The following is a 121,896-nucleotide window of genomic DNA, read 5'->3' as shown; positions in this document are numbered from 1 at the left end:
GGCACAGTAAGGTGTATACATCGCCTGTAAATGCCTTATCATAGTTATTGTACGTCCTGATCCAGAGGCGGTTCCACCATGACCAGTTGCTTGATTATTGGGTGCACCCAGAGCTCAGGTACTCCTGTTGCTGCCTTTTCTGTTGGTACACAAGCAAACATGCATACAGACCGAGTCACAACATGCCCCAACCTGCCTTTCCTCAATTCCAGGAGGCGTTCATAGAATGAAAAGCATGGCTATGTTTAAAATATTGTGTCATATACTGTATAACCATATGCTTGATACCTCAAGCCCACAGCAGTTGACTGGCATGTTTAGACAGGAGGTAACATTTAGGCTGTCCTTTCGTATGGCTGCGAACAGTATGGACTTATGTGTCAGGTGTCAAACACACGCACACAAAAACGTGGAAAGGATATGAAATGTATTTTGAAGTACAGTATAACAATAATAGAAAGAATGAAAATAAAACAGATGTGCAAGGAGAGTCAAGAGTGAAGGCAAAATAACTTTACAGTGTAAATGAACAGATTCGTTGCCATCAGTGAAGTGCACAAGCACACAGGAACACTAGACACTCACATACTCAGGTTGAGGAAATTCAGTGTGTTGAATACAGTAAATAACTCACAGCTGACAGATCGTCTCAAAGGCAGAGATTTCCTGTTTGAAGTTTTAGACAAAAGTGCGTTTTGAAGTTATTCATTGATCTGTACTTCCCCTCACTAGAAAGGTACAGCCACGGTTTAGAGTTTTCAGCTGAAAATGTATACATTTCCCTTTCTACACAGACAAATCAACATTTATGCAAAGGTGAAAAAACAGGATGTGAAATGGATTGGATTTATTGTGTTACTCTGCTGCAACTAAAGTTTAAAATGTAAAGGATCAGGAAACATAACCGGTAGAAGAACAAAAATACTGAGCAGGAATCCAAGAGCTAACACCATTTAGCTTATTTAGTCTTCAGCTAATATAACAGGAAAAAAAACTTTGTCATGAAGTTTATTTCTTCACCCGTCCCTTCATCTCAGTTTCTTGTCACATTTCTCTCTTATATTTCTTTGGAAACATTTCGTCTTTGTGTGATCAATAACATGTTGTCATAGGATCTTTGTTCGAGCTTGTTTTATATTAATAATGACATTCTTTGGCTATTTTAGCCTTTGCATCCGACAGAGAAGACTAAACCACACAAGTGCAGAAACTCAAAGACATTCAAATATAATAACATACGTTTGAGTACAGGTGCACATGTAACTGTTTTGTGTTTACAGTAGAGACCGAGTGGGACAGTGCTTACTCTGGGGATTGTTGTTTCAATCACATGCTCATTTACATCTGTTACAGAGCAGGAAGTGTGCTTTTTGGGGCCATCCTTTGTTTATCTTTAAGCTCATTTGTTTCTCCTCTTTTTATTAAAACATTGAGAATCCGTGAACAGGACAAAGGCCAAAGTAGGGAGTCATTTTAACGTCTCACCGACCTTCACTTTCTGGGCCCTTCACAAACTGCTCCTCCTCCTCCAATCCACATTACCATTTGGAACACATTCTGATGTAGTTATGAACCCTCTGGAAGAACCAAAGGGTGACGAGGGGAGTTCACAGTCCTGTTCGCCCCCACCTCTCTGTCGCCGTTACTATGTGTCTTTCAGAGGGTAGGGGGGGTGTTTGTCCATCCGGGGTGGTGTGTATGCCGAGGCTGGTGAGCATGTCCTGGAGGTGTTTGACGGAGCTCACTAGCTGCTTCTTCTCTTCATCCAGCGCAGACACCTGCTCTGTCAGCAGGACCTCCGACTGGGACATAGCCTCCACCCGGCTCTGCAGGCTGCAGACGCGAGCCTGTGACACCTGAGGGATGATTGAAATGAATGAAGGAAAGACAATAACATTCATTAACTTTATATATAAAGCACATTTTAAAGTGGTTGTGCTCTATAAGACCTAAAACAGGACTCAAAACACAAAACATCAAAATGTAGCACAAACCATGGAGAAAATGTCTTGAAGTTTCATGCACTGAGCTAAATTAGTTGGAGGTTGAAGCAGAGTGTGGGGAACTAAAATATAAGTCCTGTTCACTCTTGATCCTCAGCAACCTATATTTTAAAATTGAAGAATGCAATTCTCTAATGGCCACTAGAGGCTTGCTCAAAAAGCGAGTATTTGTCATTAATGGACCAAAGAAGTTAAAATCTCCAACATCATTCGAAATAAAATCTTTAGAGCCTTGTTCAGAAAATGTCTTCATTCATGACACAGTAAATAATATTGAGGTAGCTGCTTTGAGTGACAGGTAGGTGGCATCACACGTTGCTAGCCACTAGCTGCTCATCAGCTCTGGTCTGCCTCATCTCTAACGATGGTCAAACATGTTGCACATACAGTGGGGCAAAAAAGTATTTAGTCAGCCACCAATTGTGCAAGTTCCCCCATTTAAAAAGATGAGAGAGGCCTGTAATGTTTATCATAGGTATACCTCAACTATGAGAGACAGAATGAGAAAAAAAATCCAGAAAATCACATTGTAGGATTTTTAAAGAATTCATTTTCTAATTATTGTGGAAAATAAGTATTTGGTCAATAACAAAAGTTCATCTCAATACTTTGTTATATACCCTTTGTTGGCAATGACAGAGGTCAAACGTTTTCTGTAAGTCTTCACAAGGTTTTCACACACTGTTGCTGGTATTTTGGCCCATTCCTCCATGCAGATCTCCTCTAAAGCAGTGATGTTTTGGGGCTGTCGCTGGGCAACACGGACTATCAACTCCCTCCAAAGATTTTCTATGGGGTTGAGATCTAGAGACTGGCTAGGCCACTCCAGGACCTTGAAATGCTTCTTACGAAGCCACTCCTTCGTTGCCCTGGCGGTGTGTTTGGGATCATTGTCATGCTGAAAGACCCAGCCACGCTTCATCTTCAGTGCCCTTGCTGATGGAAGGAGGTTTTCACTCAAAATCTCACGATACATGGCCCCATTCATTCTTTCCTTTACACGGATCAGTCGTCCTGGTCCCTTTGCAGAAAAACAGCCCCAAAGCACGATGTTTCCACCCCCATGCTTCACAGTAGGTATGGTGTTCTTTGGATGCAACTCTGCATTCTTTCTCCTCCAAACACCACGAGTTGAGTTTTTACCAAAAGGTTCTATTTTGGTTTCATCTGACCATATGACATTCTCCCAATCCTCTTCTGGATCATCCAAATGCCCTCTAGCAAACTTCAGACGGGCCTGGACATGTACTGGCTTAAGCAGGGGGACACGTCTGGAACTGCAGGATTTAAGTCCCTGGCGGCGTAGTGTGTTACTGATGGTAGCCTCTGTTACTTTGGTCCCAGCTCTCTGCAGGTCATTCACTAGGTCCCCCCGTGTGGTTCTGGGAGTGCTGCTCACCGTTCTTGTGATCATTTTGACAGCTCTTTGGTCTTGGCCATAGTGGAGTTTGGAGTATGACTGTTTGAGGTTGTGGACAGGTGTCTTTTATACTGATAATGAGTTCAAAAAGGTGCCATTAATACAGGTAACGAGTGGAGGACAGAGGAGCCTCTTAAAGAAGAAGTTACAGGTCTGTGAGAGCCAGAAATCTTGCTTGTTTGTAGGTGACCAAATACTTATTTTACCGAGGAATTTACCAATTAATTCATTACAAATCCTACAATGTGATTTCCTGGATTTTGTTTCTCATTTTGTCTCTCATAGTTGAAGTGTACCTATGATAAAAATTACAGGCCTCTCTCATCTTTTTAAATGGGAGAACTTGCACAATTGGTGGCTGACTAAATACTTTTTTGCCCCACTGTATTTGCCTTAGACTGGAGTAGGGTAGAGTCAGCCCTGCCGAGATGGCATTGGCCGGAGTCACACACATTAAGGTTCACAACGGCTCTTTACAAAACCTATGGATGATGTCACAGAAGCAACATCCATGTTGAATGATCAATTGTCCTCACCCAAGATTTCAGTACGGCTATCAGAGCCTTGTACGAGGAACTTACAGGTCAAAAGATTCTGAGAATGTAACTTAACACAGTGTGTGTGTGTGTGTGTGTGTGTATGTGTGTGTGTGTGTGTGTGTGCACACCTGTAGCTCCTCGCGCAGGTCGATGTTCTGCTGACGGAGGCTCTGATTGGTCCGCTCCAGCTGTGCGGCGCGCTGGTGTTGGTTGAGGGTCGGAGACGTGTCAAGCAGCTCATCTTGCAAGACATGGTACTCCACCTCGTAGGCCTGAAGCTGCTTGGACACATCCATCTGACAAACCTAATGAAAACATAAAGTTTACAATGTGTAGCAACAATCTATAAACCCTGACATTTATCCTCAAAGAATGGACATGAAACCGTTACTGTAGTCTTTGTCAGGGGTTTGGCTTGATGTGCACCATCTTTAATATACTCAGTTCTTAAAAGTATCCTTCTATTTTTTCTAATTAAATAAAAGTCGACATGAGCACACCAGAAATGTTGCAAAAACAACAGATAGGTAGTAATGTTTAGGTATCAGGATACGCACACCAAACCAGTTTGTTTGTGTGTTGTCTCTTTCCTCCTCAGACTTCCCCATAGCAATGTGACAATGCTCTAAGACTTCTGCACTTGCTAAGTAAAATGTTACCATTGCTGATAGCATTACCATCCTTTGTTTCCTTTATCATGTTACAAATTACACAGATTTTTGTTGACTGTACCTACAAATTCCATGTGACTGCATTAGAAAATAAACCATTGAAACATGTTTAACATACATGGCTCCAAACTTCCTGTAGGTTGCTCTCTGAGTCACACCCAAGGTAACACATAGACAACCTGACATGGATAAGTGGCACTTGAGGGAAAGTACCGGCAAGCCAGAGCATGACTTAACAACCTTTTCCTATCTCATGCAAATAACATGTTAAATGCATATTTTCTAAACTAGAGAGTACCATGATAACATCTCTGTGCATGTCTTTGACTCATCACACACCCATGTCAGCCCTTTCCATCTCACATGACAGATGGAGTAAAGGCTCCATCTTCAAAACAGTTTACATGAGACTGACACATTAAACAATCTAAACAAGGAAGTGTGATCATGACTGTTCAGTTTTTTTGGGGGGGGATTATTAAAGCCACGTGCCTTATGTTGAAATATGCTAGTTTCAGGTTTTCTCACCACAAGCACTGACTCATGAGGATATGGTTAAATCGCTTGAACAAAACTCCACCCATTAGCTGTTTAAAGGAGAGGGTGTGGTTCCCTTTGATAACATATGTCCCTCAAGATGACTATAGTTTTCCATGTTTTTGTTGCTCATAAAGCAATTATACTGTCACTTTATCAGCGCCATGAGTTGTAAAAAAGGCTCTTATAATGGAACACATCTGTTAATGGAACTGAGGGAAGTTTAGTGATGTGACTTATTTACACGAAGACATATGACAAGGTAAAAGGTCACTGATTCAATAGTTATGTAACCTATGCAATGACATTGTATGCATTTCTTTTTCAATTCATCTTGATATATATATATAAAGCACTACAAAACTGCAGCATTCTCAGTTCCTCTGGTTTTACTATTTATAGGTATCTGTTTGAGTAAAACAATTTTGTTTATTTTATTCTATAAACTACTGAAAACATTTCCCTGTGCTGGCATTCAACAGACACTGGATTACAACGGCTGCCGTTCAAGTAGAGATTGAGATTCAGGAAAACATTTCCAGAGCTGTATATACAGCCGCGGAAAGAAATTAAGAGACCACTTCAGCATTATCGTTTTCTCTTTTGTTTTTTTATTTATAGGTATGTCTTTGAGTTGATTTTTAAAATGTTTTTTATTGTATTCTCTAAACTACTGACAATTTGCTCTGTGTTGGAATTCAACAGACACTTGAATGGCTGCCATACATGTAGAAATAAAGATTTAAGAAAACTTTGGAGTGGTCTCAGTATTTTTCAAACTAACCTGCACATTTATTTGATATTTAAGGCATTTGTTTCTAAATGTCATTCTTCATTATGTTTCATATGTATTGAGTCACTATTAATTTATATAATATATATTGATATAAATTGAAGGGACTATCCTTATGATCTTTGGCTGAAAATAGTCTTAACCAATCAACCATTTAATTCAGTTTGAGTAAAGTGTGTCTAAAACTGCAGTAAACATTGAAAATAAGACCAGGTCCATAAAAACGTAGTATGTTATTCCAGTGACACAGTCAAGTGATAAAAGGCAGAGTCATTACTGATTGTTTCTTATTCTAACCTGGTTGATGGTTTTCTCCATCTGCACCAGGCCCAGGTTGGGCAGCGTGGTTTTGATGAAGTCCACGATGGACTCCAGGCTCTCATGCTGCAGGATCAGAGGCTTGTGGCTCCCCAGCAGACTCAAGGCCACCTTGAAGATGACCTCTGACCCCTGCAGGAACAACATATCTGACAAGAGGTCAAAGAGGCGCCGAAAGGTTATTGAGGAAAGAGAAATAACCGGTTGGAAAGGCCCTGACGTGACAGCTTTCAGCTAAATTTACGCACCAGTAAAATAAATAATGACAGGCTCTGACAGCACAAACTGACTGAGTAGGTGTGTGTATTTGTGTGTGTCCTTTGAATGTATCAGAGTGGGGTAAGGGTTGGGCAAGATTGCATTAGATCTTTCAACAGATTAAGGAATGGGCGCGGAGTTGTGGAGCCCCACATGCTGTATGATATCAAAGACTTCACAGTGCTATGATGATGCCCTCTCACTGTAACACACACACACACACACACACACACACACACACACACACACACACACACACACACACACACACACACACACACACACACACACACACACACACACACACACACACACACACACACACACACACACACACACACACACACACACACACACACACACACACACACACACACAGTTATGCTCAGATGAGTATGAGGAGCCAGAGAGTCTAGTTCACTAACTGAGCACCACGTAAGAAATTAAGCATGAAAACAACAGCAAAAAAGGATACAGGGGCTGTGGGTGTGATGGTATTTACACAAACGATAAAAGGTTTCGGGAGTAATACAACAGCTTACAACAGAAAATACTTAATCTTAAATGTTTCTGTGTGTATGTGCCTCACTGACTTTATTCAAAAGAATAAACATCATAGAATGTTGGTTTATAATATACAATTTAAATTGCCACTACTGACAAACTTTTTGATATGTATATTGCTTTTCTACACCTTTTCTACACTTCAGTTTTTCTCCCGCATCCCTGTTTTAATCATGGGTTTAAAATGTAATTATAAACATTGATTGGGGCATTGAGATTTGAGAAGAACAGTATGGGGACCAGGTAAAATAAAAGTGTGAAGTATAAGTGCAGGTACAACACACAGCTTACCAAAGACTCTGGCCACAAAGCCGAGGGGGAAGTGCGAGGCGAAGGCGGTGAGAAACCAGGGGGTGGCGTATAAGCTGGGTCCGATCTCATGCTGCTCTAAGTGGCTGTAGAGATCCCTGTGGTAGTCGTGAAGCAGCCGAGACAATTGGTACATCTGAATCTGACATGAACAACAAACCAGAGAGTGTTTATCTTAGTCTGACTGACAGCATCCCGTCTGTCTTTTTTCATTTATTTAGTTGGCAGCTCATTCCTTACAACAGAACCCTCAGATTGCTTATAATAAGAGTAAATATGAAGGTTAAATTCCATGCTTGTTAGGGAAATAAGTTATTGGGGTTTTTTTATCAACTAAGATTTGTTAGAAAATGTTTAAAATTTTAAATGACTGAATTTATTTGAAAATTGGGCTCATTAATATATATGACCATATATATTTGGGAAGTACAATATAAGACAAGCAAAAGTTTAATTTGTGGGCCATATTGCATTATAGTTTTAGAATTAGCAGAGGGCCGATTCAAAATGGCCTGCGGGCCGCATTTGGCCCCGGGCCGTAGTTCGGACACCCCTGACCTACACTATAAGTTTCTATGGCAAGACTCTAGTTAACAGCTTGCATCGAGTATATATCCAGGACGTCTCAACCAAGCAAATGGTGTCACATTGTTAAAACATGTAAGCTGATCACAATAAATCGAAAAACAGGGGAAAAAGGAAGGGTGAGATGCATCACATTTATTTCATATATACACTATGTTGTGAGAAGAAGAGACATATAAGAAGAAAGCGACCAGAAGTCTCTCTTTGATGTTATTGAAGTATGCAAGTTACTATGAGAAGATGAAGGTGCTCAGGGGACAGAGTCTCAAAATGTGAGCGATACTCTGTATTTGGGACAAAGAGACTCTGTGTGTCAGTGTGTGAATTTTACCTGTAGGATTATCATGTCAGGCCTGTATTGTTTGCGGAGACCCACGTCATACATGAGAAATTTAAGCATGTTGAAGGCGTCCTCTTCCCCCAAGTGTAACAGCAGCACTCCCGCAATGAAGGACAGGCCCTGGCAGTAACCCACCTACAATAACAACACAAATAAACTTAAAGCCCTCACAGACAAGGAAAAAGGCTTAAGCGTCAAAAGTTATTCGACAGTTCCATCATCAAGAGAGGTGGAGAGACACACACAAAAAGAAGGAATTCAATTATACCTCGGGGTCTAGCAGCGAGTAGGCTTTCAGTAAATTATACAGAGACAGCTGACCAGCTCCCAACTGGGCTTGGAAATAAGGATGTGTGGGAAAAGTGCGACCTGGGACAGAAGAAAAAAAGAGTGAAAAATTATACATTTTGGTTTATAATTAGTATAAAATGCTTCACCAGACATCGTTTCTATTTTATCAACTGAATACATTTGGTTTATTGGATTGTGTATCCACTATAAATACGGGTATGTATATGTGTTTGATAGAAGAACAAAAATCCTGCTAAACTTCACACTTTGCTGTTGATGTAAACAAAGGAGCGTTGGGATGCATGAGCATGTGCCGACACATTCCAAGATGTTATGCTTACACACGTTCATGTAAACAAACACCTTTAAGCAGAGACCACGTACTCTATGTGGCGGTGGATGGGCAAGTGCCTGACAAAATAATGACCTGTAAAAGAACACTCTTAAGGTGGAGGGGCTGGTCATTTGGCAGGATTGGTGTGTGTGTTAAAGGACTGAGGACTTCTTACAGTGTTTGACAGTGAGGCTTTATAGAAGACAATAATTATCTGAATGAGTGTGAATGCGTGGAATGTGCAGTGGGGGGTTTGTGAACATAATCCCACGGCTCCCTCCCCTGCCTGAAGGAATGAGGGTTTGTGAAAATGCTGCAGGTGTGGGACTGCTGAACTGAACAAGCCTAAATTATTCTTCCTCTTCGCTATAAATGTTGACCAATAACTAAAATGTTTGTATGATGAACGGGAGCTGTGTTGCATTTTCAACGTACACACCTCTTTGCTGCTTCAGTATCGTAAACACTGCTTGCTTTCGTCCCTTCGCACATAACACCTTTATGTTTTCCACGTTAGCAAACAGTGTCACTGTCACATTCGTACACACCCTATTTGATGTAGAGTGAATAAAATAGTTGATGTGTATCTATATGCATGTGGGTGTTACATGGGTGGGGTGTAGGCACTGTGTGTGTGTTTTGGCTGGGAGGTGTTGGGTAGATTTGAGAGTATAATGTTGAAAGGAGGTTTTAGACCTTTTTAAAGAACATTTGGAGTTAACCAGAGGTCACCACATTTACTTTAAGACTTTTTAAGACCTTTTTGAATAACACAGGAGAGTCAGAGTCTGACGAAGACATTTCCTGACATGTCGTTTTCATATTTATCAGTGCTTTTCAGACGTATTTAACAATAATCTTTAGTAATGGATGCAGACAACAAATTCAAGGGGGGATCAATTCATTAAAAAACGGTTTGGTTAATGTAAGTTTTTGCTCAAATCTTATACACATGACAGCTTTATAGTTACTTTTTCTGCCAGACAAGAAAACATATTAAACCCAATTTGAAATAAAAAACCTTTTATTGATGTAACTGTGTTCAATGCTTTAGAGACCTAACAAGACCAGTAGATACCAAGTCTGTAAAATGTATGAGTTTTTATTTATTTGCGTTGTGGTAGGGATGGCCTTGATATTTTATATACTTAATGTCCTGCAGCTTGTTCTAAGTGGGAAATAGTAAATGTCATGTCTACACATCAATATGTTCTGTATGAGACTGTATGACCAACAACAAATGTGTGGGAAACTGAATATTTTCTAGGTGTGTCTGAGTCACCCAGGTCTATGAGGATGGCGTGTTGCTGCGTGGTGAGCTGTTTCAGCAGCTCTTTGTATGGTGTGTAATTTGCAGGTGGTCGGGACGGCACCGTCTGCCTGAGAAGGTACTGTTCGGACAGAAACTTCCAAATCTCGCCTCGATGTTGCCTGGGGACACCTGTCAAAAAATACCAAGGGATTAGGGAGGATGAGGGTGGGGTAGGCCAAAGGGATGATAATATGTCAGCATGCGTTTACTGCAGTCATATTTTGAACAGTAATATGCAAATCTTAAGAATATCTGACGTCGGATTGCGGGAATGTGTCAAATTTCAGGGGACTGAGGCGACTCTAAGAAGCCTCACCTTCCTGGAAACATACCATAGTAATTGTTCTGAGAAAGTCACAGAGAGTTAGCCAATAGAAAATGTTTCTAAAAGGTGAGGGGACATGCATACGCCACATGACTTTAATCCTATCGACATATTGTATATTTAGTGCAACACAAAATTACCAACGTAATCCTCAACATGTGAAGTTCACCGCGGAAAGATGTTTGTGCGTGCTTTACTTCTGTGTGACCACTTTTGGCTTAATTTTACATCATTATTTAGCTTTTGTGGCTACTTTAGTAAGTAGTTTAGGACTACTATTTATTGGTCAGTGGCATTTCTTAGTATGCAGGTGTGTTGTGAACTGTAGACCCCCCTCTTTGCAGAACATGCTGATACTAGAAAATGAACAGAACAGAAAGCCAAGACAATTTCTGAAAGACACTGAAGGGGGGCTCGTTCCTTTTGCTGTATATTGAAAGAGGGCCCAGTAAAATTATAAGGAAGAAAGTTAAAAGGTTCTTTGTCAATTTTGGAGATTTATACATCAAGCTTTGGTCAATTTGTGTCAATCTGTTGAGGTTTTAAAACAAAACACATTTCCAGGAAGCATTGATATAAAGTATGTATTTCATCCAATGAGTACCTTGTGCAACAGCAGCATGTATGGTGTCTGTGTCAAATTTGACCTTTGCCCTCGCAGGAGTTCCTAGCATCTTCTCCCACACCAGAGTGACCTCCTTCAGGCACGGAGTGATTTCCTCATAGTCCAGCTTCAGACGTTTGTTCTGCAGATCGCTCTCTGAGGCTACGAATATAAAGCAAAAACAGTACACGTCAGTAAAGTAACCTTTCCAGAACCCTTGCCGTTGTTCCTGTGTGTGTGTTTGGAGCTGAGGAACTAAACCTGTTGCTGAACAGATGCCAGTGTGTGTCTCTCTTCACATAGCACCAAACCCTGTACACTTTATGTTGTCTCTTTGGTTTAAGTTTTGCACACTTTTACTTTCATAGGTTACCGACAGGTCTTCTTTGTTAAGGCAAACACGCCTCCTATTACAATGACATCCGTGTAAAGGAGACAGAAAACGTAAAGCTAATAACCATGCACGCTAAGATCAGAAGAAGACATTAATTACATTTCTTTTAATTAAAACCCTAACTTAAAAAAAAAGATTATATGACACAAGCAGGCAAGGCCAAATACATTTTATGAGTAATGTTGTGATTATGTAGTGGCTAAATGTGTTCATCAAATTTGTTATCTTTATCGGCCATTTGGAGTCGTGTATCTGGCCACCATGTGAATGTAAGTCCAAAATTCAACTTAATTTGAATTAGGATTAATTAACTCCTGAGGGAAGTTTCTGGCTCTATGGCTGCTACATTTTCCACAATGTGTTCACCAGAGGTTAACACACATTTATTTGTGACCTTCAGTTCACCACGGGCTGTAAACTCAACAGAAAAACACAAACTGTGAAATCCGTTGCAACATGTTGACACCAGTGATCAAAGAAGGTGAGGGCACACCCAGCGCCCCTCATCTGTTCCTCTCTTTTCTGACAACACCCTTCCTCTCTTATATCTTAAACCATGGTCTTTCTACTCTTATTTTTCTCTTTTCTGCCTCCATTTAGAGTAAATCTGTCTTCCTATTCAATCCCACATTGTTGTTGTCCGTGAACCATTTTCTCATTTCCTCCTCCGTCCCCTTATTGACTTCCCCTCCCTCTACGCTCATGTGTGGTGTCCACCCAGTGACCAGCTGCACCTTGGTAGAGCTGGAGAAAAACTGACATCATCATTACGGGACAGGAAAGAGACGGCAGTCCATTCCCTGTTACATCCTGCGATGACACTTTTCAGGAAACAGAGGACAAATTAGGTGTTCTGCGAACATGAATGCGTGTATTTGCTCCCAGGGGTGTAATCCCTGGTTATCAAGAGGTTTCTGTATCCCACCATTTCATTTCTTAGGATATGACAATCTATTCCTGTCTTGGCATTGTCAACTCACACTAAAATCCAGGCAAACTTGATACAAGACAAATTGATAGAATCTAAAAAAAAAGATCTAAAAACTTTAATGTGGTGCTGCATATCGTTGTTTTAGAAATTAAAGACAGAGGAGTATCGGGAGTAACCTGGAAGAATAGTCTGGATAATAAAAGAAAGAAAGCTTGGACGGAGCAGATATCTGACACTCCCAGAGCAAGAATAGATGCTCCCATCTGTCTTATCAGTGGATTGGCTACAGCCCAGCGAGCGCTCAACTTCTCCTCCTGCTCTCCATTTGCATTTGTCTCCCATTCTGCGGCCGGAACACTCCACCCAAGATAATACACACCACAATATAGGATACCCCGCCCTGAAGCTGGTGAAGAAACTGATGGAGGCGTGCGCTCACACGCACACGCACGCGCACACACACACACACACACTTTCAGCAGTGTGAGAGATAAACAGAAATAATAGACAGTGAGTTGAGCCCCACCCAGACAAATAACGGATAGTAAGGTGGGGTACACCCTGCAGAAAGAATAAAACACAATAAAATTAAAGCCGCCACAAGCTGCAAATGCGTGTAAGTGTTTAATGTTAAAGCGAGTGTGTTTGTGTGTGTGTGTGTGTGAAGTTATTGCACAGACTTGTTTTTCTTTCAACAAGATTGACCAACATTCTCTCCATTCACACCCTGTTATGAAGCAAGCATTTCTGTGATTCATGTGATGGATGAAGTAAGTGTGCATGTGTGTGTGTGCGCGAACTAATGGTTGGTATACAGTACAGGTAGTTAGGGGGGTAGTGCAAAGTGAGGTGTGTGTTGATAGATGCCAACTAGGTCAGGAAAGAGGTGGAGCACTTCGCAAACCTTACAAATGCCTCCCAGTTAAAAACACACACACCTACAAATTATATAACCTTGTTAAATTTGCAATGGGTCTAAACATTAAGGAACAACCAGCTGTGCACTAGATAACCCGACCTCTTTGAGTGAACATCTGGAGAGCCACGTTGCCAAATATGGATTAAAGGAACCAACTCGTCATGTAATTCAACATCATTAACTCATTAATAATGCTTTAATAAATAGCTGCTGTTCTTGTCATCATGCAGACAGACACCAAATAAAACCCAACTTGCAGAAGCAGGCGGCAATAAAACATACTCTGACTCGAGGTAGTGGCTTACGTGAAGGATAAATATGAAGGGAAATGCGCATTTAAAAAATCTAGCTGCCACTTTTCCCTTCTGGCAGATATCCAAGTATTTTATTCATTTTGACAGGAGACATTGGCTGTTGCAGTTATTGCTGGATTGACACTTTCAGAGAAACCATCTGCACTGCGATGTTCGTGTTAATGCTGATTTTAAGATAAAGAAAAATGATGCGGCTCATTGAAGTGGATCTTACTTTCACTTGTCATATTTGAATATGTGTCCACAATTTTTGTTTATGGACATAAACTGTAGGCGTGTGCTTCTGTCTGTGTTTTTATCCACTTGAATCATCCGACTCACCCTGTAGCTTCTGGTTCTCCCTCTCCATCCTCTGTAGCAGGATCTGCTGCAGGATGGCCTTCCTCCAGAGCTCCCTCAGGTCCTCTTTGCTCTTTTTTGCCCTCTCCTCAGGCACCACCCTCATGGACAAATCCCCACTTCCTCCAACTACCTGTCCAGCGCACACTCGACCCCCCTCTAGACCGGAATCCCCCCGCTCTGTAAAACATAGCAGAATCAGGTGAGAGGTCAGGTGAGATCACGCTACATGACGTGTTCAATGCAGCAGCAGGACACAGAAAAGATAACACAGAGATTCCAATGTACTTATAAAAGTCTTATATTATCAAATATTAGATGTTCTAATCATAATATTTATAAGCAGTTTGTGTGAAACAGTAATTTGTTGGGAGAAAGGACATTTGTAGCCTGAATTTACCTTTTTATCTGGGGGAGCCCTTTTTTTTTTTACTTAAACAATTGACCCATATCCCTCAGTTACATGCAACCATTCATCTGATGCTGATGCAAAACAAACAAAAAAAAATGCTGAACATAGTGACACAGTTGGTTGCATCGCACAGTAAAAAAAAAAAGAAATGTTTGTGTGACTACACCCCAAAGTACAGGGTGGATCCCAAACCTCAAAATACTGTGTGTTGTTTTTGAGGAAGGACATAACAACTATCCAGATAGCACTTCACTTTCAGTTCACAGGAACATCATGCTTCAGTTTGATCACGCTCACACACCTTAGCTTGACATAGGTATGTCAATTTGATGCTAATCTTCCACCAAGTCTTCAGAGGAAAACTGGCAAGAAAGGTTGTCTTTTCAGTCAGCAGAAACAATACAAAGACAACTACTGTACACACACGATCACAATACTGATCTCTGTGCCAGGTGAGGTGAACATTAATGCATGCCTTTGTGTCTGTGTCAGAGAGGCGTGCAGTCACTATACAAACACTTTTGTTCTAGAGAAGTGGAAGAATAACCAGACACAGGCGGACACACAGACAGCGACTCTCTTAAGAGACCTGACTATTTGTAAGACAAACACAGACTTCTACAATGCAGACACATATACTTACCCTGCTTATATATAACCCTAACCCATTAATACCTCAGTCCCTTTCCTTAACCACAGGAGCTAATCATTCTGTATACTAACCCTAACACTAACCATGTCTCGCGCCACACACGCGCCACACACACACGCTTGTACAATGCGTCACCATCCACTCCCTTAGCAAATACTCCAATTTCACCAAAACCAAGAGCGCACACATACACAACATGCACAGTGGGTCAACAAGACTGGTGCTTTCCTCTGGCGCTGCATGTGTGTGGACTGTCAACATGACCTTGAGACACCGCCATCTCTTCTCACACACACACAAAAACTTGACACACCCATGACCTCATGTATGTAAGCACACACACAGATACACGCCCAACTGAACGCAACTTAGCACAGCATTCATCCAGCACAGAGCCCATCACACTGACCTGCTAAAAGCACAATTTTTCCTTTACTTCATCACAGCTGACTGTCAAAATAAACTTCAGGTCCCGATTAAATAATGATGAGGAGAAATGTCTGAGTCAATGTTTACCTGTTTCGTTTAAAAAGGGAAACTTGCATGCAAAATGACAGGCCTAAACCCTGCTAATCCCTTCTGAGTTCATTAGGAATGTGGATAAAAAGGTCACATTCCTGTAGCTCTTATTAGGCCCAAACACAGAATAAATGAAGGTGTTAATTCAACTGTAAGCAGTACAGTGTGTGGTGTGTGTGCATAGAGTAGATCATTTTAGACTTTAGCACCGCCAAGTGGTAGCCCCACTAATTTGGATTTTAGCACTTTAAGAAAATAGGAATAACATGTATATAAAGAGGCATAAAAGTTGCTCTCTGAAATGTTGCTGCTTTACTTTTAGAAACAGATAAATGATGTAATGTGTCAATGGGGCAAAGTCTAGGACAATAATGCTAGTGGTCACCTTTCCATGCTTATTAGCAATAACACAAAGACACTAAACAACATATTTCCTCAAACAAATAAAACAATTACAACCCATAATAATACTGTGGTATTTATAACATAATGTTTTTGATTGCATTACATTGTAAATTAATTCATTATTTAATTCATTTAATATTTATTTTGCAATTACGCTCAAAGAGGTTGTTTTTTTTACTGTGTTTGGGACAAAGGTTATAAAGAAGCTGCAGTGAGACCAACCCAACTATCACAACTGCCAACACTTCTTTGGTTCTCACACACACACACACACACACACACACACACACACACACACACACACACACACACACACACACACACACACACACACACACACACACACACACACACACACACACACACACACACACACACACACACACACACACACACACACACACACACGTCAAAAAACAGGACCTGAAGACATGCAAGCACACGCATAATTATTAGCCACACATTTGTATAGACATATAATGAAGACATAAAGAAAATAAAAAAGGAAAAGCAGTATTTACAACTTGTATCCTCCACACCTCTAAAATATCTCACAGGGCTGAAAATCTCCAAGCAGACATACTCTCATACTTATATACTCACCCAAGGATTTTAGGTTTTTACTTAAGTTTGCATTTCTGATCAGCCTACACTACAGAAAACAAACATTAACACTTAGACATCACCTAATAACAGTCACAGTAAGGTTGGCTCACTCTAAATTCCATCCTTCAAAGCTCAAAAACAAGCACTATATGCCACTACAGCTTATGTATGTCCATCAATGACAGTCTGATAACAATAGAGAAATATGAGCCACTGGTCATTTAAGTATCACATATAAACAATGTAAGGGAGACCTATGAACTTTATTAACAGTTTTTACCACAGAGTAAATCATCTAGTAATCTCCTGAGCATTCATTTCTCTTTCTCTCCCATTTGTTTAATTTAATTGAGACAGCCTATGTTTAATATAGGAACATACAAATATGTGGTTCAGCCATAGACTAGATCCTCAGTGCCTTTGTGTAATGCTCTCTTTAATGCCATCATCCAAACCTTACTTGACTAGCAGCTTTTCTGTAGGACATAATGTTTTGAAAACTAGAACTTTAAAATGACACGGGCCTTCCTAATCAGAGTGTATACTGTATGTATTTTGAATACATTTTCCCTCAGCACAGGAATATAAACGCTTTTTTTTTTTTTTTTTTACTTCTGAGGAAAGATTTCTCAAGATCACACCAATTATTTATTCATGTCTACTTTAATTCTACGTTTGTTTACAGTAATCTAGACTTGGATTTCAAGACGAAAGTAAATCAGGCAAAACTGGGGCTGGTCCTGGAAATACATACTAGCGTATGAAGGATCACCTACAAAATCTATAATGGCAATTCAAGGTTATACAGGAGAAAAATACCTATTTTCTTTCCCTTCATTTTTCTTATCATCCTGCTCATGCTGATATTAAGCATGCATGTACAATATGAAGCGAATGGGTGTTCTTGACCTGTTTTTCCTTAGAAGACAGCTCAAAGTTTACAATTGGAGCATGAAGAGAAAGCTCTTTGTTGCACACAGACATGCTTACACTCACCAAATGCACGAAACAGGTATTTTTGTTTGTTTGGGGACAATGCTATTTGACTCTTTGGTGTCAAAAAAAGTGTGAAAGAGTCTCTCCATAATGGTGGATTGAAAGGATATTAAATCAGGATTGCCATCTTTGGCTAATTGTAAATTTCTTCTTCTTCTTTGTGTACAAAATCACCAGTTGTAACCCAAGGTAATATTCTTAAAAGGATTGACCTTTACTTTGTAACTCACCAAGTAACCAACTCATTGTTCAATGGTGCAGCGGGCATGCATTTTGACTCAGAAAGAACAGTAACAGCGCATTGGCCAAGTGAGTCAACTTTCTTTTTAGTTTTTCCTCACAGGGAACCTGGCCAGTAAAAGCTTTTTGTGAGTGTGTCCACTCTCACCGTTGGTTTCTGAGTTTTTCTGAGGTGTAGCGACCCGTAGGAAGATCTGCTGCCTCCAAGAGTGCCGATGGTTGCGCTGAGGACTGTCCCATAGCCCACATGCTTCACTAGGTGAGGACAGAGCTGCTACATCTCTGAAACACAAGCAAGCACACACAGGAACAGTTACCCAATATGGCCGTGTAAACATTCAGTAAGGCGTAGTTTATACAATATGTTGCATATACACATTCATATATACTGTATGTTTAAAATAGAGACATAAAATCAGTTTAAGTGATCCTTGAGTTAAAGAAGCACAGATAGCTGGACACACTTATATGGACATGACTATTAGCTGTACATGTGTATGTACCTGCTCTTTGGCTCAGGAAAATCGTTCTCTTGTAGAGGGGCCAGAAATGGAAATTTCAGAAAATTAGGGACAGAGGAGGAGGAGCGGAGACGAGCACGCAGACTACCCAGAGGACTGAGATGGAGAGATGGAGGGGAATAAAGGAGGAAGAAATGGATGAAAAGAGAAACCTGTTCACACAGAAGGCACTTCGCTTGTGCGAAATGGTAAAATGTCAGACAATGTTACGTCTTCCTCTGTCTGAACAGGGCCTCACATCATGGAAAATAAGGTCAGAAAAAGGATTGAACAATCCATAAGTGAAACTAAAACGAGAAAAATAAGAACAGAAAAGCTCACCGTCTTGTATTGAGACGAGCTCCAGTGGAAGGTGAGGAAGGATGATGAGGGAGGAGAGGAGAGTGAGATGAAGGGCAGGGAGGAACAGGAGGAAGGGTGGAGTCCGTTGGGACATGTCTGAGAAACAGTGCAGCAACAGAATGAGAAGCAAAGGCACTGAAAAAAGTTGAAAACTGACAAAAGGGTGAAAACAAAACGCAGGAAATATAAAAGAAACGCACGGAAAGTAGTGCTGGGAGAAACAGCTTGTATGAGTAGATAAAGGATTTCTGTTAATCATCACACACTCCATGGTGATATGATTAATAATGCTTAATAAAGTATATTCCTGTTGTAAACGGCAACACTACTACTAAAACTTTATTTGACTTTTCTATCTTAAAATAGTACTCAACAGATTCAGTTTTACACATATTGTACCCTCCAACACCTGTAAACAGAGTTCGATGTGTGAAATTGGTTGACTTTCCATTTAACTGTGAACACTCCTACATTACATAACCACTTTCTGTGACAGTTGATTAAGTCACCAAGGTCCATTTTATGTCTTTTGTTTTTAATGTAGGCGTACAGACAAAAGGACAGAAGAAGCAGGGCTTGGTCCATGAGCAGAACAAATATTATAGCCAAGATTTTGAGAAATGAAGGAACACTTTTCTGACAGGAACTGAACTATTGTATGCATTAAAGCTGGCTGTTTACTCCAATATTAAGTTATATTATGAAAGATGTTCACTACTTGTCTCCCTTTGCTGTCATAGAGGAAAACAAGGTATGACATGCTCTACTGAACATGCGTCAACCACCCGTGAGACTGCGGTCACAGGCTTATTCCTGATTGTCTCCATTAATGCCAGGGTTTAAACCATGTTCAGGAGGATACAAGTAGTTAATACCACAAAGCTTGTGAAGACATGCAACATATTTACTTTACAGCCAACTGCAACCAATCCCCTCCCATTTACTTACACCTCCTCTTAATATCTCATCGCAGTGAGACACACCTCTTGTGTACTGCACGTGATTAATGTGACAGCATTTTGTAATGTGTGCGTTGGAAATGACGTGGAAATACTTGAGTCCAACACTGTATTCCCCTGTACAAACACACACAAACAAACAGAAGCCAAACACTCTTCTTACTTGCTCTGGTGTGGAGTATCGGTGCTGACGGAGTAGTGTCGTACGAGCTTGGGCTTGGTAGCTGCAGTGGGGTTCTGTGGTGTGTTAGGTTGTGAGTGCACTGGTGAGTACTCTGCTGATGAAGGGGTTGGGGGGTGGCTGAAGGTGCTGGCCCGTCTGCGGAAGCCCTGAGGCTGAGCTTCACCGGGTAGAGAGAAAGAGGAGGGCGACAGGGTGAGGGGGGAGTCAAGAAGGTTCAGGTCTCCTGTTGAGTTGTGGCACCTGAGGGTGATAGGGTAAGATGTTAGGAGGAATATACGCACATTATCATATCCACAAACAGCCTTAAGTAATCCAAGTAACAAAAAAGTGAAATTAAGTTCAGAATATACCTCCTACTAAATTAATTGTGTACAGCTTTTTTTTTTGAGAATTTTTTGGGCAACCATGCCTTTAATACAGTGACGGCTGACATGCCGCAAAGGGTCTCAGGCCGGATTCAAACCTGGGTCCACCGCAAGGGGATCAAACCCCGGTATAAGGCCTGCCAGCTCTACCCACTGAGCTATACTGTGCCTTGCAAAAGTATTCACCCCCCTTGGCTTTTTATCTATTTGTTACATTACAACCTGTAATTTAAATGTTTCTTTTTAACTGAATTGTATGTGATGGATCTGCACAAAACAAAATAAAAAACTGAACATTGGCATGTGCATATGTATTCACCCCCTTTGCTATGAAGCCCATAAAAAGTTCTGCTGCAACCAATTACCTTCAGAAGCCACATAATTAGTGAAATGAAGTCCACCTGTGTGCAATCTAAGTGTCACATGATCTGTCAGTATAAACACACCTTTTCTGAAAGGCCCCATAGGCTGCAACACCACTAAGCAAGAAGCATCACACCATGAAGACCAAGGAGCTCTCCAAACAAGTCAGGGATAAAGATATTGAGAAATACAAGTCAGGGTTGGGTTATAAAAAAATATCCACACCTTTGATGATCCCCCGGAGCACCATCAAATCCATAATCTTCAAATGGAAAGAACATGGGACCACAACAAACCTGCCAAGACAGGGCCGCCCACCAAAACTCAAAGACCAGGCAAGGAGGGCATTAATCAGAGAGGCAACAGAGAGACCAAAGGTAAAGGAGCTGCAGAGTTCCATAGCAGAGACTGGAGTGTCTGTGCATAGGACCACAATAAGCCGTACACTCCATGGAGCTAGGCTTTATGGAAGAGTGGCCAAAAAAACATTACTTAGTGTTAAAAATAACAATAATTAATTTTTGAGTTTGTCAAAAGGCATGCTGGCCGACTCCCTAAATGTATGGCGGAAGGTGCTCTGGTCAGATGAGACTAAAATTGAACTTTTCAGCCACCAAAGGAAACGCTATGTCTGGCGGAAACCCAACACATCCCATCACCCCAAGAACACCATCCCCACACTGAAACATGGTGGTGGCAGCATCATGCTGTGGGGATGCTTTTCAGTAGCAGGGACTGGGAAACTGGTCCGAGTTGAGGGAAAGATGAATGGTACTAAATACAGGGATATTCTAGTCCCAGTCTGCCTGTGACTTGAGACTGGGACTGAGGTTCACCTTCCAGCAGGACAATGACCCGAAGCATACTGCTAAAGCAACATTCGAATGGTTTAACCGGAAGAATTGAAATGTGTTGGAATGGCCTAGTCAATGCCCAGACCTCAATCCAATTGAGCATCTCTGGTTTGACTTGAAGACTGCTGTTCACAAGCAGAAACCATCCAACATCAAGGTGCTGGAGAAGTTTTGCCATGAGGAATGGGCAAAAATCCCAGTGGCAAGATGTGGCAAGCTCATAGAGATTTATCAAAAGCGACTTGCAGCTGTAATTGCCGCAAAAGGTGGCTCTACAAAGTACTGACATTAGGGGGGTGAATAGTTATGCACGCTGAAGTTTTCTGTTATTTTGTCCTTTTTGTTGTTTGCTCAAAATAAAAAATACATCTTCAAAGTTGTAGGCATGTTCTGTAAATGCAATGATGCAAACCCTCAAGCAATCCATTTCACTTCCAGGTTGTGAGGCAACAAAACATGAAAAATGCCAAGAGGGGTGAATACTTTTGCAAGCCACTACACAATGGCCACTATAAGCTTTTCTGACAATTGAGCTATAGGGAGGTTTGTGCGTTGGTATTGATTAATGCTTTATCTTTGTGGTTAGACGGTGCAAATTTGCTCTTATAAAAGTTTGAGTGAGTGAGGTTACTGAAAGCCCTGAAATCTGAATGGGCATAATCCAATGTTTGGTCCAAAAAAAGCTTAAGTGTATTGTGTGACATAAAACTGCAGGCAAATCTGTTTGTGTCAGTAACAACATCTTGTCCTGAAAGCGTCTGCTGATAGAGTATGTTGTAATTAGTTTACTATAATATAATTAGGGTAAAATAATTTAACAGGCTGTAAATAGCTGTTTATTTATAATTCATTTAGGTGACCAGGCAGAGGGTGCTCAGTGATCCACGGCTGATTTAGATAATTTATGTACTTTGTGCAGTTCGTTTTTTTTCGATCGGCCAATCTTCTTTCTTGAACAATTGGTTTAATTATCAATCTATTCTAGGGACTTGTCTTCCCCTTAAGACACTTAGACTGTCAATAAATCCCTACTTTAGACTCAGGGACATATAAACACCTATAATCATAAATCACTGTAAAATAAGTAGAATTGCTTTGACCTTTAAACCACTGACAGGTCTATCCTTAAACATAAATCAGTGTGAGTGCATGTGTGTGTGTTTACTTGAGTGGGCTGGTGGGTCGCAGCTGGGAGGAAGCAGGTAAGGGGTCATCTAGAGCCGCCTGGTCCTGGCTGCTGTTCACTGTGCAAATGGAGGAGCCGCTGTCACTTCCTACACTGTTGTCTCTCTGAGCTCTGGCCTTGCTGCTCCCCTGCAACACACACACACACGCCAAGGTTACACAGTGCACAACTTTAAAATGTAACCAAAGACTTAAAAAAAAGGACAAGACCTCAAGGACCTTTAGCGACTTATTTCTGTGTTCAAAATGTAAATATCAGAATCAGCAAATAAAATTTGACCATTAATCCATTATTGAATAAAAACCCAGAGAGAAGGAGCAGTGATACCTTCCAGATCCCCTCCAGAGACTCAGTGAGAGAGCGCTTGGCTCGGCTCTTGAACTGCTCGAGTCGCTGCCGACTGCTGCTCTGCTGCGCCTCCACTGGGGCTGCAGCTGCCTCCTCACTTACCTACACACAGATGGACAGATATAGGGAGAGAGAAAGCAAGACACTAAGGAAGTTGGTAATTGAGAGAGAAAAGAGTCTTCTCAAGTTAAGCTATCTATTCTTGTTGAACTGCTTAGTCAAAGGACTGTTGATCCTTTAAAGGAAATGTAGGACATAACTGGAATCAAGACAGGAAATAAAATAAAAAAGATAAAGAGGTGGTACAGTAGTGTATGTGTGTGAACACAGATGTAAATTAAGGTACCCGTCTGTCTCCGGGCAGGAGGTGCTGATGGCTCCTCTGTTTCTCCTCATAAAGATTCCTCAAAGAGGCCATCACCAACTCGTTCTCTTCCTGATCACTTTTAGGACGAGCCCTCTGAAACACACACAAGAACCTTTTTTAAATGACAATATTTTGGTCAACCCCAGAAGATATATTGTTTTGTTTTTTGAAACGGTGATTCTCTGAGCTGATCTAATGATAGTTTAGCACTGTTGGAGCGTTGCAGTTCAGCTACATCGCCAGCAGATGTCAGCTGAGCGATACAGGAATATTTGAGTGCATTCAACTCTCAAGACTTATCTGTATCTGTACACCAATCCGTTGAAACAATAACATAAACAGGCTCAAAGATACATTTTTAACGGTTGTATTTATGTGATTCAACAACAACACATCTCTCATTTATCCTGGGATAGATATTGAAGTGTTGGGAAAGACACAGAGATCTAAACAGACCAGAGAGATAGAGGGGTGACATGGTAGAAATAAAGAAGTTCCATGTCAAGATGAATCAGTGTGCCATTATATATTCCGGATGACAAACATGTGATTCAGCAGTGATGTACTTCTGATGGAAGTTGTAGACTGACTGGTTTGTTTGTAGCTGCTGTTCTCCTCAAAGGGAACTCTACGAATTTTACACTTTGACCTACAGGTGCTCAGACAGAGCAGACAAATTACCATGGTGTTTTCAAAGACTGATGCCTGCTCCTCGTTCTCCAGAGTGGCTAGGTGTCTCTGAAGCTCCAGCTTGGTTTTAGACGGTGGAAGACCTGAAGAAAATGTAAAGACAGAATAAAAGCACACTGCCGTCAAGTCTAGTCGGATTTGTTATACCTATAGTATTTGCACATTTATAAATGTAAGTAGGGTACTATGGGTATACCTCCTGTTTTATTGGTGAGCATGTTAAGCCCTTACATCCAATGTGATGCTGTATTCTTTATGGTTACAAATATAAATACATCTGTGAAACATGTAAAATTGAAGGCCTTATAATAAGAATGTGCATACAGACATAGCATATTCACATTTCCTTCATTTTAACACTTCTGAAACATTCATCAAATTCAGATGTCAACTTTCAACTGTGTCAACTCGCAGAACACATTTAATACAAATATCAAATATTTATGAAGTCCACTGCTTCAGCCATTTGCCACTACCTTTCAATTATTTAAAGGAAGTACTTGTGATGGCCAAACAAAATGTACCTTTTTCTCCAACAGGCATATTAAGGTGTATAAAAAATGTATAAACTTGACCTATTAACATTACTCCAACCAACTATCATTTAAAAATGCTTTTATTTTTTGAAAGGTACTATTAAAAGGAGCCCAGTAACAGCTATCTACCTTCTATCCTCTCACACAGCCGGTGGAGTTGCTGCATGGGACAGCTGTCGCACTGCTGGCTCTGGGTCTTTGCATTCTGCTGCAGGGCTGCCACAGAGAACGCCTGCTTCAAAGTCAGCATGATCTCGTCCACCTACAAGGGCAAAACACAGCCTTTTTTATGCTTTTTATTAACCAGCCATCAGAACAAAGCTATATAATGCATTTACAAGTTGTTTCTACCAGGATTTGTACACATTTGTAAACTGTATTCAACTATAGAGAACAATTATTTATTTAGGAAGATTTTTTTTAAACGTTTTTATATTCAGTAACCATTCTGTGCCCAAAACTATTGAAATGTAATGTTAGATTTAATATTTGTGGGAAATGTACGTATGTGCAGATACATCTTATGCAGTATTAACCTGGGGAAGTAACAAAAGTAAACAGGATATTCAAATGTTCCCAGAGGTTGTTCAGTTTACTCTGGCAGCAGTGATATACCGACCCAGTGACACATTGTTTAGAATAAGAGTGAGTACCTATCTAGTATAAGCGAATCACTATGCAACATTAGCTGACTTCTATACTCTCACCACTCTGGAGTACATCCTTCTAATGACTAAGGCTTTTTATCAAACTGATTCATTTGTACATTTGGCAGACCATGACACAGTGGAGCAAAGAGGCATGGATTCATCGGACTGAAGAGTCACAGCAGGAAAAAATCAATTTGTTGTCCATATCAGCTTAATGCAGCTTCATGCCTGAATACAAAGAGGACTGAGGTGACAAAGGTGTTAAATTAAAATGAGTGGGATAATTTTAATACCAACACTGAGGTGGAGGATGGGTAAGGGCATGTGTGAAATACCCCATCATTGGTTTTTAATTACAATTATACCAAAGGAAGTTTCTAGGATTGTAGATTAAGTGTATAAAAAGGTCAAGTGCACATGAATGATCATATTTTGAACTACATCCCATTCTTTTCACGCAATGTTCTACTGTGCTCTCCCTTCATTGTCCGTCTCTCACCAGTGATTCGTCGGTGCACTGGAAGATGTAGCATACAAAGTGGCAGCTTCCTCCTTCCACTGTCTCCCTGCAAATGAAGCCAAAGTGATCCACGTGACAAATACCCTGGAAAGTAAAGATCAGACAACTCAGGATGGGTTCAAAAACGTAAAAGACATAGTTTACTTGTTTTGTAAAAATGCAGTGATTCACACCTGTGAACAGAAGGAGATTTCTTTGAAACTCTTCTCTATGGCAACTTTCTTGGTGTCCGGACTAACCAAGAAGATCTGAGACCTGCCCACCTGAAACAGAGAAAAAAAACATACAGTTGTTGTCTTAAACCAGGGGTGCCCAACCAGTCGATCGCGGTCTAGCAGTCGATCGCGGGCTGAGTTCCAGTCGATCGCGGGCTGAGTTCCAGTCGATTGCGAGAAAATGTTGTGTGTAGGCTATCCTCCTACTGTTGTGTAAAATAGGCCTACATTAAAACTTCCAACTTAAAACATCTTAAATAGGCACAATGAACTGCTGATCGCGTGAAGCAGTGTGTAGATTTGTACAGCTTTAGCAAGGTAGATCAGGCATAATCAAAGAAAAAATCTCACTTCTTTCTATCTGCGCGCGCATGGTATGGTTGCTAGGTTCTAACTAAGGACTCGGAAGGGCGCGAGAAGCTTGACTAGAGCGAGTGGATACTACCATGGCGGCAGAAGCTAAAACATCTAAAACTTATCATTTTCATTCAGAGTGGGAGGAGGATTCTTTTTTCGTGTATTTGAATGCCAAGTCCATCTGTCTTATCTGCAATGCAAATGTGGCTTTACCAAGGAAAGGGAATTTGGAGCGGCATTTCAAGACGGTCCACAAGAGCTACGAAACACACTTCCCAGCTATATCACCACTGCGCGCCCGAAAAGTCAAGGACTTGAAAACACAGCGATGCGAGGGAATGGCGGAGGATGTTGAACAGCAATTGAGGAATGATATTGACACATGTGAGTGTTTTTCTCTGCAATTCGATGAATCCACTGATGCTGTGGATGTGGCTCAGCTTTGTGTGTTCATTAGAATGGTTTTCGACAATATGAGTGTAAAAGAAGAGCTGCTGACCATTTTGCCTTTGAAAGGGCACACAAGAAGCACAGATATTTTTCAGGATTTTATCAAATTTGTTAGTAAGAGCAAGTTGCCCCTCTTCAAACTCATCTCCATTACAACCGATGGGGCTTCAGCAATGATTGGATGTACTGCTGGGCTCATTGGATTGTGCAAACAGTCTGAATCTTTCCCGGATTTTTTGAATTACCATTGTATAATTCACCAGCAAGGGTTGTGCGGGAAGATTTTAAATATGAAAGTCGGGCAATCTTGTATGGATGTGGCTAACAAGATTGCCTGTTCTGTCGGGCCAGGAGTCTGCAGAGGCGATTATTCCGTGCGCAACTGGAGGAGATCGGTGCAGAACACACAGATCTGCTGCTGCACACAGACGTAAGGTGGCTCAGCAGAGGTACATTTCTGGAACGGTTTTCTGAATTGTTGCCCGAAATTAAAGACATTTTCTGAAACGTTCAAACCATGCTGAATATGCACAGCTAGAAGACAGTCAGTGGCTCTTGGATTTAGTCTTTCTTACTGATCTGACTGACAAGCTCAATAACTTGAATCTAGAGCTGCAGGGTAAGAACAAACACATCATCAACATGATCAGCTCTGTGAACACCTTTTTAAAAACAAGTTACAGCTGCTATCAAGCAGGTTGCAACAGTGTGATCTACGGAACTTTCCACACATGGACACAGAACTTAAGCATCAGGGCAAAGACTGTGTGGAGCTTGAGAGTGCACGTTATCATGATCAAGTGCTAAGCATCTTGTCAGAATTTGACAGGCGCTTCACTGACTTTGCATCCATTGAGCCTGTTGTCAGTTTTTTCTCAGTTTTCCATTTGGGGAAAATATAGATGTGGATTGTATAACGTCCAAAGCGGCATCACTCTTCAACCTGGATAGCGGCGCTATTGAAAATGAGATCCTCACACTAAATAATGACATTGAGCTCAAATCAAGAGCAACCTGACACAAATGTCCAATTCTGGAATCTAATGCAGAAAGAGAAGTACCCCAACCTCAGACCAACTGCAAAGAATTTGACTGCACTTTTTGGATCAACATTTGTGTGAGTCTGCCTTTTCACATATGAAAATCATTAAGTCAAAATACAGATCCACCATGACTGATGGCCACCTTGCGGCCTGCTTACGGCTGGCACTCAGCTCCTACTTTCCGGACTATGAGAGACTAGCTTCCTCTCAGTGCCAGAAGTCCCACTCAGGTAGAGAACCACTTTTCCAACTTGAACTAGGCATTGTATTAATTGGGTTGTATGTTGTTGTGTTGTTACGGGCCAGTCATAGGCCTACTTGTGCTTATTCTTTGCACGACGTACATTTACTTCAATAAATGTATTATTATTGTTAAAACTTTATCTTTGTGTCTGAAAATTGTGTTATTATATAGGTGCACAATTAATTGTGGCTACGCTATGGCTTTCGATATGGCTTGGTAGATCTCGACACACTATCAAATTTAAAAGCAGATCTTGGTTCAAAAAAGGTTGGGCACCCCTGTCTTAAACAGTGTCTGGGCCTGCGGTCTGTAGAGTGTGCGTCTGTGTACGTGCTGAGGTTTGTGGTGTGGTTTTGACAGCAATAATGAGCTAAACCGATTTAAATAGATACAAAACCAATCTGTTTACTCACACTTTTATTACATTTGCCTTTATAATCAGGTTATACATAAAAGAGGAGCCTAACAATAATCCCTTTTATATCTTTTTTGAATAAACGGATTTGTCACATGAGGCAGTTTCATATCTTTTTTTTTTCCAAAAACGTAAAAGATAATTTTAGAACAGTTCCGCTTTCAGGGATTTTCCATTCATACCGTCATTAGGAAATGAGTCGCTCTTACTCCTAAACCTCAAAAAGCACTCGAGTTTGTAAAAAACAGTGGACTTCATGTTTGTTGAATCCCATGTCTTCAAACTCTGTGAACACGGCTATTCTTTCCGTGAACAAGTGGCCCTTCACTGTTATTCTGTTCCTATAATGAATCACATAATGAGACTCTTTCAAGAGGAAATGGGAGATTTAATCTACGTCTCTCAAATGTAGGTGATGATGTCACCAGGATGAAGTAATTCTGTCTACTCTCCCAAGTCAGCAGCAGGATGAATCACAAGTGTCAATAACATGTCTGAATCTGCTGAGGGGGACAGCTCCAGGCCCTGGTGGTTCCTGTGCCACCGGTCACCATTTCCTGTCCGGAGGACCAACAGGAAAAGGGTTGGCAGCAGGGCACAACCCGTTAGATTAGAGGAGCATGAATGAGATTGTTTTGAGCATCAGTCAGCATTTGCTCGCGTTGAGTCATTAGGGGATCTATATATTTGTGTACTTTGTTCTCACACTTTCTGCTTTATCAGGAACTGAACTGAGTATGAGGACTTTTTATTTATTTTAAAGTTAAACTTCACAGCACTATAAAAAAATGAATTGTGTGGGAGCTGAACGGACTCTAAATAGCTATTACTTAGGAATGTAAAAATCTTTTAAAATATCTATAAACGTTATTGTAAAGCTATGCTAAATTACCATTCAAATACAGAGCATGAGACTGCAGCGCCATCAAGACATTGGTTTCCTTCCTGTTCATCTCACACAGTCAGCACCAAGTTTATAGAAATAGAATTTTTTTCCAAGCTAATGATGCCTTATATTTATAACTGAAATACGTGTTACCTTACCAACCCACTGATGACAATGTGCAGGAATTTGACTAATTTTCTTTTACATGATGTTATACATTCTTTTTTGTTGGTCAATCTTTACAGTTTTTCCTTCTGCAACAAACATGAAGGTTCTTAGCAATAAGTGCATGAGCCGAGTCTTTTGAAATACTGTGTGTGTGTGACATCAATACACAGTCTTCCATGTCACAAAGTGTTTTTGGCTCCAGTAACTAGCACATTACTATATTCGGGAACATATTGAGTTTGAGTCTGAGTGTGAGTGTGAGTGTGTGAGTATGTGTGTGTGTGTGTGTGTGTGTGTGTGTGTGTGTGTGTGTGTGTGTGTGTGTGTGTGTGTGTGTGTGTGTGTGTGTCCATTTATGAATATTACCGTGAACAGCATGGTCCTGTTCTCCTGCAGGCTGGTGGGCTGTACTCCAGCGCAGTGTGAGTGTGCGTCAGTCGTGTTGGTGTGAGAGATCTCAGGTGAAAGTCCATTCTCATCCAGGGCCTGCAGGCAGGGAAAGCTGGGGTCTCTTTTGAACAGGACAGGACGCTTCCCGGCAGTGGGGCTCCCTGCAGCGCCATTAACCACATCACTACTCTCGAGTCCATTGGATTGAAAGGATAATGCCCTCCTCAGCCCGCCCATCAAGGCCCCACTATTTCCTCCTCTATCGCCCCTCTCTGAGCCATGCAATTGGCTAAACTTCTCAATGCACTCATCTATCAGGGCAGGGGGGGCTTTCTTGTGAGCAACACTAACACGGCCGCAAAACAGCACCTCAAACTTCTTGGAGAAGGCTGTCGGAGACAAAGCAGCAGAGGCTGCCACGGAGGTTGTCGCTGTGGAGACAGACGAAAAACTTGTTTCAGAGGAATCGCTGCCTCCGGAGGAAGTTTTGTTGGAGACGGGGGTGATATCATCGCTGCGGGCCGAGCTCTTGCCAGCCTGCCTCAGCGTACTGATGATCTCAGGAACCTGCAAGGATAGCAGGCAGAACTTGTAATTACAGCAATAAAACATTTGATTGAATGACAGTCGAATGAATGAATATGATCATATCCATTGAGCATACACACCTCACTGGAGGTCTGCTGTAGAGCACAACAATGCAGCCTTAAGTAAAGGAGAAGCACTACATGAAGCGGGTTCCGATCCGTCTTCATTCCTGACCTACAAAGACAACGTCCCTAAAGTCCTCCATGCAGCTAGGCTCTGTGTTGTTAACAGCAACACGACAGACTGTTCTGCTGCGATTTCTTATCTGCATACCCTATGTCTGTCTTCTATTTGACTCTTTACATTTGTGACCTTTTAGAAATACTTTTAAATTGTTTTATTAATGATTCCAACTTATATTAAGAAGAATGTTGCCTCTTCTTCTACATAAACAAAACCAATGCACAGATTTTGAACCAGTAAGGTTTTTTTGTGTGTATGCATTTTCTGATTTTAAAAGTGTTTTTTTCCCCTTCTTATAACAGGTGTAGCAAATTAGAGTTTCACTACAAACATCCACAGTGCATCTGGTCTTTGTGAACTAATGTATACTTCAACTCCAATGCTATCAACTCTATGTTTATCAAATAAACTCACTAACTACCTAACTAAACATACACAACGTATCAAGTTTCTGCAAGCTAATTGAATTCACAATATCAGTGCCATCATCGCCATTGCCAGTATGAACTCTCTTCAGCACTGATGGCACAAGTGGCTGCCCACAGTGGCTATAGTACATAAAGACTGAAATAAAACACAGAATATAGAGTAAAGACACCAGCCTTTTGTTTTTATCAAAGTACACTACACATTTCAGGTTGAGCTAAGCTGCCATATGTTTTAATATCTTAGGGTTTCCTGACAAAGTGAAGCCCTGGTGACGGCCTGTGTTGAATAGAAGCCAAAATATTGACCTTTAGTCTAAAAGCAGGCTTTGTACTCACTTTCAATTTATTTGACTCCCTTCTTTCCTCCTGACTCCTCCTTTCCTTTTTTCCTCTTCACTCTCAATACACTTAGTTAGGTAGCCCATGTTTTCTCTTTCTATAAAACTATTTAAAACTGAATGTTTCCAAGTATCACCATCTCGAAGAGTTTGCATTGTGTATATTTTAGATTTATGGTGTAAAAGCAACATTTTCATTTTGTGTTTGAGTGAAAGAAAGAGAGGGAGAAACAGACTTTTCCAAAAAGGGATCCATCTATTCCTTGTTTGCTCAGAATATTCATGAACCATGACCATATCCATCACCCAGTTTTTGTTTTGGCACTTACACAAAGACACAAATCGAGACATGCACACGCACACGCACGCACACACACACACACACACACACACACACACACACACACACACACACACACACACACACACACACACACACACACACACACACACACACACACACACACACACACACACACACACACACACACACACACACACACACACACACACACACACACACACACACACACACACACACACACACACACACACACACACACACACACACACACACACGCAGAGACTGAAAAGCATAAAGATAAGGAAAGCAGAAATATGATAAACTCCATCGAAGAGCCTGGCATAAAAACTCTGTTCCCTTACTAAATAATTAAATACAAACTGTTTCTGAAAGGGATTACAGAATTCTACAGAGTTACAAGTCCTTGTGAAACAGATAATTCCTACTTAGCACTTCGACAAATAATTTAATATCAGACCCCCATTGATATCAATAATTGCAGTTGCATCGCAGCAGAGAGAAGCACAGGTTCCACAGCGATGCCTCTCTGTCCCTCGAAACACTGTGTCTCTGGCTGATGTCCCAAAAGGATACAGCAGTCAGGATGTGAGCATGGCCAGCAATTATACAAACTCACTGTTACCCATGCACTCTGTCCATGAAACTGCAAGAGATTATGTGTTATACTGATTTATATGACTTGGAGGTGAATTTAGTTTTTTATTATCCATGTAAACACTAATATTCATACTTCAAAGATACAAGTCCAGTTTGATAAAAAAAGACAGAAACAGAAACAGAGCAGACCAGCAGAAAAGGCTGTGTTGCTTTAATCCGACTTCCTGGATATAAATCTTCAGATTGAGCCATTTATTATTTCTGTATCCAACGGTTAAAAAACAGTTGTTCTGTAATAGAAGGGACTTGCTAGAATATATAATTGATTTAATTTGTAGAAGTGTGTTTTTTTTACATGTTTAACATCTAATGAAACAGTACTTCTCTTCCTGCTCATTCAAATATTTTAGCAAGATTTTGATTTTTTTACATTTTGTGATGCAGATTTGTTTCTATTATATTAACCCCAGCTGGTCTGAAAATAAGCAGACATTGAGGGTTAAATAAGGACAGCCAGGAACAAATAAACCATAACTCAGGGCTCTCTCTCACACAAAACCCCTCTTTCTGTAACCACTCTTTCCATGACTTACACGGACGATTTCCAGAAGCATTAAAGCAGCCTGACACATTGCTTTTGCCAGTTATAAAAATAGACAAGCAGAAGAATGTTTAGGAAAAATAAAAAACAGGGTAGCTAAGGTTAGATAAACAGGCTAGGGGCAACCAGATCAGTACTTCCCCCAAAATATATCATATAACATGTTTAGTATCAAGACTGTAGCCTTGAAATGAGGCTGTTCTGTTGGTCATTCTGCTTATAATATCCGGTCAGTTTATATGTACTCAAATGCATGTCTAAATAGAGAAAAAAAACATAGAAATGTCTTAAAACCTTTTTGCAGGAATAAGCCAATTATTATCCATCTGAATAAACTGTGTGTTCCAAACAGCCAGTCTCACAGAAATATAAAATACAAGGCTATATTTGTTATCCACTTAAAAGTCGTGGCAGCTGTGAGGACACTTGTGGGCCATTCCAAGCTGCTTTCAATATTGCTTTGATTAAAAAAACCTTGTCATTTAGATGCATTCAACTGGATTTAGCTTTTCAAGATCCAAAGGCTATATTTTCATATGCACAGTAACTTCAGTGTAGATATGGCACTGACAACTTAAATCGTGACTAATCCCAGCTCAACAGAACAGGATATTATTACTGATAAAGACAGTTAAGAGTAAGGAGATAAAATGTATTTTGAGCCCTTGCTGATCATTGTCAACCAAAACAAAATATCAACAACAAAAACTAGCTAACGTGTGTGGTGGCCCTGGCCGACAACATGTTTACATCGGACCCGCAGCTCTTGGTTTGTAATACTCACGTACAGTATAACTGGTCTGTTTGTTGGATAACCTTAAAACCATTGTCATGTGGACTAGCTGTATTGTGTTTTGTTCCTTTCATCATTGTTGATCTGACAGCAGGAACACTCTGTGCTCCTGACTTGTACCATTTTGCTGATAATTCGCAGCAGTTGCAACATTGACACTTTATCTAAAGGCCAATATACGGAGAATACTCCCCCCTCATCCTAACCGATTACACGCAGTGAAACAGACTTTCATCCTAAACTAATAATCTGAGTGACTAGTGATTATGCCTGCAAAAAAGAACAAGAAGCAAGCCGAACATAATATAGCTAACACGTTGTCGTTTTACTTTTGAATGTATTTCCACTTTAAACACATGACCAATGTCTTCACCAATGAGGCATGCTGAAAAAATATCGTTAAGAGGAAGCTATAGTGGGAAGTTTTAACTTGTGTTGTTTTGTGGTTGTGTGAACTGGCATATTGAGTTCATTATGCTAAATAATGCAGAAATATCAACAACAACCTAAACCGTTCTGGGTTTTTTCTTTTTTTTGTACTCCTTTTTATTTACTTAACTAAAAAATGGACAAAATATATCAAGCTACACAAATACATCATGAACAAAAAGAGTGTTGCGTCAAAACAGACTATAACCTTTGTCCACCAACGTACACCTGCCTCTCCTGTTGTGGGCCCTGTTTGCTTCACCTCACTGGCAATGAAGCAGACAAAGGAACAACGAGGAGGAAGTAGAGGAGCGAGGCAGAAGCAGTTGTTGAGTCACATCGGTGATGTCATGAATGTGAGATGCCTGAGCAGCTGCTAAAACTGCAGTCTCACACTCACAGACAGTCCTGTTGGGTCTTGCCTCAGCATGAGATGTGCTCACTCCTGTTCTTTTAGCAAAACAATACCTGCCTCATTTAGTTCTATCACAACTGCTATGAATAAGTAGGTCAGAAAAATGGCTCGAGGGTGAAGAATGGGCTTTATTTCTTTATTTTTCAAGAAATATCCAAACAGCAGTTCAGTGGTAAGATGTGAGGAAGAACATTTACTTGGGTTTTGAATTTGGATACAATTTTAAATGAATACACTGCAATTCTGAGGGAAATATGATACTTTTTACTCCACTACATTCAGCTGAAACTAACATCCTTTAAAATGAAAGGCTTTTTAGTTAACCACTTTATGTCACCAAGCAAAAATGATCTTCACCACAAGCAAGTACAACATTTATAAACTGCTTAAACATTAATGTATTGGTTATAATAACTCACACAGGTGTTCTAAGTTAACTATTTGGACCAATGCTCAGGCTGAGGTTGGATAGAATTATGCTTATTTTGTGGGGTGGCAAATCTCAACATCTCAATAACTCATTTTCACAGAGCAGGAGAAACACAGGTGTTCAAAATTAAACTTCTTTTGACACTTTTGAAGCCAGTGAAGCAGAACTATAAAAGGTCAATATTTTGGTTATTTAAGGACCTGTTCAACAGAAAAACAAGGCACACTAAGGACAATACAGGCATTGTTAGTGGGAGAAGGAAAGAGAGAAATCAACTGTGACCATCTGCAATGAAAGCTAGGAAGGAATGCAGTTTTGATCCTTGACCCATTCTCAGTCCTTGCTTACGTGTTTTCTTTTAACAGGTGATTTGCACTGTATCTACTTCAACGTTCATGTTTCATTCCCTGAAACGAATAAAGCGCAGGCGTATCTTAAGTTTTCGTGAACCTCTTTGATTTTTTCCAATGGGATACATGGTGTTCATAAGCTTTTTTCTCAAGCGGCAAAGGCCTAAATCTGCAATGTTGTGGCCTATACTGTATTTGTTTATCAATTAAGCGATTAGGAACGTAAAGGATGTTGAGTCATATTTTTGTTCTGAGAAAAATATGTTTTATGATACTTATACAGTACACATTTACTCTATTTTAGGTGAGTTTTAAAAGAAATAAGCCTGCAGTTGGTTTCTACCACACCAGCACTGTTTTTTACCCTCCCTTTAAACTTTCATTTGTATTAAAATAAAGGCAACTAAAACATAGAGCATGTTGAGTCACTGCCGCTCTCACTTAGACTAAATGAAATAAAACTGAGCCAATGATAGCATTCTTACTATTACGAGTGCTTGTCCTACAATGGCAGGTCAAAATGTCTGATGTGAGAACAGCCTACCATCCTGGCTTTAGAGTAAAGTCTGCTATCTGTCCCCTAACAGCAGACCCCTCTCTGTTTTGCCTCCCCCTCCATCTACCCCTTCCTCTTCCTTCTGCTGTTACTTTGAAACACTTGAACCAACAGATACATTTAGCCCTGTCCTTGCATGTGCCTCTCCTCTCACTCCCAATGCCATTAAAGACACAGAACAGCCACGCAGAGGAGGACGGAGTGTTTACATCATTTTGCTGGTGGAGCCTTTTGTCCAATTGCAGCCCACCTACCAAAGTTTCACTCCCTCTGCTCTGTCTCGCTGATAACGGCTCCTAACTGCATGATGGTGTTATAATCTGTACTGTTTTCTCATTTGGTCACTCCCTTCCAGAAGCATTTTCTGTTAAACCCTTTCTGTGTAAATACATTTCAATTATTTAAACAAATGCCAATCTGCCATGCAACATTTCATTTTTCGGGGGGGATTTTTCGTGGTTTGTCTTTTGAGAAAGGTTCAACTGGAAGAAAAGTACAGCTGAAACAATTAGTGAATGGATTGATAGGTCAATACATAGATTATTAATCAGCAACTATTTTGATAATGGATTATTTTAGTCATTTGTAAAGTCAAACATAGCACATTTGCAACCATTTTTTGACATCAGTTTAAATGATATATAAAAGAATCAGCATATTAAACCGAAAACTGTAATTATAGTTGTTGCAGCCTTAAAATCAACAATGTAACACAATGCCTGGCCAAAAAAAAGGTCACACACTCTAATATTCGTTGGACCGCCTTTAGCTTTGATTACGGCACGCATTCGCTGTGGTATCGTTTCCACAAGCTTCTGCAATGTCACAACATGTATTTCTGTCCAGAGTTGCATACATTTTTAGCCAAGATCTTGTATTGATAACGGGAGATTCGGACCACTGTGCAAAGTCTTCTCCAGTACATCCCAACCAGTCTCTCTCGGGTTCAGGTCTGGACTCTGTGGTGGCCAATCCATGTGTGAAAATGATGTCTCATGCTCCCTGAACCACTCTTTCACAATTTGAGCCCGATGGATCCTGGCATTGTCATCTTGGAACATGCCCGTGCCATCAGGGAAGAAAAAATCCATTGATGGAATAACTTCAGTATATTCAGGTAGTCAGCTGACCTCATTCTTTGGGCACATAACGTTGCTGAACCTAGACCAGACCAACTGCAGCAACCCCAGATCATAGCACTGCCCCCACAGGCTTGTGACCTTTTTTTGGGGCCGGGCAGTGTACGCTTTTGTGATCAAACAGGACAGAAAACGAATCAACAGTTTTTTAAGAAGCACCGGCTGTATTCATAGATAGCATACTGGGGATTTATCCTAACTGGATGAATGCAAACAACACATTTCTTTTCATCCATTAGATGTCGCTCCTCAAAGGGCAGCGTTAGCTATAGACACACAGTATCTTGTTCAGTGTAACATTTACATGATCTCAGACAGGAAGGCAGTTGGGCACTGCCTCAGGCTGTGACCCACAGACTTGGCCTCTCTCAGGGGAACAACATTGAAAAAGCAGGTTGTTTCCCACTGAGCCAGAATTAAACAGAACTATACTGTTGTACTGACCTCGAAAAGAGGGAAGTTACACAAGTGCCAGCGGTAAAAGAGAAGCTGCAATTCAGTCGAATAAAGTAAATAAACTAAAGTATGAGTCAAACGGTGAAAGAGGAGGGTCATGTGAAGGGATAAGTCAGTTACCAGGAATGATGGGGACAAATAAGTTTCATTATAAACAAACATTTCACAAATGTGTCTACTGCAGTACAACATCTCTACTCTTTGGCTATTCAGCTTCTCTCTTTCTGGACTTTTTGAAATATAATTTTTCTTCTTTCTTTCGGCCCTAGGGTCTCCACCACAGTCACGTCTCTCACATGTATTAAACAGCTGTAGGCTGAGCTGACAAGAAGTTTGGCCAACATCACAAAGAAAAAACACAGCATCGCACCCAATTTTGAATTAAATGAAAATCTAGTATCTTGTTTTAACCAAACTATATTATCTGAATTTAAGAACAATTTTGAAACACGGAATAAAGTAGTGAAACTCTAGCCAGCTTCAAAAACAACAATGACAAGCCTGCAAAAAGTCCCACTTCTTCACTTCCGAAGGTCATGTGCCTGAGTTTTGTGCCTAGTGGAGCAAAGCCAGGGCTCAGAGAAGTTCAAAGTACAGAAGCAACACAAAGTAAAGCACACAATAGAGAAACAGGGGCAAAAGATGTTGAGGTGAGGGATATTCATAGAGCAGATGGTTATCCACAAGGGTCCATCACATTAATATTACTTAAAAGAGACTAAGGAGACACTTCACAGCACAAAGACAAGATAGGCAGAGATGATTAACTCATTCCAATGTAATCACAGCACACTATAGGTGGGCTTGTTTAGAAAATGTTAAGCTGAGTAAGGATAAGTATATCTTGGCTAAGAACAAATGAGGTCAGACAGGCACACAGATAACACCGATCTTCTCATCTAAGAAGATTGTTAGGTGCAGCTCTGAAGACTGACAGGAGGACAAGTGAGGCAAGCAGAAACTTGGATTAACAAACTGAAAAGACAGACTGCTAGACAAATAGTGTACGATCAAGAGCAGACTATAAGTTTTACCAAAATAGACGGACAGAAAGGTGTCTCCAATTTACATGTTTGTTTTTACAACAGTGCAAAGACTGTGTCACATGATGGAGGTAAAAGCATGTGAGAGCAGGGATTACAGGAAGAGGGAGTGACAGGGAGGTGAAAAAGGGAATCCAAGCACTACAGTCACCTCTGGACAATACGGTTGATCATTAACCCCAATCCCTTGTGATGCCTTCTTGTAAAATAAATCCCTCAAAACCTAGGGTACTTTCCAGGATGAGAAAGAAGGTTGTTTTAAGCAAGGAAGTTATATGTTGTCTTTTTTTATAAATTGAGTCATACTCGAAATGATGGACAATATCTGTCAAGCAACATCTTTGATTTTTAAAACCAAGAAAATATAATTAGCATGCCTGACTCTGATATAACTTTCCATCAGAACTCAAACTATATCACAATCGCTTGATCAGAAACACAAAAAGCAACTGCAAAAAAGAGCCAGGTTCCCAATAGTCTTCAGGTCAAATGGAAATATTTATTCTCACTTTATTGCACAAGGCTTTAAAGTGGCATGTTTGTAAAAGCAGCCATGAGAGAGAGACTGCTGAAGTAAGAGCTCGAAGCAGACTAATACAGCGTACAGATGGACTAGCCTCCTCTTCCAGGAGTGAAGTCCTGGCATAAGCACAATGGCTCTGGAGGTGATATCTCCATGACTCACTCACACCTACATTTGATTTGTGTTTACAATGGCTAAACTGACCGGAATTTCATGTACTCAAATTTACAGAGGTCTGAAAGTCAGTAAGCCACTGAGTAACAGAAGCAGCAGCTTTAACAACATCCACTTGAGGAATAGTGCAATATTCAATAACAGATATGATTATTCACCATTTCAGAAAGCATGTTGAGCAACATGTTAAGCCAGGTTGATTCTGCACTGAGCAGTTTCCTTCTGATACAATAAGACTGTGAATACTAGTCAGAAAGAGAACTATATTATTTATATAATACATTTATGTTTAAAAAAATATAGTGAATTGTTTGCCACATTTGCTTAAAAAATGTAGTCTTGCATGAATAGAAATGATCAAATAAACACAGATTATTTGATCATTAATTAATGTGTCAAATAATCGTTTTAGCTCTAATAGACATTACTTCTATAACCAAAAGCAGTAAAGATGTAACAACATTGCTGTGACCCCCAGCACAGGCAAAAGGTTTGCAGCAGATAAACAAACAATAAACCTGACTTACGGTACATGCTGTGGTATCATCCCCATTACAATTAAATAATATACTCAAACAGCAAAGGAAGCTTTATAAACCAACAGTTTCATCATTATCGAATGTAAATACAGACTGTCTAGCTGCATACAGTGCATTCATATCAAACAGCTGTAAATTGTGGAAACCTTAGTGATCCTCAATATCACAACAACAACAACAACCATACAATGATGCCATTTTCCATTTGTGATTTTTTGACCAGTTATGGTAACGTTAAGGTACCTGACCAACAACTGTTAAAGAGGAAGAAAGAAGTAGTTTAAAGTCACTTGTAATTTAAACTGTCAAACAAACGGGCACATTTGACACTAAGACAGGTCTTTGAAGTAAGCTTTATGAAAAAAATGTAATGTACAATAATGTAATTAATTTATAGTGAAAACAAGTAGGTCAAAACCACGTTACTAGACATGTTACGATTATTCTGCTACAGCCGTGTAACTTAACTTAACTTAATGTCACAGAGTGCTAACTTGTTGGACTGGGCTAACAACAAGTGTAGCTTATGTATTGTGGCTAATGTCAATGCTCCCCAACAAACCCGGTTAGCTTACAGTCCAGATAGCATGGCACTGAAACTAAACACACCCGCACAGACACACACAGCTTTATGCGCAACTTACATCTTTCTGTTCTTGTTTGATGTTAAACAAGTTGAGTCGCTGGAGTCGGGCTTTCATCCCATCCGCCATAAACTCGACAAAAGCGAGATCTGAGCGGTTACTTCTCCGAGGCTCGCCTTTCTGACAGTGTCGGACACTTCAATTTAATTTCATTGGAAAGTTGATTTTGCTCCCTGCGGTTTAAAGTCAAGTGTGTCAATATTAAAATGACAACACACCCGGTTGATGATTTTCAAAGTAAGATAATGAACATCAGCGCACATGTGATCATTTACAAACTACATGATTGGCTCTTGTTTTGAAAGCCAAATAACCAACTTCCGATTTTTTTCCAGTTAACTGTGGTTATCTTGTCGCAGTTAGATCCGCCAATGCGTTTGGACAATGGGGTGGACACAGTTCCTGTCCCGGGGCAGTCAAACTTTAGGCGGTAGACTTTTGGGCGATTTTCCCACTGGTGTTGCATGACTTAGATTGTGTATCTTCGTTGGTATGACTGAATATAAACAGTATTTCCGGTGTGGAAGCAGAGCAGACCTATCAGCCAAGAATGATTGCCCTTGGGAGGCACTGCAGCTGATAGCTGGAATATGACTACTAAACCATAGGGCCTAGAAGTTACAAACCACTGTCATGTCAAAGTCTACGTTTCACAAATTTCTATTTCAAGTTTCACAGCATTGGTGCAGAACTGGTTACAATTTGTATTAAAATGTGTGTAAAATTACTTTGACATTGTAGCATAACACCCAGGCAGCAACTGCATTCCAATGTCTTTATACTAAATATCATGAAAACTACTTTAACTAGGTGATATCTATACTTGCTATTAAAGAGTCATTTTAATCAATTTACTTGTTTACAATTTAATTGTAATACCAGAATACTCAATCCTCATGTTGATCATACAGTCTTAATAAAATAGGTTCAGTTAGTATGTAATACTGAAATATCTTATATGTTGTCATACCATATGTTCACTTGCTGAATAGTGATTAACACACTAAAACATTGTTCATTAGTGACACCCAGTGGTTACTTCTTTCGCACTGCAGGAGCAGCATAGTCAAATGACTAGTGAATGTTTACATTTTACAAGGCAATCAATTGAGAACTATTGTTGTGGTTTTTTGGCTGGAAAGTGATGCAACTATTCTAGACACACCAGCACTTGGTTGGTGGATGGTGCTGGATTTATGCCCTGTCTGCTACCAATTTTACTGCATGCTAGACAGGTGCCAGTGTAAATGGTCTTTAAAATGTATATTTTTGTATTTCAATTTATTTTTTAACTTTATGATAGATAAAAAGGACACAAGTTTAACACAATAATCATCATATGTTCAGTATACTACAGTGCAGACATTTGTTTTAAATATAATCATTTACATCATCTACATCTTTTGCAGCAATATTTTCAATTGTGAGCCCATTAACTTTATTAGATAAATTAGATGTTTGCTGCACATGAAACTGTGATGCAAATAAATGTACCATCACTTCCCCCACTTGAAAGTGTGATGTGTGTTAGTGTGTGTGTGTGTGTGTGTGTGTGTGTGTGTGTGTGTGTGTGTGTGTGTGTGTGTGTGTGTGTGTGTGTGTGTGTGTGTGTGTGTGTGTGTGTGTGTGAGACAGAGGACAGAGCTAGAGCAACAGGTGTTCAGCCTGACATCATCATTGCATTCTTCAAAGGGCTGAAAAAAGACAGAGGAGCAAACCACAAGCATGCATACATATACATACACACACACACACACACACACACACACACACACACACACACACACACACACACACACACACACACACACACACACACACACACAAACTCTACAACAGCAACTCACAACAAAAGCTGAGCCAAAGGAAGTGGTCGCCTTGGTAACATGACATCCTGCTTGGTTAATGTAAAGCAAGCTTCTATGACTTAGACACGCACGCACGCACGCACACACACACACACACACACACACAACATCACACACCACATAGTACATGCAGTGATACATATACACGTCACTATTTACAGTACATCTCAGAGTACATGCTGGCTGTTCATATTTTTGAAGGTTATGCAGGTATTTGCCTGTGATTCTATTAGTTGCCTTTCTGCTCTAGATTCTAAACTGACATGCAAAATCTAGGTTAAGTTTCATTAGCTCTGCATGTGTTGCTCTCATTTTTAATTTATGAGACTGTCCAGTTTGACATGTGAAATAATCATAATGTGATACATCATTTTTTTTTACCTATGATTTGACCCTTTGGAGGTCTATTATGTAGGTACCAAGGTTTTTTTAATAACAGACAAAATTGCTATGACTCACAATCTAGAGTGCAAGGTCAACGTTACAACTTTTGCATTGGCGACTTACAAAAAGTTGAGGCTTGGTTTGGCTAATCTGCAGATATTGACTTGATCTTTGTTGCTGTGTTTTCTAATTGTGATATTATTTAGAGTGCACCTTTCCATTGTTTGTTAGTTTGCATACACATGTACAGTTTATAATGTCTACGGATACAGTACTGTTTAATCTCATTATCATTTCATTTTTACACACTCACTTACCCTGGTGCTGTCCTGGCACTGAAAGACATAGCAGGAGTAGTTTGGTGCGTGTCTGACCAGGCAGCCGAAGCTGCTGGGCTCCTGGCTGTTGTGAATTAGCTTGGTCACTTGGTGAGGACGACATTCAAACAGCACTGTGTGAGTCAGAGGGTCCCAGACAACTCCCTCTCCCTGAACAGACACACATCGCACCCACGATGCTGACACACACAGGAAAACTGTCTGATTACGGGTAGAAGGATCCATCTGTCGTCCAGACCGCAACCCAGCACCCACATTCCTTTCTGCAGGCCGAGACTTGCTGATCTCAGCAACCACCCAGGGCAGCATGGACATGGTCGTCAGGTGGTGGACCGGCAGAGAACCGATCAAAATCAGTTTGTATCGTACCTCCTCCTCTTCCTCCTCTACTTCTTCCTCTACCTTATCCCTATGTGGTGAAATCCTCTGCCTTGCAGAAGAAAGCTTGCTAGGACACAGTGTGGAAGAAGTGAGATGTGAAAGTGATGGACATGAGCGGTGGTTTGAAGTAAGGTTAGGAGGGGGTTTCTCAGAGCTTGCTGGACTGGAGGGGTCCTCTCTTCTGGGCTTCACTTCAAAGTAGAGTCCCTCCATGGCTGGTGGGGCCAGACACAACCTTCTGCTTTTGCTTTTACCTGCAAAACACCGGACAGAGAGATTTAAAGAAGAACGTTAACTGTGTTCAACTTTGCCATTTGTGTAGAATCTGGACACTGTGAATCATCTGAGTAATGCAGTGTAGTAATCACAGGGTCATTTGGAGGGTACTAAAAATGGACCACCTGGTGTTGTTTACCCAACCCAAAACGCATGACTACTGACCTACACTTTTACAGTATCAAGGACACACAGACAACTAGGACAGCTAAACTATAAGGATCATACTGCGCAAGTGTTGAGAAAAAAGGGGTTAGAGGCTCATCTCTCCTGCCCCACACTATCAACAGACGTAAACGACATTATAATCACTATTACCGTTAGAATATGTATACATTAATTGCAAAAACGTGTAAGTAACTACGTAAACGTTAATAGATGGACACGATGAAAACGTTTTAAAACAGATCCTGCCAGCTATGAAATTAAACGTTCCCGTGTAGTTATAGAAAAAGAAAAGCAAGGCGGTTAATACATACCTTATATTTGACCTTGTAACATAAATCTGTTCTCAATTTAAATAAACTAAGGCAGTGCGGCTGCCATATAGGTCGGTCTGCTGTAGCCGAACAACGGAAGTTAGAATGATATTTTATTTCCGATGAGCGCAGCCCCACTTTCTTTTACCGCTGATTGTCATTTTACGCACGGGGCAAGTTATATTTACGCACGAGGTTGCGCCGACACCAAATCTAGCACGGTTCATGTACGTTTTTCCGGAGTGCAGAGCTATTTAGATCGATTTCCCATCATCTGGCATATTTTCATGCCGGTTCAGTCTTCTTACCTGTTCACTGAAGGCTTGCCCGGTAAATGTCAGAGTAGCTACGGACGTAAACAGAAATAAAGAGCAAGGGAGAGCTTCACCGACCACTAGCAGTCTCTAGTTTGAGTTAAATATAGAGGGCCGACCCTACCTCCCTCCTCTGTTCTCAGATGGGACATGACAAGTGCGTGCTGCATGCATGCTCTGCCACAGGATGCAGGGGTAACGTGTCTGCACGCAGCGTGAGTGTTGGTGCTTTACCTTCGACATTTCTCTCGAGATTCATGGTTAGAAAGCGTTTTTATTGAGTTTAACTGTATTTTCAGCACAGCATTTGAAATACGAGGCACATAAGGAAAGGTGAGGTGCTAATAAGACAACATCTCTGAAATACTCTTAATTGTAGATTTAACATTGTTGAGTCCCTTTGAGTATTAACTATTCATATCAAGTAAGGAGCAGTGGGAGCATTTGAACAAAACATCTAAGCTTTTAGGCTTGGTCATTTTACATATCTGCAACCCCGGAATGACAGCTTTTAACTTACAAATATATTTAACTGTAGCCTAACTCTCAATGCCATACTGTAATTTAAGGTATTACACATTCAAAGTTTAGCAACATGTTATGACATCCATTAAAGGTAGCTACAGCTGTTTTAAAGTTACAGTATACAGTAAGTTAACAGTAACTCTTCCCGTTAGCAGCCTTGCAGTTGATGCTGAAAAAGTATTGGATGCGTGTTTGTTAAATACAAGTGAATATACAGCATGTGTATTAACATCACAGTGAAACAGCAGGAATGACTGTAGAAGGGGGAACATTTGAAAGTTGTTTAAAATCTCCAGCGTGAGGTAAATTCAATCCAAACTGTTACCAAAACTCTGGATTCATCCCTATTCCCTAAAAGTTAGCATTTACCCTGTAGATTAGATTAAGATAGCATAAATGTGTTAAATTGACAATGAAGTAAAGTCAAGCCTGTATTAAATCAAAAGTCCCTTCTGGAGTTATTAAGACACTCTTTGAAATGTTGCTCAGACATATTAGTCACAGTTGGTTCTGTATATGACTGTCTATCAGTGTTACTCCGGTTTGGGCTGCAGCTTATTCTTCTCTGGCTCGAAGAAGTTGTCAACAATAGCGTCAACCAATTCATCCAGCTCCTTCTTCAGGTGTGTCACATCACTGTTGAGTCACAGGGGAAACAAAACATGACAATGAAGTAACTGGGTAGCCATTTACACTTTAGACATATAGAAGTAAAAAAATTAGGGCATTTATAGAAAAGTACCGGCAAACTGTTTTGATAATCTATTGATTTTTTAACACACAAAAGGTGAGGATATGCTGTTTTCAAAATTGGCATATCTTTGTTATTTAATATCTTTGAGATGGACTCAACTAGACATACATTCAGCATTTTAGGTTTTACCCTTGGATCTTGTAAACTGTCATTTTATATTATCAATGATTAGAAGATAATCAAAATAATCACTAGCACTAAAGCCACTTCCTGGCCTGGGGCCTCATTTATAAATGTGGCGTATGCCAATTTATAAGCAATCTTTGCGATTTATAAAAAACAAACTTGACGGGAATGTACGGTCCTCCACGCACACTCTGCGTATGCACAAAAACGGGAGAGATGATAAACTGCGGCACCGTTGGCAGAAGGAAGAATGGAGGGAAACGTGTGAAATAATAACACACATCTTAATATTACCTCTCATGTGTCATATATGAAGAATTCATTTGCAAAAATGAACAAACGCCTATTTGAGGCTCCTGAGTGCACACAAAACCATAACTTTGAGAAATAAATAAATGCATATGTTACTCTTACATGTTATGAAATGTATTCTCATAAATGATGCAGTAAACCGAAAGACAGAATTACGTTTACACTGACCCTGTTTTGTTTATGAGTGCATGGTTTTACTATATAGAGTAATTATGTGTGAAAATGTGTTTAAATTGTTAAGCATTTTTGAACTTTGTTTCCTTTAACTGGTTGATAGAGTTGCTTCAGGGGGGGGGCACAGCTGATTGATAGTTGGAACACAAACCACCAAATAAACAGATATCTCTTTTGTAAACACAATCCCAACTGTTTGTACATGTGCAAACCCATCTAGACTGTACTTGGTTTACTATTATTTCTAAAAAGGAAAGAAGAGTACGTTACATTGGAGTTTCAGACGCACAGATGTAACCCCCCCTTGCCAATTTCTGACAGCTTCTTAACACTCTGCCTGTGGGAGGGTATATTGCCATTAACTTTTTCGGACTGCATATTTATTTAATTTGTTGATGATCCAACTTTCTAAAGCAGTAGCGTTCACAGAGTGCTCCACATGCTGCAACTCTTTGTTATCTTCCAACTGCGTCCACCAAACAACATGATTAACTTGTCTGCACCCCCCCCAACAAGAACCAAAATCTTACTGTGTGAAATGTTTTTTTTGAGCTGTTCTGTCGGCATTTCCTGAGATCGTCATCAGGCAGTCAGTCTAAATGAATATTCATACGGGCCGTTTCTTTTACTATTTATAGGAACATGTGGGCGTTACGTGAAGTCGCAAAGCAGCGCCGCATTTCGAGTTGATTGTGATTTATAAAGGAAAACCGGTGTAGTTTTATAAATCGGGATTGTTTGTGCGTATTTACTTGGTTTGTCCTACGTACACCACCTTCCCAAGTGAATCCTATGCAAAGCTTTATAAATGAAGCCCCTGGTCTCTACAGTCCCCTCCCTACCTGTTACCAGGAGCTGCACACAGTTCAGTATAGTATTTGATTTTTGGCTCCGTGCCGCTGGTCCTCATGGTTGCCACACCCCCGTTGGCGAAGCTGAAGGTGATCATCTGACTCGACCTGGAGGTGGGAAGAACCTGAGAAAGACAAAGAGTGATGAATAGATAGATAAGAAAACTAAATACAATAGTTAGAATACAATACAAGAGAAAAGGGGGAAGCTCACATATTCTGTTTTTCATGATTCTGGAACCGTAAAAGACCTTCAACAACAGTGCAACAGTCACTTAGATAGTTATATATTCAAGAGATTAAAAACTTTGCAAGATTGGATCAACCCTAACCCATAGCACACAGCAAGGGGCCAACCCTGCAAAGTGAAGCATTGTGGTTCCTTAAAAAATGTATGACTTGATAACCTTAGTGAGTAGTCATGTATATTTTACAACTTTTCTCAATATTACAACGCCTGCTCCATAATGATTTTATTTTTCAAACCCACAATAGCAATAATAAGCCGTTGTTTATTTCCACATCCAGCAGTTATACACATTAACTTAGAGACCCTAACTTAGTTTTTTCTGCTGAAATATTTGTTAATATCATTGTTACTGCACGTAAGCAACTGGAATTTATTGAAGCACGGGTTTGTCCGCTCTAAATTCATGCACTTACAGCCTTGTTGCAAGGCTGGTTGCTGTCGTAGCCGGTGGTCAGGTCCCGTACAGCAGAAATGGCGAAGCGGCCACATTCAGTGGGATACGAGTCTTTCTGGCCACTATGGTTGCGCAGGCGCTCGAACAAGCTGCGGATCACATCCTGGTCATGGCAAATGAAATAGGAATTCTTACTGATGTGGTAGCCGTACCTGACAATGAGAGAGAGAGACAGAGTTCAAGTCTGCAGTTGAAGTCTATACATCTTAATTATAAAATGTCCAAGCCATATGAGTTTATTTTGAGTTTAAGTCATCTTACTCTTCATAGATGTTAGTGACTTGTTGAGAAAGCTTCAAGCTTTTCGTGGCCAGATAGGAAATCATCTCTCCTGCTATGGCTGCAGCACTCACTCCATCCTTGTCCAATACAGAGGGACTACACATATACCCTGCAACACACACACAACCAAAGTTCCCTCTTGGTATGCGTAGCCTCCAGTTGCGTCTTTTTATTAACTGTGTGCAAAGGCATGCAATTTCAATTACAGCACCACATGCATATTACATGGGAATGCTCCATTTGTGAGTTTAAGTGAACATTTGCCATAACCTCAAACAACTTTTAAAACCGACAGGGCATGGGGATTAACTGTTAACTAACTAACTTACCAAAGTGCCCACGTCTGATATTTTAAGGCTTTCTCTAACTTCAATGATTGATTTATTCCTTAAACAAATAACTACACTGTACACCATTATAAATGCTCTTCAGTAATCATTTGTTGCCACGCAACAATTTGTCAGGCAGCAGGCCACAGAGGAAGTGCTTGAAGAGGTTAAGGTATTATAAGATCTACTGTTAGAGAAGTTAATAAAATTTTATTGCAAAAGGTCAGGGATAGGATATTTAGATATTTCACTTTATAGTTTGATTTAGTTTAGTTTCGATGACTGTTGTTGTAATGACCATCATTCAACACTAGGGGCCTAGTGACACAGCAGTGTGCCTGTGTTTATCATGATTCAGTGAGAACAAAGCATGCTTTGTTGGCAGCAATCTAAAGGCAGATAGTTGGTATTCTTTTGCTTTTACTTTAATACATACGCTTTTGGCCAGTCTCTGTTTCTGCAATGACCATTACGCCAACTAAGATCTTGTGAACTGGCAAAAGGATTTTGTTCAGACCACCAACTGACCATAGTTACATTTAAATCAGATGAATCCTCTTAGCAAAATCAAATCAACATATCCGGTGAAATAAATCATTACAAGAATCCCTATAATGTGATGCTACCAAAAATGAATCAGATACGCTGTCATTCATTTATGTACATGTGTGTGTGTGTGTGTGTGTGTGTGTGTGTATACCTATGGCCTCCTCAAAGGCAAAAAGCACAGTCTTGCCCTGGTCCAAAAGGTCTCTGGCTCTGTTTCCCATCCATTTGAACCCAGTAAGTGTTTCCTGTGCAAACATCGGGACAGTAAGCATCAAATGTAGCTCAGAAATGTGCAATGGTGAAGTCTATGAGTGTATTTAACTGTATCATTAATATGTCTTTTATGGGCCACATTTTCTCTTAAGTTATTCTTGCTGAAGTATTCTAAGATCAATCATTACAAGAGAACCCGATATACTGGAAATGCAGTTAAGGCTGTTAAGTACTACAACCTTTTCGATGAGGACATTATCCTCAGATCTGTGCTTTTAAACAAAATTTGTACAGTATGTTTTTGTTGAGTTTCGCATTTATAAGAGATTATACCAATGAAGTTCACTAGCATTACCTCAAAGTGGAAGCCTTCCTTCAGAGCAATGGCACGCAGTATCTTGGATGAGACGGTGCTCGACAGCATGTAGAGGTTTTTCACCGCAGCAGCAGCGTCAGAGTTCTGCTCTTTCCAACAGCGGAACATCCACCATCCAAGCAACGCTCCCAACTCATTACCAGTGAACACTCGCCACTGTCCACTGAAACAAACAGAGGGCAGAGGTTATTTAAGTGCAGAATTGCAAACAAACATAGCCTTATAAATCAAAGTCTGTGTTGTTTGAAGTGTTTCATTTGCATCGGTTCTGGAGGTTTAAAGGTGGTCAAGGTGTGAGAAAAAGTTAACAATCTGCAATTATATCAACACAATACGCAGATGAACATTATATTCACACAAACACAGACCTTTCCTGCTTCTCAGCGATGGCCAGGCGATCAGCATCAGGATCATTCGCCAACACAACAGCAGCCCCCTTCCTCTCTGCCAGTGCAAACGACAGAGTCTGCAAAAACACACAAACGTTACATCTTCATCCTAAAACCCTCTGTGTTTATATGACTGTTGGTGATGTGAATGTTCAGAACATACCAGGACTCCTTTTCCTTCCTCGGGATTGGGATATTTGACAGTGGGGAATTCAGGGTCTGGATCTTTCTGTTCCTCGACAGCAAATGGAGGGTGGAGGTCAAAGGCCTGAAAAGCTGACTGGACAAATGTGTGTCCAACGCCGTGCACAGATGTATGCACGATTTTCACCTCTGAACTCTTGTTTATGTCCCTGTAAAGACAGAAGCCAAAGTCAAAACATTGTTTTTTTCCGGAGTCTCCATGTCTACTTCCTTTCAGCTCTGTAGTTTCTGTGTTTCCCCCAGTGTGCCCTACAGTTTTGTCTCATAAATGCATTTTAAATGTTGATCAGCAACATGCAATGATTTCGATAACACAGTTCATGTAGTTCTATGTCAATTCATTCTCAGCTGTTTTATATACATCCTGCTAAATGGGTAATCTATAGTCATCTATGGAGCACCTGTGGTGACAGTGTTTCTGGATGGCTTTGAAGTATTGTGTGTGGATGTCCTGGTAGGGATCTTTGAGCAAGGGGCTCTTCAGGGCCTCCTCTGTGCTCCAGGACTCGGGCCAGGGCTCCAGGTTCTCCTCTATGGCCTTGGCGATACCTTTGTCATGAGGAGAGACGATCTGTGCCCCGTTCTCCCAGTACACCTGAGACACAGACAAGCAGCAAAGGAAAGGAAGAACAAAATAATAAGGACGTTGACTAACTGTTATTTTAAATACCGATAAATATGCAGATCATGTTATATTTTTGTATTGGTTAAACATTTTTCTATATAAAGTTAGAAAATTATTAGAACATAATGTCCTGGAGTCAAATGCTGAAATTACTTATTACGTCAACCGTCAGAAACCACTAAACATGACGTACAGGAACAGGAAAACAGGAACTTTGGAAATCTTAGTTTTTCATTTTCTGTCGATCAACTAACAGTAATTGTTTCACTTTACACTGAACAAAATGTTATATCTTAAAACAAACAGGGAAGATAAAAAAAGTAAGAAAGTTACCTTGTAGCCATTGTCCTGTTTGGGGTTGTGCGAGGCGGTCACCATGATACCAGCACACAGACCCAGGTGAGAAACTGTGAACGGCTACAGGCAGGAGAGAAATGTGTCATATTTCAAATAATTTCAAATAAATACTACACAATATAAATACAGTATATGCCCACAGTGTGTTATTGTTGACAGATAAACATTAGTGCAACAAGAGATGCATTGGGACATAAAATCCAGGTGAAAATCTACATATCAATTGCTTGTCTGTTTTAAGTATGTGTCAGAGGAAAAGGAAGCCTGCACAAACAGATACAGATACACAGATACACAAACAATTTGTTTTGTTACGGCTGTGGGTAATTTTGAGTCCAGCAAACAGTATAAAGAATAAAATCAATTTTGCATTTAGGTTCATCCAACTTGATTTACGCGAAATTTAAGCACTTTGAATTGCCTTGTGTTGAAAGGTGCTATATAAAGAAACTTCCCTTGCCTAAATGATTTGAGTCTTTGGATGATGACAGCATTATGACAGACTGCGTCTTATGCAATGTGCACTAAATAAAGGGAAGTGTACTTTTTGAATGGTATTTGCCCTGTAACTTCTGTCCCACTATCCCCTGCAGCACGAGCAACACTTTCATCAGACAAACTGATCTCACTTAGAATATGGTTCGATCACAAATGACCCTACAAATTCAACTGTGAGAATGTTTAACTTATGTCCTTTTCATTTGTTAAGGTACTATATCATCTGTGACTGCAATGTCGAAAAAAATTAAGGAAAATTAGGAAATTGCTAAAGTTTAAGTGATTACCACAAATGGTGTCGGGGTGATACCAGAGAAGAGGTGGACCGGCACCCCGCGGCTGATGAACACAGCAGCGGCCAGGCTGGCGAAGCGTTTGCTGCCGCCCCCACTTGGGGGGTGGGCCCGGGCGTCGTACCCTATCACCACCCCACGCTCCTTGATGGTATCAAAACTGTCCTCCAGGTAGCGACAGAAACCCTGCAAGAAGAAAAGTGAAAAGACTTAGAGAAATAGGAGAAGAATATTTCGAAACTTGCATTGTGGGACCTTTAGGACAGCTGCACTGAGACATGTCTTTGCAAAAAGCAGAGAACAAAATCAATAACACCATGTCTGGCTTTGAATGTGACCCTTACTGTGTGGTAGTAGTTTAACCATTAACCAACCTGTGTTGTCTGGATGATAGTGAGGTCATTCATACAGCATGTGCCAGGGCCCATAGCTGCTCTCAGACCTGCGGTACCAAACTCCATCCTGGAGGAGAAGCATTTCTTCAAAGCCTCCACAGCTCCTTCTTTCACCAGGTCCTGCACCATTGACACGGTCTTGGGATTCTGGGGAAGGAAAACATGCCTTTATTTTAATTCATCCAACATAACATACCTTTATTAATAACTTTCAACTGGAGATTTGGTTTAAAAAGTCCGTTTGATAATCAATAATCACAAAGTAATGTAAAAACTGATTTTTTTTTTCCAAATCTCAAAAAGATTTTAATACATTACAATACTAGAACATTTATTTGAGCATTAAAGTGTTTGCCAAGATATTTGAGAAAAGACTTACACTGAAAAAAATTAAAAGTTGACTTATTAGGTTAAAAGCAATACAATTAAGTTTAAATAAAACAAATATTAGGTCCAAGTTAATATTATTGCTTTCAACTAAACTAATACAGTTATGTAAAATATGTTGAGATAATACATTTAATTAAAGTCAACGTTTAATTTTTTTCACTGTATGCTAAAGACTGCAGTTGAAAACTGGATGGCTCGCTAACACTGGGACATTTGAAGAAACATTTGGTTTAGGTCTGTTAAATTACTCAGTGTTTGTGTATGGTAACATGTGTTGCTTATACAATGTTATGTGTCATATAATATAATGCTACTATAATATATGCATATTTTCTCCAGAGTGACTTACAAGCCAAACGCAGGTATCTTTATCGACTATATTGCATTTAGTTGTGAATGAATGATGTGTCCATTTTCCCCAAAAGATAATAACTTGTACTGAAGAATAAGTATGGGTAGAATTGGCAGCCATAAACACAGCATGTGGGTCCACATGATGGTTCCTATTAAAATGTGCCATTGGGTAAACTGCCCTAACACAATTATGTGAAGACTAATGAACCAGGGTCCCTTTTCCAATGTGACTTGATGAGAGGCATCCCCTGTCTCTTTAAGACCATCAATGACTTGGTTTGTTTAGGTCTGAGGGCCGGATGCACGTTAGTCTGATTACACCCTGGTGTTCTCTTCTACGTGTGACTCGAGCATTCTCTCTGTGAAATTACTAATAATCAGAATATCAGTCTGTTTCAGTTCCTATGTCCTTTTGATGAGGACAGCGGGGAGGCAGTGGACACGTGGCATGTAAATATGTTATTTTTGACCTTCCTCCATGGTAACTACACATCATAAATGTATAAAGCTTTATATTAAAGATTCATTATTTCCACACATTTAACTTCAAAGTTTCCAGAGAACTATGGTTTTGGTAGGACTCGTGGTAACCTTTAATAAAGAACTGCTTCAGCATTCATAATATATGTATTATTGGAGACTTGGCTGTTGACAGATTTTACATTTTGTAACTAAACTTACTTTCTAGCTAAAAATGTTTTGACATTTATTATTGGTTTGGGAGGGGAGCAATCCAACAATTTCTCTGTATTCCCTTGAATTATAATAGTCATATGCATGATTTGTTTATTAGCCTATAATTATTAAGACAATGACTACCTGTTAAATAAAGAACTATTAAAGATCCCAGTAAAGTGTTTCTATTAGAAGCTTATTATGAAACAGCCTTGATGTGTATCATGTCACTCGCACTGTACCTGACGCCACATTTGCAGTTAGAGTTAGTGATTTATATGAGGTGCTATAAAAGCGATCGAGGAAAGTACGTTTGCTAAAGTTGTGTACTTTGTAATACGTTTAACTTTACTTGAGTAACTCTATTATTGCTACTTGAAAATTCTACTTTTTAGGTATATTTTCATCTTTTGTAACTACAGATTCAGATTATTATTACAACATTTACTCAACTAATAAATCACGATGTTTTATTAAAGCTCAAACTACCAAGGAATATATAAAGCAAAATTAGCTCCACCGGTAACCAGCTGTAACATTACAATTTCTTTGAATATATTACATCATTAGTAATAATCCAATAATATAATATACACGTTTTAGACCTTGGGACATTATGCTTAATAAGTACTTTTGGTACTTCATTTCGGCACTGCACATACTTGGCTGGTTTTTTAAGGTACGTAATGCATTTTCTATGTCCATACACTGTACTACATCAACTTTTAGTAAAAACAGAACTTCTTCCACCAATCTAAATATATTAACACGCTACACACTAAATAATAATAATAATAATAATAATAATAATAATAATAATAATAATAATAATAATAATAATAATATACAGTAGAACAGATTAGTGACTGTGAATTATAGTTTGACCAGACACTGAATCACTTATATAACCCAGCAGGTAACAGACTCAGCACATGCAGCTAGCAGCTAGCTGTCAGCTCACCTTGTCAAACTCCAGCCACTGCCTGACAGCCTGCTGCAGCTCGAGTCCCCCGCTATGGATGAACCGTTCTCCATGTCCCTGCTGTTCCGAGTCAAGGCGATGTCCACTTCACCAGATATGTTCGAACGAGGCGATTATGCTCACACTGAAACCTTTTACAACACAATAAAAGGGGAAATGCAGCTGAAGATGTGACCACTGTCCAAAGCGCGGGGCGGAGCGACGTAACGCGTCACGAGTTTCTCATCTGCTGCGTTCACGGGTTGCCGCAATCATGGTAATTATGTGATATCACGCAAGAGGGCTTCAATGACAAAGTCAAATCAAATCTTGCAGTGTTAGATGATTAGCTTTTCTATTTTCCTTTGGTCATAAAACGCCACCAGCAAGTTAAAGGTCATTCTATTAAACATTTCAGCTAACCTTTTTCTTCAATGACAATTCATCTATGAAGAAATGATGAATGTTAGCTTACTTTCACTATACTTTTATTACTTTTTCTTAAATAATGTCGTTAACTTCAGTTAAAACACAATTAAGATCTTATACAGGTGCAGCTCAATAAATTGGGATATCGTGGAAAAGGTAATTTATTTCATTAAGTCAATTAAAAACATTAAACTCATATATTATATGGATTCATTAAACACAAAGTGAAATCTTTCAAGCCTTTATTTGTCTTAACATTGATGACTACGGCTTACAACTAATGAAAACCCAAAAATCAGTATCTCACAAAATTAGAATACTGTGAAAAACTTCAATATTGTAGACTCACGGTGTCACTCTAATCAGCTAATTAATTCAAAACACCTAAGCCTTTAAATGGTTTCTCAATCTGGTTCAGTAGGCTTTCACAATCATGGGGATGACTGCTGACTTGACAGTTGTCCAGAAGACAGTCATTGACAATCTCCACAAGGAGGGTAAGCCTCAAAATGTCATTGCTAAAGAAGCTGGCTGTTCACAGAGTGCTGTATCCAAGCATATTCATAGAAAGTTGAGTGGAAGGAAAAAGTGTGGTAGGAAAAGACGCACAAGCAACAGGGATAACCGCAGCCTTGAGAGGATTGTCAAGAAAAGGCCATTCAACAATTTGGGGGAGCTTCACAAGAAATGGACTGAGGCTGGAGTCAGTGCATCAAGAGCCACTACGCACAGACGTATCCAGGACATGGTCTACAACTGTCGCATTCCTCGTGTCAAGCCACTGCTGAACAAGAGACAACGTCAGAAGCGTCTTTTCTGGGCTAAGGAGAAAAAGAACAGTTCTATTGCTCAATTGTCCAAAGTCTTCTTTTCAGATTAAAGTACATTTTGCATTTCATTTGGAAATCAAGGTCCCAGAGTCTGGAGGAAGAGAGAGAGGCACCGTATCCACATTGCTTGAAGTCCAGTGTGAAGTTTCCACAGTCAGTGATGATTTGGGGAGCAATGTCCTCTGCTGGTGTTGGCCCACTGTGTTTTCTCAAGTCCAAAGTCAACGTAGCCGTCTACCAGGAAGTTTTACAGCACTTCATGCTTCCTTCTTCTGACAAGCTTTATGGAGATGCTGATTTCATTTTCCAGCAGGACTTGGCACCTGCCCACACTGCCAAAAGTACTAAGACCTGGTTTAATGACCACGGAATTACTGTGCTTGATTGGCCAGCAAACTCGCCTGAACTGAACCCTATAGAGAATTTATGGGGTATTGTCAAGAGGAAGATGAGAGACACGAGACCCAAAAAATGCAGACGAGCTGAAGGCCGCTATCAAAGGAACCTGGGCTTCCATAACACCTTAGGGGTGCCACAGGCTGATCGGCCCCATGCCACGTCGCATTGATGCAATAATTTATGCAAAAGGAGGCCCAACCAAGTACTGAGTGCAAACATATGAACATTCTTTTCAAAAGGTCGACATTTCTGTATTAAAAATCGTTTTTTTTTATTGGTCTTATGTAATATTCTAATTTTCTGAGATACTGATTTTGGGGTTTTCATTAGCTGGAAGCCGTAATCATCAAGATTCAGACAAAAGAAGGCTTGAAATATTTCACTTTGTGTGTAATGAATCCATATAATATGAGTTAAAATTTTTTAATTGACTTAATGAAATAAATGAACTTTTCCACGATATTGTAACTTATTGAGCTGCATCTGTATAAGATCTTAATTGTGTTTTAACTGAATATAGAGATCCAGTTAATATGTCAGTGTAACACATTGACATTTCCTAATTTTCTATCATTCAAGTTAATGAAATTAATAAAGAGTTAAGAGGTCTGAAAAAGTAACAAACGTATAATTCTTAATTATTTTTTGTTCTAACAGTTCATTTAAAAAGAGTTACTTACCTGTACATGTATATACATTGTTTTGTATCCTTGTGAATCTGTGCTGTTTTTCTTTCTCTATCTGTTGCTGCATAATGTAAACTTGTGAATCCCGCAGGGATTAATAAAGGTACATCTTATCTTATGTTATTGCAGGAATGTGTGTTTTTCATTGTCCTTTTTGGGCATCAATGGGACCAAGGGATCCTATTGGCAAATCAAATTAAATACTTTTAATACCTTGGAATACTATGTAGAATATATAGAAAAATACCTGATATGGCAATACGTTAAAACATCCAATGGGAAAAAAAGAGACATTTAGGGATTGGAACCAAATGATTTTTACTGTATAATCAACATAAGTTACATAAGAAAAGAATTGTGAACAATTATTAGACAGTTACTGAATAAACCAGTGTGACAAGGTCTTAAATAAAGGTGTACATGACTTCTCCTTCTGTAACACAGAAATCATGTCAGAGCAGATTCAAGTTGTATCAGTCCACAAAACATCAGGCAGCCTTGTTCGTGTTATGTTATTAAGTTCAATATGTCATAAGATCTGAATTTCAAAAGTGGGGAAAAGTTAATACTGTAAGGACAGCAATGTATGACAACTATCTGCCGATTGGCATTAAACACGTTTTCTTTAGGCATTTACAGTATGTTCACATATTTTATATCACCAACTTAATGTGTTATAGAAAAAAGGCGTCTTAGTGATTCAGTTCTAAATAAAAAAATGTACCATTTCAAAGAGTATTTAAAATAAACCTCCCCATTCTTTACTTCATGTTGCACACAGTGGAACCAACTTAAAGACTGTGTTCAGAGCTGAGGCACTATGAGATGATCCCACTTCCCTTCTAAGAGCAGAGTCTGTTATTCATTCAATATGTAATATGCAGAAACAACTGTAAACAAAGCAATTGGAGAATAAGATAGCAAGGACATCAATGTTAACCATCATTTATTAAGCAATCTAATGATAATTGATACGTTAATGCCAGTGACGTGCGGTGAGGGGAGGCAGGTGAGGCACGGTCATCATGAAAAGTAAAATGAAGAAATAAATTTAATGATCATATTTATCCAGTTGTTTGTATTATAAAGTTATTTTCCTTTTAATTTCACCAGTTTTACATTATTTTGATCCAAAATCGCTGAATTTTCATATTCACGTTCAAACACTGAGAACGGCTGCTCGGTGAGGCACCAACCTGCTGACATGCTATACAGTGAGACTGTAACTGCTGTCTGTCTGTATGTCGCTATTAAAATGTTCAAACACTCTGGCTATATTAACTAATTTCCATACTTTAGCTGGTGTATATAATATACAGTGTTTTTTGTCAACTGTATGTCTGTAACGTGTCTCTTGTGCTGAGCAAAACCGCTGCGAAGAGAGACTAGGTGAGGCACGCAGTTCTCCTGCCTCATGGCAGTAGGTGCTAGTGAGTCCAGTGATTCTTCGTGCGCTGCAGAATAAGTGCCAGCGAGCTAAAATTTACAGTTAAGTCAAGTGCAGTCGTTTGCTTATTTTTTCGTCTCGCCTGACCCTACTTTTAGAATGGAGGATTGCATATCCAAACTAAAACAATTTTCATAAGATGAACATTTAATAAGATGCTCTAAGGTTCAAATCTGATTGTGATGACGTCAGTGCCTCACCAGCCATGAACTTCACCGCACGTCACTGGTTAATGCAACTGAATGTTTGTTTTGTTAGAAGACAGTTGTTGCCCAAAATGGACAGTTCCCCTACAAATACAAAGTGTAGTGCTATAAATCAATCTAGATTGTAGAGATCTCTGCCTTTTTCTTAAATATATTCTTACTAGATGGCAATTGGTTTGTGGTGCTCAAAACAGCAAAAGTTTTAAAAAAAAACTAACAGCAATGTCTGTTTCAGAAATCAGGAATCATGACCCAGTTAGCCAAGACAATCCAAATAACTTTAGTTGGGAGAATTATTATCTTTCTACCAGTCTACTGTACACATGCCAACCGCATGGCCGCATATCAGAAAGAGTGCATCTGGTTATATTCTTGTGCTTTCAAGGGGTGAGATTCAAACATCGAGGGCGTCCTCCATGGCTGATCTGCAATGCAATGACTGAAATATAGCACTAAAGGTAAGATCTCATGAATTCTTACCTGGTTTCTTATTTGTCAGTCTCCTGATACTTTAAAACAATTACTTAGTTGTGAAAATGAGGGCACGGGTATGATAAAGGTTACGACTTAAGTAAGGAAAATTGTATTTGGTAGCTTATTTCTTTGTTGTAACAATGCTTCTTGGCAATAAATCCTACACCGTTGGAAAGCTTGTTTTCTTACCTTTCAAATAGTCCCACATTTGTGAGGAACATGTATTTGTGGGAGGAGCAGCAGAGAGTATGTGGGTTACGCCCATGAAAAATGTGACAAATCTTCCCTGCCAATGCCAAACAGCTTTTTTTTGCTGTCGACTCTTTTGGTGTTCTTTGGTGGATTAGATGATTGAAGTCTGATGAAACAAGCAACAATTTATTTATTAACAATTTATAAATTCAACAAGCAGCAGAGTACCGTGTGGAAGAACCATACACAGCCACAAAAGCATCTGCTCCTCATGCTGTTCACACACTGCTGTGGGATGGCATCCCATTTTTCAACCAGCATTTGCCCCAAGTCAGCCAATGTGGATGTGTTGGTCACTCTGGCACGGACAGCCCGCCAAGCTGATCCCACAAGTGTCCAATGGGGTCAAGGTCAGGACTGCAGGCAGGTCATTCGCTCCTCTCCACTCCTACTCTATCGGAGCAGCAATCAGCAAAGCGTTCTCCGCGTCTTCTCCACACTGTGACCCTGTAATCCAAGTTCCGTACATAATGGTCCTCCACATGTTGAGGTTCCAGTGCAAGTGTGCCTGACAGTGAAGGACAGTCAAGGCAGGCCTCCTGGTGGCCGTATGAGAGTGGATATAGGCTGCAGTTTGACATTGGTAGAGGAGATTTGTCACATTTTTCATAGTGCAACCCAGTCAGCTCTGCTGCTCCTCTTCCCACAAATGCATGTTCCTCACTAATGTGGCACCATTTGAAAGGTAAGAAAACAGGCTTTCCAACGGTATAAGATTTATTGCCAAGAAGCATTGTTACATCAAAGAAATAATCTACCAAGCACTTATTTCCTTTTTATGTTAAGTTTAATTCACACTAATCACAAAGACAAATTGTGAAAAAGCCATTCCAAAATCAAACCGAAAATACATTTTTTACATCTGACATTTTGCCTTGTCAAAGTAGGAAAAACACAGTTGGAAATTTTAAGGAAAGCTTTGCTTGTCATGATCATACTGCAAATACCTTTCCAAACCAATCAATGTATCAATTCAAAGGTCAAAGACTGAATATCATCAATGCAAAATGAAAAAAGATCTAAACTTGTTTTTTCAAATATGTCAAACCCATATTTTAGCTGTTTATATTTATATAAATGGGCATTGTAACCTTCAAAGGCCCCTGAATTTAAGAGGGGATCTCAGTATGGGACCAGTAGAAACATGAGGAAAGACTAAAGAGAGAACAACCTGTTAAAATGTGACTGAGACTGTTTTTTTAGTCCCAACTGTGAAAGTGTGTCAGCATGCACAGTACCAGGACATGAAAATTAAAGCAGATTATACCTGTGCTCTCCTTACTATGACATTTGAAAAGGTCTTCTATTAAACAGGCCTATGAACCCTATACAGCAGCACTGGCAGTCAAACAAAATGCCTGAGATTCCTGAAATGTCCCTAACACATATGCTGAACTGGTCATGAAGATCACTGCCCTCACACAAACTGGTGCTATCTGTGGCGTTTCCTCTGTTTGATGCTAAACAGGTTCTCATCAGTAGGGTACATCTGTGAAGCATCCTTTTTGTTAGCGTTCTTACGGGCTCGTCCCCTCTTGCTCCTTTTGCCTTTCTCTTTCTTTGAGGCTGACCCCTGCATCTCTTCAGGTTTAACCCAATGAGGGCGGCCTTTATGTGGTTTTTCAGGAACATTTGTTCTCTTCCCCAACCGCTTCCTCTTCTTCTCTGCATCTTCTCTTTTGCCTCCTCCTCTGGGAAAGTCATCTGTTTCATTCAAAATTATCTTTTTAGGTGGGAGACGGCTTTTTGAAGTAGGAACAGGTCTCTTGGGTTTCCATGGTTTCTCAGTGCCAGTGCCTTCCTGTTGTTTGGGCCTATTGTTCCATTTCGCTTTGGGTGCTGGAGCCTGAAAGTCACCGTCATTGAAAAAGATATGGCCTGGTTTGTGGTTGCTAGGGCTTTGGCGAGGTGTATGGTTGGGCTGGTGGTTGCTTTTGTAATGGCTGAATTTCTGTCTCTTCTTTGGCGGTCCTGGAGTGAAAGGGGTCTGAGAACTGGTAGGTAAAAGGCCATTTTTTTCCAGATCTGCGGAAAAAAAAGGAAAAAGAAAAATACATTAATTACTTATTATATACGTGCAAAAACTTAAGATTTTATACTCAAAAACAGGAGTGTAAACCACTCTAATTCACATAAATAACCAAGGGTTTAGTCTTTTGCTGTTTACTGCTATGTTGTAGTTTAAATGGATAACCTCTCCTTTATGTTTGGATTTTTACTTTTCAATTTCAATTAATAATGGACCCTAAACTAATGATTGAATTCAAGAGCAAGAGCTTTGGCACACAGCATTGAATGGTGTTTCATTTTCAAAATAACTGAAAATTAGTGTTGTCAATTCATTTAAATATTTAATCACATGATTGTCCAGAGTTATTTGCAGATTATGGCTCGTAAATGAAACATTTTTATTCTCTCAAAAGTAATTAAAATTGCAGTAAATTTGACTGCAGAGTGAATCTTTTTTTTTCTCATTTTAGCAAATGCCTTATCACATCTTGAACTGTGACTTTGTGTATCATTAGACCTCTAAGCAAAAGGTGGATTAATAATGTAAGTACATTTTACTTAAGTACTGTAGTTGTGCAAAGTTCTATTGTACTAGTCAGACTTCAGTATTAACTATCTAACAATGTCACTGAACTGTAGTACGGGTACAGTACAGTACAATTAGCCAATAATGATTCAGTACTTTACCTAAAGTAGGATTTTAAAATCTGTGGTTTTTGTTATAATTGAGTATGTTTGCATTTATTTATTAGAACTTTTGATCAAATAAAGGATCTAAATACAACTGTCTCTAAACACCAACGGTAAGAGAAAAACTATGACTGCATTCACAGTGAAAAGATATGTGTGTTTCTGTGGGTGAATTACCTTTAGCTTTCGATATTATCCAGCTTTGTCTACTTTTTATATCCTTCCTGGTGTCGTAGTAGTTGATAAACGGTGTGCTGGGATACGTTCCGTTGAACATCCTTTTTCGTGTACACACCTGAGGAAACCACACCAAAGCATGAGCGAATGTACAAACACAAAAATCACATTAAAATACGTAAAAAATATTTGTGGCATCATATTAAAATTTAAATTGAAACGACAAAGATGGTGATGATTTTAAGCCGAAGTATATCATATCGTTTCACTACATTTTTTCTGAAGAGTGTGTAGTGGAATTGTAATCAAAACCAATGGAGCTAGCTTTTTTCTTAAAAAACGATGGAACTTTTAATGGTGGCGATGGAATTTTGACTTCCAGGATGCCAATTTTGGAAACAATTTGACCAACAACATTATTATAGTAGTTTAAGATTTAAACAAATGCAAACGTGGTTGAAATGTGCATTGAAAAAATAAATCATGTAATACTTTTGATTTGTAAAGCAATTAAAGCAAAACATGTTTCAACCAAACAATGTGCCTGGCCTTGTCCTCTAATTTGGCCTTGAAACGAAAAAATAAAAATGCCTACAAACTAAACGAAAAGGCAGCGAGTAACTCACATGGCCAAAGTGTCCTCTCCTGGAGCAATTGTAGCAGTAGGCAGGGGTCCGACCCCGGTCTTTTCTGTTCGGCTTCACAAGAGTGTGTGTCTCAGTCTACACAGAGAAAATCAAAGGAGCTTGTTAAAAGATAAATAATTTTTTAATGCCGGGTTAACCTGCCTCTTCTCATTCCCATACTCTCTATTGATACAGACTTCTGTGAATTGTACGGTGAATATGGGTTATGATATAAACCAGTGATTACTAGGCTATAGTTAGAGGCCTGTAATGACCCTACATGATAAGTAACCATCAGTGTGTGTGTGTTGGACACAGGGTCCCATCCCCTATGGGCCGGTGTTCTGAAAGCCTTCCATGCTCCATCGCACACAGCAAATATACACTGATAAAGAGAGAGAGGAGACACAGGCCCAGTGTATTTACTGCTAATGTCTCACACTCACACACACCTAAGGTGCCCCCTCCTCCCTCTCTCCCCCCGATCCCAAGATTACAAATTATTTGTGCCCCGCGTCATTTCTTAAACATAGCTTAGCAACCTCCCCTCCCTCACTTCTCCCTTCCTTCCTCCCTCTCTCCCTTGCCCCCCCCCCCCCTCCCTCTCTCTCTCTTTTCCGCTTGAGTAGTTTTGTGGGAGAAAGGATGAATGCTATTAGAGCTTCGCGTCATTATCGGGTCAGGCCGGCCGGGCCCATCTCCATCACAAAGGCCAGGAGATCACAGACCTCTTGCAAGCGCACGAACACACACGCACGCACACAAACAAACACACATGTGCACCCTAAGGAGATCACAGTACCCGGCTCAAGCTGCCCTTCACCCTTTTCTGCCTCTCTTCCCATTCATCTTTCATGTAAATTGGCTGTAGGTTTACCTCTCTCTCCCTTACTGACCTTGGGATTGCGTTATCTCCACATACTCTGATCCAGCACATCAGCAGAATGAATGAAAGCACGAGAAAGGGGAGGAAAAAAGAAGAGGAAGAAATGAAATCCCCTCCTATTCTCCCATAAACCTGTGATAGTGGTCTGAAAACCTGGCGTGAATGTGTATCTGTATGTGTGTGAGGAGTTGTCTGCCTCATACAATATTAATTAACTGAATGAACCTCCATCCCACTCTGTTTTCATCCGCCGCCTCCTATCGGGGGCATCTAAATTGCTAACAGGGCCAGGGCCTGTGGGATCAGATCAGTTTGGTGTCTTTCTTTTTGTCATGGGTATGAAGAGGAGAGTCTGGCTGTGCAGTGAAAGTCGGTAAGACACATGGAGGCTTAGCTAGCCTGACAAATCCAATCCATTGATTGTGGCTCATTCAGGAATTATGATGCATTTGTTTGGATATTAAATCAACAGGAAGTTGTGAAATAAGTTTCTGATTGAATTTGAAAATAAAAACAAGCTCTGCCACTGGCACAGTTGTCGACAACAAGCTGGGTAACGAATAACGCCTCATCTGAATTATGTTTTACCATTACCTATGCTATAGCTAAAGAGCAATGTGGCTTTTTTCGCATCAGTAATGTTGCTGATTTTTATTTTCGTAAGCGTTTTTTTTCTCCTTTCCTTTTCCTTTCCTTTTCCATGTGTCGTTTTATGAAACAACGTTGAAAGGCCAAAAAAGTTATATAGATGTCTGTCATGTAAAGACTTGGTAAAACATTTTTTAAACCCTGTTATTAATTTAACGATAACACATTGGGTTTATTTTTATTTTGTGTGTTTGTTGTTTATGATGGAATCAAATCAAATACAAATCATTGCTTGTATCTTCAAGTTTCCTGCTTTCCAAGAAGGTGTTAACTTCTCCATTCATAAACTTGCTAGACAGACAATTCCCAGCATGGGAAGGAGTATTAAAAACGCCTGTGTGTTTTAAGTAACAGTCCTGTGAATGCATAGACAGCGGGAGAGATCCAAGTCTGATCCACCTCCTGCTGATACGACATGAAGAGCTTCTGCTTCTTCTGCTGTTCAGAGACTCCAGTCAGAAAAAAGGAGACTGAAGCTGGATGAGGACTAACGATTTAGTGTGTGTGTATAGAAGGGTGTTTGAGAAGGTCCTAAGGGCTTCCCTAGGTGGACGCACACAACCAGCCATCCGTGGCCTCTCATGCAGGCACACAGACACATGAGTGCGCTCTCTCTCTATCAAATGCACACACACACACACACACACACACACACACACACACCCCACAGTTGTCCCGTACATGCACTGTGTCTCTCTAAGCCTTGCTCTCCTCTGCTCCTTGCCTTAGCTGCTGGTGGCAAAGCTGTGATAATCCTTTGGCCAACACAAAGCTCAGACTGTTACAGACTACAATCTGAAGGAACACACACACACACACACACACACACACACACACACACACACACACACACACACACACACACACACACACACACACACACACACACACACACACACACACACACACACACACACACACACACACACAGTTATCAAATACAATCCGAGAAGCAAACAGGCTTGTGTGTGTGTCTGTGTGTGTGTTTGTCTGTAAGAGCAGAGGGGGTGGGATCCGAACAGTAGCGGGCGGTGGGTGCGCGGGGCCGGGGCCAGCAGCGCTGTTTTGCATATGTTATTGCAGCAATGGAGAGAGGTTTGCATATGTTACTGGACCCACAAGGGACACACTCTGCATGCTTTATCATAGAAAACAGCCTCACAACACAACACCAGACTACTGGGCTCATACCAAAACAAACAAACAGACCCTTGTGGTGCCTGTAGGTACAACATGCCAGTATGTACATATTAGGTTAACGGGGGAGGGGGGGTTAATTAGATAGTTGTTTAAGGAGAATATACAAGAAGTAATTACAGAACCTCTAATCCACGTATCCATTTGGGAATTTGAACAGTTCAAAATTATTAAGAACTTATTCACAGTGTTTGCCGTCACTCATGAAGAGGAAAAAGAAAATCAGTTTTTCTCAGGAGACACTTTAATGTGGAGGTATGCATGTGTGTAGTTAGGGAGGCTAAGGAGATGGTAAAATAAGAGAGTGAGAGGGGGGTCCTCCACATGACCAGATGTGATTCCTGCCCCCTTTGTGCCTGCCAGTTCACAAAGACTCAGACCGAAGCCTTAACCCCGCGCCCTGCGAGGACTCACACTCACACACAGTAATTCCCAGAGGCTCTGCCTATCTCCTCCCGTCAGTCAGTCAATCAGTCTGAAGACAATCAGGAGGAGTCCTGATTTTCGCTTTAGAGAAGGAAAATGCTCCTGGAATGTAATGATAATGTGACGCAGGGGTGAATGGCAGTTGGGCTGCCACCTCTTGAGGAAGACCCCCCTTTTAGGGCAGCGACAGGAGGTAATCTGGTCACACCGTGGAAGGCGGAACAGAGGATACAAGCTAATCTATTCAAATCTCTCTATAAATTATTTGATTTATTTTCTTAGGACTCACTGCTGAGGTAAATGGCTTTTTGCTATTGTTGCCACTGTTTATGGAAATATGTTATTCTGTATTTTTGCAAGTAATTAGAAAGAGACAACACCCATGTACATGAGAGACATGGATTTGGCTGTACTTTATACAGATGGACTCTTGTGCCCCGGTCAGGATGTTAAATCCTGATTTTACATCTAAGCCAACAAATCACACACAAACACACACTTCCAGGCAAACACATATTCCACAAAATCGACACCATCCAGCTAAGCGGAAAGGCACAAAGACCTGCAAAGCCTGCAAGACCTCTGATAACGCTGCACCTGTGTGTGTGTTAGCATTTGTGTGTACATTCCTACGGTTTTGCATGTACATATGGCAGTGTTTTTTAGGATACCTGAACCAAAATCCCGAAAATACTATCTCATATAAAAAGTAATGATTACTTTTATCATCGATTAATTAATCAGTCATGGAAATAACCTACGGATGTAAGGCTTGGTCAGTTTATTGTAAGGGAAAGATATTGCACATTAAAATGAACGGTCAGCAAGCAAAGGGTAACATCTTCAACATGTTTTTGTGTCCGACCAGCAGTTCAAAATAAAGAAATGTAGTTAACAAAAGGTATAAAAAAAAAGAAAAGTCTTAATTTTTATATATTCACTAAGAGTCTGTTTTCATGTAATGCAGCAAGCCAACTTTCATGCAAGACATTAAAGAATGAATTGTACTGATTTTAATATTAAGATGAAGTAGGTCTGTGAGTAAAAAGAATATATACCAATTAACCATAACTTCTATAAGGTGCCGTGCTCTGCACTTCACCTACCTTAATACACTGAACCACTCAAATTACTTTTAACCTGCAAAACTTTCTTTGACCTGATGGCTGCTCGATGTTAATGGAATTAGATTTAAAACGTACAAAAGACCTTTCCTTTTACAAATGTACCCTCCCCTGCCTGCTGCGCCTTCAGTGTCTCAGTCTAAGGAGAATAAAGACTCAAGAGTCTTTGACATGGCGGAGGTGAGAGGTCTGTACTGTACAATGATGAGGCAGCAAAAACAGCTCGCTGAATAGATGTGGATTTAAAGGATTTTCACAAAGTACTGTTTGAATTGAGCCCATTCTTGTACGAGAAATAAGAAAAAGAGGTCAGTCAGACAGAAGGAAGGACAGAACAAGAAGTGGAACAAAAGTTTAACCCTAAACCTGGGATTTGAAGTTTAGCAGAAAGAACTGAAGAGTTAAGGTTTTATTACTACTTTCAGAATTCTGGGTTTTTTGTGAGGCTCAAGTAATGTGAGGTTTTCTCACCAAAAAACGGTGATGTGCATTAGATACGGTTTCAACTCAGAGTGCCTTAAAGAAAAACCTCGAGATGGGGGTTAGTGTTATAAAGTTTTGCATTTTTCAGCTGCAGACTTATTTTTTGATTCAATTAATATATGTATAATATGGCATCATTTATACCAGTAGAAAAAAAAATATATAACATAATCCTCTCATTTCCAAATATTTTTTAATTCTAAATGGACTAGTTTACCTGATGACCAGATATGTTTGAAATGTTGTCATTTCCATATAGAAAGAAAAACACAGGAAATAAGACAGCAGTGTGCAGGCATGTTTGTATATAAATGCAAGTAACTGTTTCCCAGCACTTGGAAAGAACTGTTGAATGTCTGTGCCTCCTAATGGTTGAGCTAAAAAATAGGACATCACTTTAAAATCGACAACTTCTGTTATTCTCGGACATTTTGTTTTTTTTCATCCTAACAAAAAACTAAAATATCCTCAGCTTAAAAAAACAGAAGCTAGCTACAGATGCACAGTTACCATGTATGGGCATTAAAAAAACTCCACAATGGATTAAACTGAAAGAAAAACTTCACTTGTGCAGTTCTCTGTTTGACCACTGCAGGGCACTCTAACACAGCATGCTGAAAACGTCCAACAGCAACTTCACTTGTAGTCAATTACAACTGCTGTACCGAGACTGTTTTAAGGTTAGAAGAGATGCACTCTGACTTAGTTATTAACTTAACAAATAATAAATTAAAAAACAAATACATAATTTACCCCTACATAAAAAAAAAGATCAACAGATCTGTTTGGAAATAATGCTGTGATTTAAGGATGTTTTGTGTTCTAGTATAAACACTATCGTGCCAAATACATACTGTTTATAATAAATGCATTATACATGCTAAAATTATAAATAGTTATACAAATGTATGATATTATTCTCAAGATCAATTATGTATTTCAGGGAAATAAGTCCAAAAATGTATTTTTAATTTCCTGTAGCCTAGCTTTAGTTGAAAATCCATCCCTTAGAATTGAAATAAAAACTTAGTTAAAGATAATCTAATATTGCACAAGAATTTTTTTGCAAAAGTGTTTATTTCAACACATTTTGTTATCTGAAGATGGTACATTTTACACCATGGAATGATTATGTAAGAGTACCAAACGGTGGGAAATCTGATTTATGTCTAGTTCTATCTAGTTCATCCAACATAATAGAAGAAAAATAATTCAACACATTTGAATTAGACTGAATATCAAATATTTTGAAATAGATGATGCTTTTAATTGACATGAAGGAACTGAAGTGGTCCACTTGGTTTAAAAGTAATTTCACATTTCTTTCCTAAAAAGAAATGTAGGATTAAAAAGGGGGCAAAATGTCTTAACTTTGGACTAACAAAGACATGTGTGAATCGAGAACAAAAGGAAAAGAACCTTCTGGTGAAAGACGGTGAGACACAAAACAGGTATAAAACATACTAAATGAAAAAGGGAGACAAAAGGCCAATGAAGAGAAATAGAGGGACAGCAAAAGGAGAGGAGGTAAAGCTGCTTAATTTCCATGGTGAACAGAAAGGTCACACACTGTTTTTCACCGGTACCCCAAGAGACACTGAAACACGCACACACTCACACACCTGTCCCTTAGGAAAAGATCGATACACACACTGATACCATCGGGAGAAGAGAATCCGCTCGATATCCACACACAACACCAGAGGCAGAGGTGCCAATCAATAAACACACACACGTACAGGTGTCACCCCTGCTATCTAAAGAGAGGCCAATCAATGCGTGCACACTGATATACCTGTACCAATCTGCTGCTCAGATTCACTGTCATCTGTTTCAACCCTTTTTAATACACTCACCCTTTTTCCCTCTGTCTCAACTCCCATCCTCCTGAATCTCTTAAAACACACCCCTCTCTTGTCCTCTCAAGCAGTCTCCCCCACTCTGTATCTGTTCCTTACAGAGCACATTTATCCTATGCAAGTGAATCTTTTCGAATTGAATGCCCCATAGCCCCTTCTTGCTCCAGTACTACACATACAGCTTGAACAAGTATACCTTTAAACCACATTCAGAGTTTTAAATAATAAAAAGAACCTCTCTCTTTAAATATCCTTGCTGATTAAAGTAAGAGCCTGCACTTCCTGCAGCTGCCATAGTGTGGTGCTCTTGTCTTAACCGGTACAGCAGGGTGCTGAAAACACTAACAGGAGGAAAAACTCATTGTGAGACTTTTGTGATGATCAAATGCACACATTTATGCATAATCTTTACATGCATTGATGCAGCCTGTGTGTGGACAGCACACATTTAGTCAACATGCCATCACCGTCATATATTCAATGCTGCTTTAATGGTGTCATAGGAACAGGAACAGTTTGAGCTTCCCAAAATACCGACAACTAATATCCTATTTGGCAACACTCACTCTCACTAGCCATTCTCGCTACAATCTCCATTTTGCAATGACAATCAACAACCAGTGGAAAATTCAAAGCAGAAGGGGCATGATGCAATGTTCATACCAAGTTCACACCTGTTCTTTTTGGTTTGTGTAGAGGGTTTTGGGAAATTAAGAAAGACACTAACAACATCAGACGATGATGCTGGCTGGTACTAAATATGTAAATATATAAATGTGTACAACAAAACATGAGGACACAAAATAAAATGTCAGAATACATTCAATAATCAAAGAGAACGTTTTTTGAGGTAAATTATATTTGACATGTATCGTACAAAGACATGAAAAGGACCCCTCACTGTAAAGGTGTAAGCAAAAAAAAGAAGTAAAAGCAGGGTGTCTGCAGCCGTTTGTGTGGGTGAGTTAAAGAGAGACTGAGAAAGAGTTGTCAAAGGTAACCTGTTCCCCCAAGCACATTTTTTTTCTGTGTAAATATTACTTCTGTGTAAAAATGTCTTCAAAACCATATGACACAGACAAGATGAAAATGTTGTGTGGATAGCTTTTTACCCCATTTATTTCTCTATATATATTTGTAGAAGTGTGTGTGGGTATTTGTGTGTCCATGTGTGTCAGTATCTTACTTTCTCAGTAAATACCCCAGGGCTTTGTGGTCTATACTGTGTGGTTTGGAGGAGTTTGTTAGTTGAGGGCCAGGTGCAGGCAGACAACACATACACTCACGAAGATAAACGGACCGACCCCGCGTGCACGCACACGCACACACACACACACACACACACACACACACACACACACACACACACACACACACACACACACACACACACACACACACACACACACACACACACGAAGGATAAATGGACCCAGTAGCAGGGAGGTCTGACAGAATGCCTTTTCACACCTGGCTGAGCCCAGCGGAAGGTGACAGAGTCACATCTCCCAAAGCAAACACACACAAACACACACCTCTTCTCACATTGGGGAGTTCAGGGTCATAAGCAGCATCATGAATAAAATGAGGCTGTCTTAAACAGAAGGAGCCCTGTGTGTGTTTGGTTGTGTTTGTGTCTGTGTGAGCCCCTAACCCCCATGCCAGTTTGGATCTGTAACGACCTTCTGTTCCCAGTGCTTAAATGGCTTAAATACTTCAATTAGACCTGGGTCACAATCCTCCACCCGTTAAAGCACAGCATAACACGCAAACACACACACGAAAAACACACACAATAGTTGGTTGCATCATCTTGCCAGGTGACAAAAGACATTTTTTGGTGCTCTCATCTTTTCTAGACTAAAACTCTATAAAGAAAAATATTCCCCACCAACACATGAGCAAGTATTAAACTTAACTCCCATATTCTCTGCCAGCGTCTCCCCTGGAACCACTGTCCCATTCCCTCCTCCTTCCTGCGTCTCTCCCGCCGTGCTACCCTGCGCTAACGATGCTGCCTTTTCATTAGACAGCCCCTGCTAATTAATCTCCATAGAGGAGAGTGACAGACCTCCCCCAACACACACACGCCAAGTGCACGCCAAGATATATGCAAACACACACTGTTCTTCCCTCTCTCGCACTCCCTCGTCCCGAGTGGCGTTGGCAGCCCATTTCATGCTTTATCACGTCTTTTAATTGACAAACAAGCTGCTCTTTTCTCTTAGGCTGAGGTCTATATCGCCCCCTCACTCAGATGTGTGTGCACACACACAGACAGACATACACACACACACACACACAATGAAAGTAGTTATCGTTTCAGTTTTTGGATAAAAAACACACACACACAAATAAGCAAATGCAACCCCTGCTGACATATGGCCCTAGTGACTGTCACACAGTTTCCTACTCTTTGACACATTGTTTCAGCTCACACACACACCCACACCCACACCCACACACACCCACACACCCTGAAAATGAAGCAAAGATATTTTTACCGCCATGGTTCACTCCTCTGCTACAGGGCGAGTTCAATACCAATCACAACTGATTTATTGATTCTGAGTGATCGTTTGACACCTTTGCCTCATGCTCATAGAAAATATATTTTTTTTTCCTGGTGGCTTTGAGGAATATCCACAAGCTAAAGTAAAATGATATAAATTGATTTCTCAAATCACTATCTCTGTTTGGTTGATTTTAATACTAACCATTTAAAGAAACCGAAGACAGCACATTGAGAGAGTAATATGATGGTCATCACATAAGACTCTGGTGTTATAAGAGCTTTGTTTGATAAATGCAGCTTACTCCTACAAATAAACTACCCCACTACTTAGATTACTTCCTTTTTCGTGCACGCTGACTAAATACGGTAACAAAAACACAAGTGAATAATATGCGGTCCGTGCAGAGTTTAGAAATGAATAATAGTTACAACATATCACTACAGTAAGATTTCAAAATGTATATTCTGATGAAGCAGGTTCTGCTTGAAATAGATTTAAGAAGTGTTCCCAGCTGTAAAAGTTGCAGGGACTGGTGTGCTGCTGGCTTAGTCATACCCTCCACCTCCACCACCCTTTTCTTTTACATTTCTCTGCTTTTAATTGGGACTCTGAACAAAACTCCATTGGGATTTTGCTAAATCTGACAGATAGGAAACAGACTGCTAGTACAATTTAAAGAGTTAACCTTACCATTGTAGAAGAGTTAATGTTATGGAATGTAAAATGATATGCATCATTTGCATGTAATGTATATATTATGGACTTTAAGGTAAAAGCTGAAGGAACCCTGTGTGACACCGGAAGATTTTTAACTCCTCGCACGTTTAAGTACACAGTTTAAAAAAACTCCCGATCAACTTCTCGTGTCTAGGCATTGGTCCTTGATCAATCTACAAAAGGCAATTTGTCTACATCCCTTGTTCTTTCTGACAGCGGACAAAAGCAGTTTTGGCCTAACTAAGACCTTACAATTGGTTTATCATTGTGTTGCATAAAACATAAAGAGGTGAGGAAGGAATCAGATCAAATTAAAACACCAGTGTGGAGTTTGCTGACAGCGTTGGTTTTGTGGTTAAATACTCACTGTGATGTGATACTGTCTCCAGATCTCTGGACAAGCCTGAGGACAGAGAAAAAAAACACACTTGAAATGGTCTTTCAATATAGAGAATGACATACGCACATTTGTGAAGCACATAAAAAGGAATAAAACCGTTTTATAAAAAAGGAGGGAATGAAAATGCCATAAAAAACAAACTGCATGTATTTGTATGAAATATTTATGAGCACACACACAGATATGATAGGATATTAAGGACATGATAAGAAGAAAACAGCGTCTGTGTCAATCAGCACAGACGCTGACAAAGAAAGGACAGAAGCAGAGCCATAAGAAATACTGTAGAGCAGGCCATGGTGTCATTTGTTTGGCTCCTCAGGTCTCTTATTCTGTCTTTCACTAAACCTTTATTGGCCTGATTTCTCAGCCTGTTTCCCTCCATGTGTCTCTCATCAGTCAGTCAAACAGTCAGTAAGTAAGGCAGTCAGTTGTTTTGTCCCTGTGTGGCTAAAGCATTATCTCCGGGGCTTCGCCACGCTGTTCCTTAAGCGTTCCGACATCCTTTCCCAACCGCCGCCACTTCCCACTGGGAAATTGAAAATGCCGCAGTCGCCGCAGGCAACAAGATTTATCTACTTACACACCTACTGAGTGAGAGAGACAGAGAGCGGATGAGAGAAGAAGGAGAGGTAGATTTAAGCCAGTCCTGTGAGGAATGTTTAGTTTTTGTGCTTGCATAAACTAAACAAGTTCTAACACAATTTGCATGATGTGCAAATTCTTGTCACAATAAAAAGTGGCTATTTGGCTGAAAGTGTTTGTTCAAATCCTGATCTTTAAGCCTGTAAAGAACGCTGGGCATTTCTGGCTTAATCTGAACTGTTTAGATTTGAATACAGAGATGGGCAAATATGAATTTCGATGGCTGTATCCTTCTCCACCTCTCATCTAGCCTTCTTTTCTTCAACCACCCCCCACAACACCCACACCAGCTCCCTCCCGTTTGCTCGCTCCCTCCAGACCGCCGGGGTAGTGTGTTGTTGTCGAGGGCGACAGGCGAGGCGAGCGACACACTCGCGCTCCGTCAACCGTCTGTCTTTAATGAGAGACACAGAAAGGCCCAGGGGACGGAGACCTGACTCTGTCTCACACACACACACACACACACACACACACACACACACACACTAATTTGTGAGTGTAAGAAAAAAGTTATGCATTCCAAAGAAAAGGGTAATTACAATGCCAGACAACTTTGCACCTCTGTTTACTGTTGAAAACAATATGCAAAAGGAAGAGGAAGAACCAGATGAAGATGAGGACCCATAGGAAGAGGGAAGAAAGAAGGGAAGAGAGAGGGCACGAAAGAGAGAAAAAATGGTGGTGTGTGTCCTGGCCTCCCCTCTCGTGTTCACCTGGTTACTCATCCATTACACAGAGCACAGAACATGACTGACTGGCGGAGAAGAGAGAGAGAGGGTGAGGTGGGGGAGACACAGGCTAGCTATTACATGCACACAGGGTTTACCATTCTACGGCATTAGTGTAAATGGGCAAGGTAATGAACGTCGCGGTGGGATAATTGTCATTGATGGTCATTAGATTCACCCTTGAATGCCAACACAAGCCCATGCCCACATCTGGAATATGCAGCATGGCAGAGACATAACTAAGCTGTAATTGCTGAAGTGTATCAATTAATGTGAACAGCAGCGTGTGCTGACCCCTGGTCACTAATTTCTACTGAAAGAAAGTTGGTGAGAGCGGGAAGACAAAAAGAGAGGAGGAAATTAGGGGAAAGGGGGAAGAAAAAGTGGGTAATGGAGAGGATATAAAAGCACATAAAGTATACTTCTGCCATTAAGTGGCTGGTGCTTCAACTTGTTCTCATACAGCAACACGACAAGTCAAAGCCCACTGCACACACACATCTTCTGAGGCCCTTTCTCATCTCATAGTGGCATCAAGTTGATTAATTTTAAATCGATCTTACTCCCGAAACACATCAAGGAATACTCCAACCCCAAAATTATTATTTGTATTTAAGTTACTGACCCTGCATGCCCTTGAAAATTGAGGAAAACTGAAAATGCATGCAGTTTATGCAAGTATTTTAGAAATGAAGGTTTAGTAGGTTTGCATATAGCTGGATACATGACTGTGGAATATACTGCACAAGATGTTTCAGAGTTTGTTAAACCGATGCTTTTATATAGTTTTGCGGTAACTACACTTCTTAAAAAATGTTCTTCATTTTCAGTGTAGGAAATTGATAAACAATGGTCATGAAGGGCAATGCATTCCTTAAATTCCCTTGAAAAGTATGTCCTCAATGTCCATTTGCTTTTGTATTAATCTAGTTGTTATCTAATTAGATTGTGTTGAATGACCTTGTGTAAAAAGAACATATGGCCAACTTAGTTGGAACATTTTGGAAGGCACGTTCCTGTCTCAATATTACAGTGCTCATATGCACAAACCTAGAACCATTAAAATGCTTTATGAGAACTTGACTGTCACCGACCACTACAGCACCTTTGGGATGAGCTGGCCTTAACATCCAACATCAGATCTTGACCTCATTACTGCTTTTGTTTCCTGAATGGGAGCAAATCCCTTTAGCTAGGTTTACAAATCTTTCTGTACGTCTTCCCAGTAGAGTTGAGGCTGTTACAGCATAAGATCATGGAATGAGATTTTCAACCATAACATATTATGATGTTTCATATCATCATTAACAACTTGCTGTATTCGCCCAAATGAATAAGAGTTTTGACTTTATTCCTCCAACTAATTTAATTCCAACCTAATAAAATAAAATGCTATACTCACATTTGTTAAGTGGCCTGTCATGTAGCAGCGCTCGCAGTGCTGGTGCCAGTATGCTCTCTCGATGCAGGAGTTGTACAGGTGCCCGGGCATGCCACAGTTGTTGCAGTGCTTGTTGGGACATTCACTCGACAGGTGGCCTGGGGTGCCACAAAGAAAGCAGGGCACCAACTTCTGCTCACACAAACATAAAAAACGCACATAACACACTAAGTAGTTTTACATATTTGTACTCATCAGAGTGTATAAGCTGTACATGCTACGGTGCAGTTGAACTGACTTTGGGCTCTGGGCAGTTCTTGGAGAGATGTCCGTACTTGTCGCAGTTTCTACACTGGACGCTCTTGTTAGTGTAATATCGGTTTGGCAACCGCTGTCCCGTTAGCCTCGCCCCCTTGTCTTTGTTAAAGATCCCAGCCTGAAACACACACAGTTGATACTCTCATTATTTATTTATAATTTGTACAGACGAATCATTAAATCTTAGAATTGTATTTCCGACTCATTGTGACAAAAATAACTTATAATATACAATACAATCTCTAATACAAATTCATTTTAGAAATCACAGATTACGCCTTACATATTACTTTGGCTGTTTTCCAAAAAATGGACAGTTCTAATTAACTAAACATTTGAACCGTGCACTATTCTAAGAATGCGTTTTGGCTCAACACGTCTGCCTTTAATTCACAGAAGGTTGGTAGTAAATGGATGCCATTTAGACCACCAGTCCAACTAAGTTGTAAAAAGACATCAAACGAAAAGGAGCCAAATGTCAAAATATATAATATATGGTTAAGATAATGATGTCCTCTTACCTCCCTATCCTTTGCAGAAACCAACCAGCTGGCATCCTCTTCAGCATCTGGTAGAATAGAAAAAATATTTACAACAAGTTCACTTTTAATTTGAACTCTATACACATTTGGTTATTTTGATTGGCAAAAGGCACCTATCTTGAAAACCATAGATCATAAAAATACAACAGTGTGATCAATGGGAAGAGTTTGAAATGATAAAAGGGTTAAAGGTAAGGATCAAGACGCCTTTCTTTATTTAAATTCAAAAGAACCCATGATTAAACACAAATGTATTGTTGAAAATATCGGTTAATGGCAGCATAAATATTCTCTTCTAACTCAATACGACAAGATAATGAACCATAGCTAACACATTCTAGACAATATCCAACCCTATTAAGAACTCTAAACCCTGAGGAGCAGGTTTAGTTTCCTGTAAGAGAAGGACATGCACACACACATAAACTGACACAGTGGCAGCCCAGCACATCTGTATGAGAGTGGCACTAACAGTGCCCTGAGGGACACCCCTGTACTCTCCTCAAGCCCACAGAACTGTAACTGACATCCAGAAATCGTAACGTACACACAAACACACACAGAGAAACACACAGACACATGTACTCAGCATAAATTATGTGCTGATAGCAATGACCCACACAGACTCGCATGCTTTCACAAACACATACAGACACACCCACCCATCGACCCCCACGATTAGCTGGTTGACAGTCTTTAGCCTTTGGACAAACATACAGCCTTGAGCCATAATCAAATATTACAGTCTCCTTTCCACCTCTCTCTCTTTCTCTGTTTTGCAGAGTCTCTCTATCTGCCACCTTATCGCAATTCAGCTCAGCCCTCCTTACTTTGCTTTCTCTCTCTCTCTCCCTCTCCTTGTTTTCTACCTCTCTTTCCCGCCTCTCCTCCCCGGGTGTGCTTCTGCAGAGGGAGGTTATCACCTCTCTTCCCCCCGTCAAACAAATTAAAATGGCTGCTGTTTGGATGGGGCTTCTTTCTGCCACGACCTTGATCCTCAAAAAACAAACACACAACACCCTTGCAAGCAACGCTTTAAAGATTAGAGCAAAAGATTGTGACCCTAAAATGGATGATTCTAAAATGTTGACATCAATTTAAAGTAATTTGCACTCTGGGTTAATTTGGGCAGAAAATACACCCACCAGCTACCATACACTGTGTACAAGCCAACACAAAGCATATCCTGTTCTTAAAAGATGCTCCTGTCTTATATATGAAAAGAAAATGCTTCCGTTACATAACTGAAGCATTTCCAAGGAAGAAAAATGTGGGTCAAAAGTGAAAAACAGTTGTTAAAATAAAACAGAATTAGTTATTACCTAGTAAATATGATTATTTATATTTCACTTTAAGATCTCGTCAATAAATGTCAAATAATTAAAAAAATGTCCACTTCAATTTTACAAAGCCCGCGGTGATGTATTTAAATGCCAAATATATTTTATAAAACAAAGAAAAGCAGTAAATCCACACATGAGTGAAGCTGGAACAGGCAATTTTGGGCACTATCCTTGAAAAATAATTTAAATTATGATGATATTGACTGCATGTTGTCAGCTTAGGATCAGTGGACCACCGTTTGCTATCTACCTACCTCAAATACCGTGAACAGACTGGGGGGCCTCTGTGACGTGTGTGTGTGTGTGTGTGTGTGTGTGTTACTGAAAGCATTCATGTACTTGTAGTAAGTGTAACACAACAACTAGCATCCACTCAACGGGCAGCTTGTTGAAAAAAGGCAGGGGTGATGGTGTGTATGTGTGAGTAGAAGTTTGTCTAAGAGTGTGTGTGTGTGTGTGTGTGTGTGTGTGTGTGTGCGCGCTTGTGTGAGTAGGCGTTAGTGACTCAACGAAAGTCATTCCCAAAGCGTCTCCCAGGGGGACTCCCCAAATAAAGAGCAGGAAGCTTTCCCTTAATCTAAGGGCCCCCCATCTCACCAACACACACACGGATAAAGGTTGAAGCTCTTTGTCACGGCCGAGGAATCAAACACATGGGTTGGGGGGGTAAGGAAAAGAGGAGAGGGTGGGTGGGGGTCTGTTGTCTGTACACTTGGTGAAAATATGCTAATCAGCCTTGAGGCCCTGCTCAAAACCAAACTATGAGAGCTGCTTGCTTCATCTTGGCCGAACTGATCTGAAGGAGTCAGGAGCTGAATAAGCAGATGGCAGCGCCTTCACCAAGCAGCTGAACGGACGCGGGAGAGAGGCCTCAGCCTTGTCCACTGTAGCAATTTCAACTGATCTAGTGGCTATCCATTTTTTACAGCGTTTCGAAAGACCAATAAATCCTACAAAAAAGAAAAGTGATGCTTCAGTAGGGATCTGAGGATAACCAGGATCCAGAGTCTTGTAAGATCTCCACATGTTTTCAAACAATCATCAGAAAATATGATTGAGAAAACGTTCCTTAGCATGTCAATTTACACACAACTTCTGCGGGTTCCACTGATTTTTATTCTCCGGGACAAGTTGTACATTATCACATCAATCCGTCATCAAGGGAAATTCGACACAATGGCATGGAAGAGGGGGAGACGGAGAAACAGAGGGAGGGAAGGATCAGGGGAAAGAAGGCGACAGATGCTACCTGTCTGTCTCATAGGTACCCTGATTACTAGAAGATGAGGAGGAGAGGGGAGGAGGCTGCGTGCCAGTTCATCAGAGCCGGTAGAACAGAACAAAACAGTGTGAGAGAGAGAGAGTGAGTGAGTGAGTGAGTGAGTGAGTGAGTGAGTGAGTGAGTGAGTGAGTGAGTGAGTGAGTGAGTGAGTGAGTGAGTGAGTGAGTGAGTGAGTGAGTAAGTGAGTGAGTCTCTCCCTTCTACCAGTGAGAACAGACAAGAAGTGTAGGTGGCGCTAATGAACCATGAACACCCAGCTCTCCTGGGGTGACACACACACACAGAATATAGGGGATCACGAGCAGCATCATTCTGCCAGGACGTCCAGGCAGGGTGGTTTAAGTCTGATAACCCAGGGATGAGAGTGGGAACGACACATTCCAATTCTTCTATGTGGTCTGTCCTGACAATCACCCATAACTGTGACCATATTTCCTGTGACTGTTTGCGTGCGTGCATGCGTGCGTGCGAGTCTGTGTCTATATGCGTGTGTCTGTAAGCTGCTTTCTCCTCTGTCCCAGCAACATCAAAGTCAGGCCTGCCTTGCCCCTACCCCTCTTCCCCTGTCCCGACACTTAAACAGGCATCACAAACCAGTCTGCCCATTGTACCACACTCTTGACCAGGCCCATTAACACACCAACCAGTGCACGCACCCACACACACACACCGTCACAAAATAGGAGTGAAAGAAAAGGCCTTGCCCCCCAAATGGAGGTTATGTTTGATACTGAAGCGACAGGGTTGGATTAGCAACACTATACATGACAATGGTGAAGGGTGGGCGGGAGTGTGCAGGCTGTGTATGTGTGTGTGTCGGTGTGTGTGCGCACCAAAAAAGTGCTTCCTTTGTGACATCACCCTTGCCCTGCAGCCTTGCCCTCTGCGAGGTTAAACATACCAAAAGGTTGGCCTAGTCAGACACACACACGCACACAAACCCGTAGCTTTTCTACGCCTCTTTTGTGTGACAGAAAAGTCTGGCCGAGGGTGTAAAACACAATAGCAAAGAGAGCAGGAGAACAAGTCAGATGAACAAGAACAGTGAGAGGAAGAGAGAGGGGTGGGGGTGAGGTGGAGAGGAGGGTGAGGATGCATTGGTATGGGCCATGGAGCACATTACAACACAACAAAAGAGGAGCTGTCTGAATATCAAGCCCACCGGACAGCAAAGAGCATTCAGGTAGAGGCGTGTTTGAGGGAAAAAGGAGGAAAGCAGAGGACTTGGGCAAATTAGGAAGTGAAGATGAAATGATAAGCAGAGCAAGAAGGAGATAGACACTGTGTGCAGAAATTTGCCCTGCTGCGAATAGGCCAATAGCTTAAAATACCTATTATAGATGAAAGCTTCAGATTTCATTTGGCTTAAATACATTCACGTTTCTGTGCCCATCTCAACCTATACCTCAGTTAGAGTGATATAGGTGAGAGTCAAATTAAAAATATTCTCAAACTGTGTCAAAGAGGTCTTCATTTACTTAAGCTATAACTTTATTTACTTCAGGGGTAGAAAGGTTGTCAACTAATCGAAAGATGGGTGGTTTGATCAGTGCATGTGTTGAAGTGTCCTTGGGCTAGATACTGAAGTCAAAATGGTCCCAATGGCTGAGCCTGTGCGCATGCGAGGGGTATTTACCCCTGTTGAGATGACACCTCGTATGGATGTCTCTTCCACCAGTGTTTGAATTTATGTGTGAAAGCTTGTGTTGAACCAACAGATGGAGAGGGATTTATGTTTAGGACTAGATCACAGGATGTTTGTGTGAATATGTATGAATATATGGAATTACATTTCACTAACCCTAACATTAATTTTTCCAGTTCAAAATCAGATCTGAAGCTGGGACGCGACAAGGACCTGACTGGACTGAACCCAACTAGTACTTGACAAATGCATGTCTCAAACCAATATTCTTTTTAATACTTGACAAATCTTTGCTTGCCACACTATTGCAAATCATTGGCTAACCTGTCTCTTTCCCATAACCACTTGACATAATGTGTATGCAACTACTGAATGTTGTCGCAACACATGGCAACCAATGGACCAACACCATTTCATTTTGGTTTATTTAGTTGATAATACAAGGAAGAGAATAATCAATAACATAATGTCAAAAAACAAGTACTGAACCTGGGCAAGATAGTCACAAAGAGATAACAATTCTCAATATATGACGATTGAAAATGGTGTATACCCATCCGACCAGACTACAACTGGTTAGGTAGAAGAACTCTTTCTGGCCAAAGTGCTTCGTGATGCTAGAAGTCAACCTTGATAACTGTTTGACAACTTTTATGACATTAACCTTAACATATCAGACTGGCATGTATATTCAGTCAATCTCCAAAATGATAAACATGTTTTATGGTCAGAGTTTTAGCGAGTGCAGCTGGGTAAAAAATGGGAAAAGCAAACAGATGCCATCACCCTGGTCCCTGTTGAATCTGCTTCGTGTTTGACCATCTCATATTCCATCGCAACTCGTCTCTGATTATCCATCCCCCGCCTGACAAGCCGAGTGTTCACCCCCTGCCAGCTCATGCCACCTCCTCCCCTCCTTCCTGCCCCCGTCCACACCATGTTGGCAGCCAGGGCAGGGCAGGTGGCCAAACCTGTCAGTCAAAGCACCGTCGCCACGCGGCAATACCACAGACACCAATTACCACACAGCAGGGGCGCGGCCTGGCAACCGCATGGCAACCACATGGTCCAATCAGGGTACACAACAACAGGGACCAGAGAAGGCCAAAAAAAGCGAGTGTGTATGTCTGTGTTTGTGTGTGTTGTAGTGTGCGGGTGTACTGCGGTTTCATATACAAGTTATCAAAAATTTGTTCTATTTAGTTGAGATTTTAAGTTTGAATGCAAAATATATTTCCCCCTTAATGTTGATAATCCCAGCGGTTCTTATTAGAGCACGGACTCCTGATTCACCAAATCATGCTTCTATTTTTCAAAAAGAGGCTAAATCCAAATTTGACTAATTTAATTAACCAGAACATGCTGATGATGTTTTCTGCCTACAACCAATCACAGCAAAACAAAAAGCTCCTTTAATAGTTCCATTTTATTTAACATTTATTCTCCTCCATCTACCTAGGCCAGAAGGACCCAGGAACTTTCATTTTGATATATCGATCAAATAATGACATAGTATCTGTCTTTTGTCTTTAAAGGGATGCTTTAACTGACATTGTATCGTAAAATATATATATTTAGATTAAAAGAATAACTTGAATATAAAGCCTCCGTTTTGGAATGGATATTACCTAGATTCACAAAACTTATATATTCTAAAACTTGTATAAAATCCTTTTCGAATCTGTATGACTTGCACAGCGTCATTGAAAGTAAAATGTAATCATTACCCAGTTCAGGTTTCTGAATCATGAGGATTTGTTAGGTTTCTTTTTGTCAGTAAATGTATTATCTTTACAAATGTTGGTGCAATAAATGTGCAACATTTGTTTCATTCAATTTATTGTTCCTAATGGTGGAGAAGGTCAGTCTCTACAGTACAACGACAGGGAAGTGTAGTCAACAAGTGTTTTTAGGCTAAACTCATACCTGTGTTTGGAAGCACCTTAAGTAATGCTGATAAACTGACCACATTATTTAGTGCCTTTGTCTTTGGCGGCGAAACACACCAGCACGTAGCGTCTGTAAGGGGCAAATATATTTTAATAAAACCAGTGAGTTGCAACCTCAATTTCATTTTGATGAATTTCCTCCTGCGGGAGTGAACCAGGCAGTGGGCGGGAGGGCGGAAAGACGGGAGAGGGAAGTGGGGTGATGGGGGCTGGGAGGCAGATAGAATTTTCATGATTGTTATTTTTGTTATTATACAGCGAGAGAAAGGGGGGTGGGAAGGGGGAGATAAACGGCGTTGGTTAATCTGAGGCATTTTGTGGAGCGCTCCATTATCGGGCAGGTTGGGCATGTCGAGGGGGTTATTTTTCTGAGGGATCTTTGGCCCCGGTAATTAAGCTCCATTCAGCAGGCCCTGTTCCCCAAATTAAAAATTTGTCATTAAGTGGAATTTACCATAATGCCTTTTTATCTTCCGGCGCTCCAGCATCCGCGCATTGCATGTGTGTGGTTGTGTGTGTGTGGAGGGTAGAGGTGAAAGGGAGGGGGCAACCAATAAGAGGTTACACTGTGGTCACACGCACATACAAACACACACATGAATGCTCATGCACACAATTGCACGCAAACACACGCACAGAGGAGAAAGGGCAAATTGAAAACTGAAATAATCCTGGACAGCAGCGCAGGATTGCATGAGCAAACACAACACACACACCCTTCAATCCTTCAAATCCACAGCCTATGGGGTAATTAAATAATGGTGCTTTAAAGTTTTAATTTAGATTTGGCTTTTTCCTTCCTCATCCTACTGTATGCCACACTCACACGCACACACTCAGACACATACACACACCAGACCCAAAACAGCCAGTCACAGTGGGTTATAGACTTCATCCAGCGAGATAGCCCACGATGGGCAGGGTACATTGGAGAGTAAATGATTGAAGAGCAGAATCTCTGTCTCTATAGGCTTTATAAAACAATACAATTATTAGTCTTTAATTAGAGCAGCCCCTCTGTGGGACAGGGGACAGACAAAGAACAATAGAGGATTAGAATTGGGCTCCTAATATGGTTCTTTTATCACTTCATTCAAATACAGTTTCTAAATACATCCAGCTGTCTTTTTCACCTGGTTAGTGGTAGATTTGGAAGAAAATGGGGACGAAACATTATTAAAGGGCTGCAAAAAGAATGGAAAGGTTTAAGGCTTTCACTATGAACTGCAATGTCTCCAGTGAGAGTCAAGCAGAGACCTTCTTGCATGACATTTCAAATCTATCTCCCTTAATTTCCTGTTATTGCCCCACTGTGAATTCTATGAAAGAGAACATAAAATGCCTTAAAAACACTTTTATTAAATTAATGTCTATACATTTCTATTTAAGATTACAAGATGTCCACTACTCTACACACTGACTGTTTGCTTAAGACAACTGACAATAAAAACACTAAATCTCCACATCTCTCTGAATGCCATCAGAGAGTTAAGGTGGGGAAATAAGACCCTAAATGAACAGAGGGGGGGGCTTGGGGAAGAAGAGGAAGAGCAGTGCATGAGGAGGTAGGAAAGGAAGGGGGGGTGGACAGATGGCAGAGGTTATGCCTGGCTGAAAGGGGCAAGACGGGAGGAGGCTGTTCGGGCGTTCAGGGTCTGTGTGTGTGTGTGTATGTGTGTGTGTGTGTGTGTGTCTGTTATCGAAGGACACACCGCACTTTACCCCCACTTTTCCACAAGCAGAGCTCATCCTTAAGAAATCCATTCATCTCCCCTCAGGGTCCTCTTTCTCCCCCTTTTTCCTTGATTTATTTTGCTCAAATTCCCATGATTCCTTGTTTGTAGATGTCACAGAAGCATCAAATCCATTTTAATAAACATCTGACAGACTTTTCCTTTACTATCAAATCCAGTTGTTGTCTCATTTGATTTAATATTGGCTGGAGATCGTATTCACTCATAAACTAAAATAATAAGGTCCTTCTGCATTTGATTGACAGATAAAAACCTGGATAAGGTAAACTACAGATAGAGCCGAACAACAACATGCTGTCAAAATCTGTTCAAAATACAGCAGAAGGAGGAGTGGCAGAATGGTAAGGGGAGAGAGATAGGGGGTCTTATTTACTGTCGTTTAATTTGCTCCCCTCTGCCTCGTCCATCCCTTGGTTTTTCTGACAGGTAATAAAAACAGGAGCTTTCCTGACAAGCCCATTTGAATTTGGATTGAATAATATAACTGTAGGGTTTCCCACATAACGCTCTGTCCAAGCGTGCAACGGTGCACAGACAGTCTGCCTGCCAGGGAGTGAATTTTATGTGTGTGTGTGTGTGTGTGTGTGTGTGTGTGTGTGTGTGTGTGTGTGTGTGTGTGTGTGTGTGTGTGTGTGTGTCTGCACATATGCATGTACACACAGGTTCTTACGTCATGGTAGTTAATGCAACTATCAAAATGAATTCCTGCAACTAGCCACTACGCCACTCCCATATTGCAAACTCCATATATCTGCCTGACCTCTGTTTCTCCTAACCCCTTTCTTCCCCCTCTCTTTTATTCCCTCTTCCTGCTACTCCCGAAGATCCCTTCATCCCACCTCCTCCTCTTGTCTTACCTCATCCACCACTCGCCCTCCCTCCCTCTCGCCGCCTCCTCCTGCTGCTGCTGCTCTCGGTAGCTGTTGAAATCCCATTCCCCGTGGGGCAGGCTAAATTGAATTGGCGTGTTTATATGAACAACAGGGCCGTTGCTTTAATATACCTTAGAGTTTATGCCTAATGCCTCCCTGCTAATACCGCTGGAGCTCACCGCCCTCACTCAACACACGCCGCCTTTATGGAAGTCATAAAAGAGACAGAATAGCGAGCGGGAGAAAGAGAGAATAGGTGAGAGGCCTGTTAATGATCTGTTTTATCTCATCCTACAGTATCCCCTGCGCACGCACACACACACACACACACACACACACACACACACACACACACACACACACACACACACACACACACACACACACACACACACACACACACACACACACACACACACACACACACACACACACACACACACACACACACACACACACACACACACACACACACACACACACACACACACACCAATGTGGAGTGTGAATGAAAAGAAAGGAGGAAAGACAGAAAGGGTGGAAGATTTTTTTAGATTAGTGAGTAATGCTGAATAAATATCTGGAGATTTGGTTGAGGGGGTCGGTCATGCTCGTCGACTTGCAAACATCCTCCATTTTCTCTCTGTCTCCCCACTTCTTTCTTCCCTTTCTTTCTCTCGCCTGTCCCCTTTCTCTTCTGACCCAGTGTCAACCTACAAAAGGGCTGCAGTACAAAGGAGAGAACCAGGCCTGAGACACTCAACCCAATTACTATTGATCAGTCTGCACTCAGAGGAGAAAATGTGCTCACCTGCGCGCGCACACACACCCACACCCACACACACAAATCTGGCTGGAAACAGAAAGTCCTGTAAGGTCAGGAATGGTTATTTGCTACACTGACCACTCAGGACTTTTTGTGTTGTAAAAATCCCAGTAGGTACAAATTGTGTTGATAAATATACATGACAGCGTTAAACCATTTAGGTTTGTTCTGGTCAATGTGCGTTGTTACTTGTGAGTGACACAGCTTAACACATTTAGACCAAAAGGGTTGAGAAACCATGAAGGCAAACCCAGAGATGAAGAAAGTAAAAATACACATCTGAAAGCGGTATATTTGTGGTAAGTTGGGAAAAAATGTTTTTCCAATTTAACATCAAGACTTAATATTAGCAAATAAAAATAAAACCCTTTCTATTTTCCACCATATTTATTAAAATAACCTTCTTGTACAATCGGATTAGGATTTGCTATTAAACAAATCATATTTTAGAAAAAAGTCAGAGAGATAATGAACCTAGTTTAAGCAAAATCCTTCATTTAGACAGATGTTTAAAGACAATTACATTTGAGCTTTTCTTCAACAACTGAATAATGCCTTGAATCTTGCTCTTTATAATTATCTCTTATAGGTTTCAAATCAATACTTACAGAAACGTGAAAACTTGCATTAGATTTAACATTGGTATTTTTATTTCAACCAGTTGGAATACAATTAAATAATAAATGCTTCTTAAATTGAATATCTGATTTTAATTTTTACTACACTAACTTTGTCAAAATGTAATTCAATTCTGGCAAGACCGTTTTTAAATCTTGTTTAAAAAACAGAAATCGAATTAAAGTGCATAAGAGGTGCTGTAGGGGACCCTGATCCAAAGGAGGAAAAAAAGCTAAGTCATTATGTTAAGACTGCATAGAAACCAAATGCTATTTCTATTTGAGGAACCCTGATCAAAACCTTTCAAAGTTAGCAAAGCCCTCCTCGTAGGTGTGGGCGCACACTCTCACAAATGCATAAAACAGGCTCACATTAAGGGTGCGATGAACTTCGCTTGTTGTCTGGAAGCAAGCGCCGAAATATCAATGACTAAACTCCCCAACGAGTTAGTAACTATCTCCTTTCGCTCTGATTTTATCCTCAATAATTAATTTTCTCTCCCAACACCGACTTCAGTTTTATCGGTCGCTCGGCGCGAGGATCTCAGCATTCCATTTAACCATAATCCCTCGGATAAAGGGGCGGCCTAGGTGTGCTAATGCACAGGCATGCGTGCACAAAAGAGCACACACACGAGCCAGGATTTAAACTTCATTCAAAGACACATAATGTTATAAACTAGGGACACATAGAGGTCACCCCCGCAAGACACCCTATAATACTAAAGTTGGGGCATTTTTCCGACAAAGGAAAATTACACTACTGATAATCATTGTCTTTCACATTCAGACAAATTAAGAAAGTGTAAATATGCAGAATGAGCACACAGTAGTTCCGGTCAGATTTGACACCTCTCAAACAGATCCCAGATATGCTCTGGATTATCTCAGGAAAGCCTATGGCAGGAATCCTGAGCCTGCAGGCCCGGCATAGCAACAGCCACGTAACCAGGGCTTGGTGTTGTTGTATCGAAGGATGGTTGGAAATGGGAGTGGAGGAATAAAGAGATGGGATGGATGAAGGGAGGGAGGGGTGGAGCTGAAGGGGTCGGGGAAGAAAGGTGGAGTATGGATGTAGCTGATGTAAAATTTCGGAGACAAACTTCTACTGTGGTCGCCATAGAAGAATTGACTATAAATTAACTTCAGCTTATATCGCATTGATCACACAAATGTATCCTTTAATGAAATTTTGAATTGTGTTGGACACAGGCTACATCTTATCATTTGTGGGGTTGTGACAGTCTACGGCCATTTAAAGGCTTCTTAACACTCTATATTTTAGCCTTCCCAGTTACTACTCAAGCAATGCACCAACAAACAAAGATGTGTGTAAATAGTTAGCAAAATAATAAAATGGCCCCAATCATAATGTGTCTGATTCACCTGGCAATTTATGAAGACACTATCAATCTGTTTTTTGAAGATGATTTGATTGTTTTGACGATACAGACCTTTTGCTTTCACAGCTCTTTTATCTATCGTTACGTTTTGGCATTTGCCTCCCATTAGAACTACCTAAGTCTTAAGTGTGTTCCAGCCAACACTTAAATACAGGTATTTAAGGGCCTATTAACTGGCAACTCTTGGTTCCTAATAGGACTCCTAATGGGACTCCTAATTAGTGCTTTATTGAAGGCAGGTATGATGGAAAGGTCAAGCAGTTAAGCTTTAACATGTTGTAAACACATAAAGTGTATCAATATATATAGCAATTACCGAAAGTAGATAAAAGAATACAATAAAAACACCAACGAAAGAAAAGGAAAGATGAACGGAAAGTTAGAAGAGAGGTAGAGAGAGAAACGAGGAGGAGGGAAGGGCTCGATTGACTGAAATATGTTGAGTGCCAGCGAGGCCAGACCTGGCCCAGCTGGTCTCTGTCTGACGTGAGCCTTAATTAAGAGACATGGGGAGAAGCCTTGGATCGGCCACATACACACTGCCATGAGCCTCTGGAGAGGAAACTGCTAAACAGGCACACTTGTGTATCTGTGTGGTATACTGCCAGCGCACGCGCACACGCATGCACACCCCCCCCCCCCCCCCCCCCCTCTGGGACCTTGTGAATAACATTGCCCAGCTATTAATAGGCAACCCTTTGCATACCGTAGCAATTTTACTAACCCCAAATGTGTGCATTTCTGTGTTTTGGGTTCTTCCTCTTATCCTGTTGACTGTTTAACTGAACTTCTGATTCCAAAACAGCTCTGCTAGTGCCGATGCCCGCAGAAGAAGTGGGGCGATGAAAAAGGGGGAAAAGAACGAGCCGAGGGGAGAGGGGGTGATTTTGTGGATCTGTGACTGCCTTCGCTGACTTACCTCACTCACCCCTTTTCCTCATCCCAAAAACCTTTTAATATTAATACATATCCCTCCACACCCTTCCCCTTCTCAACCCCCCCCAAATATCACCACCCTAGGCTACCAGTTAATAAAGCCCTCTTGACGACCCCTCCCAGCCCCAGAAACCAAGGAAAGACAATAAGGGGAAAGTTCTCCGGCCAAATAAAGGAAAATAAATTAATAAAGTCCCATGGGACCTCCCTCTGTCCCACTGTCACCCCCCATAATAATTTGATTTCCTATTAAGTGATTGCTTAATTATAATGATTATTATTGGTAATTGTAATTGACATTTTTTTTCTCCGCTAGTTTCTGTCCCTTCCCTCCCGCCCTTCTTTTCAGGTCAGGTGAAAATGCACAAGGGAACAAAAAAGACGACGAAGAGGTGGCGTAATTCAGGCCAAACTGAATGGCGCTTGACAATGGGACAAATAAAATACTATTATAGTCCCACACTGCGCTGTCCGCCAGAACATAGCAAGTGGGATTAAGGTGTCGAGGCTTAGAAGTTTTATTTAATCGTACATGAGTGTCTCAGCATGTGTGTGTGTGTGTATTTGTCTAGAAGTCTTTTCCTGTAGCTTCAGGGCACAATGTCTGTTGCAGGTCTCTTTAGAGCAGAGATTCTTGCTCTCGGTGGGATATTCTGGTTAAATAAAGGTTAAAAAAAGAAGACTTTGATTCCCTATGCCATCACCCCCTCCACACACACGCACACACACATTAAACTACAGTAGGGACCCTCTGGTCTCCAGTTTATTACCCTTTCCTTCAGGCTACAGTTACTGAGAACAGGAGGTTGTGTGTTTTTGCTTTAAAAAAAAAGAAGAAATATTGCGTTCATTGTGACACCTTCGGCAGTTACTTTGGCGTTTAAAATCACAGGAATAAAAAACACAGCTTCACATAAAAACCGTACAGTGTTGAAAACGATTTCATTTTATGTCACATTCTTTTCTCTATTCGGAACTAAAGACGGTGAAACTTCGTTCCAGTGGGCCACGGCACGGTTATTGGGCTCACCTCAGGCGTGGTGAGGCTGACACCGGCTCACACAGACACACATTTTTGTCTGTAGATGCACACATCTTCACACTCCAACACACAACGTCCAACCTGGCATAACACCTTCACTTTCACTCAAAAATATTCTCTCATTTCTGTAATGCAAATATGATTGTTAATATCTTTATTAAGAATGTAACTCATAACAAGATTTGCTGGGAAAAAAAGGCTATTCATCTAGAGACATTTTTTTTTCATTCTGCCTGGCCTGCAGTGCATGTGTCTTACAGTAAGTTTAGCCAAAATGTTTTCTACTAGTTTATATTTAAATGTGGCCTCTATTTCACTCAGAAGAACAAACAGTCACATTAATACAAATGAGCACCTGCAGCTGCCCCCGCAGATGTCTGTGGGTGTTTTTTACTGAAAGTTTCCATGAAAAATAGAGACATTTTCATAGATTATTTTGACAAAGACTACTTTCAGACAGGATGGCTTGTCTCTTCCAGATGCAGATAAATGTTGTATTAAAAAAAAGTCTACATAACAGCATATAAGAAGTACATACTATCGCAGCAGAAGCACAGCTGAAGTGGCAGTATGTCTGCAGTAAATAATAGGAGAATGATCTGATATTAATTCTGCCATGTGAACGAGGTAGAAAAACGTTACAAAAAAACTGCCATAAAGTTAAATTTCTACAATTATGTAAAATACAGATTTCTGCTACATCTCATTCTTCAATTTCACATTTGAACAGAACCAAGGTAAAACAAATATCAATTGAAAATACATAGTTTTATTACAGAATCAATCCACCATAAAACTGTGTCTACTCAATTGGCGTCAACAAAGGCTTCAAACAAACAGATTTAAAATGTGGCCTACATGTCATGAATCTGAAACAGATAAACAGCTGTTTCATTTATCTTGACATACACTAGTGAAACCAGATTAGCAGTTTTTGCATGAAGCCACAGCAGGTCAAGTGTTATCTGAGGTTTGACTGTAAGAACTACGCACACGGACAGCGCCGGATGTCAGCGTCTGCAGACCGATATCCAACCGCGTTAGAGCCACTCTTGAGATCTTGACAGGAGACAAACCGGCCCTGACCGACAGCATCACCGTGGCCGATCCTTTTCAAGGCCTGTCTCATCCACTTTAGCTTACTCACTCTCATCTCTCTCTCCCTGTCTGACGCTGAGCCCGGCGTTTGACCGTCCACACGGATTTCTTTAGAAATGCTGCTTCACATGATTTATGATTTGATTTAAATGCATGCTGCGTCCTTTCTTCTGTTGTTCACTTGTGTTAATTAGCCTCAATTTAAAAGGAAAGCGCTGAGGAAACTATAGGGCCTGGGTCTAAAAGGTAAAGAAGGGATTAAACAGTTGTCAGAATTAAACTGATGGAGGATCTGTTCAGCAATTACATGAACAAGTGGGTCAAAAGTGAAATGAGATGGACTTCTTTTTTCCTTTTTGTTACTTTTGGTGAAGTTGATATTTAGGCGGGTGAAGGTCAATTTAAGGAAACAGTATGAGAGCCTCTTTGTACAAAAGGATATTTTTCGGACAACAGTATGGAAGTAAAATTAATTTAGAAACTAGCACAAAGCAGTTCAATCATCATGATCTGTGTCAGCCTCATGATGAGCATGGTGTACCCTCTCAGAAGGCAAATTACAACGTAGAAGCCAAATTCAGGTTTTATTTTGACTAATATTATTAAACCTCACTCTAGACACGATAATGGACACGACCGCTGACTGAGGGGATTTTAAATATTACAAAGAAACTGAAGGTTTTTTTTACAGATTAAAGTTGTCATGACATTTCAGTGGCTGCCGGCATCAAATGATTGTTCAATCAAATACATTTAAAAAAATGAAAGCATCAGGCTTTCAACTGAATTTCTACAATTATTTTGCATGCGCTAATATTAGGCCTACACAGTAGTCTCATCTAATTTGCATATCCTCTGTAAAAACTGGATAATACAAGTCCAACTATGGCACAGCGATTTCATGGTTTGTGTGTGCGCCTGTTCAAACACACTGTGTGGTAGTGTGGGTGTGGCGTTACACCTCGTGTGGCACTGGGCAGCCAAGATAAGAGCTGATCCTATCCATGCCTCCCTTCTGCAGCGCCCGCCCACCCACAACACACACAGCCACCCATAACACACACAGCCACAGCCACACACACAGCCACACACACACACCCCTAGTGTGGTACTCAACAGGCCATTGTAATTTAATTTAACTATCCCGATGCCCACAATCCATATTTCCCCTTGTATAGTACACTGGCATGTGAGTTAAGATTAAACACACTTCAACGTATACAAAGGCCAACTGAGGTCTATGAGTGCAGGAAGCCACGAGAAAAAGCTTCAGGCCCCAAGCACCCTTACTCATTCCCACACATATGACAGTTCGGAGTGATCACACTCATACTGCTGCTTTTAACACTCAAATTAAAGGCAGTTAAAACCTTGTTTTATACGTAGGTAATCTAGACTGCATGACAAAACTAAAAAGAACAACATAGGAGAGAGAAAACTAGGATTAAGTAAAGGGAGAGGAGAGGAAATGAGCTTACCTTCTTATTCTGTGAGATAGAAAGTTAACCTTTAGTACAAACATAAAAACACACTCCTTTCTCTATAATTCACCTCGACTTTCATTGAAGCACACTCACACATCAACACACACACACACTCTGATGTGATCGGCCACCCCGATAGCGAGCCAGAGCTGCTCTCTAAGCCTCAAACAAAGTTTGGTGTGGAATGACCATGACCGTGGGGACAAAAAAGCGAATGAGAGAACTGGGGGGAGCAACTGAGAAAGAAGGAAAAAAAAGTGTGACCACTGAGTGAAGTTTAACCACTTACAATTCAAGTTTAGCTTCAGCACACCCCGCCTACACCCCGGATTCATTCACGGACATGTACACGCACACCTCTCCGGGTGGGAGAGGCACTGAGCTGGATTTTGGGAAGCCCTGCTTTTTCTCTCTTGTTCCATCTGATTGCTGCTGCATGGCTGCCGGACAGGCAGACGGCCCTTGCTCATCCCCCTTTCTCTACTATCTTTTCTCTTTTCCTTATCCACTGTCCCTACAGATCCACCCACCAACAGCTGCCCCTGTACAGCAGGTGACAGATAGCTCCTGAGGCTGAGTGTGCATCGGCGTGTATGTGTGTCCATGTATTTGATAAAAACCATATGTGATGGAGTGAAAAAAGATTAGATTGTAAAAGTATGCGAACAAGTGACACCATGTAGGAGAGAGTCAGAACGAAAAAGAGGATGAAAGGATTCAATTTCTGTAGGGTTAGAGGGGGAGACTAAGTGTACTGAATGTGATTTGATGGTGATGCTGAGATGGGGTTTAGGCGTACAAATACTATTAGTCACTGCTGTGCAAACCTGTTACTCACACAAATGTGAAAAACTAGCTCGGCTACAGCAGTCAACGCACAATGTGGCACATAAAACCAGAAATCAATTGTCTATTTTTCCAAGAGCCCTCGGTTATAAATATAAAGGTTATTACAGTGATAAGAAATCAACCTAAGGCTGATTGTATCAATGCATTTCTTCAGAAAATAAAAAGAGCATGTGAAACATATTCTCCAGAACATGCTAACAAGAACCTGTTCAGCTACACCAGCTATGAAGAAAAAAATGTAGGAATAATCAAAAGAATATCACCGTTTGTACAACATACTCATTTTCATCATATACTGCTTTTCTCCGTAAGTGCACAATAAATAGATATACTTTACCATTTCGAACCATTAGAAGATCATACATGTGCCAATTAAACTGCAATTTCAAACAACTATCTTCATAGATTAAGCTGTCAATTATTTACATGATTAATCAATCAGTCCACAAAAGATCAAGGGTACAAGGATCTTGTACTTTTTCATTCAAAAGTGCAAACCCAAAGATCTTTAATTTACAAAGATATTAAAAAGAGTAAGGGAAAATAGTCCATAACAACAGCAAACTAATATATAATTATGATCGCGTTTAGTTTTGAGTGTATAAGAGAACAAAGGTTTCAGGGTTGTGGTCAATTCATTGTTGATTTTGGTCTCTGTGGGATTCATGAGAGAAAATATAAAACGTTGTACTTTTGTATTTTCACACTTTTCCAGTGTAAACACACTCAACGCCTGCTAAGGGGTTACTGTGTAGAATCAAATTATCTTGCAGCTCAAGACTATTGAGGCTCGTCCCTCAACTCTTTTCGCCTTAAATTTCTTTTTTTTTATAAACCCTCCCCCGTTCCTCCTACTTTTAGGCCCTTTCAACACCACACTCATGACCCCCCATGTACAGACATGAGGTCAAGCTCCAAAGATCACAGAGAGATGCCAGATGAGAGAGTGAGAGAGAGAGAGAGAGAGAGAGAGAGAGAGAGAGAGAGAAAGACTAAAAATCCTCCTTTCCTCCCAAAAGCAGGCCAAAACCTCAAGCCTTCCCACCAGCTCCAGACCCCCTCCTTTAGCCCAGTTGTGTGTAGAAGAGGCAGTGAGCACTCTTGCAGAAACATCAGCCCAGGGAAATTCAAATGAGAAAGCAACGGTGAGAGATATACAGAGAGAGGGAGAGTGTGTGAGAGAGGGAGCACAATAGTGGGAAAATAGGATAAAAGAACGAGATGGGAGAGAGTTAGGCAGGAGGGAGAAAAAAGGGGGAGCCTGAGCGGTTGCTGAGACTGCAGGTTAAGTTAATGTGTAGATCTGGGGAGATTTGCGAGGAACATTTTTATTCATTTTTTGATTACTCCCATCTCTCCCTTACCTCCCCTCCCTCGTTGTTGTCTCTCCGTTTGTTTGTTTTTGGCATTAGCGTTATGACTGTTGGTATGCGTGTGTATGTACACATGCATAATGATTAGAACTGGAATATTTTATAAACACAAATATTCAAACTTGCACAAACCCTCACGCACATATCAATACATAATGCACATAAACATACTTAAAGATGCATCAGAGAAGTGAGCGACTGGGCGAACAGTGCCAGGAATGCTAACAGCTTACAAACTTGTAAACACGCAGACAGAGATGCTGCACACACACACACACACACACACACACACACACACACACACACACACACACACACACACACACACACACACACACACACACACACACACACACACACACACACACACACACACAAGGTAGGCTAAGTGTTAGGAATGAGCTGGACGGAACAAAATCACTCACTGCCTCCATTCTCTACATATTCAAACGCACAAAAATCATATCAATAAAGTCTGAACAATGAACAACACACCCAGCACAAACAGAACATACACATAGAGAAGGTAGCCTATAAACAAAAGACCTACCTGCACTGCTGTTCGACTCTCCCTCCAGGTTTAGTGAGATGTTCTTGTCTCCATCCTGGTTCCCTGGACCCAGGATCATCCAGTTCTCAAGATCATCAGATGACTCGGACTCAGAATTTGATTCACACTCGCTTGAATCAGACTCTGAGTTGCTGGAGACCACCGTCACCGGGGCACCCAAACTTCTTTTCTGGGTTCCCTAGATGACCAAATAACAACAACCATGTTGATGTCAATACAAAGCTTTAAATTGCACCATTATGGATCTGTAAAAAAAATGGAAACAATATCACCTAATTCTTAATTTGCCTGCATACCAAAAAACCAGCTTGAGTTAAACATTAGGGCAATGCTCTACAACAGCAGCAAGTCATTTTCTAGTATTGCTGCACGCTTCACTGATTGCTCCAGTTCAACAACTTCAACAGAAATCAATCAGCTAGCTGAAACTGGCCACTGGACAGTACCTAGACCAAAATAGCAGCCAGTACTGTGAGTTAAGTATAGGAAACACTAAATAGCCCAAGTGGGAAACATTAACTCAAAAGCATTATGTATGGTGTTATACAATATAACCCTTAGATTTTTCTGATAAAAAACCATGTCTATGTGGTGTGTTTTAGAGTGATTATTTGGCCAAGAAGAAGGGGATACATTGGCCTGCCACTGTTGCTGCTAGATCTCGGACGTCAGTGTGGTGCATACATGTATTTAACATTGAACAGTCACTTCTGTTAGTTTTTGCCCAATCTACCATGGCCATTTCAGGAAAACTCATTGGTCAATTATTATAACAGGATAATTTGTCAGCAGTAATCACAGGATGGGCACATACTTCATTAGGCCTGTGAACAAAGCTGAGAGACAGCATGGGTCAGCTGCACCCTATTCTTTTACCATTTTATCAGAGGTTTAGAGCACAGAAACAGGCTATGGATTTCTCCACATTTAGGGGAAGGTATGCATGGGGCTGTAAGGACCTCTGTATCTGAACGTCTCTCACACTTTGCTCTCTACCTGTTGGGCTGGGGTTGAAGTCTGAAGGCGGTTTAAGCTTTGTCCCTTTAAGGCGCATACGCCTTCATCATCATCAGCAGTGTCACCCTCAGAGATGGAGATGACATCAGGACCGGAGTCAATGACGATGACCTCCTCCAAAAATGATGTTGATGACCTCGGAACGTTAGGGTTAATTTGACCTTTTTGCTGTTTATCAGGTGTCTTGCACTTCTTCTTGAACTTCTTGGGCAAATCAGGTGACGGCGGCCTACTTTTTCCTGTTTTTTCCTGTTCTCCGTCCACATCTACAGTCTTCTCAGGCTCTACCAGCCGCTCGCTGTCCATTTCCTCAGCCTCCTCTCCTGTCTCTTCCACCACCCCGGCATTAGAAGAGTAGTGGAGCTGGCTGTAGAGGCGGAACTCCAGCTCGCTGTTGGCCTCTGACCCCTCAGAGTCCCCTTCATCCTCCAGATAGAGATCATCCTCCAACTCCTTCCGATCCTGGTACATGCAGTACATCTCCTCAATCACACTCAAACCAGACACACATGCATACACCTTACCAACACTCACACCAGGGGAGATGGTGTTCTCAGAGGCTTGCGCTGACTGCAGGATATAAACACATATAGAGGAGTTATTATAGGCATGAAATATCTGTCAGATGATATCACACTGTATTCATTTTGCATCTAGCAATACCAAGTCAGAATATCCAATTAATACATTATTACCAGGATTATTTGTTAATATTTTCCTCTCTAAAAATACCTTATGTGACCTATTATCTATAGCACCGGGGAATAAAATGACACAGGCCAGCATCAATCACAGGATGGGCACATTCTTCAGTCTTGTTATTTAGTCACTTGGGGCTTGTTAACACAGCTGAGGGATTGAGTATGGATTAGCTGCACTTAGTTATTTATTTTGTTATTGTTTTATCAGAGCTTTGGAGCTTGGACCACTTTTAAAAAACATCATCTTTGGCAAAAAAAAAAAAAAAAAGTCCAGCAGTGGCTCAGTCAGTAGGGGCTTGGACTGGGAATCGTAGGGTCGCCGGTTCAAGTCCCCGAACAGACTTGAGAAAATATGGAAAGTGGACTGCTACTTGGAGAGGTCCCAGTTCACCTCCTAGGCCCTGCTGTGGTGCCCTTGAGCAAGGCACCGGACACCTCCAATCCCCCCTCCCCATTGCTCCCCGGGCGCTGCATGAAAGCTGCCCACTGCTCCTTCTAGGATGGGTTAAATGCAGAGGACTAATTTCACTGTGTGTGCTCTGCTGTGTGCATGTATGTGACAAATAAAGAGGGTTTCATCCTCCGATTCTATCTATTCTATACTTAACGATTATGTCAAACATTTTTGAAATTATCTTATCACACTGTTTAAAATAAACTGAGTAGCAAATGTTCCCAATCTCTCTCTCACTCACACACACACACACACACACACACACACACACACACACACACACACACACACACACACACACACACACACACACACACACACACACACACACACACACACACACACACACACGACAGAGAAGGTGCACCGGCCCATTGCTCTGTCCAGTCCTGCGTGTCTGTGCCATGATGGCTGGAGATGATTGGCTCCCAGACCGCACACACGGTAAAAAACGCCACGCTACACAGTCACAAGCCGGCCGCCAGGGATTAAAGGGACAGAAAGAAGAGTCTTACCGCCTGGGGAGGGAGAGCGACAGTTTTTAAGTTTTAGCGTGACCTGGAGCCAACAAATGACAGACTGTGTTTTACAGTGGTGGAATCTAAAGCCCCAGCACAGTCCAGATCCCAAAGCACAGGTGTGTTCCCCTCACTGCCCAATTAAAGCTCTGCATGGGTATACAGACAGTACTTGATTGTTGCATCTGTGTGTGTATTGTATTATGTGTGTTTACTGTCACAGGTTAATGGGACAGTTGAATAAGTCAGAGCCTCTGTAAATGTTAGGTTAATGCTTTTCCTTCTAAGGTGTACGATCACCTTAGCCTTCCTTTCAATGCCTCGCTTTTTGCCCAGAGAAAAGATCAGATGCCACCAATCTGACCTGGGTTAACATCAGAAGAAAAGTAACCCGTGACAGCAATGCCACATTTTTTAGTCTGGTATTGTATGTTGAACAGATTATTCAACATCTGATTACTTTAATAACAAAAAACACCTAATGCATGCAAGTGTGTGTGTGCAAGACTTTAAGGCACAAAACTGATGTACTTCATTTGATTATTTACATGTTATGCTTTTCAACCATTTATCGGTTTAAACTTCACACTTGGTCAGTGTTGTTGTTTTTTAGTACCAATGTAAGTGCAGTGTCGACTGTGAAGTTGTTCAGATGAGCAAGTCTAGCCGCAATACCGGATGCCAAGCAATCGTTAACAATAAAACTGATTCAATAAATACGATTTTGAATATAACGGGGGCGTGTTTAAAAGTAAGCTTTACTCTGAAGTTAATGTTGAAGTATAATACATATTTTACTTTACCCATATGTTGATGTATTTGGTCTGTGTCTGTACTTTGTATATGTAAATAAATGAAAACATTCACTGATTTTAAGGCATAAAGTTGGTTGATGGAATCTCACACTAAGGGTAATGTTAGTGGCACGATGAGGTCCTGAGCACACAAACGAATAAACGTTACATGAATTCAAAACAGATGAAGTGTATGTGCACTGTATCTGAAGATAGCTTTGTGGTCGCTCGACTGGCTACATGCTAAAGAGCTAGCAAGTGAACTGAAACGCATATTAGCTTTGAAGGAAGATGCTGTTATATTATTTACTATAGCTTTACTGAGACAAACAACAGAGACACTCGAAAAACTGTCGCCTAATAAATCACAGTTTCTAGTAACTTCCACATGTCTGCTGTTAACATGTGTCCCTCCTGTCTGCCCACGTGTTTATAAGCAGCACAGTAGCGGGTCGGATGTAAACAAGGCAGCACTTCCGTTACAATCAAGCATTGGAGATCAAAACTGAACAGAAATAAAGTATTCATAATAAACACAGTCACTGTGCCTGTGTTATATTGAAGTCAGTAAGCATTAGCTCACCTTTATCCAACCAAATGGAGAGGTTACAGCAGTCCTGATCCAGCATCCACACAGAGGGAGACAAGCAAACCACTTCCGGGTGTGTCAGAGGAAAATGTGTTGGCCGACCGTAACGTTTCACTGCGTCCTGCTCAACATTTGGGGATAATTGTGGTAATGTTAGAGACTATCGTGAACGATTGTTACAGAAACAAAATATTATATATTTTTAGATTAAGTATACATTTGTGTGTTGCATGTTTTAAGAAATCCAGGCACCAAAGCTTGAAAATCAGTCAGAGCTGCAGCAAGGATTTAAGAAATACTGAGCATGAGTCCAATGACCCCCAGAATAAAATCCTGACTAGAAAAAAGGGTGTGACATGGGCCAAGTAAGTATCCATTGAATTGTGTTGCAGCTTCCAATGAAAGAGAAAATACGCATTCTTTATTAAATTATTTTTTTTTACTTTGCAAGATGGTCAGCACCTGTCAACTGCTTCTTTTTTATTATATGTTATTCTGTTGCATCAACGTGTTTGTCAAAGTAATCTATAAAGCTTTAGAAGACCATAACAAACAATAATGTGTAACTGTAAGTGATAAAGGATAAATTGCACTTCACAGGATTCACATTGTCTAACTTCAAACCAGTTTGTCTCAGTAATATATCTTATATTCTTACATGGAATGTTTCTATGCAATACTTCTACATCAGGATGTCATAATATCCCCATATCGAGATAAGTTGAAATATAATTCCTATATACCCTGATCATTAAAGAAGCATATCGTTTTTGCTGTGCCATGAAGTTATTCTAAAGTCATAGGATTACCGAAACAGCTTTATTGTAAGGATGTTTGGCCCAAATACATGGTTGGTAGAGGCCAGCTGTCACTGCTCTATAAAATCTTTGTATCCAAGTCACCTGAATCTTCAGAAGATAAACTTAAAAGCTGGAGGCTTGATCTACAAGAGGAAATCTCTGAAGAGGAGTGGTCTGAAGTGTGCCTGAAGGCTCAAAAACAAACTATTAACACACAGCTCGAGTTGATACAATACAATTATATTTTAAGAACATATATAACGCCATCAAAACTACATCACTTTAATCCCAATACCCCAGACACATGCTTTAAATGTAACAATGCTAAAGGATCACTCTTTCACTCTTTGTGGGAATGTAATGTTGTCAATAGTTTCTGGAAGGAGGCTCTCAACATGATTAACCAGATAACCAAACTGAAAATCCTTTGTCAGCCAAAGTTGTGCATCCTGGGTATTTATCCAAAAGACTTTGTCTCTACGAAGATTCAGCGTGCACTTATAGAGTTGTGTCTTTTACAAGCTAAGAGGGCAATAGCTATAGAATGGAAAAATGTGAACAAGTGTGAATAAATATATTAAGGATCTGTCATCATGCGTTGCTTTAGAAAAACTTACATACATTACGAAAGGAAAGCTGGCAGTTATTGAAAATATCTGGGGGAGCTTATTCTTCATATTCTTTCAGATTTCTGTCCCGTATCATCTGTATACTGACCTGTGTTTATTTGCATGCCTATTCATTTGATTTTACATATCTGCCACCTAGACTGACTGTCTTATGTATTTGTTATGTTCGTTATATTTGAAAACTTCAATAAAAATATTGCAAAAAAAAAAAAAAAAAGGATGTTTGGCCCACTCTGATCCGATATATTTATCAAGATCTGTGAAGTTAAGGAATTAATTTGGTCCTGGTTCTTTGGACCATATAAATTGAAGTTCACAATCCCTCTTTGCATCATTGGGTTATGTGGTCGTATCTGATGCAAAATCATAACAATATCTGTAGTATTTTTGTTTTATTCGTTGTTGAAAAGGCTTCTATATATATATATATATATATATATATATATATATATATATAAAGACCCAGCCACGCTTCATCTTCAGTGCCCTTGCTGATGGAAGGAGGTTTTCACTCAAAATCTCACGATACATGGCCCCATTCATTCTTTCCTTTACACGGATCAGTCGTCCTGGTCCCTTTGCAGAAAAACAGCCCCAAAGCATGATGTGTCCACCCCCATGCTTCACAGTAGGTATGGTGTTCTTTGGATGCAACTCTGCATTCTTTCTCCTCCAAACACGACGAGTTGAGTTTTTACCAAAAAGTTCTATTTTGGTTTCATCTGACCATATGACATTCTCCCAATCCTCTTCTGGATCATCCAAATGCCCTCTAGCAAACTTCAGACGGGCCTGGACATGTACTGGCTTAAGCAGGGGGACACGACTGGAACTGCAGGATTTAAGTCCCTGGCGGCGTAGTGTGTTACTGATGGTAGCCTCTGTTACTTTGGTCCCAGCTCTCTGCAGGTCATTCACTAGGTCCCCCCGTGTGGTTCTGGGATTTTTGCTCACCGTTCTTGTGATCATTTTGACCCCACGGGGTGAGATCTTGCGTGGAGCCCCAGATCGAGGGAGATTAGCAGTGATCTTGTATGTCTTCCAGTTTCTAATAATTGCTCCCACAGTTGATTTCTTCACACCAAGCTGCTTACCTATTGCAGATTCAGTTTTCCCAGCCTGGTGCAGGTCTACAATTTTGTCTCTGGTCTCCTTTGACAGCTCTTTGGTCTTGGCCATAGTGGAGTTTGGAGTATGATTGTTTGAGGTTGTGGACAGGTGTCTTTTATACGGATAACGAGTTCAAAAAGGTGCCATTAATACAGGTAACGAGTGGAGGACAGAGGAGCCTCTTAAAGAAGAAGTTACAGGTCTGTGAGAGCCAGAAATCTTGCTTGTTTGTAGGTGACCAAATACTTATTTTACAGAGGAATTTACCAATTAATTCTTTAAAAATCCTACAATGTGATTTCCTGGATTTTTTTTTCTCATTCTGTCTCTCATAGTTGAAGTGTACCTATGATGAAAATTACAGGCCTCTCTCATCTTTTTAAATGGGAGAACTTGCACAATTGGTGGCTGACTAAATACTTTTCTGCCCCACTGTATATATCAAGGCTCACTTCTTATAAACCATCATATGAATACATTGGTTTAGGTTTTACAAAAATCTAAAATAAATCTTGTTAGAACTGAAAAGTAAAAAAACAGACATAATGTGTCCTGGTGGACCATGTGTTCATTGGATCCGTGGTCCAGGTTTCTAGACACATTTCCTGTGGGCTCTCTACGCTGCTACTATCTAATAAAATGCTTCAAAAATAGGGGATCTGAAAACCAGTGTTACTCTTGTGCAAAATATTATCCCCTTATTGTTGCACACATTTTATCATGCACACAAGAAAACTCCCCAGAGTACATTTTTGGTAAATGGCACTCTGATTTTAAAATGTTATTATTTAAGACAATGTGTAATTGTAAACTGGGCTGCTTTACTTCAAAGGCATCATATCTCTGTCTGCAGACAAAGGTCCAGCACGGCCCTACACTGTTTTTCACAGAATGGACTATTGTCAGCCTGATGGATGCTAGGCATTTTCCTCACCTTCCTCAATAAGGCACAAATATTAGATATGAAATGTCAGAATGTGTGCATGTATGAGTGACTAGTATGGACCTTCAGGCCTGTGCTATTATTATATGTTGATGGGAATGTAAATCTATATGTAAATGTAATTTAACACACTGGCTATCACCATCAGTCATATTTATAACTCATAGAATACAGCAAAATTATGCCATACTGGCTCTCATGCAGACTGTGAAACATTAAAATCCATCTTTTCCTTCCTTCCATATCATGAGAATAATTGTGAACTCAGTGTATCCAACTATAGGCATTGCCATCATAATAACAGTGAGCGAACAGCGTTATGATAGAGAATCAGAGGGTGAATGCCATCTGATTCAAAAGGTTTCTCCATGCGTGTCAACACAGGAAAGGCCATCATAGTGTTGGATTGTTGCCTTCCAAAGGTTAGACTGAACCTCATGTCACAACACTATCACCTCTTTTAACCAATGTATACATCTGACACACACACACACACACACACACACACACACACACACACACACACACACACACACACACACACACACACACACACACACACACACACACACACACACACACACACACACACACACACACACACACTTAAAATCCTGCATCTGTTTTGTTTTTTGGGAAGTGCATATGGGGGCCCTCTGACTCCTCTGCGCCACATATCTCTCTAAATTGGATGCAGGTTCGGGATGCCTCACTGCCTCAGTGAAATTGTGATGTGGCTGCCTGATTTTGGGTTCCATGCATTTGGTGGTATTTACTATTATTATTTTAAAAAAGGTAGAGGAAAAGGGCTGAATGGAAGCATCTGGTTCAGCGGTTCATCTCAGGGTGTACAGACCACTGGCGTGTTAAAGATGGATGGAGTGTCCTAGACAAGATTTAAAGTCAGCAGATTTCCAATCACACATTCCAGGGGGATGGTTCTGCCTGATGAATGATCTTTATTGAGGAGAAGGTGTTAAAAGAAGCATGTCATTGCTCTCATTTGATGGTGTTTGTATGTGCTATGGAGGCTCCTACTTTCATTTGGCGCGTGACGCAATGGCCAACACTTTTGATGGAGTGGTTTATCAAACAAGATTCTCGTCAGCTGCTCTTGTGCATTGCCAATATTCTGCAACTGATTGTCATTTTTGTAAAAATGTATTTCTCTGAAGACCAAAAATGCCCCAAATGTGTCCTCAACACTGCTATTTAGTCAGTTTGATGAAACACTCATGAGGGGATTTTACAAAAACCTTTAGAATTCAGGACATTGTTTGTATGACCCGAGGTGCATTGTGAAAACAAAAAAAAGCTGTTCCTTATATAACAACGTAGACTTTTAACCAATAAGTTAAATAATAAATCATTTAAAATCACTCTGACATTAAACGGATGTCACCTTCTCAAATCGGGATATTTTCTCTTCTAGTCAATTAAATATTTTGGACTGTTGGTCAGAAAAAACAAGTATGGAATGCAAGTGCGGCATCTGTTCAGTTTCAGTTTTGTGATATGAGTTCATCTCAATAAAAGGGATTCCTCTCTGCTATTGGTGCAGGCTTCCTTGTTACTTTATGCACTTATATACAACCAGCCAGCCTTTATCAAAGCAGCCAGGCACAAGGAATTCTCAAAAAAAAGAAAGAAAAAAGGCTAGCCCTGGATCAGCGCTTCTGAACAAAAATGGCTCCCATGCATCACCCACATGGGGCCCTCTGGGCTGGACTCACTCACATACACCGGATGTACAGCATTTGAACCTAAAGCCCTTTAGTGCTTTTCTTTCACTGCATCACAAATGCTCTGTTGTATCAATCCAGTGAAAGTTTGATCTTTTCTATCACATTAACAGTGGTGTTATATTTTTATTAATTCTTAGATACCACAGCATCAAATAGCTTTGCGGAATAAGAAACTTGTGGTTTATTAAAGAGATTCAGTATAATCTGGAGTTAATATGCCAACTAGAGCATGTACTAATCAGTGGCAAAGCTCATGCAGGAAGTAACAAATGATAAAACACAGCCGGAGGGGAATGATGACTTGTCACACGGGCATAGCCTGAAATTATGTGTAACAGAATATTTTTTGGGTTTTTCAGTCATTTTTAAGATATTAATAAATTAGTGGGTTTCTGTCTCTGGAAAGTAAAGTAAAACAATACTCCTTTTTTGTTTCCCCCCAGATGTTGCCTCAATTTTTCTTTTAATAAATACCGGATGTACTTAAAATCCCAATATTGAAACATATCTTGATAAAGCGCATTTACGAAAGAAGTCAATTATGGAACTGTTTAAGGGTAAAATAATAATTGTCATCTAATCGACCAAATGTAAGACCAGATCAATAATGATTTCTCATCACATAAATGAAAAAGTTATACAATATCTTCCAACATTTTCAATAAACCCTCCTGCTCCTTGATTTGCACAAAATCTCACAATGGCTTGATGGTGGAAGAGTTCATATTGTCTGATGGCATATATCAGCACATTGCCCAAACCTACCTAAACAAAAGTACTCTTTGCTTGAATTGCTCTAAATTTGTGTCCACATTCACCTGATGAGAGGCCTCAAGTGCCATTGTAAGAAATACACATTCCAAACAGTTGGGGACCATCGTCTTAGACCCCTAGGGAACCAGGACGCCCCGGGGTTCATGTACTTTGGTTCACATTTTTTTATGGTAAGTACATTTTAGTCTGGTGCCTAAACATCTCTTGTTGTTGGCCACTGCTGGGTGTGTCTGACAGTCACACTTTTTCAAACTAAATTAATTGCTAGTACCTGCCACACACACACCTTTGATCAATAGTCTGTCAGTGCTTTCAGCAGGCAAAGACTAGGACAAGTCTGACAACACCTTTTCAGACTGAAGTGACTTGTGTCTATGGGGATTACATTTGAGAACAGAAGCTCTGTACACTCTCACATGCACACACACATGCACACCACATCGCCACACGATACCACAACACCTCTTTCTCAGCTGCGGGTATAAAACCACAATGACAGGAGCCTTGTTCTCTCTTGTCGAATCGTCACGCTGAAATGTTTACCTTTACATACAAATGGCCTGGTGTCATGTTGTGTCACATAATGTTTCATGGACAAATAATGTGTCCCATTTCTCAATCCGCCCTGCAGCCCTTAAGCCCCCTTCTAGCCTTTATAGTCACAACAGAAACAACCATGGCTGCAAAAAAGGAACCTTGTGTCCCCACAGTGAAGTGCCACTCTGAATTAAATCCCAGGGATATAAAGGTAAGCTCAGTCTGCACTGCGGAGTGTTTTCGGAGAATACGATAGCAAATACATGAGCATCATGGGATGTTGTTATCATAGTTTATAGTTTAAGTTTCTCTATGTTTTGTACAGAAATGTGAGACAAAGCACGATCAAAAGTGGTGACATGACATACCCACAGGAGTAATGTTCAGGCCGATTTGCTTCAAGGGGTTAGGAACACTAAATGTTCAGCTGGACTTTCTTGGTGGTAGGTAAATTAGTCTGGAAGTAATAATTCAGGGTCATAGGCTTTACAATAAAGATCATACAGAACTGATATAGCATTAACATTAAGAGCTATAAACAGAATAAAAAACTAAATCAAAGAAAACATTCTTTAGTCTTGTTAGATTAGTTTTTATTTTATTTTTTAAACGGGTAAATGTTTATTTTAAGAGGAAAAGCATATATACTCTAGTTGTATCCCTTCATGAAGTTTAGTACTGTACTCAAGTGTAAATTAAGGTAAGCTACTTTTACTTTACTTGGAAATCTACCTTTTCTGCCACCTTTGATTTCCTACACTTCATATAATTGAACTATTTTTTTTAAACCACTACATTTTTCTGACAGTAAATTATTTTGCTTACAAAACAATGACAATATAATAAAAGGTCCGCTAAAGCGACTTCAACAATCCATTTTATATTATAATACAAATGTAATATTAAAAAATGAAGTAGTCCACATTATAATAAAAGGGGCCATTCTACACAATCAGTGCCCAAATATATATGAAACATTATGTACTTTAAAATAAGATTTTGAAAATCGGATTTTTGCTTGTAATTCAATATTTTTACGTTGTGTTACTGCTAGTTTTGCTCAGGTAAAACGTTCAATAAACAGTTTTTAAACTGCAGAAAAACAGACAGAGCGGTCATGCAGATGTGATTATTCATTAACACACTGAAAGCATTGTCTCTCTGTATCAAATTTGACTCAGGACTGTCGTGCTGCAGTTTACCCTCAATGTAAACGCTATGGTGAGAGCCCAAAAGTCCCAGAGAGACCCAGAGCCTTTCCTCCTGTGTTTACGTGTTTACTTATTGTTCTAATCGTCCCTTTAGTTCTTCTTTCTCGCGCTTTAATGCGATTCTTTCCGGTTCCGCTCGATAAGAGTGCGGGTCACCGATCCAACTGCACCCCCCTAAGATTAATTACATTAATTACCACGGGGGTGAAAAACAAACAAGTCATGATTAATATCGAAACTATAGCGAATTCTTTGAGGAGATCCTCCATAAGCAAACCAAATGTGGAGCGACACCTCCCTGAGGCAAGTGAGGCAAGGTTAGAAAAACTATTTCAGGCATAAAATAAAATAAAGCGAAATTAGTAGAGGTTTTTGTAAAGACTTTGCTGTAGGTACAGCTTAAGATCCTACTTTTATAATAATATAGTTCGGCCTACTAACCCTCAAAACAAGCAACTAATGTTTACATGTAGGCCTATATATTGTTGAAAACATTTAAAACAATATATAATAATAGTCATTATGATTATTATTATTATTATAGCCTAATGTTGCACCCTTCATGGACAATACTATAAGTTTGATTTTCGCATTTACACCGCAGGTATCAGATTGAGCTCAATTAAATAACCTTTATTAATCCCATTTCCCTCAAAATGTGTCAGTTTAATGAATAGACACATTTTATTTTTACTGTTTTCTTTCTTCTTGTTGTCCCTCATTGTAGGTATAACTTGGCAAAATAACCCAAATGAAAAGTGGCAGAAAGTAGAATATTATAAGAAGGTTTCTTCCAATGGCTCAATAGCAGATAGTTGTACAGTCCTTTCTGCGAGCTCGCACGTTTAGGAAACGCACTGAGTAATCCGCTGCCATGGCCATGCATACAGATTCAACTTTTGGGCCTGTAAAAATGATAAGGATGAGGCAAGTCTTCGGAGGACTCAAGATCCTTTCCCCCTGAAGGAAGGAGAGCAGAGAGGTAGTCTAAGCTAAAACTCTGTGTTTTAACTGTGAAAGTATCCTAATATTATTAGGCTACATTTTTTGCAATAAAATAAGTGACAGCAGGAAGTTATAGGTAACACAAAATAGGCCTACTGTATGGTAGAAAGTCGGTTCTCACTTTGTTACTGGAAGGTTAACACTCCCGCTACATGCTAACATCAATCACTTTCACTAACATTTCTATCAGCACCAACTATAAGTTAAAGCATAAATTATTATTTTCCTGACATCAGTGTATAATGTATTTTTCAGTGACGGGCTGTTTCTCCGCCTGAAGGTTAGAGACGAAGCTGAGCTGTGTCTCTCGCCATCTCATGGAAACATTAGTATTTATGTTTTGATGTCATGGGCGCGAGCCGAAGGTCAGGGTCGTAGTGTTGCAGCGCGAGGCGACAAGCAGAGCAAAATGGGTCGCTGTCTCGCGCTTTGTTCAGCACTCAATTGTCTCGGGGCTGCGCGTGAACCCTGAGACCTGCGGCTGTCTGGGGGACAGAAACCAAACGGAGGGAGGGACAAGTTTGACACCGAATAAAGATACATAGCCAACATTTTTAAAAAAACTCTTAATGAATATCTCTTGCTTTTGTTTTTGGTCAGGTCCTGTTGGAATCACTGGGGAAATATTTCATGTTGATTAGGCTATTATTGGTGTTTTAGTGACAGAACGATGACAGCCATTCAGTGGCCTTCTTATAAACAGCTTAAATAATTTGATTTCATTTGGCACTAGCTTTGGTCTTTTTTGACCTGTTGTATTACCAGCCTCTGAAGCTGAACCTGATATCCTTTTGAAGGAAAACACAGATATTATTGGTCTATAATCCAACAACCTGTTACTTTCAGTTCAAACTCGAGTGTCTGATTATAGTTTGGTGCACTCAGGCCTTTCTACTATAATTTATTTCCCAACAAACAACTTCCGGTATAGCTACTTTCTGCTTTTCTTTCGAACTGGAATGTGCAAATATTCACTATTAACCTACACAAGTTTTTGTTCTTCAATCAGCTTTTATTGCTTTAATATTAATTGTATCTACGTTTGTGTGGGAGTGGGGCATTTGGTAAATTGAGGTGTGAAAGAGACATGACGTTTTTTAATTTTTTTTATTGTTTTGTATTTGGGAAGGGCTTCTCTGTCTTGTTTTAGTTTGATTATGATACCAAAAAGGCCCTGCAGTGCAGACAGTCTATAACAACAACAACAAAGGTTACTCTCTCAGTGGGTGCAAACTGAATGTAAAACTGTTTTCAGATGTTTGCTTTTATAAAACGATGTTAAGAAAATCGTTAATATCGTGTTTAGCAAGAAAAGAAAGTTCTCCATGAAAACGAAACAAAACGGTTAGTCAGAATGAGCTAAAATTTGAAGTTGGCAAATTAATATTTAAATGAAATGTTGTGCTTCTGCAGGTGTGTGTTCACAAAAACAATTGGAGCTGAAGACCGGAACTATCCTTTTTTGTAAGACACATTTTATATACAGCACATGCAGGAGTAGCAGACTGAACTCTCCAATAACAGAGTGGTGAAGCTAAAGGTGTAGCTCTGTGTATTGCACCTGCCCCACAGACTTTCAGTTCGTGCGTAATGCGGAAAGAGCATCGTGCGTAACAGGTGTAAACCGGCACAGAAAGAGACAAGGTTGCACAAACGCTCATAAACGATGTTGTGGAAGTTGCTGGAGGTGCACTTGACATAAATACACCTACAAAAATACTTTATCTTGTTCTACAACTAATAAAAAAATCCCAAAACTGCATTGCCATCATGCACATCATGCATACCTGTATAGCTATCTTGTATCCCCGAGGAAATGTATCAACATAAAAGAAGGGGAGAGAAAGAGAAAGACACAACGAGGGAGAGAAGGGCGGGGGCGGGAAAGTTTAGTAAAGTGGAACTTGGTAACAGATGCGAGAAAGGGGGGGAGCGGCACTGCAGGGATGGGTGGAGGTTGTATGTTGTGTGTAAGTATGCTCGGCCGTGCGGGTGCGCGTGTGTTAATAAATGCACATTAACGTGTGTGTGTGTGTGTGTGTGTGTGTGTGTGTGTGTGTGTGTGTGTGTGTGTGTGTGTGTGCAAGCTCGTGCAGGAAAAGGACAGGACATGAGCGCACATTGAGAGCGGCTCTTTTACTCTGCGTGATCATTTCACGCTTCCCCCCGAAGCCCTTTTTCCACCTAAAGCGTTTAGTTGCAGCTGACTGAGCACTTGCAGAGAGTGCAATAGGGAGCGGAAGGGTCGAATTATTTCAACCTACAACTCTCCCCAAAAGTACTGTAGGAAAAAAAAAGAAAGGGAGAGAAGAAACAGTGCCATAGAGGGAGAGGGAGAGAGAGAGGGAGAGAGAGAGAGAGGGGGGGGGGGGGGAGTTTGGGAGAGAGAAAGAGAGAGAGGAGGGAGAGAGGGGAAGAGAGGGACACTGGAAAAAAGTTTTTGTTCTTTTCCTTTTTTTCTCCTCTCATCGCCTCCCCCTGTTCTACCCGGAGATCATGGACCAAGGGCCCACGAGTCCTGCACTGCGGCTGGGGAGAACAGGTAGGCTCGCACTGACTCTCTCGAGCTTAATTTCACTTTTATGAGCAGTTGATGCTAACTTCTTGACAAGTAAAACACTTTTTGCCTTGTTTGTTATTTGTTGTTTTTTCTTTTTTTTACCCAAGCGACACTTTTAAATAGAAGTTGTGGAAGTCATTTGTTGCAATTAATTTATTGGAGATATATATATTTTCTTGACTTTTGTGTATTGGTCTTAGAAGTACAACAAAGTGTTCTTAAATATTCCTGCATGGCGATAGGGATGATTTTTTTAAAGGTAGCCTGTGGTTGTCTATGCAATAATAAAATGTAATCAAAATATTTTATCTGAAGTTTGTGACTTTATGAGTTTCTAGAAAATTTGCCTTCTTAAAAAAATCTTAAATTAAAAGAAAATGTGTCTGGAGACTTTTGCAGTTTAGAATATATATTTTTGCTATCTTTTGATAATGATGAGAGTCCTTGCTATTTGTAATCTTTACCTTTTTTTATTTTTAACTTTTGGCGCTGTGGAGAAACAAAAGTGGATGAAGTTATTGGTTTGGTTCGGCACCTGAGGGGGATACATGGATTAGTCCTTATAATTAAAAAAAAAGCAGTTTAAAAAAAAGTCTGGTGAGACAAAAACGAAAGTTCGTTGTTTCTTTTTTCGTGTTTTGTGGACAAAAAGTTGTAGTTACATTCCGAATCAGTCCATACGTCTCTAAGAGTCTTGTTTTTTCTGCATGTCTCCATTACATTATTCAACAGGTTCATCTCATATGGTCCTATTCATAAAACAGCAGGGTCTGGTACAGCAATGGATCAGGCCATCGACCTTTTTATGGCACCCAATGGATATCACATGATTTCATATTGCTGCCCGCTGTGTCTGCATTGATAAAACGTCTTTTTTCATTAAGAAACGGTGGGCAGGTGATCCTCTCTCTAAGGGCTATGTACTTTGTGGAAAGCCCTTTCTACCGAAAAGCAAAAAAACGATGCATGTAGATGTTAAAAACAGCCATGCTTTTTTATTGAGGGGCAGCCTAAATCTTGTGTTGCTTTCATTCTAATTATTACAATATGGTGACAAGAAAGTGTGTTGTAATTCTGACACGCGCTCTCATAATAGAAATAAATTAGCTCGTGCCCTGCCTTCTATGGAAATATGTCATCAAATAATGCCTATGGTCTGTAAGACAAATAATGCCCCCTTTGCAGTCTTTTGTGGAGTGGGCCTTACCCTGTTAAACGGTGAAAGCAAAGGGATTTGTAGCAATTGGATAATAACCTTTTAACCACTGAGGAAATCAGAGTTTAAAGGAGGCCCTCCCCTGTTGGGGTGTAAAGTCTTAAGGGCCCCGGGCCTATACCTACAGCCTCTCCATTTCCTCTCACTTCAAGATACGTGCCTGGGGTACAAAGCAGGATATGTGAGTATGAACGTGGATCCAATGAGTCGCCTTTCTCTTCCCGCCCCGTAGGTTGGCCGTGCGTAAAAGTGCGCAAAGGCCGGCTCCTTTTAATAAGAGAGCCTCCATTTCAGTCCCTGTCTGGCGACATGTGGGGCAGTCGCTGAAGTTAAATGATTACTTACTAATGATTAAAATTAGACGTAGGCGGTCAATTCACGTTTTTTTTTACTTTTCAAGAACTATTCGATTCTTGACCCTCATAGGACTTGAATAAAAGCCGTCCTAATACTAATGTCCTTTCTTCATTACAAAAATAAAACCCACACAGGCAAAAGTGGATTCCCTGACGCTAAAGTACAGTCAGAGTATCACCGAGAGGCACCATTTTGGTTCCAGCTTTGGTGCACATACCGAACCATTTCTTGTACACATCCTTGTAGCTTTAGGACCAAGCAGCGAATACGTGGCACCAGACCTCCTGATATAGCCTGCATAGGTAATATATATATCATTTCCAATACCGTATTTGATTCCATTTAAAGTCGCCAAACGTATACTAATCAGACGTCACACTCTGTGTGAGGTACAAGCGGGGTGATGTTAAGGAAACCAATAAATGCATGTAATAGAGAGAGCTTGAGGACTGAAGGGAGTATATGGGGAGGGAGGGGAGAAAGATGGAGAGATGACCTCACATGGCATACTCTCGTTTTGTCCTCAAGTGCCCCATCATAACACAGGGCAAGGTCTGATATTGTGGCCAGCAGGGCCTTGTTCTACACCTGACAGACTGACGTTTACTTGCATTATCATGAGCTAAATGATTACAAATATGTCCTTTTGATCAGGCCGGAGAGAAGAAGCGAGGTTCACCTGGTCGGTACACAGTCAGGCTCCACATCGGGAAGTCCAAGACGGTTGACTCTTCATGCAGTCCATATACTTTATTTATTAGTGATTACTTTTTGTATTTGATTAGCAAATGAAAACTTAAGAGATACGGGAGCTTTCTCATTATGTTTACAGTCAGCAGGCGTGTAATAAACGAGCTGGTGGAGTTAACATGCGCTATTAATTTTTCATAGCTTTTTCGTTTCGAGGCTCCGGCGCAAAAAGCAAAACAGCCGAAGCTTTCATGGTGGATGGAGGAAAGGGAAGGAATGGAAAGAAAGAGGGAACACTTAAACAACAACATTGCCTCCAATTTGCCTTCAAATCATTATCACAACTCAACCACATTCTTACTGATGTTTTAAAAACTATACACCCCCCTTTCTTCCCTCCCATCCTCCCATTTCCAACAGTGGAGTGGTAATGAAATATGGTAATGGCTTTGGACCCCCGGATTAAAGTCGTTTTACCCTGATGGAAGTTTTCTCCAAATGTTCAACCCTAAAGCAACAACAATTTGTATACATGATTGATTGTGGGGTTTTTTTTTTTAATTGCTTATGTATTTAATTTGCAAATCGGAGAGACAAGGGCGCGGCTGCAGTTTACTTCTGTGGGGAGAAAAGCGCTCGGTATATTCCTCGATAAATAAAAACAGACTCTGGCTGCAGAGGGAGAATGAAAAAAATAATAATAATACGAAAAATATAAAATATCTTTATGCCATTTGGTCCAAGTCTGAAGACCTCTAGAACCAAATACTCTGTCAATACAAACAATGTAGCTTATAGAGTATATATTTATTGATGTACAGTATATCTCGAAAAGGAAAGACACATTTAAGAAATGGTAAATGAAAAGACCTTTTATAACATGCATGTACAAAACAAGAAAATAGCCTACAGATTTTCCACTTTGCAGATTATATTTATGCAGCAGTATCTTGTCTCGATTCAGATGCTTTTTGTCATTTATCGCCTAAATGGTAATGGTCTTTGTTGCAAGTTCCAAAATATCTATTTGTGTAAAGGTGACTGTATTCTGGTCTGTTTGTGTTTTGTGTTTTCTTTTTATAATTATAAAAAAAGCAAACAGTCAAGTCAATTGCTGTCTTTCAGATTTGTATGGTGGCCCTCTAATTCATGAATACTCAGTAAAGAGATGTGAAATATGAATGAGGATTAGTGTGTACTACACTGTCAGTGGATTATAAAGCAGGGACGTGGAATCGATGAAGATTTATGAAACCATACTGAGGGTTGTACATCTTGGTAATGGAAAAATAATAATTTATTTTGTCTAACAGCTCACAATCAAACAGTGGTCCGTTATATGCAGGCCTGGGTGTTTAACATTGTCAGTTAAGAGCCACATTTGACTTCAAGACTCTTTCGGTACAAATGGGTTGATTATAAAGTTCTTGTATGTCTTGTTTTTGCGCGTGTGTATCTCTGTGCACGCACAAGCACATTCTCCAAGGTTGAACGCCCCCTCGTGGTTCATCCTGTACACAGCCCACCAAAAAAGCCTCCGAAAGAAAGCAGAATCAGAAGAAAATCTATTTTTTGACATGAATTTAAACAGGAAACAATACCTGACAGAAATGTGTTTGTTTTAATGAGGAAAACCTGAGTGTTTGAGCATACTCCAGAGTAGTCCATGGGGTAGAAGTCCACGTAATCAAAAGCTAGAAACCAATAATTCAAATCAGGAAATCTACAAATAAACAAGATCAGAAATGAAATAGACTCAATAATATCATACACTGACCTTTTCAGTATAAGATGAATTGCCTTGAGGTATATCAAACATGTAAGTCCTATGAGGATACCTGAAAACTATAAGAACAAGATACATATTGTTATTGTTGTTTTTCATTAGTGAGTCACTTGAATTATCTGCCTTTCATATACAGGTGTCTTTAATTATATTTTAGTATTGGCTAATTTTGTATATCCTGTATAGTTAAAATGTGTCTATACTAATGTTCGTATGTACAGTATTAACACCAAGGAACAGAAATGATTAAATGTCTAGAAACATGAAAAAGGGAAATAACACTTTTTAATTTGGCTCATGCTTTAGGCTATTTGTGTGTTTAATATTACAGGGGCGAGGCTTAGATATGCCCTCTCAAATCAGGTGGGACGAACATGTAATGAATCCTTCTCTCTCTCAGTTTGGAGTGTAAATGCAGAGCTCGCCAATTGCATTTCATTAAAACACGACATACTTTTGGATCCGCAATCAATTAAGTAATGAGTGGGAATGCATGTTTCATATGTTTTCTCCAATCCTCCCCAAGCTAAAGATTTATAACATTGTGTTGAAGGATGGAAAATTAAGCAGAAGTCTTTGTTTTCACAACTCTGTAGGTAGAAGGACAACATTATTGAGGTGAATTTCAACTCAAATGTGTTTTCCTGAAATGCTGATGGCCTTTAAAACCTGCCTTTCTGCTTTCATGTATAATCATCCCCCTTTTTCCTCCTTATATATACATAGTACAGAAAGATGGACAGTTGCAGTTTGAGTTCCTGAGCATTCCCTAATTTATAAAGCCTTGCTGCAACTAAGCCTCATTTTTTTAGTAATACTCAATTAATTAGCCATTTAATATTGACATGAATAAATTTAGCGCAAATGGGTATAAAGGCATTACGTTTTTTACTTCGTTAATTGAAAATTAAACATATGATCATTGACTCCCGGAGCCCTGCGTCGCTTCCCAGAGCCTCCCCATTGGTAGACTGACAATACATGTGGGGCGTAATTGGCCCATGGGATGGGCAGCAGCCAATCAGCGCAATCCCCCTCCCGATTGGGGTTGGCTGTGACGTAGGGGCAGAGCTGGCGTCCTGATTCGCACGATTCGTTGTGAGTGACAGGCAGCTGGCCGGCGCGTGTAGGTTAGGGTTCCAGGGGTTTGGAAGCGCGGGCGCTGTCCGCACGAGAGTAGGTCCTGAAACGCAGCGTGCGCCACCGTGGACGCTGGGCGCTGGCAGCTTAAAAAAGCCTTTCAATTCAGGCTACATATCCACAGCACAATCCTTGACGTGTTCGGCTCGTGAGCTCAGAGAAATCTACGCTTTGAATTTGGACAGGACTGTTCTCTTTTCCAACGCGAAAAAGTGCGTCTACAAACTCAAACCGGGAGTCCGAGAGCTTGGGCAGCGAGTCCTTCATAACACAGAGGGGGAACATATCCTAGTGACCAAGAACTGCCTTTCTAACAGGATAACAACTGTCACCGCAGCCTCAGAAGCTTTACCCAAACCACAGAGTTTTTATTTTTTATGTTCCTGCTGCAAAATGTTCTTTCCTTCTTTTTTGGCATGGTGGATAAGAGAATTCAACATGTGAGCACGTATCCGCTCTCACTCGCTTTATTGATGGGAGATTATTCTGTTTTAACGTGAAAACTACTGCGGAGGACGATTTATTACAAGAGAATGTTCAGCAAATATCGTGGAAGAAAAATAACCGTGGATCTGTAAAGATTTGTTTAATTTTTTCGATCCGGGTATTGTTATCTTCGTTGTATTTTCGTTATGATTTTAACAGACTGAAAGGAGAAAGTTCACCCCCCGCCCACCAGCTAAATCGCAGTTCAAGGGTCACGGTCAGCGGACCGAGAAGGAGAGAAAGGAGGGAGGCTACTTTGTTTGCTCCCCATATTTTTGTTTTGCAAAAGTTTGAATCGTTTTTTTCGGACCGAGGCGACTTGGCGTAGACAAGCAGCTGAAGGGATGAGCACTATTGCTCTCGTTCCCCTCCTCTGGTTTGGGAGACGCCAGCACAGACCCGGTGTCCCGTCCCCATGAGGGGGGAGCCCGTCTGTGATTCATATTTTTGACGCCATTTCATTCTTCCCTACTAGAAAGTCTCCCATTTTTCTATGTTTTGCTATATATTTGTATGAGTTTGATTCAAAGTACAACTTGTATGACATTGTCAAACATCTTTTCAAAATTAATTAAGGGTGAAATATCCTCCCTTTTGAAGAGAACTCGTGCACCCATACGTCCATTTATTGAAGGTCACGGTGTGTTAGTGAAGTAGCCGACTGAAGCAGGGCGTCCGGTGGCATTTTTTTTAGACCTCTCATACCGTACCGGGGCCCTGCAACCCTACAGCTTAATGATGGAGATTCATTGTAAGCACGACCCGTTTGCGGCAATGCACAGTAAGTTTATACTTTCATATATTCCCCCCATCTGCATGATCCCTTCTGCCATAAACTGAATCAAACCCCAACAGTTCTGTGTGCATATGCAATAATAACAGCGGAGTAGTAGCGTTTTCTGCAACATATACCTCCTTGCATTGACTCCTAAATCTTAATCTTTCACTGGAAGGACATCTTAAAGTCTCGAATAAATGCTGAAATAATTCAAGCACTTGCATTTCGCTACGGATTTTTTTTTTAGAAAAAAGTTTGATATTTAATTCATTTGCATTTTTTTTTTTAATCTAAAAACAGCCGTGGTGAAATTCAGAAAATTCATCGAGCAAGTGAAAATGTATTTCATGTATTAGCACGAATTGTTATTCTGGCCATTCAGTTGGTGGTTACATTTAATGTCTGCTGAGAAGAATATGCTTTTTTGCAGTATTTACAATCTGGATTCATGCAAAAGTTAAGGCCTAAATTATATTGTAAATAAACTATTTCTGGTTTGTGAATTGGATTTTTATCCTTACTTTTGATTTTAAGTCCTGTCTCTTACAATATGTTTTAACAGGTGTACATAAACTATATTGAGCAGAAGACTTGGAATTTAAGTGTTTTTTGTGAAGTGAAATACATTGTATTCCAGGGTATGCTTGCCTAGATGTTTACTGTGTTTGTTGGTGCCTTTACTTCATTTGTTGGTGCCTTGTGTGAAAATGTTTGCTGTGTTTCCTTATATGAAGCGAAGAGGAGGTGCAAGGGTCAACGGGAGAGAGAAAGAGAGGGAGACATATCTGGCTAACAAAGCATGACTAAAAGCTGAACTTGATCAACAAACGGTAATAGTGTTTCTAGCCCATAACCAGGTTAGACCGACACTCGCTGCACTTTACGCGCGCAGGAGCTGCTCGCGTCTTATAATAATAACAAGGTGATACTCTGTTGATCCCCCGCAGGGAAATTCTCCTCTCACTGCCCAGCAGGTCAGAGCTGCACAGGTTCAGCCTCACAGCAGGCAGCAGTGTATTGCTCAAGGACACTTCAGCAGAGCAGGTGCTTGGGACACGCAGTGAAGGCTATGAAGAAGGGAGTGGGGGGGGGGGGGGGGGGGGGGGGGGCAACTTGTTCATTCAGTCGTGACATGGCGGGCCCTGCTTTGTTTTCTAGTCCATTTCACTTCCCCAAATTCTAGCTAAAGGGTCACGAATTTATTTTATACAAGCCTGCACAACTGTTAAATATCAATAATAAGTGACACATATTTAAGTCCTTAAGAACAAAACACTGAGATAAAAAACAATAGTTCATACCGATTATAGAACTTGAAACTATATTATAGTTATAGTCTAAACATTGTGTTTAATGGTGACCCAGATCATGAGACATTAAGACATTAAGTAATCTACATGTACTTTATACAAGATTAATTAATAGCGTTTTTAAAATATGCTGAAACACTGACTTTAAGTCTCATATTGGGAACTTGAAAGTGTGTTAGAGCTGCACGTAATATTTTGCTTTTGCACCTAAAAACTGAATAAAGCGTCTACAAGCTTTCAGCGTGTAATTGATTATGCATTATACATATTTTATTGCAGTTTAGTCCCGGAGAGAAGCCGTGTTATGTGACTGACAGAGGTTCCCACGGTGCGTTATCCTACAGGAGTACAAAAAGAAGAGCTGCAAACACACATCCAAAAACAACTAGAACGAATTATGTTTCCTCTTCCCTGCCGTATCCCCAGAGCCAATGAACCGCAGTGCTTACGGTAGCAGCGGAGCTAAAGTTATATATGTCAAGCCCGGAAACGCTTTAAAACGATTACACGTAAAAAATGTCAAAGGTAGAGAGAGAGGGGTAGGGAGGAATCGACTGTGACGCGTGGAAATGTTGTTGGCGAGTGTGGATCTGCGAGTGAGTGTGTGTGTGTGTGTGTGTGTGTGTGTGTGTGTGTGTGTGTGTGTGTGTGTGTGTGTGTGTGTGTGTGTGTGTGTGTGTGTGTGTGTGTGTGTGTGTGTGTGTGTTGCATTTTCAGCTTTCAGTTTTTGTAGCACATGTGTTTTGGTGAATTACGGCCTATTGGCTACGGATCTCAGTTACATTTTTCTTAATCTAACAAAAGTAATGTGTGTGTTTGTGCTTAATTCTGGCACGCATTTGCTCATATTGTTTCGATCCCTCAAGGTTACCTTATTTTTGAGTAGACAATCCTATTTGTTATCTTTGTTTTTGAATGTAAAGTTTTCTATATTAAGAAGAGAAAAGAAAACCTAGTATCTATGGTTCATATCATTCGTTATAATTGGTTATCTATTGCAAACTTTGTAGCGTGTTTTGAAAGTAAAGCAACAATAAATAGCAATGATAATTTAAAAATCTATCGCAGGTAATTGTGATGATAATGAGCTGAATTTCATAATCACGCATTGTAATGGTAATGCTGGCATACTGAATACTAAGTAGGCGAGGCTGTGGCCTACCTTGATGATCGACTCGTGAATTTAAAAAAAATATATAGTACAAAACTCACTACAGTGAAAAATATACATCTCAATCTATAAATAAAACTAAAGTAATATTTAGCTATGTGCTTGATTTGTTTGCCTTAAGTCTTTAAAGATCACTGCAAACGGACGTTCAGTATAAAACAAGTAGTCCGATTTATAAATCTAACCGTTTATTAACGAGATTCCCTGAATCCGACTTTGCTGACAGAATATTAATTGTTCCACCTTCAGGGAGAAAAATAACACTATACGTCCAAAACGCCTGCCTGGCACATCTCGCACATCTATTCACTGTTTGCTCAAGGAAATGTGCTTCATCTGTATTCTTGCAGGCAACTTTCCTAACAGGTTTTCAGCAGAAAGTAATTTCTAGTCCTCTTTTCTTTCCTTTTATCCAAGAGACAGAGGGAGAGAGAACCGGTGGCGTTTTGTTGCGATTTCTCTCTTTTCGCTTTATTTTTGAATCGTCAGGCCGTGACGAGGCAGATGAGAGATGAGGAAGAAGAGAGAGAGAGAGAAAGAGAGAGCGAGAGACAGAGAGCCTAATGGACTTTATTTTCTGGATGGGGGAGCTCCAATATATTCTGCTTTATCTCTGTATTCTTTCCTCCCGGAAACAGTGAATCAATCAAACATTTAAGGAGGTGCTGGGATTTTAAGTCAGCTCCTATAAAGAGTAAATAAATAAAATACAACAGAGCTGCATAATGACCCCTGGTCCCCTGGCTGTCTGTCCCTCTCTGATTCGGTTTGTCCGGCATGAAAATGAAGCTGCTGTCTCAAGCTGTCTGTGCCAACACTTCCCCCTTTAGATACTGTAGGTTCAGCTTTTAAAGAAAGACCTTTAAAAGCCAAAAGCTGCTAATTTGGCAGAATCTTTGTATCTCATTTGCAACAAAACCTCAGGAGCAGGCCAATGTTGATGGAATTTCTGGGAGAAATTGGTTGATTTGGTTAGTGTGATGAATTACTGGATCTCTGTCCTTAAACTCACACAGCTGTGAGGCAACATCTCTCCGGATTCCTTTTGACCTATTAATAAGTACAATTTTAGGCATTTGTCCGCATAAAGGTATAGATTTCCTCCTAATTACAAAGCCATTTCTGTTTATTTTCCTTTTATAATGATAAAAAACAGCAATACCAAAGTTCATCTGACTGTAGCAACATATTTTATAATGGCTAATGCTTGTGAAAACATGGCATAGAGTCTTTAAAATGCTACCCATTTAGAGAATTATGCGACAGTGGCCGATAAACAAGTGCCTTTATAGGACGTGAAAGTTATTGCGTTTGTCCCTATCAGTATTTATAGGCTCGCAAAATACATTTCTAACACTTAGTCCCCACAACCTACCTCAAGAATTGTGAGAGTCTGAACGTCTAATGCCAACAGTAAATACACAGATAAGTGAATAAATAGTTATCTGGAGGTTTTGTAGGTCACAAGTCATTCCTCTCCATCTCTTTACAAAGCAAGGCGTATTTCATGCCCTGGCCCAGATAG

The 121,896-nt window shown here is 40.4% G+C and overlaps 4 protein-coding genes across 12 annotated transcripts in view; 1 reads left to right on the top strand and 3 right to left on the bottom strand.

Moving 5' to 3' along the window:
- Nucleotides 1–410: 410 nt before the first annotated feature.
- On the bottom strand, nucleotides 411–44,689 carry tbc1d1 (TBC1 (tre-2/USP6, BUB2, cdc16) domain family, member 1). 6 transcript variants are annotated; one of them, XM_063884043.1, is made up of 23 exons: nucleotides 44,569–44,689; nucleotides 43,104–43,759; nucleotides 29,960–30,550; nucleotides 25,989–26,078; nucleotides 25,795–25,899; nucleotides 24,775–24,907; nucleotides 24,101–24,192; nucleotides 23,399–23,512; nucleotides 23,032–23,154; nucleotides 22,684–22,832; nucleotides 19,916–20,176; nucleotides 18,773–18,889; nucleotides 18,434–18,547; nucleotides 18,079–18,212; nucleotides 14,083–14,280; nucleotides 11,204–11,365; nucleotides 10,245–10,403; nucleotides 8,606–8,706; nucleotides 8,329–8,472; nucleotides 7,395–7,554; nucleotides 6,261–6,430; nucleotides 4,091–4,267; nucleotides 411–1,856 (listed from the first exon to the last, which is right to left on the bottom strand). In XM_063884043.1, exons 2-23 carry the CDS (start codon nucleotides 43,716–43,718, stop codon nucleotides 1,608–1,610), a joined length of 4,158 nt encoding a protein of 1,385 aa, XP_063740113.1. In that variant the 5' UTR covers nucleotides 43,719–43,759; nucleotides 44,569–44,689; the 3' UTR covers nucleotides 411–1,607. The 6 variants fall into 6 exon arrangements, with proteins under 6 accessions (XP_063740113.1, XP_063740114.1, XP_063740115.1 ...); XM_063884044.1 differs by lacking the exon at nucleotides 44,569–44,689 and adding an exon at nucleotides 44,261–44,406; XM_063884045.1 differs by lacking the exon at nucleotides 18,434–18,547.
- A 139-nt stretch (nucleotides 44,690–44,828) lies between these two features.
- On the bottom strand, nucleotides 44,829–55,136 carry pgm2 (phosphoglucomutase 2). Its single transcript, XM_063884049.1, is given in 14 exon segments — nucleotides 44,829–45,735; nucleotides 47,308–47,441; nucleotides 47,980–48,172; nucleotides 48,282–48,411; nucleotides 49,332–49,425; nucleotides 49,749–49,932; nucleotides 50,138–50,235; nucleotides 50,322–50,511; nucleotides 50,764–50,957; nucleotides 51,321–51,404; nucleotides 52,130–52,321; nucleotides 52,510–52,677; nucleotides 54,911–54,954; nucleotides 54,957–55,136. Coding segments are annotated over 14 exon segments (1,836 nt in total). The 5' UTR covers nucleotides 54,985–55,136; the 3' UTR covers nucleotides 44,829–45,632.
- Nucleotides 55,137–57,547: 2,411 nt separating this feature from the next.
- zcchc7 (zinc finger, CCHC domain containing 7) lies at nucleotides 57,548–100,247 on the bottom strand. The gene is made up of 10 exons (XM_063884265.1): nucleotides 100,118–100,247; nucleotides 97,047–97,637; nucleotides 96,030–96,228; nucleotides 76,986–77,032; nucleotides 76,445–76,582; nucleotides 76,168–76,338; nucleotides 73,360–73,395; nucleotides 63,137–63,232; nucleotides 62,511–62,628; nucleotides 57,548–61,658 (listed from the first exon to the last, which is right to left on the bottom strand). The coding sequence occupies exons 2-10, from the start codon at nucleotides 97,545–97,547 to the stop codon at nucleotides 61,066–61,068; spliced, it is 1,899 nt and encodes a 632-aa protein (XP_063740335.1). The 5' UTR covers nucleotides 97,548–97,637; nucleotides 100,118–100,247; the 3' UTR covers nucleotides 57,548–61,065.
- Nucleotides 100,248–111,252: 11,005 nt separating this feature from the next.
- pax5 (paired box 5) overlaps nucleotides 111,253–121,896 on the top strand; it is a 49,865-nt gene continuing 39,221 nt past the window's right edge. For 2 of the 4 annotated variants that reach the window (XM_063883829.1, XM_063883827.1), the window contains exon 1: nucleotides 111,253–111,419. In XM_063883829.1, coding sequence (XP_063739899.1) covers nucleotides 111,374–111,419 — 46 coding nt within the window. In that variant the 5' untranslated portion in view covers nucleotides 111,253–111,373. Of the gene's footprint in view, nucleotides 111,420–116,691; nucleotides 117,894–121,896 lie in introns of those variants that run through there. The other 2 variants (XM_063883828.1, XM_063883830.1) reach the window with 2 other exon arrangements.

This window comes from Eleginops maclovinus, chromosome 5 (genome assembly GCF_036324505.1).
Source record: "Eleginops maclovinus isolate JMC-PN-2008 ecotype Puerto Natales chromosome 5, JC_Emac_rtc_rv5, whole genome shotgun sequence".
Classification (NCBI taxonomy): domain Eukaryota; kingdom Metazoa; phylum Chordata; class Actinopteri; order Perciformes; family Eleginopidae; genus Eleginops; species Eleginops maclovinus.
Note: the sequence above shows the minus strand (reverse complement) of the source record. Positions and strands in the feature narration are given on the sequence as shown.

Excerpts from the sequence above, each read along its gene's own strand:
- tbc1d1 (XM_063884043.1), bottom strand. The coding sequence starts at position 43,718 with ATGGAGGGACTCTACTTTGAAGTGAAGCCCAGAAGAGAGGACCCCTCC. Across the intron at positions 26,079-29,959 it reads ACAGGACCATGCTGTTCACG|GTGGGCAGGTCTCAGATCTT; the intron begins GTAATATTCATA and ends TCTCTGTTTCAG. Across the intron at positions 6,431-7,394 it reads CTTTGTGGCCAGAGTCTTTG|ATATGTTGTTCCTGCAGGGG; the intron begins GTAAGCTGTGTG and ends ACCTCTTGTCAG.
- zcchc7 (XM_063884265.1), bottom strand. The coding sequence starts at position 97,547 with ATGTACTGCATGTACCAGGATCGGAAGGAGTTGGAGGATGATCTCTAT. Across the intron at positions 96,229-97,046 it reads CTTCAACCCCAGCCCAACAG|GGAACCCAGAAAAGAAGTTT; the intron begins GTAGAGAGCAAA and ends TTGGTCATCTAG. Across the intron at positions 61,659-62,510 it reads GATAATATCGAAAGCTAAAG|ATCTGGAAAAAAATGGCCTT; the intron begins GTAATTCACCCA and ends TTTTTTCCGCAG.